The 137,924-nt window shown below is 40.8% G+C and overlaps 2 protein-coding genes and 1 long non-coding RNA gene across 5 annotated transcripts; 1 reads left to right on the forward strand and 2 right to left on the reverse strand.

Moving 5' to 3' along the window:
- Positions 1–528: 528 nt before the first annotated feature.
- COPS4 (COP9 signalosome subunit 4) lies at positions 529–34,945 on the forward strand. Of its 2 annotated transcripts, XM_043972007.1 has the most exons (10): positions 529–650; positions 16,237–16,316; positions 20,243–20,394; positions 21,193–21,296; positions 23,208–23,361; positions 24,717–24,867; positions 25,758–25,928; positions 28,188–28,303; positions 33,259–33,343; positions 34,435–34,945. In XM_043972007.1, the coding sequence occupies exons 1-10, from the start codon at positions 577–579 to the stop codon at positions 34,566–34,568; spliced, it is 1,221 nt and encodes a 406-aa protein (XP_043827942.1). In that variant the 5' UTR covers positions 529–576; the 3' UTR covers positions 34,569–34,945. The 2 variants fall into 2 exon arrangements, with proteins under 2 accessions (XP_043827942.1, XP_043827943.1); XM_043972008.1 differs by lacking the exon at positions 33,259–33,343.
- A 628-nt stretch (positions 34,946–35,573) lies between these two features.
- On the reverse strand, positions 35,574–60,819 carry PLAC8 (placenta associated 8). 2 transcript variants are annotated; one of them, XM_043969791.1, is made up of 6 exons: positions 60,634–60,819; positions 56,926–56,983; positions 46,514–46,655; positions 41,008–41,132; positions 39,115–39,230; positions 35,574–36,030 (listed from the first exon to the last, which is right to left on the reverse strand). In XM_043969791.1, exons 3-5 carry the CDS (start codon positions 46,623–46,625, stop codon positions 39,126–39,128), a joined length of 342 nt encoding a protein of 113 aa, XP_043825726.1. In that variant the 5' UTR covers positions 46,626–46,655; positions 56,926–56,983; positions 60,634–60,819; the 3' UTR covers positions 35,574–36,030; positions 39,115–39,125. The 2 variants fall into 2 exon arrangements, with proteins under 2 accessions (XP_043825726.1, XP_043825725.1); XM_043969790.1 differs by lacking the exon at positions 56,926–56,983 and having other exon boundaries at positions 60,634–60,813.
- A 19,209-nt stretch (positions 60,820–80,028) lies between these two features.
- LOC122730491 lies at positions 80,029–85,453 on the reverse strand. The gene is made up of 3 exons (XR_006353513.1): positions 85,232–85,453; positions 82,009–82,060; positions 80,029–80,922 (listed from the first exon to the last, which is right to left on the reverse strand). It is a non-coding gene; the product is annotated as an uncharacterized LOC122730491 (long non-coding RNA).
- Positions 85,454–137,924: the final 52,471 nt, after the last annotated feature.

Raw genomic sequence — 137,924 nt, forward strand, 5'->3', positions numbered from 1 at the left:
ATTAGTGATCTAGAGCATTTTCCCCTTATGATTGTCGGTAGCTTGGATATTTTTTCCCCTTTGAAAACCGTTAACATCCTTTGATCATTCGTTTATGGGAGGAACGGCTCTTAGTCTTATAAATTAATTTCCTCTATGGATCTTGGCTAGGAGACCTTTCTCGGAAAAACCGATTTTTTTTCCTGCAAACCTTAAAGCGCCATTTAGGCGTTAGCTTTATGATTACTATTGTTGTTGTTGTTGTTGTTGCACACCTTTGCCACCTGCTGCCTTTTGGGGCTTCCGAGTCCCCCATCTGTAAGACAAGAAGCGCCCAATCACTCCAGAGGTTCCCCTCTTATTTCCTATACATGAACTCAAATCTCTGCCTGGCCGGTTCCCTGCCCCGCCTTCCGGCTCCGCCCATACTTCCGGCTGCGTGGGGGGTGGGTGGGGGAAGCTCTAGCCTCCACCTGGCCTCTCTATGGTACGTCCGGTCCCTCTGGCCGAACGCTGGAGGCTCGCACTCGTTCTCTCTTCCGGGAAAGAGTGACGTCCTTCTCCGGGGCTGGGGGCGGGGCCGGGGCCGGAGCGAAGATGGCGGCGACGGTGAGACAGGATTTGGCCCAGCTTATGAACTCGAGCGGGTCTCACAAGGACCTGGCGGGCAAGTGAGTGCCATACGGGGGAAGGAGGAGGGGGCAGTGCGGGAAAAGGCGGGAGGGCCTCGGGCGCCGCGGATCGCGACGGGTGCCGGAGGCGGGGCCCGCCGGGGCCTCTGGAGGCGTTTGGGTGGGATGGGATGGGATGGGATGGAGGGGGAGGGGAGCGGGGGGGGCGCGCATGCGCGGAAGGCCCGACCCGGTCCGGCGGGGGGCTGCGGCTCCGTTGATCCTGCCCGGGGCGCCCGGAGATACTGAGAGAGCTCGGAGCCTGACCTCAGACCGGTTCTGAAGACGGCGTGGTCGGGGCTAGGCCCTTTGCTACTAATGTCCCGTGTTTGTGCTTTACCTTTCGTCCCCTCCTCCACCACCTTGGGCCCCCAGTCCGGCCCCCCGGTCCCCCGAGATGTAGGAACACCGGCCTCCTGGCTAAGAGCCCCCTCCGTCCGCCTCCCTGCCGCCCCCCGTGACCGACCCCCGGCTCCCTCCATTCTCAAGTACAGTCGACAGTGTTAGTTATTCTCCGCTTTATCTCGTCAGTATCTTTGTGCATGACGTTGTGCCTGCCGTCTCTTCCATTAGACCGAATTCCTTTAGTGAGAGCAGGGGCCTCCCTCCCTCCCTCCCTCCCTCCCAGAGTCGGTGCTTTCCGAACACTCGTTCACTCCTGAATTGAGGGAAGGGATCCTCCTGGCCGGACGGTCAGCAGAATCTCGGCCGAGCCAATCTGGTCATTGATGGTTTGAAGATGGAAAGTAGCGCTTCTTCCACTAGGGTAGTTCCATCAATAAAACTTGGTAATCGTGAAACATTTGTTAAGCATCTGTTTTGTGCCAGGCACTATGCTAAGCACTGCGGACACAAAGAGAGTCAAAAGACAGTCCCTTAGGGAGCTTAGAATCTCATGAATCGAGTTTCCTAGAGAGGTGCTGTTTACTACTTGCAGATCGCCGTCCTGATGTGTGGACAATACCATGATAAAAGACACGGCTCTGAAAAGGAGTAGTAGAAAAAGTCCTGGATTTGGAGTTCACGACCCTGGGCTCACATGATGGTTTTGCTCTCATTCAAGTTTGGCCAGGACACTTAACTGTTAGTGCTCCCCATCTGCAAAATGAAGGTTGACTTTCGAAGATCCTTCCAGCTTACAGTCTACTGGGGGAATACTACAAGATGATGAGTCTTTGGTGTCCTTAAAAGCTCAGCTCATATTCAACTGCCTGCCTGAGACTAAGACACATTCCCCAGTGATTAAATGGTCAAATGATATGAACAAACAATTCTCAAATGAAGAATTGCAAACTATTAGCCATGGGAAAGAATGCTTCAAATCACTAATAATAAGAGAAGAAACAAATCAAAACAAGAGTAAGGTTTCATCTCATATCTAGGAAGTTTGCAAAGGTGACAAAATATGGGAATAACTATTCGTTGTTTTAAGAAATGTGGAAAGACAGGCATACTAATGCATTGTTGATGGAGCTGTGAATTAGTACAACCATTATGGAAATTTGGAATTTGGAATTATACAAAGAAAATAGTATGTCCCAAGGAATTCATTGATAAAGAGAAAACTCTGTATACACCAAAATATTTGTTGTATCACTTTTTGTGATAGCAAAGAAGAGGAAACAGATTGCATACTTTAAAAATTTGCAGATCTTACTGATCTCCTGGGGAAAGGCAAACCACTGAATGACATAGGCAGGATTCAAAACATTCTTGAGAAGCTAGAATGTTTGGTCAAGTCTAATAGTCTGAGATTTAATAGGGATGAGTGTAACCTTATATTTTAGTTTAAAAAATAAACAACAAATACAGGAGGACAGAATGTGGTCGACTAGAAGAGGAACCAAAGGCAATAGAAGAAATTTTTAAAATGATAACTATGATATATAAGATCTTGGTCTTATTTGAGAAAGAGGAAAGTCAACAGGTTGTTTTGCTGGATATTGATATACGTGGACTGTCAAGCCCCAAGATGGGGATGGCTTGGGGGAGAACAGATATAGGAGACATGCTGGTTTCTTGAGTATGATGTCAGTGGACTTCTTGCTTGGTGTCTTGATGGCGCTGTTACCTCTTGGGAATTCCCCAAAAGGACGTATTAGGCAAGTTGTTTTTGACGTGGATTGAGTATCTCATAGTAGACACCCAACACACTGCAGAGGAACATTTATTCCTAATACAGTTAGTCTATCAGTGGGATGGACACACATTGAGCAGCAGTAATAACTACTGCTCGGGAAATACCGCTCTGCATTGTTAGGAAGGAAATCAATGTTGTTAAAAAGTGAAATTAGCAATAATTGGTTTTGTGGAGAACATGAGTGGCTTCCAGGGCCTCACATTTAAGAATAAATCTCAAATACTGCCTCTGCTGAGTGGTAGCATAGAGATTGTGTCAGCAGTTAAAAGTCCACCCCCCCCACCCCCCCCCTTAGATCAAGTGCCTCGGTATCCACAATGAGGTAGAAGTTGTGATAGTAGACAATCTCTTTTGAGTAAAAGCCTGGTTCACTTGCGACATTATCTTCTGTGAGTATAATCCAAAGAAGAAATGCTGATTGACTCCAGAAATTGTTTTATAGTGTGATGGGTAAAACTACATGTGTGTGGTCACCCTACCTGTCCCCTTGTAGGGAAAGCTAACTAGGACAACAGTTTAACAGTTTAGGTATTAAACATTTATTATTAGAGGTTAACAAAGAGAGAACAAGTGTCTCTGAAAGAATGGGAAAACCTAACCCACCCTCCAGGAAAAATCAGAGCTGCCAACCCCATGAGGTTCCCACCACCAGCTCCCAAAACCAACTGACCAAACCAACTGCCCCCCCCCACTGCTTCAAGCTGATTGGTTGAGAGGGTGGTCTCGTGCCCACACAGCAGGGGGTCCCTGTGATATTAATAATATTCTCACATTAGACCCTAGCCACATCCATAAGCAATCTGAGAAACAGGTCATCAGTACAATGTCTTGGGATATAGCTCTCTTGGGAAGTATAAAGTTCCCTCCCAGTAGGGATCTTCAGTGGAAGACTGGACTAGCGCTTCTTTTGTTGAGCACAAGTATCAAACAGCCCACTGAACCAGAGGAAAATGTCATTAGGAAATATTTAACACAATAAAAATACAACATAACATAGATAACATTACATTTTTTTTCTGCATTAGTTATATTGTGACAGAAGGGTCAGAGCACAAGGGAAAAACCTCAAAAAAAGAAAAAAAAAACAGCCCCAAAGTAGAAACAGTATGGTTTGATCTGCATTCATAAACCACAGTTGTTTTTTTCTGGATGTTGAGAACATTTTCTATTATGAAGTTCTTTGAAATTGTTTGGGACCACAACATTACATTTTTAAACAAAGTCTGCCTGCAGGGATCTATCACCTCTATGGATTCATGGTCTCCATTTCTATTTGAGTTTGACACCACTGTTAAAAAGGAAGTTCTTGTTCAGGTTTGGGCTGCTGGCCACCGAGGACTCTTTTAAAGTTTATTTATCACTGAGGACTCTTAATTCTGTGGTTTTGTATTGCTGAGGAGTCTGCATGGTAGAAATGGAAAATTCAACTTTATCTTAGAAGTAAAACGACATCTTTAGGGCCTAGTAATTTTTCAATGACGTACTTCAATCATTGAGATAATCTTCCCATCCTTTTCCAAAGTTTTCTACTATTTATTATGTTTCGTTTGCGCAGTTTCTCCCCCTCTCCAGATATATAGTTAGTGTGAAAAGCATACAGCAATTTTGTTTCTGCCAGTAGTGAACTTTGGTATTTGCTAGTGCTAGGCACTTGGGATACAAAAACATAAAAGAAAGAGCCCCGACCACCAAGGAGCTTACATTTTATTGAGGGGGAAAAGTAGGGAAATAAATACAAAATGGATACAGAGGGGAAGACTAGCACCTGGGAGGGTTTGGATCAGTACCACCAGGTTGGTGGTACTGGAGGGGTGAAGTTTTTAAACTGTTGTCTCCTAGGAACTAGTGGGCTGGTTGGGCTGGAGCGAGACTTTGAAGGACTTTAAATGCCAAACAAGGAGGCTGTATTTTCTACTAGAGGCAAGAAGGCTTGAGGAGAGCAGTGACATGGTCATGGTTACGATCACGGTCACTTTGGGGTGGAGGATGTGACTGTGTAAGGAAGATCCTGTGGAGGTGGAATCAGCTGGGCTTCCCCGCTAGGACTGTGTGTGAGGACTGATACTGTACTGAGTTTGCACACCTTGCAGACTGGAAGGATGGGGGTGCCTCAGTAGAAATCAGGGGAGGTTTAGGTGGGAAAGAGAACCCATTTTGTTTTGGGCATGCTGATACCTACTATCCAAGACCTGCTTTAGTGCCTTCTCTCACGTTACTCCCTGTCTTCAATAGCTCCCTGTTTACCGGCTTCTTCCCTGCTGCCTACAAACACACCCTGATCTCCCCAATCCTTAAAAAACCCTCACTTGACTCTAGCACTTCAAGTAATCCTTCTCTATCCTTTGGCCCTTTCATAAATGAAAAACCTGTCTGTACTTAGTGCCTCCACTTCCTCTTCATTCACCTTTTAGCCCCTTGCATTCTAGCGCTCCCCAAAACCGTCAGTGGTCTTTTAATTTCTTAATCCATTGCCAGTTAAAATTGGATTAACCCTAACCCTTCCTGGCCCTTTGCAGCATTTCCCACTGTTGACTACTCTGCCCTCTGGGTGATGCTGCTGACCACGTCTTTCCTCTGCTGAAAGTGCTCCCTTTTGCTTTTAGTATGTAACACCAACTCCTCTCTGACAGTTACACCTCTTCACAAGCTGGCTCTGGCCTACTTTTCTATACTTACTACAAAGCCCGCCTCTTCACGCACTCTGTGTTCTGGCCAAATTGCCTTCCTGCTGTTCCCCATGCAGGACTTTCCAAATCCCACAGCCATTCCTTTGTCCAGGCTGCCCCCCCATGCCTTTAGCATACCTCTTACCTCCACCTCTTAAAATTCCTGACTTCCTTCAGAACTCAGCTTAAATACCCCCTCTCACACAAGGTCTTTCCTTATCTTTCTGGCTGCTAGGGCTTCCTTCTTAAATTGCCTGGATGGAAACTCCTCGATCACAAAGACTTGACCGTTTCTGCCTTCATTTACCCAGCCCTTAGCACAATCATTCATTTGTATTGAAGGAGCCTCCAACCCACCTGGCACCTGCATTAGGTCATTAATCAATGATTATCACAAATACTTGTTGATTGATTGGAGCGCATCCATCGATGAGATCACAGATCCGTTTGAGCAGTGTTTGGCATGGCTCCTCAAGTTGTGCATTTTATCTGAACTTTGCTTAAGTTGCCAGCACGGTTTTCTGGATGCAGCAGGCACTTAATGTACATTGTGAAGGAGTCTCACCCAACATACCCTGCTCAGATCACACCCGGAATGTTTTGTTCAGTTTGGCATGTCTGTCAGGGTTCTGACCTCGGCCATCTCCCTCTCCAGTAACCTGGTGAGCTCTTCAAGATACCATGAGTTCACTTACCTCTGTGCTGATGGCTCCCAGATCTGTCCATTCAGCCCACATTTCTCCTGCATCACCAGCCGCCTGTGCATGCTGGACAAATGCCAGACTGAGCTTGTTACCTTCTCTCTCTAAACCCATCCCTCTTCCACACTTCTGGGGAGGGTGCCACCATCCTTACAGTCATCAGGTTCAGAACCTGGGCATTCTTGTTCACTCCTCTCTCCCTAATCCTCCCCCACTTAATTCCTGCCCAGGTGTTTTCTATTCTGCTTCCATACCATAAGAATTGTTCATCCCTTTTTCTCCACCACTTTAATTCAGACCTTATCTTATCCTCTTTTCTTGACTGTCACAACCTCTTTTTTTCCTTAACTCTCTGCTTCCAATCTGTCCTCCACCTAGCAGGTCAAAACCCAGCTTGACTTTGTCTCTCTCCTGTTCTCAGGAACCTTTAGTCTTTCCCTGTGACCTATAGGAGAAAATACATATTTATCCATTCACTTGCCATATAAAGTCAGTCTTACTCCAGCTTTTCTTTCTAGCCTTACTATTATTTCCATTCAAAAACTCCAACTGATTAAGTCTGCTTTCTGTTCTCCTAATTCCATGCCCCATCTTGATGCCTGTCCATTCTCTTACCCTTTTATAATTTCATGCTTTTTTCAGGATAGGTGCTACTTCCTTTGAGACCCTTTTCCTGATTCTTCCTTCATCTTCAAATGATAATGCATATGTTTATCTGTTTATGAGTTGTATTTTACTCCACCCCAGTAAAATACAAGCTGTTTGAGAGCAGGTACTTTTAAATTTTGTCTTTGTATCCCTAGCTCTCAGTATAGTATTTTGTACATAGTAGGTGGTTAATAAATGCTTGTTGATTGTTGGCAAGCTGGAGTCTACCGAGAGAAAGCAGCCAAGATGGTGAGAGGACGGCAAACCATGTCATATAATGACTACTTGAGGAAAAGACTTAGGAGAGCCTTGATATCTGCCTCTCAGGTTTTGATAAGATGTCATTTTCATTTGAGATTTGACTTTAGTATGTGACCTTAAATAGAGCAAAAGTAGGAACAAAGGTAGGGGTAGCTAGGCGGTGCAGTGGAGAGAACATGAGGCCTGAAGTCAGGAAGAATCCTCTACCTAAGTTTCAATTCGGCCTTAGACACTACTAGCTGTGTGACCCTGGGCAAGTCACTTAACCTCTGATTGCCTGACAGAATGGATCTGCTAAAGAAGGAAATGGCAAACCACTAAAGCATCTTTGCCAAGAAACCCCAAATGGGGTCATGGAGGGTCAGACACGACTGAAAAAGGACTGAATAACAGCAACAGGAACAAAGCTAGAGAGCTGTGAGGTTTCAGCTAAAGTGTTTTCACATCCTTCATTTTAAAGCCAATAGTTTTAGATTACTCCTTTTCCTATCTCCCCAGTTCTACAACTCTCTATTATCTTAAATAGTTTCTTAGGGGGAGTTATAATTCTCCCCCATTCATTATTCCCTTCTCAGGTGGGTAGCTAGGTGGTACAATGGATAGAGCACTGGCCCTGAAGTTGGAAGGATCTGAGTTCAAATCTTACCTCAGACACTTATTAGCTGTGTGACCCTGGGTAAATCACTTAACCCCAGTTGCCTTTAACATCCAAAGTCATCTCTAGTGATCCTGATAGATATTTTGCCACTAGACCCAGATGGCTCTGGAAGAGAGAGTGACACTGGTGGCTTTGCACTGCCCTCCCTCACTTAAATCCAGTTCACTGCAAGTCATGACATCATCCCGATGTCATGGTCCTCCTCAAGAATGAAGGACAAGGGGCAGCTAGGTGGCACAGTTGGATAGAGCATCAACCCTGGATTCAGGAGGACCTGAGTTCAAATGTGGCCTCAGACACTTGACACTTACTAGCTGTGTGACCCTGGGCAAGTCACTTAGCCCCCATTGCCCCACCCAAAAAAACAAAACAAAGACAGAAAGAATGAAGGACAAGTAGCAAGGACAATCTTCCTAACAATTAGAGCTGACATGGAGTGGGGTACCTTAGGAAACATTGGATTCCCTATAATGCAAGGCATGCAGATTGAGGGTGGAATAACTACTTATTGAGAATGTTGTAGAATAGATTACTGTGCAGGTATGGATTGGACCAAATAACTCCTGTACTCTGAGGAAATTTGCTTCTGTTCAATCCAAGGCTTTTCTAATTCTACTAATACTTTCTTTTTTAAAATTTAATTTTATTTTCAATTCAAAATTCTCCCTCCCCATGGAGAAGGCTAGAAAAACAGAGCCTATTACAAGCATGTGTAGTTATGTAAAACAAATGGCCACATTAGCCGTGTCCAAAAGGAAAAAAGAAAAACATGGTTTGATCTGCCTCCTGAGACCATCACTTCACTCTGGAGGTGGAGAGTGTAGGGTGTCTAAGCATCAGGCCTTTGGAATTGTGTTGGGTCATTCCCGTTGTGCTTTCGGTTACAGTTACTGTTTCATTCTCATTCTATGTTGTCTCTATTCTGTCCCGATCAGACCAGGAAAATGGAACTTTCAAACATACAGAACATTGCAGAACATTGAAATAGATGCACATTCCAAATAGAACTTTTAGCCATTAAGAAGTGAAATATGCCTGTGCTTTCAGAAAACAGAACAGCAACCTGACAATTTTTGAGCGTCAGTGGACTGTTTAGGTAAACTGACCATGTCTGCGGTTTCAGAGTAGAATGTTAATTCAATTATGGCTAAATGCCAGTAGAAAAGTTTTTAGCATTTTGTGAGGGAAAAGTACGGTAAGGTATCTTGCTGTTTTGTGGAAAAGATGGAGAGAGACAGGGTAGACAAGTACAAGTCAGAAGGAGTGCTTAGACAGGAGTTGGGGGAGAAAAGGATCCGAGAATTGGAGTGAGCCTTGTATGAGTTCACAGTGCCGTGGGGCAGTGGTGTCCAAAGGTGAACCTGAGCTGCATTAAGAGAGCCACAGCTTCTCGGAAGAAGGAGCTTAGCCCACAGCTAGAGTCCAGTTCTGGGAGTCATATTTGAGGAAGAACTTGGATAGACGGCAAATGAGAATGAAACACCAACAATGGAATTATCTGGCCATAATCTATTGGTTTTCCCCCCTCCCTCTGCCTTCCCCTACCAGACCCTACTCTAATTTTTAATTTTTAAGGCATTGTTTTCTTCAGTAAGATTATGTACCTTTTTTTCCATTTGGCCAAGTGAATTTTTTAAGGCAGTGTTTTCTTCAGTGAAATTATGCACTTTTTTTCCACTTGGCCAGTCAATCTTTGTGCTTCCTTTTCCAAGCTGCTGATTCTTTTTTCATAGTTTTCTTGTTTTGCTTTCATTTCTCTCCCCATTTTTTCTTCTACCTCTCTCAATTGATTTTTAAAATCCTTTTTGAGCTCTTCCAGGAAGGCTTTTTGTTCTTGAGTCCAATTCACCTTCCCTGGTGAGGCTTCACATGTAGGCAATTTGAGGGTATTGTCCTCATCTGAGTTTGCATTGGCTTCTTCCCTATTGATACAGAAGCTCTCAATGGAGAGGGCTCTTTTTTTCTTCTTACTCATTATTGCAGCTTATTTATTTATTTTTTAAGTTGAGTTGAGGTCTGCTCTGGGGGCACCAGGGTCCCTGTTTTGGGCTTCTTGTGCAGGGGTATAGGTGCTGTGTGACCGGCTTTTTACTCTGGGGCCTTTATAGTGTGTGCAGTTTGGTCCCCTGCACTTCCTGAGTACCCTGGGCCAGGCGCCCGATCCCGGTGTCTGTTCCCGCCTGCCCCGTTCGTGGCCCTCCTGGCCAGTGCAGATAGGTTTTTCCACTGTCCTTCTTGGCCACCAGATTTTTGAGCCAGGTTCCAGGGGCCTCAGTTGTTCGGCTCTGGCCCGCAGCTCCTGCTGACTTTCCCCAACCCCCTCGGCGCTGGGCTACTGCCCTGTGCTGGGCCTCCCTTTTGCCCGAGTCAGGCCGACCTTTTCCTGAAGTCTTCTAAATTATCTCTGGTTGGAAGACTGTGTCTCTCTGTCCCTTTGCAGGTTTTGTAGTTTCAGAATCCGTCCAGAGGCTTGATTTAATGTTCTTTTTGAGGGAACAGAAGGAGAGCTCAGGCAGCTTGCTGCTTCCTCTCTGCCATCTTGGCTCCCTACTCCAATTTAAAAAAATTTATCGATTTATCCATCTAGCTCTCTATTTGTTTGTTTATTCATTCATTCATTGTTTTGAGTTCCAAATTCTATCCCTCTCTCATTCCCTTGCTCCCTCCCCTCCCCTGATACAGGTTATACATGTGCAATTATGTGAAACATTACCATATTAGTCATTTTATATAAAAAGACTCAAGTAAAAAAGAAAATGCAAAATAGCTTGCTTCAGTCTGTGTTCAGTCAATATCAGTTCTTTCTCTGGAGGTGGATAGTATGCTTCCTCATTAGTTCTTTGGGATTGTCTTGGATCATTGTACTGCCAAGAGTAGTTGAGTCATTCACAATTGCTCATAGAACAGTAATGCTGTCACTGGGCACAGTGTTCTCCTGGTTCTGCTCACTTCACTATACCTCAGTTCATATGAGTCTTTCCAGGTTTCTCGGAATACCAGACCCTACTCTAGACAAAGGTGGAGAAAAATACTCAACCGTTATGACGGGCTCCTCTACGGATCTATGTCGCACAACCTCAGCTGGGCCCTCACTGCTTCGAGACTGTCCCACTTTTACTTTCTTAGGAACTTGCTCTTCCACTCTGCACAGTGGCTTTTCCACGCCTTATCGTCCCTCCTCAAATCTTCCGTGGCATCCCCCCCCCCCCTCTGTTACAGAAGAAAATAGAAGCTCTCTGCTGTAAGTGGCTGCTTTTCCCCTGTCGCTTAGACGCCTTCTGCTATGATCCCCTCCTCACCTATCTCACAAGAAGATGGACCCTCCTCCTTCCCAGAGCAGCCCTTTTACCTGCACAAGCGATCCCGTTCCATCCCGTCTCCTCCAGCAGATCGGCCCCTTAGTCATCCGTGCTCTTTCTGCATCCTTCCCTACTGTCTTCCCCATCCTCAAAAAACCCTCACTTGTTCTTCCCATCCGCACTGCCATGCCACACCTCTCCTGCCCTTTGTAGCTAAGCTCCCTCCTCACAAAGGCCATGGACAATCAGTGGCTCTAGTTTTTCTCCTCTTCTTGCCCCCTTACAGTTTGTCCTCCACCCTCCTCATTTCACTGAAACTGCTCTTAGTCATGATCTTAGCGGCCAAATCCAATGGCCTTTTCTCAGTCCTCATTCTTCTTGACCTTTCTGCAGCCTCTGACATTATTGCTTACCCTCTTCTTGACACTGTCTTCTTCCTGGGGACACCTTTTTGGGACACCACTGTCTCCTGGTTCTCTTCTCATCTATCTGGCCAGTCCTTCTCAGACTCCCTCGGCGGGTCTTCATCTATCCCACTCCCACTATTGGAGTCCCACAGGGCTTTGTCCTGAGTCCTCTTCTCTGACCTCGTTGCTTCCCATGGATTTAATGACCATCTCTGTGCTGCTGATTCTCAGATCCACCTTTCTGGCCCTAACTTCTCTGCTGATCTCCAGACTCTCATCTCTCTCTGCCTTTCTGACATTTTAAAGGGATGTCCACTTGATATGTTCAGCTCAGCACATTGGAAACTGAACTGAACTCGCCAGCTTTCCTCTGAAGCCTCCCCCTCCTGACGTCCCTGTTATATAATATTTCCCTAGGTGTGGGTATCACCATCCTGCTGATCCCTGAGGCTCACGGCCTAGGTCCCCTTGTCTCCTCACTGTCTCCCCCCATCTAATAAGTTGCCAAGGCCCGTCCATCTCACCTATGTGACTTGCTGCCTCCCACTCTAGTGCAGGCCTCAGTATTGTTACAGCAGCCTGCTGCTGGCTCTGCCCGCCACAAGTCTCTCCCTCTTCAACCCATTCTTGGTTCAGCCAGAAAAGTGATTTCCCTAAAGATCAGGCCTGGGGCAGCTAGGTGGCGCAGTGGATAGAGCACCGGCCCTGGAGTCAGGAGGACCTGAGTTCAAATCTGGCCTCAGAAACTTAATACTTACTAGCTGTGTGACCCTGGGCAAGTCACTTAACCCCAATTGCCTCACTAATAAAATAAAACAAACAAAAAAAAGGATTTAATAAATTCAGTCTGTTACTTCCAAAACCCTTCTTTTCTGTTTCCCTCTTGAACCTCTGTTGTCTCTTCTGAACATTGATTTTTTTGTTTCTTTGATACTCTAATTTGGGGGGGATGGGTATTCTCATTAGCCTCTCTCTTCCAAACTCCAACCCTCCAAAAAATTTTTTTTAACCTCCTTTGGAACAATTAAACATTGTCAAGCAAAATAAATCCATATATTGGCCATATTGCAAATAGTATAATTCTTTATTTCTTGACCATCAAAGCTCTTTCAAGAGGTGAGAAGTATCACCACAACTTCGTTTATTACTTTGATCAGAATTCTCATAGCTTCCAGAGTCGTTTTCCTCACTTCTGGCTTGACTCACTGTCTGGATTTTTCTACTTCCTCAGCACCCTATCCTCCTGGAGAAATGTCTACCCTGGGACCTACTCTCCTAATTGGTAACTCTACTGAAGCTGTTGTCTCACTTTAGTCTCTTTGATAATTCCCTAGGGTCATATATTTATAACAGTTCTTTTTTTTATAGAGAGGACTTTTGAAAACTGTATGCCTATTGTTGAATGTTTGAAAACACTTTTTTTCTTTATCTGATGGGTTTTGTTGATAATATTCAGAAAAGCTTATCATTTTTATGGTTTTATTTCCTGCTATTTTACTAAATTTGTTGGTGGGTTGTTTGTTTGTTTTTTCATTTATAGTTGAATCTCTTAGGTTCTTTAAGTAAAGCATTATGTCACCTGAAAGAGATAAATTTGTTTCTTCAGAGGCAGCTATTTGGTGGATAAGAATACTGGGCTTGAAGTCAGGAAGACCTGAGTTTAAATCCAGCCTCGGTCATAAACTAGCTGTGTGACCCTGTGCAAATCAGTTAACCTTTCTGCCTGCCTGTTTCCTTAACTGTAAAATGGAGATAATAATCACATCAATATCCCAGGTTCTTGTAAGGATCAAATGAGAGAATATTTGTAAAGCACTTAGTACGGTGCCTGGCACATTAATAAGTCCATCCTTCCTCAATGTTGATCCCTTAATTTTTTTTCTTGCCTTAATGCTATATAGCTTAATGTTTCTATAACTATAAAATAATAGTGTTCACAGTGAACATCCCTGTTTTATCCTTGCTCTAATTGGGAAGCCTTTTAACATTTCCCTGTCACAGGTGAAGTTAAATTCTTAAGAGATATTTTTGCCCATATTAAGGAAATATCCATTTGTTCTTGGGGTTTCAATTTTTAAAAAAACCAGTACATTGGTGTTATATTTTTTCAGACGTGTTTTCTGCATCCATTGATAGAATCATGATTTTTTAACTTGCTTTGTTATTCATATGATCCATTACATTAATTGTTTTTCTAATATTGAACCAACCTTGCATTCCTGGTATAAATACAATTATTTGTCATTATATGTTGTATTGTCTTCATATGTTGCTTACTCTACTGTCATTGTATGTCGCTGTAGCCTCATTGTTAATATTTTATCCAACATTTTTGCATTGATATTCATCAGATTCATTTATTTATTTATTTATTTTAGTCAGGCAATTGGGGTTAAGTGACTTGCCCAGGGTCACACAGCTAGTAAGTGTTAAGAGTCTGAGGTCAGATTTGAACTCAGGTACTCCTGACTCCAGGGCCGATGCTTATCCACTGCGCCACCTAGCTGCCCCTCATCAGACTTATTGATATTATTATGATTATTATTTTTTGGGGTGAGGCAGTTGGGGTTAAGTGACTTGCCCAAGGTCACACAGCTAGTAAGTGTCAAGTGTCTGAGACCAGATTTGAACTCAGGTCCTCCTGACTTCAGGGCCAGTGCTCTATCCACTGTGCCACGTAGCTGCCCCCATCAGACTTATCGATGATCTGTAGTTTTCTTTCTCTGGTATTTCTCCCTGCTTTGCTTATTTAGGATGATTTTTGTCTTATGGGGGAGTACTGTATTTTCGAATACAGTTTTTGACAAATTACAATTAGTCGTTCTTTAATTGTTTTATTAGAATCCACCTGTAAATAAATCCATTTGGTGTGGTTCCCCCTCCCCCCCATTAAATCCTCATGGTTTCTTCCATTTTTTTCTCCTTTTTTTGTAGATTGCTTTATTTAAAATCATTACTTCTTATTCTTTTAACCAGAGTATTTTATAATCACACCAACATTCCAAGTTGGGAGGATCAAATTGAGATATTTGTAAAGTATTTAGCACAGTGCCTGACACATTAATAAAGCCTTACTTCCTTTCTTCTTTGCTTTCTTCCTTTCTCCTTTCTCCTTCTCTCCCTTCCTCTGTTTATTCCATTTTTCTTTTTTTCAATTATCCATCTGTTTCTCTTAAAACATATAATTAGGCAACAAAGGATATGTTTAGTTCTGCTTTTCTAAATTCTTTCATGAGGTTTTTATAAGTACAGTTAATTTTTGTTGAGATTATATAGTCTCCTTTTGATTCCATTTAGTCATCTCTAGAGAGTTCCACATGACTGTGGTTCTTGAAGGTTACATCAGCAGACAGCAAATTTTGGCAGATTTCCTTAAGCTTTAAAGGTTTCAGATATGAACTTTGTGACAAACTTTTATGAGGACCAACCTAGCTAAAATTCAGAGAGGCTTACTATTAGAAGGTCGGATCCTAGGTGATGAATTTGTCTTAGTCATAACAGGTCACGGAGGGGATTTATAATCTGCATCAGTGGAGTGAATATCCTATATTGATGAAATCACAGATCCTTGTTAGTAATGAAGTAAAAAGTTAGTGGCAGGGCAGCTCGGTGGCACAGTGGATAAAGGACCGGTCCTGGATTCAAGAGGACCTGAGTTCAAATCCAGCCTCAGACACTTGACATTTACTAGCAAGTCACTTAACTCTCATTGGGCCCCCCCCCCCCCGCCCCCCAAAGTTAGTGGCTATGGATTCATTTGGGTATGAAGTTAGGATTTGTTGGGTAATAAAGAGTTATGTGCATTTCCCTATCTTCACTGTGTTTTAGAATTTCAAAAAGTCTTGTTTTTTCATCTAATCTGTTGAGAAATTTTCAGAGATGTATGTCTAAGGAAGATAAAATATAGTTTTAAATTAGATTAAATACAACCACATTTATGTTTAGAAATAATGGAAACTTATAGACTAAATATCTTCTGTGATATAGGATCATAGGAGAATCCAGTGGTGTCATACTCATGTAGGAACTGAGCCCTGACTAGCTGCATATTGATTTAGAAAACTACAAATTAACATTATCTTTGTTGTATTATATTTTGATTTATTTTGTTACAATTACATTTTAATCTGGCTGGCCATATCAGGAGGGCAGTTGCCTATCTGGGAGTTTGATACGTGTGTGTGTGTGTGTGTGTGTGTGTTTAGTAAATAATATTTTTTTCCATTTCTTGTAAAGATAATTTTCAACGTACATTTTTTTTGAAACGTTCATTTTTTTATAAGATTTGAGCCCCGAATTTTCTCCCTTCCCCTAATATAGGTTCACATTTGTAATCGTATAAAACATATTTCCACATTAGTCATGTTGTGAAAGAAGAAACAGAACAAAAGGGAAAGGCCACGAGAAACAAAAACCAACAAAAAGTGAAAACAGTGTGCTTCCATCTGCATTCAGACACCTGCCTGTTTTGTTTTGTTTTGTTTTGTTTTTTTGTGGGGCAATTGGGGTTAAGTGACTTGCCCAGGGTCACACAGCTAGTGTTAAATGTCTGAGGCCGGATTTGAACTCAGGTCCTCCACTGTGCCACCTAGCTGCCCCCCACCTGCCTGTTTTTATAGACACCCAGAGAAGAAGAAAGTCAAGGTTGTGCTGCTAATTAATAGCAGAATTGGCATTTGCCTCAGGTAAAAGTCTCCTGTCCTTTACCTTATCCCACTACCTGGAGGTCAGTTAATTAAGGCCATTGTAAAGAGGAAGTTAGTCCACTGAGCATCTGTCAGAGTCATTTTCATTTTGTCTTGCTAGGTATCGGCAGATATTGGAAAAAGCCATTCAGTTGCCTGGGGCAGAACAGCTTGAGGCTTTAAAAGCCTTTGTGGAAGCAAGTAAGTGGAACTGCGATTTAATACTTGGTTTCCTGTGCATTCTTGAGCTTTGAAAGTAAGAACACTTTTGTGGTGAAGCTAATCTTTATCCGTCTTGGTGCCCCCATGTATTTAAAAAAAAAATTCTGTATGGAGATTTTTAAACTGCATGTGCCAGGTGATTTATTTTGAAACATGTCTTGAAACTTAAGGAAAGACTGCAGTCTTTAATTTAGTGGTGTTTATAGTAATTCATTTAAATCAGTTATTTTTGAATTCTGAGATGTATTTTGCAGTATGCCTGATTCAGGTGTCATTCCGATTATATTTTATTTTATTTTATTTTTTTAAAGTGAGGCAATTGGGGTTAAGTGACTTGCCAAGGGTCACACAGCTAGTAAGTGTTAAGTGTCTGAGGCCAGATTTGAACTCAGGTACTCCTGACTCCAGGCCCGGTGCTCTATCCACTGCGCCACCTAGCTGCCCCTCATTCCGATTTTAAACATCTCATTTGTGATGAAATTTGCTCAATCGTTTATAATTGAATTCAGCCTCTGCTGTGGCCCGGAGACCACTGGGCACTTAGGATAATATAAAAAGCCGGGAAGCAGTCCCTGCTGGGAGGATGTGGCTCACTCCCATGCCAATAACCCCGGGGATTTGAGGGAGAGAGCTTCTACCCTTGTTGGGGACTGGGAAGTGTTTGGTGGAGATTTTAACATGTGAGCTGAGCCTCCAAGGAATTCATGAATGAGGACAAACGTATTTACTAAACACTTCCTGGGGATACAGCCCCGAGCTATATGCTGGGATTGGAATACACACTTTCCTCCTGCTCCTGCCCTCCAGGATCTTAAGTTCTAGGGAGAGCTGGGGGAACAGTTGTGGTTCTTTAAGTTTTAGGATGGCTGGTGGGGCCATGGGGGGAGGAATTTAATATACCCTTTCTGGCATTAGTGATAGAGCTGAATTATTATTATTATTATTATTAATAGTAGTAGTCGTTAAATATCATCTCATTTGATCATCATGACAACCCTGGGAGGTAGTGCTATGATTATCCCCATTTGACAGGTGAGGAAACTGAGGCAGAACCAGGTTAGGTGGCGTGTGAGGCCAGAACCTTCTCCAGTGCTCCTGACTCGAGTCTCAGTGCTTTAGCCACCCAGCTTCCTCATTTTGATTAAAATTGGGTTCTAGGACTGGTATGGGGGTGGGATCGTGGGTAGTGGTGATGCTGACAAGGTGGCAGTCGCTTGTTTTTTGTTTTTTGGTTTTTTTTTAGGTCAGGCAATTGGGGTTAAGTGACTTGCCCAGGGTCACACAGCTAGTAAGTGTTAAGTGTCTGAGGCCGGATTTGAACTCAGGTACTCCTGACTCCAGGGCCGGTGCTTATCCACTGCGCCACCTAGCTGCCCCAGCAGTCACTTGTTGGGAAGGGAAGCGAAGTCGGCTGGAGTGGGCCCTAGAATGTCATGGATCACCAGCCAAGGCTTGGGTTCTGGTCTCACTTTTGGCAGCGGCCAACTTAGCCTGGGGAAGGAGGATTTTGAGGAATAGGGGAGATCAGGGAACTCGTAAAAGGTGGCATCAGTTTTCTCAGGCAGGTAGGAGGCCGGGTCCTCAGAAAGAGACAGGGGTGTTTCACGACCGAGGACATTTGGAACACTTGCTGTGAGGCTTGGGCTAGAGAATGGCAGCAGCCGAGTCTGAGGCTGGGAGTCACACATGGATTCATGGCATGCCACTTTGTGACTTTTTCCAGGAGTATTCTAAAGCTCGGGCCTTAGGTCTAGAAAAGGAATGACTGAGGCATTTATTGGAAGAGCTGCTAGTATTCTATAAGCTAGGGCTGGTGACTGGGGCCTTTACACTCTGCACGTGGGGTGCTTGAAGAGCCCCTGTTCCGCTGAGGCTGACGGAGGGCAGAGCATTGGTGACCAGCAGGAGGTTTTCTGGGCAGGGACAGAGCTGCCAGGGTCCAGGCTGTCTCTGGGTCTAGGGCTGAAGAGGGAGCCCTGGCCTCGGCTTGTAAAGCCAAGTGACTCCTCAGGGCTGTCCTGCAGGCCGTCTCCCAAGACTAGATAGCCCTATACCCGAAGCCCCTTTGGGGCTAAGCAGGATGGGCCGAGAGGTGACCCATTCAGGGTGCCTCTGCTGGCTTCCCATCTTCCAGATTTTTGCAAAAGGAAATCATCCCCAAACAAGTTGCTCCCTAAATTCAAGGGCAGGGAAAACAAAAAGCTCTTGGGTACCTCAGTTTACATCTGTTCTTTCTCAAGGAGTTTGGCTTTAGCCAGATGGAAAATGGGGAGGCAGTGTGGTGCAGTGGAAAGGGTGCACAATTGGAAGCCACACTCGGTCTCAGGTTATTCATTTTATGGACAAAGGCCAGAAATGGGCTCCTCCCAGTGTCCCCCCAGGCCTTGGAGGTGCTCTAAGCTGTCTTTCCTGATAGGCTAAGCCCCACCCGGCCCTGCCTCTACCTTCCTTCCCCTTGCAGCAGAGTCGGGAGAACTTTATCTTCCCCATCTGCTTCAGCTTTTCTGGGTGGTGGTGAGCTTGGAGCCCCTGGAAGGACGGAGACCTCTCCTTTGTGCTCGGCTGCTTGTCCTGAGTTTTGACACCAGGGCGACTGCGCCAGGAGAGCTGGTCCCCCAGTCCTCCAAGGGTGGCCAGAGAGAGCAAAGCTAGATTTTAGTCTCTGCAGTGACATGAACTTGGGTCTCTCTCCAAACCCTCTGTAAAATGAGAGGGTCAAACAAAGGTTCTCTTCTGGGCGTGACAGTCTTGTCAGTCCCTAAGATTTGAGTCTACCTCACCTCAGCCTCAGTTTTATTAGTGTCCCTGTGACCTCAGGCGAGTCTTTCGGAGGAAAGTGGGGACATTTTCTCTTCTGTAGATCCCCAAGATTCCTCCCTTCTCCAATATGATTCCTCCAAAGTATCTCTGTGTTACAAAGCATATACGACTCTTTGGCTTCTCAAATGCCAAGTGGGAAGACATAGCTGACTATCGTTTAGCAGTTGTGTTAGTGTCCATTTCAGTATGAGGCGTCTTTGTGACTCTCTTCCGCCGGGGTGGGGTGAGACGGGGAGGGAGACTCGGGCAGCCCTTCTTACCCTGGCCTTGTGGAATCTGCAGTCTCTGTTCCTCGCTCCCCAGGAGTGTCTGCTTCATCCATCCCTCCCAAAGTGAGGGAGCCAGGAATGCCGTTTGCCCCTTACTGCAGCTTTGGCACTCACATCATTGGTCATAAGCCATTCCACTGAATGTTATCAACTAATGAACAAAAGATACCTATCAGCTCTTTGCTTTAAAAATGTAATCTTTAATCATGTATGTAAAAGCAGTTTGTTTATAGCATAGAAATGAATCGACTTTAGCAGTGCTTGATTAATTTCATCATGGGAGGCTGTTAAATTTTGCTTTTTTACCATTGGATTCATAACTATTAAGGCATTATGTTTATAAAATTTTAAAACAAGCAAGTGTAGGTAGGGGAAAGAAAGCACAATTCTCAACTATTTATGAAAGTTATCTTTGAATATTATTTTTTAAACAATCAAATGATTATATCTGTTGGGTACAGCTGATGTTTTTTCATATACTTTGCCATCAGACCAAAAATGTTAGTGGTTTTGTCAGATGAGTCAATTCAGTTCAACAAACATAAGGTGTTCCTTATGTAAGAATTGAGTAAATGGGGGCAGCTAGGTGGTGCAGTGGATAGAGCACTGGCCCTGGAGTCAGGAGTACCTGAGTTCAAATCCGGCCTCAGACACTTAACACTTACTAGCTGTGTGACCCTGGGCAAGTCACTTAACCCCAATTGCCTCAATAAAAAAAAAAAAAAGAATTGAGTAAATGAAGAATTTTTGTCTTGTGAAATATTTTTAAAGTATGTAAATGACTCATATTTCTTTGTCTCGTGTTTTCAAACCAAGTGGTCAATGAGAATGTCAGTCTAGTGATCTCTCGGCAGTTGCTGACTGATTTCTGCACACACCTGCCTAACCTGCCTGACAGCACGGCCAAAGAAATCTACCATTTCACCTTGGAAAAGATCCAGCCCAGAGTCATTTCATTTGAGGAGCAGGTAAAGAGCAAGGAACCAGATCCTGCTTATCAAGGCTGGAGCAGTGATTCCAAACCTGGATTCTCTGTCAGTTTTTAGAGGGTTTTCTAAGGGTGGGGGTCATGAAAGATTGAAAAATAAATTTCATGTGAAAGAGACTGTCAAATGGCAGGATGCCACAACTCCAGAAAGTGTGAGAATCACTGATTTGGGGAATTTGTTCTTAAACTGCTATCAGAAATAATCAGTCATGCCACCCAAGCTTGTGCGGAAAAGTTTAGAACTAAGAAAATACACCTTTCTTTTCTCAGAAAAAGTTGGCACCTGTGGCTATGAAATGTTGCCCAGACTCTGAGATTTGGGTGAGACGTTGACTCCTCTTGCCCAGTGTTCTTTATCTTTTCATCTTTGTTACAAAGGAATACTTGTGGAGGAGGGAAGTAATATATTTGGAATGAATAGAGCTTTTGAAAAAAATAATAAAACAATCAGTAACAATGCTAATTGGGCACACAGGATAGATAGTGCTAGTTGTATGAATGTAGTAATGTCTAAAAGGGAATTATTAATGTATCGTTATTTCTCTGTAAAGAATATTACTACAAATGCATACCACATCACTTAGATCAGTTTGAAGTTTTAATTTTTCTTAAATAAAAATCTCACTGAAAAATATGGTGTTTTACGCTAACTTTGACTACTTGAGGACTTTATGTCACCAGTACTTGAACTTGTTTGCTCTGGAGAAATTAAAATAATTTGATGTATCGTTTGAAATTGGATAAACTTAACAGGTTTTTTTTTGTCATTATTGTGAAGGTTGCTTCAATAAGGCAGCATCTTGCATCAATATATGAGAAAGAAGAAGACTGGAGAAATGCAGCACAAGTGTTGGTGGGAATTCCCTTGGAAACAGGACAAAAGTATAGTAAATAGTAGAAGATGCTTTTTTCCTTTCTAATTCTATTAGTACTTAAATGCTAATTGGTCATGGTTGTTTAAGATGATGAGCTATTTGTTTTTAATTTTATTTTTAAAATTCTGAACTTAAACACAAATAAGAAGATTGCTCTATATAAAACAGAATAGAAAAAGATGATCGATGGTGTGAGTGCCCTTGAATTTATACACCATGGGCAGCTTTGCTTCTCCCCTCAAGCATATGTCAAATCTGAGATGTAATTTTCGGAGCTGCCCTGCTTGTCTGTATTTACTGCTGACCTTTCTTCTCTTCTGTGCATTTTAAGAACCACTTAAATGACTTTTCTTTTTTCTTTTTCTTTTTTTTTTCATTATGGTGACCCTGTTGCTACCCTCAGTTTCCCCCAACAAAACAAAACAAAAATAATTGAATGAAAGAAAAACAAAAACCTTTGTAAAAGAAATCTCTCCATCGGCCACATCTGAAAACCTTTCTGTTGTATAGACAGACAGACAGGAAGGAAGGCAGGCTGTTCTGTACTCTGATTTTACTAGTCTATCAGAAAGTAGATAGCATGTATAAGCATCAGTCTTCTGGAATTGTTGCTGGTTATTGCATTGATCAGAGTTCTTCCTAAGTCAGTCCGAGTTGTTTTTTTCCTTACAGTGTTGTTATTGAATAACTATTACTTTAAATCTAGGGTTTTTTTCCTATTATTGTTACTTGATTGGTGATTTATTATTATTTCTTACTGGTAAGAAAACTCCCTTGATAAGTGCAGCAACCATTATGTTTTTTACCCAATTTGTAAGTCTTTAATACATGAAGTACTTTGGCTCAAAAAACCCTATTTTTAAAACATTATGGATCTTTTTTTTTATATCATAATTTTCGATCGCTTCCTCCCCCCAGAGAGACCTTTATTATAACAAAGGAGGATCATTAGGGGCAGCTAGGTGGCACAATGGATAGAGCACTGGCCCTGGATTCAGGAGGACCTGAGTCCAAATATGGCCTCAGACACTTAACACTTACTAGCTGTGTGACCCTGGGCAAGTCACTTAACCCCAATTGCCCCCCCCCCCCCCATACATGAAGAAGGATCATTAAGCAAAACCGATGTAGTGATGGTACCTGACAGCATACACCTCTCTGTCTAGAGTAGGGTAGCACTGTCTCTTCATGAGTCACAGTTGGTCAGTGCATTGATCTGGATTCTGGTTTTATTTTATACTCTTTTCCTTTGCATTATTGTAGTCATTTTGTAGGCAGTTCTCTTAGTTCCACTCTTCTCGCTCTGCATCCGGTTTACACGGACCTTTCCACATTTCTCTGAATGCTTCATAGTTAGCTTTTCTGACAATGCAATCACTTTTTGTGATCTATTACACTAATTATGATACTGATTTAATGATTTCCCCCATCAATAGATATCCACTTGATTTCTGGTTTCTTACTTCCACAGAAAGTGCTCCTAGAAATATTTTCCATGTGTGGAGCCTTTCTCTCTTCCCCACCAAGCAAATTGCAATAAGGGGGATGAAAGGTATAAAATGTTCCATCACATGACCAAATTCACAGTTCAGCTGTGTCAGATTTCTTTTTTTCTTTTCTTTTTTTTTTTTTGGTGGGGCAATGAGGGTTAAGTGACTTGCCCATGATCCCACAGCTAGTGTCAAGTGTCTGAGGCCGGATTTGAACTCAGGTCCTCCTGAATCCAGGGCCAGTGCTCTATCCACTGCGCCACCTAGCTGCCCCCACAATGATCACTTTTTACCAAGATCAGTAATACCTTCTATCTAATGATGTAGAAATATTGTATAGAAATGTGTTATTCATCAGATAACTCACAAGGCTGAAGGACATTGTTTTTTAAAGCTAATGTTCTGTGTTTTTAATGTCTTAATTGCAGGCAGTATAATGTGGATTATAAATTGGAGACCTATCTGAAAATTGCCAGGCTCTATCTGGAGGATGATGACCCTGTCCAGGCAGAGGCTTATATCAACCGAGCTTCATTGCTCCAGAATGAATCGACCAACGAGCAGTTGCAGATCCATTACAAGGTGATCCCGCTTGGGCACTTACTGTTTGTTGTCCTTTCCCCCCTTAAACAGCTCATAATATAAACATTTGGATAATTATTTAATGGAATTCCATTCCAGAGTGGAAAGAAAGATGCTGCGTAAGTACAGTTGAACAATTTAAACTATAAATTAGAGAAAATTATAAAATTAGAGAAATTATAAAATTAGAGAAAACTATAAATTAGAGAAAAGAGCAGTTATAACAAAGATCCAGCAGGATGTTGGTTTTTTTTTAAAGCTTAACAACATAACAGTTTGTTGGACTTGCTTTTTAAATTTTATTTTTTAAAAGTTTCTGCATTATCCATGGCAAGAAAGGACAGGGAAAACTTCCCAAACAAAAAAATCCCATTTTAGCTCTTTTTAAATTCATTGTCTTTTGTCGTATGAACATGTTCTTAACTTGCTAAATCTATCCCTCTTTTTTTTTTTTTTGGTGGGGCTATGGGGGTTAAGTGACTTGCCTAGGGTCATACAGCTAGTAAGTGTCAAGTGTCTGAGGCTAGATTTGAACTCAGGTACTTCTGAATCCAAGGCTGGTGCTTTATCCACGGCGCCACCTAGCCGCCCCATAATCTATTCCTTTTTTTGAAAAATCAGCTAGGAATCAGCAAGCCTCAGGTTGCAGTAAAAAAGCCAAAGACTGATGTTGGGTTTTGGGGTTTTTTTTTGGCTAGTGTATAAATTGTATTTGTTATTATCTTTTCCAGTCTTGTCAGGGCTCGAGCTACAAAGTGAAAGGGTGAGACGTGTAAAGTATGATTATGAGTACATGAGAACAACATGCAGGTGCAAGAAGCCCCTAGTGTAGAAGGGTTTACAAAGGATCTTTGCCAGAGGACCCCAAGAGGGCACCTTGCAGGAGGTGGGGAGGAGAGTCTGTAGAGGGAGACCCAGTCAGCTGCCTCCGAAGCTCTCCGGAAGCTCCTGGGCAGCAGCGTAGGGGTCCCTTCCTGCCTTCTTTCCTTCCCTCCCTCCCTCCCTCCTTTCTGCAGCATCGTGCACAGCGTTGTTTCAGGCAGAGCATGGGTGAGGTGGGACATATTGTAGAGAGGATTCTCTTTAATCAGTGGTTGGACTAGATCAGGGGTTCTTAATCTGGCATCTGGGAACTTGGCCTTTTTAATAGTTGGTTGGTTGCCTTTGGAGTCCTTTGTATTTCGTTTTATGCATGAGGAAACTTCATTCTGACACTGGAGAGAATTAGCTTCCCCAGACTTCTGCTCGGCACACGAAAGTCAGGGACCCTTTGGATGAATGTGGAGGAGGTCCACTGACCCTTCAGTTTTGTATTTTGTATTTTTGCTAATTTAGACATCCTCTTGCTGCTGCAGGTGTGCTATGCTCGTGTTCTTGATTATAGAAGAAAGTTCATTGAAGCTGCCCAAAGATACAATGAGCTCTCCTATAAGACGATAGTCCATGAAAGTGAGAGACTAGAGGCCTTAAAACATGCTTTGCACTGTACCATCTTAGCATCAGCAGGTAAACCCATTATTAAGTATCTGAATCCCATGCAGCAAATGATGACTCTTTTTTAATAACTCTCAACTGGTTGCCATTATTAAATGTTGTAGTATAGAATCATCTACATACGGATACTTACTGTTCTTGGGAGTTAAAATTTAAGCATTTTAACAAAGGGAGGTCCGTGATTGCTATTTTCTTTAATATCCTATTTTTAAATATACATTGGTGTGAATAACTCCTGCATGCATACCTCACTGGTACTTAAGTATGGTACCCTGCTGTATTGTAAAGAGCTCTGAATGAGGAATGAGAAGCCCAGTTTAAGGCCCTGGATCTGCCACTTACTAGCTGGATCAAGTCACTTAACTGTCTCTCAGATGTACTTTCTTCATCTGTAAGAAGTGGTCATTCCTATATTCCTCACAGGCTTATTGAGAAGCTTAAGTTAAGATCAGCTCTGTGGGAGTGACATAATGAAGTGACATAAAATTGAGTGAAACAAAAAAGGCATGCCTGCTTCAATTTGGCGATGAAGTGTGCTGCTTTGAAGCACTTAATCTTGGTTTGTGTTTGCTTAAGAAATTACATTAAAACCATTTGGTCTGGACACTTAATGTAAAGGCTATAGTCTGATTTGTTGGGAGTGGGGGAGAAACAGGGGGGCAGGGCAGTGAGGGTTAAGTGACTTACCCAGGGTCACACAGCTAGTAAGTGTCATGTGTCTGAGGCCAGGTTTGAACTCAGGTCCTCCTGAATCCAGAGTCAGTGCTTTATCCACTGCATGTAGTCTCATTTTTTAAGAAATGCATTACCCACTTCCACATAGTTTACTCCTGCTTAAAGACATAAATAATAAGTTACCTACTGGAGAAGCATGTGGATAATGCTCTTGTTCCTTTCTCCAGGACAACAGCGCTCGCGAATGCTAGCCACTCTTTTTAAGGATGAACGGTGTCAGCAGCTTGCAGCCTATGGAATCCTAGAGAAAATGTATCTCGATAGGATTATCCGAGGAAATCAACTTCAAGAATTTGCTGCTATGTTGATGCCTCACCAAAAAGCAACTACAGCTGATGGTATAGATTCTGTACATTCTAGTAATACTGATAATCTGGTTTCATAAATGTCCTGATCCTGTGAGCCTTTTTATATTGCTAGGCTAGTAGATATTGCATAATATTAATTATAGACTAGCTTTAATTGTAGTCATTTTAATTTATATGTTTTTGCACTGTTGAAAGTGTTGCATGTCTTAGGTGCAAAGTTAATTCTATCAGGGAAAATTATTGCAGGCTAGTAGATTTTTGATGCCATTTGCAAGAGAAGTGCCTACCTTCTCATACCTTAGAGCACTTAATAAACATTGTAATTATCCCCAAATATCATGTATCAGTATGAGCACAAAGATTATCAGTCTTGTTTCGTATGGAGAAAAATAAGGTACAATGTTATCATTTTGAGCACCAATCACATCGTGAGGTAGGGGCAAAGACCAGAATGCAATTCATTGCCCCAATTCCCAGTTATTTCCCGGCATTACATTATTGCTCTTTCATTTTAGCCCTCGTCTTCATTATTCTTTCTTTTTCCTGACCTCCTTAAAATGTTTTTAAGAGACAAGTTTGATCTAGGGGAAAGAACAATAGTCCAGTTTTAGCTCTGGCACTGATCAGCATAATGATTTGGGGTGAGTCACTGCACATCTTTTATCTCAGTTTTGTCAACTTTAAAATTGAGATAATAATCCATATTGTCACAGAATTTTTTGTGAGAGTTAAGATCTTTCTTTTTATAAACACAAGCCATTGTTTTTAAGTTGACCTCATGTAACAGTGGGCTACTCTTTGTTACTTCCTGGCATATTTTGTCTAATCTAGGGAGCCAGCCATCCCTTCTTGGGGCAATCTAAAATCCATGAGTTTCCTGGATTGACTTGGTGTAAAGCACCTGGGGCCTTCTATTTGACTTTTTGCTGATTTCCTTTTCAGTTCAGGAAAACAAGGACCAGAGGCAGTAGACCAATCAGTGCTCTTAAAAAAAACCCTAGAATTAAACTGCCATTTTAAATGTATATTTTTTCTTTTCTTTTCTTTTAAGTAGGCAATTGAGGTTAAGTGACTTGCCCAGGGTCACACAGCTAGTTAAGTATTAAGTGTCTGAGGCCGGATTTGAACTCAGGTACTCCTGACTCCAGGGCTAGTGCTCTATCCACTGTGCCATCTAGCTTACCCGAAATGTATATTTTTCTTTAACATTTATGGATTATTAATTGAATAGTCTTACATTTTACCTAACTCTCAGAAGCTAGAAAAACATTGAAAAGTTTTCTTTATTTAGTAATTCCCTTAGCCCCCTATATAATGGAAGTGGGTCCATCCCCCTTCCCAACCCCAGTCAGAGGTCTCTAAGCAAAGCCCTGATGACCACTTGTCAGGTATGCTGTAGAGGTGATTCCTAGTCAGTTATGAGCTGGACCATCTGGCTTCTGAGATTCGGTGACTGTGATTAGTTGTGATTGAAATAACTGGATCCATGGGAAAATAATGCATTAAGTTTAATGCAGGATTGCTTAGGTTCTACATATACATTAACCAAATTCGTTTGCATTTTTACTACTATTTTATTTATTTGGCTATCAGTAAATGCCTACAATAGTATTTCTAGTTCAAGTGGTATGTATTTTTTCCATCACTTTTTGTGTGTGTGTGTGTGTGGCAATTGGGGTTAAATGACTTGTCCAGGGCCACACAGCTAGTAAGTGTCAAGTGTCTGAAGCTGGATTTGAACTTAGGGACTCCTGAATCCAGGGCCGGTGCTCTATCCACTGCACCACCTAGCCGCCCCCTTTTCATCACTTTTATTTATTTATTTTTTTTGTTTTGTTTTTGAGGGGCAATGGGTTAAGTGACTTGCCCAGGGTCACACAGCTAGTAAGTGTCAAGTGTCTGAGGCCGGATTTGAACTCAGGTACTCCTGCATCCAGGGCCAGTGCTTTATCCACTGCACCACCTAGCCGCCCCTTTCATCACTTTTAAAGGTGAATGGTCATTTTTTTTAAAAGCCACCATTTATTCTTACCTTGGAAAATGTTCAGTCTTATTTTTCCTCTTTTAAAAGGTAACAAGGTCTAGCTTGGTTTTAAGAAAACCCCAGAAGTTGAATTTATTCAGCCAGTTAGCTGTTAGCTCTACTTGGTTGACTTTAGAACTTCTAGTTTGCTAAAGCCAGTCTACATTGACTCAGCTCAAACTGGTAAGAGTATTAGACGCAAAGAAATTAATGTAATTTGGGAATGCAAAGCAAAACTTACCCTTGTCTGTTTAAATCTCTTTAAGGTTCCAGCATCTTGGACAGAGCTGTCATTGAGCACAACTTGTTGTCTGCAAGCAAGTTATATAATAACATCACGTTTGAAGAGCTTGGGGCTCTGTTAGAGATCCCTGCAGCCAAGGTATTTGTGAGTGTTTGATACCACACAAGAGTAACAAATTCTCAGGGGCACAGAAGGTCATAATTTATGGTGGGTCCCTGAGCACCTGCTGTGTGCCGGACACCGACATTCTCAAAGATGAGTCTGTGTCCTCAGGAATGGGCATGGATGAATAACTATGGTAAATGGCAGAAATGTTAAGAGGTACAAACAAAGGGTCGTGGAAGTTTGAAAAAATGGAAAATCAGGGGATGCTCCTTGGAAGAGGTGGTGTTTCATTGGGCCCTGAAGCATGTGCAGCTTCAGCAGGTACTTATGGGTAGGACAGAGAAGGGCATTCATTGTGGGGGAGGGAACCCTGTGAGCAGAGGCAGAAAAGCAGGGGGTATGTCTCCAGACCAGGGAGGTTAGTTTGGCTAGAAGCTGGGGTGCTGGCCTGGCATGAATGGGGAATAAAATGGGACCAATTAGACCTCCCGTCAAAGTCTGGTGATTTTCTCACATTCACAGAAATCTTGACCTAAGCACTCCAGGGCTCATGAAGTTTCTCTAAAGTATGATTTTACTTTTCCATCCTCCAGGCCCCATTAACTGTGATGTCATCATTCTGCTCTTTAGTGCTCCCTCAGGACATTTTCCTCTTGAGCCTCACTTCCAGGCTTTGAACCCAGTGTTCTTGTCAAGGCTGCATCTTCTCATGTACTACTGAATGGCACTAGGGGAAGATATGACCTTTTTTTGGGGGGGGAGGCAGGGCAATGAGGGTTAAGTGTCTTGCCCAGGGTCACACAGCTAGTAAGTGTCTGAGGTCATATTTGAACTCAGGTCCTCCTGCATCCAGGGCTGGTGCTTTATCCACTGCACCACCCAGCTGCCCCCTCCCCCCCACCCCCCCTTTTTTTGACCACATTTTTGTTATCTTATGTCAGCTGGGACCTCACTGCTCCACACCGATTCTTTTTTCCTAAGTGATTCATCACACTCTGCATAGTGGTTATTTCAGATGTTCCCTTCTCTCTCATGAATTTCCTCTTCTGTACCTCACAATCCCTTAAGCTCATCTCCCATTCCTTCCCCCTTTGATCTAGTCTCTGATGAAGAGGTGACCCTCCTCAGCAAGGCCTTTGATGCCATCCCATTCTCGCTATCATTATCCATTCTCTCTTTCATAGCCTGACTCAGAAAAAGACTCTTTCTCTTTCACCTGTTTCACTTTGGCTTCAGACCTCATTTAGATGGGACACCCCCTCCCCTGGTTCCCAACAATCCACTCATTGCTAAAGCCAGTGGCCTTTCTCATCCTTGGCCTCAGTGGTTTTCTGCTGCAGACTCCTCCATTGGCCATTTAAAGCTCTTCACGGTTGTCAGCCTACCAGCCCACCCACACCCTGTCACTGCTGCCCGGACAACCTCGGCATTCATTCCCTGCCCTGAGTTGGCACTTTTGTACTGGCTCTGCCTCGCTCCTGGAAGGTGCCCCTTCCTCACATCCCCCCAGCTTTTTCTTTTGAGCTTTTAGGTACCCACCTCTCACAGGAAGTCTTTCTGGAACCCTTGGCCTCTTCAGATTATCAAGTGTCTACTGTGGTAGCCCTGTAGTAGAAAGTATGTTCCTTCATACTTGGTAGTTATAATAAATTCATGTTGGAATGGGCTGGTTTGGAGCTTGGTCACGGGAAGCCCCTGAATGTTTTTTTGGAGTTTTTAAAAAAATTTTTTTCTTTTTCTTTTTTTGGTGAGGCAATTGGGGTTAAGTGACTTGCCCAGGGTCACACAGCTTCTGAGTGTCAAGTGTGTGAGTCTGGATTTGAACTCAGGTTCTCCTGAATCCAGGGCCGGTACTTTATCCACTGTGCCACCTAGCTGCCGCCCCCTGAATGTTTTTGAACAAGGGAATGACCTAGTTAGATCTGTCCTTTGAGAACATTACTCTTTTTTTTGGGGGGGGGGCATTGAGGTTTAAGTGACTTGCCCAAGGTCACACAGCTAGTACATATCAAGTGTCTGAGGCCAGATTTGAACTCAGGTCCTTCTGAATCCAGGGCCGGTGCTTTATCCACTGTGCCTCCTAGCTGCCCCTTGAGAACATTACTCTTGAAGTGGGGCTTGCACACAGTTTGGGTGGAGGAGGGACAAGTTTGGAGAAGATAAAGAAAAAGTTCCTTAGAGCTTCAGAAAACTGAGAGGGGGGAGGGGGGAAGCTTAAGGAAATTGAAAGTAATAGCTTAAGTCCTGGAGCATAAAGTGGATATTATTTTCATTTTTAAAAAATTACATTTTGCAACAAAGGTGTAACCTAAAATGGAAACATGTATTTTAATGTTCTATAATTTGGCAAAGAAAGAGTAAAGTGATACTCTGGAGCAAAGATTCTTAACCTTTGTTGTGTGATGGCATAGTCGGTAAAAAATAATTAGCATTTATATAACATTTCTAGGTTTGCAAGGAAAGTACTTCCAAACAACAGGTTGTTAGAATTATCATACCCATTTTATAACTGAGGAAACTGAGGCCCACAGGGGTGAGGTGACTTGCCCAGATTCACACAGCTAGGAAGCCACATCCAGGGCCATCACTCCATCCCCTGTGCTACCCTAGCTCCCTGTAGGTGAAGGACCCCTTTTCAGAATAATGTTTTGTTGCCTACATATAATTGAAGGACATGATGAATTTCAGTCAGATTAGTACAAATAAAAATGTAATTTTTTTCCTATTCAAACTCAAGACCCCCTGAAATTCTGGGTTAAGAATCCTTGCTCTCGAGCATCTTGTAACTTTCCCCTTTGATTTAACTTATACATTAACTCTACTTGTTAGGTAATTTAATTTTGTCCTCAGAATGTCTTAAAGAGTGAGGATCTCAAGAATGTCAGTGTTCAAGAGACAGTAAGTTAGTTATAATGTGTGAGGAGTATCTTGAGATTTGTCAAGGAAAAAAACATCCTATAGTAATTACGGCTGACATGAATTATTGTTACACTTTTTTTTTTTTGGTGAGGCAGTTGGGGTTAAGTGACTTGCCCAGGGTCACACAGCTAAGTAAGTGTTAAGTGTCCGAGGCCGGATTTGAACTCAGGTACTCCTGACTCCAGGGCCGGTGCTCTATCCACTGCGCCACCTAGCTGCCCCTCTTGTTACACTTTCTAAGCAGAGAGAAAGGGAAATGTGTGTATGTGTGTGTTTTGGTTACTATGCACATCAGCTTAATTGAGGGCATATACTTACATTTTGTTTTGCTTTCTATATCTTCTTTGATCCTAAATTCTTCCTCTGTCCAAAAATCTGACAGGTAAACAATCCCATGCCCTCTTATTTTGCTTAAGGTATCACCCTTTATGTGTAAGTCATGTACCCATTTTGACAGTATTTTAGTAGAAAAGGAAGTATCTTAAGTGATGAATTGCCAACTTGCTCACCAAACTTCATTCTTCCTTTACATGTGTATGATTATATGGCCATATACCCATAGTTTCTGTTTATTTTTAATATTGAAAAATTGGGGCAGCTAGGTGGCACAGTGGATAGAGCACTGGCTCTGGAGTCAGGAGGGCCTGAGTTCAAATCCGGCCTCAGACACATAACACTTACTAGCTGTGTGACCCTGGGCAAGTCACTTAACCTCAATTGCCTCACTAAAAAAAAACAAAAACAACAACTAATAAGCAAAAGTTCTAAATCCCACCCCTGTCCCTACTCCCCCCCATACACTCTGCTTTCTAATAGTAGCTCACAGTATAAAACTAATATGTTTAGTTCCAAATAGGGTTAGAAAAAGTCAGCAGCAGCTTTGATATTTACTTTTATAATAATAGCAGGTGTGTGATTTTTAAGATGTATATCCACACATATGCATATGTATGTATATTTGCATATATATGTGTGTATACACACATAGAGACTCTAAAACAGTAAAATTACAACAGAACATTGAACATTTGGTTTTCCTTTATCAAATTTGGGCAATTCGCAAATATGATTAGAAAAAGTTAGAACTTTTAAAGAACCCAGTAAATAATTACATGTCCTAACTTTCTCACAGAATTTTTTGTGAGTTGAATGACGCCTTTCTTTTTTGTAAACAAAACAGTGTTTTAAATTTATCTCAAATGGTAGTGGCCAGATATTTGTTATCTTTGTTGCTTCCTGGTATGATTTTTTTTTTTCCCAGAAGGAAGCCTCTTCTTAGGAGTATCTATGAGATAGCTAGGTGGCACAGTGGACAGAGAGCTGGGCCTACAGTCAGGAAGACCCAAGTTCAGATTTGGCCTCAGACACTTACTGTATGACTCTGGGCAAGTCACTTAAAAAAAAAAAAATCTCAGTTTGCCTCAGTTTCCTCAACTGTAAGATGGAGATAACAGCACTTACCTTGCAGGTTGTTGTGAGGATCAAAAGAGATAATCATAGGTGTTCTAGAAATGCTTATTTCCTTCCTTCCCTTCTCATTTAAATCCCAGGTAAAGGTGAATCATCTTCTCTAACTCCCCTGTTGTCCTATGGCTATTTTGACAATGTGGGGATTTAGTAAAACTCCAGCGGTAGAATTGGGAGTGCATTTTTTCATACCCCTCCAATGTTCATAGATTCTTTTTTTTTAATTCCTTTTCAGTTTAGGAACATAAGGACCAGAGACTGTAAACTACTTAGTGCTTCAAAAAACACACACAAACCCCCACAAAACCCCCTCTATCAAGCCCCATTTTAAATGCATATTTTTCTTTTTTTTCAGACTTCTGGATTATCGATTGGGAAGGTTGTAAAAAGTTAATTTTAATGTCATTTTGAATTTGATTTCCCAGGAATTGCATATCACAGGAATGGCCTGCCTCAAGAGGTTGTACACTCTCCTTGTTAGACTTCTCCCAGCAGAGACAGGGTGATGGAGCACTTCCTGTCAGAGGTGTTGGATTCTTGTCGGGGCTGGGTAGGACCAGACGGCTTCTGAGATTGTGTGATTGTGTGATTCTGTTTTTCAGGCAGAAAAGATAGCATCTCAGATGATTACAGAAGGCCGTATGAATGGATTTATCGATCAGATCGATGGAATAGTTCATTTTGAAAGTAAGAAGAATTTATTGTTTTATTGTCATTGTTGTTAAAATGCAATTCAGTAGCTGTTGGTTTAAGTGGACACATGACAACAGAATTTCTTTCCCCAGTAGGTGGCAGTACCTTTATTTATAACAAGATTGTTATACTATGACATTGTGCTCAATATAAGTGACACTGTGTAATAATCACTGTCATTTTCTTTTTTTTTTCTTTTTGGTGGGGCAATTGGAGTTAAGTGACTTGCCCAGGGTCACACAGCTAGTAAGTGTCGAGTGTCTGAGGCCAGATTTGAACTCAGGTCCTCCTGATTTATCTACTGCACCACTTTATCCACTGCGCCACCTAGCTGCCCCATGTCATTTTCTAAAAATAGTAATAATCTGTGTGGGTTTTTTTGCTTCCATGGCACATTTTTATACTCTTCCTAGTGATTGTTTCATAATTAACTTAGTCTCTTACAATGAGATATTTTTGTTTTAGAAGAAATTAAAGAGATCTCACCCTGGACCTGTACTCTTGGTTTGATCCAGAGACAGCTTCATGTAATGGAGGGAGAGGGCTGGCCTGAAGTCAGGAAGACTTGGGTGCATGTCCTGTCTGTGGCCGTTCGTGGCTAGGTGACCGTGGGCCTCTCCCTCAGACAAAATCACAAAGAAGGTATCAGCTTGCATGGATGGAGAGAGTGTTCAGGAGTCCCTTAGACCAGTGGTGTCAAACTCAAATAGAAATGGATCTTTGTGGGCACGGTGACTAAGAAAACCACAGTTTAACATTATCTATGTTGCATTGCATTTTTATTTAATTTGTCATGAGCAATGAGCTTTACACTTCTCTTGTTTGTTTTGTTTTTTGCGGGGCAGTGAAGTTTAAGTGACTTACCCAGGGTCACACAGCTAGTAAGTGTCAAGTGTCTGAGGCCAGATTTGAACTTAGGTCTTCCTAAACCCAGGGCCAGTGCTTTATCCACTACGCCACCTAGCTGCCGCAACACCTCTCTTTTAAACCAGTAAAGTCACAAGTCTAGTCCCTACCCCTGTCCTCCTAGGTCAAAGTACTAAAGCTTAATGGTGTTTTTTTATCCGTTTCCTCTTTTCCTTTAGCCCGAGAGGCCTTGCCAACATGGGACAAACAGATTCAGTCACTTTGTTTCCAAGTGAATAACCTTTTGGAGAAGATCAGTCAGACAGCCCCAGAGTGGACGGCACAGGCCATGGAGGCTCAGATGGCTCAGTGACTCAACACTAACCGGATGGCTTATCGGTGTCTCCCATATGATACAGATGAATTTCACTACAACTCCAAAGAATCTGTATTATGACCCTCCACATTTCAGTGTCCTTCCTCTTACAGCAGAATTTATTTAAAGAAACATTATTTAAGAGGAGATGTTATGAATGAACACTTTAAAATTTCTTAATCCTTAGTCTCCCCCCTATTTGGTGGGTGTCTATCAGACTAATTCAGTTGTTTTGAAGGTGTTTGTTTAAATTGATGGAGTGAAATCTCTGTGACTAAAAAGATTTGTTATAGTTCTTTACCTTGTGGTATGTTGTATATGTGCTTTATTCCTCTCAGATGTTCCAATAAAGAGGGGAATGAGCCAAATGAAAATGGGGTTTTGTGTTTTAGTTATTAAAGATCTTTTCCTCGTCAGCTTTCTATAGTTACGTAAGATAAAAGGGCCTTTTCTGTGGCATCACATCCATTCCTAATAATTTTTTTTTGATCAAAAATTAACCCATATTGCTATATGCTCCTTATTTACATGCATAGGTATTTATTATATCTACACACAAAAAGTCCATTTTTACATTTGAGATTTGCGGGATCAGTGTATCATTATTAGAACATATATATATATTTTTTTTGGGGGGGGGAGCCGGGGCAATGAGGGGTTAAGTGACTTGCCCAGGGTCACACAGCTAGTAAGTGTCAAGTGTCTGAGGCTGGATTTGAACTCGGGTCCTCCTGATTCTAGGGCCGGTGCTTTATCCACTGCACTACCTAACTGCCTCTAGAGCTGTATTTTTAAATAAGGACAGCAGGGAAATGGAATGAAAATATCAAGTCATTTATAGAATCTCCTTAAAAGCATGTACAAGCTTAGTTTTTGTAACTTATAGGCCAGAGTTCACTGGCAATAAACTTAAGAGTTCTGAGAACTAAATTATTAAAATAATATGAGTGAAAAGTATAAAAATTAGTATCACTTTACTATAAAATATGTACACAGAACATCTTATTCTGAATAATCTTTATTTGTTTTGCATTTACAAAACCAAGCCACATGTTACAAATCAAGAATTGTTATGAGATTCAAGCTAAGCTGCAGATTAGCCTCTGAATGAAGGTCCTGAGGAGGAAACTTTCATTTAAAGTAAGAAGAGCTTCACCGGCATTCGCTCCATCATGATTAAACTTTTTTTTTTTTTTGGTGAGGCAATTGGGGTTAAGTGACTTGCCCAGGGTCACCAGCTAGTAAGTGTGTAAAGTGTCTGAGGCTGGATTTGAACTCAGGTCCTCCTGAATCCAGGGCCGGTGCTCTATCCACTGCACCACCTAGCTGCCCCCCATTATTAAACTTCTTTATGGTATGTAGCAATTTAGGAGCAAGAATTAGAGGAATACTTAAAAGAAATAATTTTTTCAGGTGTTAAAACTGATGTCAGGTGCTTCCTCAGAAACAGAAACGTCATCTGCAAAGACAAAGAACAGGTGAATTAGACTCTTCTGTGGTCATTTAAACATTCAGTCTTGTTCTAATTTTCATCTCTTCAACTCTCCTCTTTCAGTTTACTGAAGTATTAGAGTTTAGTGAACAGGACAGGGCATCGAAGAAATGAGCAAAAATGAAGATTGATTAAGGGGATTTCTCCTTTAAGCCAGTTCAGAGAAGTAGCTGCTGTGATTCCTCTGTCTTAAAATCTTAGGACTTTAATAAATTCCCCTATAAATTCATGCAACCTCACCTCCAATGAGTCCTCATTCTCCTGCTGATTCCCTATTGCCTCTCTTTCTTTTAGTCACCTCTCATTCCACACCTTTTCGATTCTTCCCAAACCCAACCCATGCCCTCTCATTTTCAGTTGATTATCTCACTTTTTACTTTATTGAGAAGAAGAAGGACATTAGAGTTAAGCTCTCACTTCCTCTCTCCTTCACAATCTCTCCTCCAGTGGCTCCATTATATTTTTCTTTGGGGGGGTGTTGAGGCAATTAGGGGTTAAGTGACTTGCCCCCAGGGTCACACAGCTAGTAAGTGTCAAGTATCTGAGGCCAGATTTGAACTCAGGTATTCCTGAATACAAGGCCGGCGCTTTATCCATGCGCCACCTACCTGCCCCCCCATTATCTTTAAAAAAAAAAAATCTTAACATACACAGTGGGCTATAAAACCAAGATTGCATATAAAAACAAATTCCCTATTTCATGCCACTTTTTAAAAAAAGTCCATAGCAAATTTCACACATTACTTTCAAAATTTATCTGTATTTCCTTCTTTTAATATTTTATTCTGCCCCCCTCCCCATTATATGTAAAAACAATTCTTAACACTTTTAAAAAAAGTTTTGCGTTCCAAATTTTTTTTTTTGGCAGGTAATGAGGGTTAAGTGACTCCCTTACTAGTGACAGCTAGTAAGTGTCAAGTATCTGAGGTCGGATTTGAACTTGGGTCTTCCTGAATCCAGGGCTGGTACTTTATCCACTGCACCACCTAGCTGCCCTGAGTTCCAAATTCTTTCTAAACTTCTGCCTGTTCTTTTCACTAAAAAAAAAAGTTTCAATGCCACCCCCTGCCCATTTTTTCTGGCATCAATAATGCCAAATTGTTAAAGCCCTCATCACCTCCTAATCGGTCTCTCTGCCGTCAGATTGTCTTCTTTTCAGTCCATCCTTCCCACAGCTATCAAAATGTACCCAAAGCCCAAGAAGCTGCTTCAGTGCCTTCCTTGTAGCCACCAGAGTAAAATACAAACTCCTTTTTTTTAATTTAATTTTATTTTTTTGTGGGGCAATGGGGTTAAGTGACTTGCCCAGGGTCACACAGCTGGTAAGTGTCAAGTGTCTGAGGCCAAATTTGAATTCAGGTACTCCTGAATCCAGGACCGGTGCTTTATCCACTGCGCCACCTAGCCGCCCCCAAACTCCTTTATTTGGCATTTCAGGCCTTTGACAAGCTGCCTCCCACCCATCTTTCCAGACTGATTCAATCTGGCCTCACCCACGCCATGTTCCAACCAAACCAAGTTACTCCTTCTCTGTATTGTCCCTCCTCTCCATGGCTACCTCTTCTAAAACCTCAGAGGCTCAGCCCAAGGGCTCCCCCTTGCACGAAGCCTTTCATAAGACTCGAGCTGTTTGTCTTGTTTTAAGACAGTTCAAATCCCATGTTCTTCAGGAGGCTTTTCCTAGTCCCCTGCATTCCCTTCCCTCTGATGTCACCTCCACTTTACCCTGTATATAGACATTCTTTGGGGCATGTTGCCTTCCCCTATTAGACTGAGCTCCTGGAGGCCAGGGACTGTGTATTTTGGGTCTTTTCTTTGTATTCCTAGTGCTTAAGCACAGGGCTAGCAATAGCAAGTTTATCCCCATACCCCACCAGAATTACCTGTATTTACTTTCTATTTTCATATTTACTTATATGTAGTAGAATGTGAGCCTTTTGATGTGATACTTTTGTTGTTTTGTTTTAATATTCTTAGCACAGTGTCTTACACATAGTAGCCTCTTTTTTTTTTTTTAATTTTTTTCCTAAGTAGCCTCTTAGCAAATTAAGTTGTTCATCAGGGGCAGCTAGGTGGCTCAGTGGATAGAGCACCGGCCCTGGATTCAGGGGGACCTGAGTTCAAATCTGGCCTCAGACACTTGACACTTACTAGCTGTGTGACCCTGGGCAAGTCACTTAACCCCAATTGCCTCACTAAAAAAACAAAAAATTGTTCATCAGATTGACCTTGGGGACCTTCTAATCCACCCCCCCCTCGTTTTTTTGGGGGGGTGAGGCAATCAGGGTCAAGTGACTTGCCCAGGGTCACACAGCTAGTAAGTGTCAAGTGTCTGAGGACAGATTTGAACTCAGGTCCTCCTGAATCCAGGCCCGGTGCTCTATCCACTGCGCCACCTAGCTGTCCCAACCCCCTTATTTTTACAAAGGAGGAGATCGAGGCCCACAGGCATTTAAGGTTCAGACCCAAGCCTCCTGAATCCAAAATTCTCTGCTGGATTCTGTCCTATCGAAATGTGAAGTTGAGTGGGGAAAGAAGTGACATACACAGAGCAATGTTTTAGGGGCATAGGGGAGTTAATTAGATTATGATTACCTTCACCAGCTCAAGACTCAGTCTTACCAAGCAGGCTTTCACTTTGATCAGACCCTTCCTCTAGAGCCATCCCAAGCTGACACATTGGTATTTTGCAGTCCTTATTCTAGTCTGACTTCTTGAAGTCAGAGATAAGACTACATTTATTCCATCTCCTTTTGGTACCTGGTAAAGGACTTTTCATGTAGCAAGTGGTTAATAAATGATTATTAATAGATGGCCCAAATCCTGAATAGACTCCTGGGAAATCAACCATTCCACTTGGTTGTACCCATCCACTGAAATGGGGCGCCAAACGAAACCGAATTTATTTTCCTCTGAAGAAATCAGCCTTTATGATGATAGTAACATGAGAGATCTAAGTTTTCTTGGTTGAAAAAAAATGACCAAATTCAAGAAGTCCCAAGTTGTTCTTAAACGACCCGTGGGACTCATGAAGAAATCCCATTGACTCACCATTGACTCTTTCAGAAAATATTCATTTCCCTCCTTTTATTAATGTCTCTCTTAATTTGGCAAAGAGAACACACAGTGCAGCACGTGGTCACCATGAAGTCACTGCAAATGGATCCCTGTTGAAAGAAGTAAAAATCATTAAGCTCATGGCTTTTAATTTTTTCTTTGTTCCCTTTTGGGCTTTGGGGGGGGGGTAATGGGGTTAAGTGATTTGCCCAGGGTCACACAGCTAGTAAGTATCAAGTGTCTGAGGCCAGATTTGAACTCAAGTCCTCCTGAATCCACGGCCAGTGCTCTATCCACTGCATCACCTAGCTGCCCCCAAGCTCATGTCATTTAAAAGGTTCCAAGATATATGGGAGAGGCAAAAAGAGACATGGATCCTTGGGATGGCAAATCCAGTTTGATCAAATTACATTTGCTGAATTTAGTAAGGAAGTTTTCTGTTTTTTTCCTATAAATTATATGTAATTTCTCTACTACTTCATGGGATTAGAAATACTCCAATATTTCAATGACCTGTAAATTTGACCCACTGATGCAGTTCCATTTAATTCAGTAGGTGGTCTTTTAGAGTTGTATCCACCAAAATAAATAAATGAATGAATGAATGAATGAATAAGGGACAGCTAGGTGGTGCAGTGGATAAAGCACCAGCCCTGGATTCAAGAGGACCTGAGTTCAAATCCTATCAGGCACTTGACACTAGCTGTGTGACCCTGGGGGAGTCATTTAACCCTCATTGCCCAGCAAAAAAAAAAAAAAAAAAAGAATTATATCTACAAAATCTTGTGGCCCAACTGAACTTAGACTGAGAGCAGGCAGAGAAGAGGTCACCAGCCCCATGCTTATGCCTTTTCTTCAGCTGCTGACAGCCTTCGTGAGTCACTTCCACATCAAGATGGGGCATCAAGGACTTGGGTAAAGTATATGTACAATATCAGTTGATTAGAAGGTGGCCCAGTGAATAGAGTGCTGGACCTGGAGTCAGGAGTACATTCAGATCTGGATTCAGCTGTGTGACTGTGGGGAAGTCACTTCATCCCTGCCTCAGTTTGCTCAACTATAAAATGGGAATAATAGCACCTGCCTCCTAGGGTTGTTCAGGAAAAACGAGACAATATTTGTAAAGCGCTTGGCGCAACACTTGGCACATAGTAGGCTCTACATATATGTTTATTCCTTCCCCCTTCCCCCAATTGCTACAGAATGAACACTTCATGTGTATCTGTACCAGTGCTATATAGGGTGAGACTAACAGAGTGAAATAATATATGATGCATATTATATGTACAAATAGGATGCACAAAGTGTCAGGAGTGTTAAATACAAGGCTCAAGTTAAGAGCAGGTGCTCTTAACCAGAGGTCTATGAACTTTGTTGTTATTTTTTTTTTAAATAACAGTTGGAAAACAATTATATTGTTTAAAAACATATTTAAAAACATTCTGAGAAGTGGTCAAGTCGCCAAAAGGACCCATGACACACTCAAAAAAGTTTAAGGGCAGTTCCCTGCCCTAAAGGAATTACAATAGCCAGAGTAAGGCAGAAATGGGGAATCTCAGCTCTCTCCACCCCCATCCCTATCCCCATCCCTACCTTCCACCCCCACCCCCACGGTTCATTTTAATTCTTTTATTCAGGACGAGAAATGAAGGGTGAGGCAACTCTGGGGGACAGCCGGTGGGTTGCTTTTATGGCTAAGGATCTCCCCCACCAGGTCAAATCAAATCAATAAGCATTTATTAAGTACTACTGTGTTCTCAGGACCGGGCTAAGCACCAAAGATACAAAGAAAAGGCAGAAGCACGGTCACTAATAATCTGAACCAATAGTACCCATCTGTATAACAGTCTGCTCGGTGTGATCATACAGCTTGAGGGGGTGACTCACGGGGATGCCATATCTGGTACGGTAGAGGGTCCTCATGGCTACGCTCGCTCCACACAAACAGCATTCATTCATGTCAGAAGCCACTTGACACGCGAGGCAGAGGGTGCAGAATGTCCCACAGATGCCTAATTATATGGAGAAAAGCACAAACAGGAGTCACTGTATGGTTTTTTTTCCTATTAAATCTTTAATTCTTAAAGGCCCCTTTAAACAGAAACTGGGGTGGGGGAAGGAAATAGATCATGCTCTTCCTATGTGCCCAACTTGATCTTATGTGCCCATCTAGCACGTACGAACTTTCACAAGAGTTGCGTGAGTAATAACATGTGGAGTGTTCCCATACTGGCCCAACATGACTTATGCAAAACCTGAGCATGGCCTCTAATCAGTGTTATAGCCTCTGTGTGTGTGTGTGTGTGTGTGTGTGTGTGTGTGTGTATACGTGTTTGATTGTAGATGGATGGATCCAGCACATTTGTTGTTGTTGTTGAGAAGAGAAACCTGAGAATTGATAAGGTAGCAAAGGTGGGGGCAAAATCTTTTTTTTTTTTTTTTTTGCAGGGCAATGAGGGTTAAGTGACTTGCCCAGGGTCACACAGCTAGCAAGTGTCAAGTGTCAAGTGTTTGAGGCTGTATTTGAACTCAGGGCCTCCTGAATCCAGGGCCAGTGCTTTATCCACTGCGGCACCTTGCTGCCCCAGGGAGCAAAATCTTAATGAGGCAGTGTCGTTTCTGAGGAATAGAGTGATTAGGGCAGATTGAGAAAATGCAGAGATGGAAAAGCAAAGAATAGAGCAAAATTTTAAAAACAACAACTAGGAAACCAACAATGTTGCAAACCAATGCAAGGGAGCTATAGGGTAGAATTCTGCAAGGCTATCTTAAGAATTAGGTGAGGGGCAGCTAGGTGGCACAGTGGATAGAGCACCCGCCCTGGAGTCAGGAGGAACTGAATTCAAATCCAGTCTCAGACACCTAACACTTACTAGCTGTGTGACCCTGGACAAGTCACTTAACCCCAATTGCCTCACTTAAAAAAAAAAAGAATTAGGTGAAATACAACACAATTGCACATGTATAACCTATATCAGATTGCTTGCCATTTTAGGGAGGGGGGTTGGGAGGGAGGGAGAAAAATCTGGAACTCAGTATCTTATAAAAAATGAATGTAAAAACTTGACATGTAATTGGAAAAAATAAAATACTGTTTACTAAATTAGAAAAAAAAGAAGTAGGTGAAAGATGATTGGACCCCTATTTTACCCCAATCAATACTAATCAGCTAGTGATTTTATAGGAGTGGTGATTGGTAGCAGTTATTAGTATATCAATATATTATAGCCATAATATATATTTGGTCAATCAAATTAGCCAACTAATCAATATATATTTAGTCTTAATCAATATACATGTTGGTGATCAATTAACATATTATGCTTATCAATATATAGGTAATTAACTAATCAGGAATAATCAAATAGGATTCTTATAAAAGGACCCCTGACTTATAAAAAGCCTCAAAGCCTTTATGAAAAAGCCCCAAACTATATATTGCCTAGGAATATACAGGAAGCTAACTAGAGGACCTCCACTTTTTCCTCCTGCTGAGCAGGGGACCAAGCCGAGCATGACAGATGTGAATCAATTACATGAAAAGTCCCCCAGCCATTCCATTGTCCCTCCACCCTTCATCATCTCCTTATTACCCAACATGAGAAGATGGTTGTGACCATTTGGCCAGTGAGTGACCCCCACTGCTGTGCTGTGGCCTGCCTTTCTACAGGCCTGCAACTCATGCAGATGTTTTGGCAAACACTCATCAGTTCAACCCCATGAGCCTTCTTGATTTTGATAGGACCTCCTGTAAGGTTAAGATAGGTCTACTAAGGTTGGCTTGCAAGTCTGTCTGTCAACCAATGGGAATCTGTATTGTGTGTAGACCCTCCAGGAGTGTAAAGGGCAAGGTTTACCTACCAATCAGATTCTGTATTTTTGGCCTGTTGCACCTGTATTGTCCTTGTAGTAAGCACTATAAAAGTAGGGCCCTAGGGGCAGCTAGGTGGCGCAGTGGATAGAGCACCAGTCCTGGAGTCAAAAGGACCTAAGTTCAAATCTGGCCTCAGACACTTAACCCTTACTAGCTGTGTGACCCTGGGCAAGTCACTTAACCCCAATTGCCTCACCAAAAAACAAACAAAAAAATAAAAGTAAGGCCCTGGAAGAAGGTGCCAAATCAGATTGAGAGGAAGATTTGAGGTCTCATTCTTTTTTTTTTACATTAAATTTTTTTTTTTTTTTTAGTGAGGCAATTGGGGCTAAATGACTTGCCCAGGGTCACATAGCTAGTGTCAAGTGTCTGAGGCCAGATTTGAACTCAGGTCCTCCTGAATCCAGGGCTGGTGCTCTATCTACTGCACCACCTAGCTGCTCTGAGGTCTCATTCTTTAATAAATGGTTACTGGCTCAGAGTTTTGCCTCTGGTTTTTTTGTTTTTTTTTTTTTGCAGATTGGATGTTTTGGGCTTACATAGGGCAGTTAGATTGAAGCTTTCTTTGCTTAGCTGAATCATCTCAAGGTCTTCTCAATGCTTATCCCTGTTGAATATCTTTCTCCTAATATGAATAAATAAATCTCCTTTCGTTGACTGTTGAGTGACCTCAAAATGTTTCATTTTGTTCCAAAATCAATTTAAACTACCAGAAAACTAGCCTATTTCAGACAAAACAAGTTCCCATTCACATCATAGAATTATTCGAGAATATGATGGGAGAATGGAATATGATATATTGAAAACAAGGGAAATCTGTTGGCACGCCAAAAATACCTCTCCTGAAAAACTGAGTCTACTTAGATCATGAGTAAAGGTGACTTTTCAGTAAGATCAGAAAACAACTTTTTTGCACATGAAAATTCCAGAACAAGACAGGACCATTGATATTCAAATTGACCAAAAAATTGATGCTTCAACCAGATAATCTTGAATACGACTAGAATATTAAGAATGACTCAAGGGGCAGCTAGATGACATAGTGGATAAACCACCAGCCCTGGAGTCAGGAGGAACTGAGTTCAAATTTGGCCTCAGACACTTAACACTTACTAGCTGTGTGACCCTGGGCAAGTCACTTAACCCCAATTGCCTCACTTAAAAAAAAAAAAAGAATGACTCAAAATGTCGACATGCTAGCCTGGGTAATGAATCTATTGTAGCTTCTAAGTCACACCTTGTAGGAAGGTCATTGAAAAGACAAATGGTGATATAAAATGAAGATCAAAATTTAAAAGCTAAGAATTTGAGGGAGAAATCACTTGAAAAGGAAATAGGTATTGGTTTTGAATCTTGGCTCTTAAAAATAGCTAGCATTCATATAGACCTTTGTTGTTGAGTCATTTCAGTCGTGTCTGACTCCCCACATGACCCCATTTGAGGTTTTCTTGGCAGAGATACTGGAAGGGTTTGCCATTTCCTTCTAGGGCTCGTTGTAAGTGAAGGTTAAGCAGACAGGGTGGTAGGGTTATCTGTGTTATGGCAGAAGGGTAAAGACCAAGATAATTCGCCCAATTAAAGGTTAGGTGATTTGTCCACTTGATATAACTGCTAAAGTGGTAGGGCTACACCCAGGCAGGTCTTTTGCTTGTGTCTTCGGATGTTTCTCCTCTACTGTGGCATCACTATAAAGTAACATGGTTGATTTCTGTGTAGGGGTTTTGATACGTGTTTAGAAGTCACTAGATGTGCACAGAGACAGCAATGTTGTTTGATGAAGAACTGTGAATGACTTAGCTATTCTCAGCAATACAATGACCCAGGACAATCCCAAAGGACTAATGATGAAGCATACTATCCATCTCCAAAGAAAGAACTGATATTGATTGAACACAGACTGAGACATGCTATTTTTTACTTTCTTCCTTTCTTTCTTTTATTCAAGTTTTCTTGTAAAAAAGTGACTAATATGGAAATGTTTTCCATAATTGCACATGGATAACCTATATCTGATAGTTTACTGCCTCAGGGAGAGGGGGAAGAAGGGAGGAAGGCATAGCATTTGGAACTCAAAACTTTTTTTTTAATTAAAAAAACTTTTTTTTTTTTAGTGAGGCAATTGGGGTTAAGTGACTTGCCCAGGGTCACACAGCTAGGAAGTGTTAAGTGTCTGAGGCTGGATTTGAACTCGGGTACTCCTGACTCCAGGGCCAGTGCTCTATCCACTGTACCACCTAGCTGCCCCTGAACTCAAAACTTTAAATGAAAATGTTTGTTTAAAAAAAAGAAAAAGTAGAGCAACTTAGATGCTCTTTCTCACATATGTCTTTCTATCTCCTGCCTCTGGACTCAGGATGGGCAATCTCCTATGCCAGCAATGCCTTTCCTATTCACTTCTGCCTTTGAGAATCCTTAGCTTCTTTCAAATGCCCCCTCTTAATTGAGGCCTTTTCAAGCTGTTTTTTATTTAAATTAATAAATACATGTTAATGTATTTTAATTAATAAATAAATAATTTAAATTTAAATCAATTTAAATTATTTAATAAATAATAAATCTAAATTATTTAATAAATAATAAATCTAAATTATTTAATAAATTTAAATAAATTTATTTTAAAATTTAAAATTTAAATTAATTAATGCATGTTAATGTAATTTAATTAATTTGAATTAATCAATCCAAAATTACTTTTTATTTAAATAGTACATACTATATGTATTTGTTTGTTTTCCCTGGTAGATTTTTAAGCTGAATTTTTGATTTTGTATGTCCCAGAACCTAGCACAGTTTCTGACACATAGTAGATATTTTAAAACTGCTTATTTATTGATTGATGGTGTTTTATTGAATAAAAATGAAATAAAATGAACTTTAGATCTAATTATACACATGCAGACTTACTTATCAGTGATAGAATAAAGCAGATCTCCCTTTGTTATCTCAATTTTAAAATATATTCCCTGGGGCAGCTAGGTGGTGCAGTGGATAGAGCACTGGCCCTGGAGTCAGGAGGACCTGAGTTCAAATCCAGCCTCAGACACTTAACACTTGCTAGCTGTATGACCCTGGGCAAGTCACTTAACCCCAATTGCCTCACTGAAAAAAAAGAAAAAGAAAAAAAATATATTCCCCAAATAACCTGGGGCTCAAGGTTATTTGTATGACTCTCCTCCTCTTTAGAGACTGATAATTCAATGCATTTTTGTTGCTTTGTGTGAGGGTCACAGTGAGAGCTAGGGAGAGAAGATGGCCTAGTTACCATTCTCCGCCAATGAGGAGAGTCTTTCTTATGCAGATGACCCTGAGCCCCAGGTTACACATAAGATTGCTCATTGACAAGTACACTGATGGTGTATAAAGCATTTGGTGGCCACTACTATGTGCTTAAAAAAAGGCAGCATCATACTGACATATCATTTAGAACGTGCCTTCTAGGGATGGAAGAATGGAAAAGGGTGATTGGAAATTTGATTTTGTATCAATCACATTTAGTATTAACTTGGCCTAAGGACTTACAGACTCCGCAGTCGCTGAAACAATCCAGAAGACCCGTCTGCCAATTGGAGCTCTGTGGATAAGCACCCCTCTGCGGCTGGGTTACAACGACCACTGGCTGTACTTGTTGCATTTTTGGGTCAGGTCCTTAAAAGCCCACAGCCTGAAAGGAAAAGGACAGAAATGGTACATCATCAAACATCTCATGGCGAGCGATTTGCATTGGTGTTTAGGTCATTTGGACCAAGCTGCTTGTCAGTGTATATAATGGAAGGAGCATCGTTGTTGGTGCTTGGAAGACTTGAGTCTTAGCTGTGACCTTGAAGCCTTTCCTGATCCCCTTAATTTTTTTGTTTTTGTTTTTGTTTTTTGGTGAGGCAGTTGGGGTTAAGTGACTTGCCCAGGGTCACACAGCTAGTAAGTGTTAAGTGTCTGAGGCCGGATTTGAACTCAGGTCCTCCTGACTCCAGGGTCGGTGCTCTACCCACTGCACCACCTAGTTGCTCCTGATCCCCTTAATTTTAAGTGCCCTCCCTCCCTAGATACCACATATTTATTTTGTATTCATTTATATATATGCATATTATTTCCTCTGATAGAGTATAAGATTCTTCAGAGTGAGGATTATTTCTTTTTTCTTTTTCTTTTTTTTGGTCTTTGTATCCTAGGTACCTAGCATAGTACCCAATACATAGTCAAGGATTAATAAATGGTCGTTGAATGAGTAAGTGACCTGCCACCATCTATCATGTATCACACACACACATATGTTAGAGGTGAGACTTAAATCTAGGCCTTCTCAACTCCAAGACTGGATCTCTATTCATTGTATCACCCATGCGAACTTTTATTTTATTTTATTAAAAAATTTTTTTTGGTTTTTGCAGGGCAATGAGGGTTAAGTGACTTGCCCGGGGTCACACAGCTAGTTAAGTGTCAAGTGTCTGAGGCCAAATTTGAACTCAGGTCTTCCTGAATCCAAGGCCAGTGCTTTATCCACTTCGCCACCTAGCTGCCCCCGTGTGAACTTTTAAAAATAATACTGACATTTATAAAGCACTTTAAGGTTTCCAAGAGGCTTGCTTCACTTAAAAGGTAGAAAGTACAAGTTATCATCAACACCACCACCATCTCTGTCTTAGATGCAGGACAAAGAAGTTGTGACCTCTTCCCTTAGTAAGGTAGTTATTACAGATTTAAACTCACTTTTAACTGTCACACTACACTAATTCATCATGTTGTTGAGTTGTTTTAGTCATGTTTGACTCTATGTGACCCCATCTGGGGTTTTCTTGGCAAAGAAACTGGAGAGGTTTGCCATTTCCATCTCCAGCTCATTTTACAGATGAGAAACGGAGGCAGTGAATTGATTTGCCTAGGGTCACATAGCTAGTGTCTGAGGCCAGATTTGAATTCCTCATTTCAAGGCCAGCGCTCTAGCCACTGTCCCACCTGGCTCCATCATGCCACACTTAAAGTGTTACATAAACATAATCTGGTGTTGTTACCATTCTCCTTTCAATGTAGAACAATGCCTAAAATACGCCTGAAGCTGAAATGGTATTTACTGAGTAGTCATCATAGCACACGAAAGAAATATGTAGCCTTTTCCCTCCTCCTTCCCCTCCCCAGCTCCCCTAGTATGACAAGGGCTATGGAGATAAATGAGCCATTTCCAAAACAATTCTATGATATGAACCTTTAGGATTTATGGGAAGGGGCAGCTAGGTGGCGCAGTGGATAGAGCACCGGCCCTGGAACCAGGAGTACTTGAGTTCAAATCCAGCCTCAGACACTTAACACTTACCAGCTGTGTGACCCTGGGCAAGTCACTTAACCCCAATTGCCTCACTAAAAAAAAAAAAAAAAAAAAGGATTTATGGGAAATAGCTCCCCCCCACACCCCAAGAAAGGATTACCATTCAGAGGTCAGCACATTCTGAAAAGATAAAGCTTTGGAAGGCAATTGTCTATTCACCAAATTAGTTTCCTTTTTATTTGAGTTTTTTACGTGCAGTATGGGAAGCTAGAGAGATAAGACCTTCACATAATGAAACCCAGATATTAGAGGGTGAGTGGGATATGGTGGGCTTGAGTCAGAAGCTTATTACCAGATCATTCTGTCCATGTTTCATCCCATTACTAATAACAGAATATTGTAGTAATCACGTATCTTGCTTTGCTGAACTTGGTGTACACTGGTACCATCCCTCCCTCCCTGCTTGCATTCCAAAGCCCCCAGTCCCTGTTATCCCCCCGCCCCCGTTTTGTGGCCAAGCAGGAGAGCTGTCTCCTGTTAGCGCAGACCCACCCTGATACTACCTCTCCCTTCTTGCATTCCTAAGCCCCAGTTTCTGGTACCATTTCTCCCTTCTTCCCCCTTGCCCCCTCCTTATACAGGTGGAGTGATTTCACCCTTTCCTCCTCCCCTTCCCCCCAGCTCTCAGACATAGCTGAGCATGCATCCATACCATGATCACGCGCTGAGCACTCATACTGGGTGAGACAGGATTGGATGTTAGATTGTGAGCTCACCCTGTGCCTGAGGGGACTGTCCCCTCAAAACTTCCATAAAAACCCAATTCATGAGCTCATCAGTGCACTCCTCATCTCTTGCATAGGGTTGCCCATTCTCATGAGAATGAAATAAATCTGTCTCTGCTTGACTTGGTGGTCTCCTTGAATTATTTGGGTAAACTGAGGCAATTGTCCCATACAAGGGGAATTCAAGGCTTTAACTGACTGCCATTCCCTTCTATTGAACTGGACAAGCTTCATTCTATGCCTGGAAGGCTCTCCCCCTCATCTACACCTATTAGATTCTCTGGTTTCCAACAAGTCTCCAGGTAAAGTTGCACCTTCTGCTAGAGGCTCTGAAACCATGCCCCAATTTATCCTGCCTATATCTTGTTAGTATAAAGTTGCCTGTATGTTGTTTCCCCCATTAGGCTGTGAGCTCCTTAGAAGTTGTTTTTTTCCTTTCTTTATATTCCAAGCACTTAGCACAATGCCTGGCACATAGATGCTTAATGAATACTGACGAATTGATGGACTCATTTTCCTTAACTGTTAAATACTTATACTACCTACCTCACAAAGTTGCTGTAAAGAAAATGACCATATAAACATGAGTTGTGATCCTGAAGAATTATGGTAATTATATTTTCTTTTCATGGGAAGTAGAAGTTTACAAAGGTAGAGTGGTTTCTTAGATGGAACCTTACTGAACTCAGAGTCAGGAAGACCTTAGGCAGCTCATAGCCTCTTTGGACCTCAGTTTCTTCATTCATAAAATGGGTATACAAACTTTAAGGGAGCTTAGTTGATGTCCCTAAGGAATGTCAGTTTAAGGGCATGGCTTTTAGGGGCAGCAAGGGGGTGCAGTGGATAGAACACCCACCCTGGATTCAGGAGGACCTGAATTCAAATCTGTCCTCAGACACTTGACACTAGCTGTGTGACCCTGGGCAAATCACCCCCATTGCCCCACCCCCCCCAAAAAAAGGGTATGGTTTTTATTTTTCAGTGTTATTATCATTCAGTGATATTATTATCACCAATAACATTTCTTTTTTTCCTGATAAAAGTATTTTTTTTTCCAGTTACATGTAAAGATAGTTCTCAACATTTGTTTATACAAGTTTTCCAATTTCAGATTTTTCTCCCTCCCTCTCCTCCCTCCCCCCTCCCCTAGACAGCAGGTAATCTGATATAGGTTATATATATATAATAACATTAAACATCTTTCTGCATTAGTCATGTTATAAGAGAAAAATCAGAGCAATGAGGAAAAACCCCCAAATAGAAAAACAACAGCACCGAAAACAAAAGAAATAGTATGGTTCAGTCAGCATCTATACTCCACAGTTCTTTTTTTTCCCTGGATTTGGAGATCCTCTTCCATCACGAGTCCCCTGGAACTCTTCTGTACCATTGCATTGGTGAGAAGAATATAGTCCATCACAGTAGGTCAACACTCAATGTTGATGATACTGTGTACAATGTTCTTCTGGTTCTGCTCATCTCACTCATCATCATCCCATGCAAGACCCTCCAGGTTTCTCTGAACTCCTCCTGCTCATAGTTTCTTACTGCACAATAGTATTCCATTGTATTCATATACCACAACTTGTCCAGCCATCCCCCAATTGATGGGCATCCCCTCAACTTCCAATTCCTTGTCACCACATAAAGAGCAGCTAGAAATATTTTTGTACATGTGGGTCCTTTTCCCTTTTTCATGATCTCTTTGGGGAAAAGACCCAAAAGTGGTATTGCTGGATCAAAGAGTATGCACAGCTTTATAGCCCTTTGGGCATAATTCCAAATAGCTCTCCAGAATGGTTGGATCAGTTCACAGCTCCACCAACAATGCATTAGTGTTCCAATTTTTCCACAGCTTCTCCAACATTTATTATTTTCCTTTTTTGTCATTTTAGCCAATCTGATAGGTGTCAGGTGGTACCTCAAAGTTGTTTTAATTTGCATCTCTCTAATCAATAGTGATTTATAGCATTTTTTCATATGAGAATAGATAGCTTTGATTTCTTCATCAGAAAACTGCCTGTTCATATCCTTTGACCATTTCTCAATTGGGGGATGACTTGAATTCTTATAAATTTGATTTAGTTCCCTATATATTTTAGAAATGAGGCCTTTATCAGAAGTACTGACTATAAAAATTGTTTCCCAGCTTTCTGCCTTCCTTCTAATTTTGGATGCATTGCTTCTGTTTGTACAGAAACTTTTTAATTTAATGTAATCAAAATCACCCATTTTGCATTTCATAATATTCTCTAGGGGCAGCTAGATGGCACAGTGGATAAAGCACTAGCCCTGGATTCAGGAGGACCTGAGTTCAGATCTGGCCTCAGACACTTGACACTTACTAGCTGTGTGACCCTGGGCAAGTCACTTAGCTCTCTTTGCCCCACCAAAAAAAAAAAAACCACACCAAAAAAACCAAACCAAAACCATAATATTCTCTCTCTCTTGTTTGGTTATAAACTGTTCAACTGTTCTCCTTTCCAAAGATCTGAAAGGTAGACTATTCTTTCCTCTCTTAATTTACCTATGGCATCACCTCTTATGTCTAAATCATGTATCCATTTTGACCTTATTTTAGTATAAGGTGTAAGATGTTGGTCTATGCCTAATTTCTGCCATACTATCTTTCAGTTTTCCCAGCAGTTTTTGTCAAATACTGAGTTCCTATCCCAGAAGCTGGAGTCTTTGGGTTTATCAAACACTACATTACTAGTGTCATTTACTACTGTGTCTCCTGTGCCTAGCCTATTCCTTTGATCCTCCACTCTATTTCTTAGCCAGTACCAGATAGTTTTGATGACTGCCGCTTTATAGTAAAGCTCCAGATTTGGTACAGCTAACCCACTTTCCTGTGCATTTTTTTCCATTATTTCCCTTGATATTCTTGACTTTTTGTTTTTCTAGATGAATTTTGTTGTTATGTTTTCTAGCTCTATAAAATAATTTTTAGGTAGTCTGATTGGTATGGCACTGAATAAGTAAATTAATTTACGCAGAGTTGTCATTTTTACTATATTAGCTCTGCCTATCCATGAGCTATTGATATCTTTCCAATTATTTAGATCTGATTTGATTTGTATGAAAAGTGTTTGGTAATTGTGTTCATAGAGCTCCTGGGTTTGTCTTGGCAGGTAGACTCCCAAGTATTTTATATTATCTACTGTTACTTTAAATGGAATTTCTCTTTCTATCTCTTGCTGCTGGACTTTGTTGGTCATGTATAGAAATGCTGATGATTTATGTGGATTTATTTTATATCCTGCTACCTTGCTAAAGTTGTTAATTGTTTCAAGTAATTTTTGAGCTGATTCTCTAGGATTCTCCAAGTATACCATCATATCATCTGCAAAGAGTGATAGTTTTGTTTCCTCCTTGCCTATTCTAATTCCTTTAATTCCTTCCCTTTTCTTCTCTGATTGCTAAAGCTAACATTTCTAGTATCAATAACATTTCAAGAAAATATCCACATTTGAAGAAAATATGGGTGAGAGTACCCTGTTTGTATGTGTTTTATTAATTTCAAAACAAAAAAAAGCAACGATCCATTTCACAAATCTACTCATGAAAAAACGTAGAGAGCAGATGGTAGGGGCAGGTACTAAAACAGAAAAAAGCCCTAATCCCTGGAGTATTTATCGTTCTTAAATGTTCAATAAAATAACTTCTAGCCTGGGAACCCTTAGTTTTACCTTGATAAAAAGCAACCACGCCCTTCCTAACAAACTCAAATCCATTCTCCCTAATCAAGAGTACAAGGAAATACAAGAAAAAAATTTAATTTGTTACTCACACAAGTCACAATACTTAGCATCAAATGATCTTAGGAAGACTTGAACATGCCCTCTTTTCTCAAATAGATGGGAGTTACCTTTGTTTCCAGGGCTCTTATGTTTGGATCCAAGTAAAAGTTAAATTGACTAGCACTCATCCATGAAAAGAAATCAAGGCTTAGTAAAAATACTATGTAACAGAAACTCACCTTTACACAGCAACTTAATATGAAAATAACACTAGCTAATATTTGCATAGCCCTTTAAGAATTTGCAAAGCACTTCTCATTTGAACTTCACAACAACCCTGTGAGGTAAATGTTATTATTTTATTCATTTTACAGATGAAGAAACTGAGGCTGAGGGAGGTCAGATGATGCCTAGGTCCCCACAACTAACAAATATTAGGAACTCAGTGTCTTCCTTTCTATATCCACAATATCCATCAGTTAACCAATCAGTAAACATTTATGAAGTGCTTACTATGGGTCAGGCACACTATGTGCTAAGCTAGTTAACACTCAACTAGTCATAATCAAAGAAACAGAACCACATTTCTCCAGTTAGTTAGGTGGTATAGTGGATAAGAGCCCTGATTTGAGGCCCACCTCAGATACTCAATACCTCTGAGACCCTGGTTGTCACTTAGATTCTCTCAATCTCTGTTTACTCATCTGTAAAATGGGGGTTTTAATAACCCCTATTTCCCAGAGTTGTCCTGAGAATCAAATGAGATGATATTTGGAAAACACTTTGAAAACCTTAAAGGGTTATTGTTGTTGTTGCTGTTGTTAATAATCATAATGATCAAATTTGATCCAAGATGAATTAAAAAAAGATACCTCTTTTCCTTCTTTACAAAAGTGGAGAACTATGGGTATGGAATGTTTAAACATATTGTCAGATGTGATTGATTTTGCTGCTCTTTTCCTTTTTTTTTTTTTTTTACGGGGCAATGGGGGTTAAGTGACTTGCCCAGGGTCACACAGCTAGTACGTGTCAAGTGTCTAAGGCCGGATTTGAACTCAGGTACTCCTGAATCCAGGGCCGGTGCTTTATCCACTGCACCACCTAGCCGCCCCTGCTCTTTTCCTTTTTTAAAAAATCTTTGTGAAAAGGCGTGGCTTGCTGCTTGGGAAGGGATATATGTATATATGTAAATTGGAGTGATGTTAAAACAAAAAGCAACAATGAAAATCAGATTTTTTTTTTCCTTAAAGAAAGATCGGGGGCAGGTAGGTGGCATAGTGGGTAGACCACCAGGGCCTGGAGTCAGGAGGATCTGAATTCAATCCAGCCTCAGACACTTAATAGCTGTGTGACTCTGGGTATGTCTCTTAACTCTGATTGCCTGAAAGAAAGAAAGAAAGAAAGAAAGAAAGAAAGAAAGAAAGAAAGAAAGAAAGAAAGAAAGAAAGAAAGGAAGGAAGGAAGGAAGGAAGGAAGGAAGGAAGGAAGGAAGGAAGAAAGAAAGAAAGAAAGAAAGAAAGAAAGAAAGAAAGAAAGAAAGAAAGAAAGAAAGAAAGAAAGGAAGAAAGGAAGAAAGAAAAAAGAAAGGAAGGAAGAATGAAAGGAAGGAAGAAAGAAAGAAAGAGAGAGAGAGGGAGGGAGGAAGGAAGGAAGAAAAAGAGAGAGAGAGAGAGAGAGAGAAAGCTCAGGGCACTGGACTGGAAACCTCCTATTCTCAATGTTCTTGGGTTCAGGGTCCTGGGCTGTCTCTGTCAGGGCCTGAGGGAAGATGGTGGTCAAGATGGTGGTAGTTTGACTTGTTTGGCTCATGCTGCCCCATCTCCCTTTCGGGTTGCTCTTTAGCTAGGCTGGCCTGCGTGCCTTGTGGGTGGTAGTTGGTTGGCAGTTGAAGGACATGACTGGGCCCTTCTCCATATGAATCACTCCCCTAGGTGATGGCTGTGAGAGCTGGGCTAGTAGCAGGACAAATGGTCTGGGGGTGGGGTGGGGGGGGCTGCCTCCCACTCCCAGGGTTCCTGTGCTTATCTGCCTGTTGGTGGTATAGAAAGTGTTTTCATACTTCTGATCAATTAATTCTGCACCAGTTCATATACATGGTGCCCAAGCATCTACCACAGTGTGACAGAGGTTTCTGAACTTGTTGTTGTTTGTCCTTTTCTTTGCGGGGGGGGGGGGGGCAATGAGGGTTGAGTGACTTGTTCAGGGTCACACAGCTAGTACATGTCAAGTGTTTGAGGCTGGATTTGAACTCAGGTCTTCCTGAATCCAAGGCCGGTGCTTTATCCACTGCACCACCTAGGTGCCCCATTTGTCCTTCATTTTGAAGAGGGCTGATGACATCAGGAGGATGATATCTTGACTTGCAAGTGAATTGGATTTAAGTGAGGTAGAGCTGTGCAAAGTCATCAGCTTCACTCTCTCCTCCAGAGCCATTAATCTGGTGGAGAAACATAGGTCAAGATGACTGGTGATGGCCCCCTTTGACCTTAGAAATTAAGAGAACACTGATAATCTTTTTTTTTTTTTAGTGAGGCAATTGGGGTTAAGTGACTTGCCCAGGGTCACACAGCTAGTAAGTGTTAAGTGTCTGAGGCCAGATTTGAACTCAGGTACTCCTGACTCCAGGGCTGGTGCTCTATCCACTGCACCACCTAGCTGCCCCAAACACTGATAATCTTGGAGGCAGCAGTTTCAGCTGAACGGTGAGTCCAAAAGCCAGATTGTGAGCAATGATCGACAGTGGAGGAAGTGGACACAAGGAGTGTAGAAAGCTTTTGTTTGGTTGTTAGGGAAGAGAAGTATAGCAGGACAACCTGAAGGGACTGGCAGGGCCAAGTGAAGGGTTTTGTTGTTGTTGTTATTTTTGTTGTTTTAAGGATGGGGAACATCTGAGCATTTTTGAAGGGAACAAAGAAGCAACCAGGAGATAGTAAGATAATGAAGGTTAGAGAGTCAGAGGGGATGATTGAGGAGCTGAGTTATTAGAGGAGATGGAAGGGGATAGAGGATCAAGGATACAAGTGGAGAGTAGAAGAACAAACTCTTCCTCAGAGATTGGACCCAAAGAAAGATAATTTAGGGAGAAGACAGCAAAGTGTCTTGAAACAAAAACTGAAATCAGAGGACCTAGGTTCAAATCCCACCTGACACTATATGTGTGATCTTGTTCAAGACACTTTGCCTCAGTTTCCTCAAGTGTAAAATGAACAGGTTGAAGTAGATGGCATCTGGTGTCCCTTCTAGCCTTATCATTATTTCCTGCCTCCATGCCTTTGCAGAGGCTGCTCCCCATGCCTGGTGCACACACACTCCCACCTCACTTCTGGCTCTTAGGTTCCCTCGTTTCCTTCAAAACTCAGCTCAAGTCTCCCTTTTTTAATTAAAAAAAAATTTTTAATAATGTTGATTTTTTTCCAATTACCTGTAAAGGCAATTTTCAACATTCATTATTGAAAAGATTTTGATTTCCATTTTTTTTCTCCCTCTCTCCCTGAGATAGCAAACAATCTGACACAGGTTATATACATGTGCAATCATATAAAACATACTTCCACATTAGTCATGTTGTGAAAGAAGAAACAGAACAAAAGGAAAAAAACAACACGAGAAAACTAAAGAAAGTAAAAATAGTCCGCTTCGATCTGCATTCAGACTCCATCAGTTCTTTCTCTGAATGTGGAGGGCATTTTCCATCACATGTCTTTGGAATTGTTCAAGCACTTCTTCTCCATGAAGCTTTTCCTAATCTCTCCTCCACGCCCTCTGTTACTGGTGCCCTTCCAAGACAAAATCACCTTGTATTTCTTTTCCTCATGCTTACATGTGTACACATTGTTTCCCCTAGCAGAATGTAAGCTCTCGGAAGGCAGGCACCATTTCATTTTTGTCTTTGTGCCTGCCATGTAAGAGGCACTTAAGTGCTTCTCGACTGATTGAGGGATTTTGAAGAAAAGAAAAAGAAAAGAAAAGAGGAAGCTCACAGGGAGGACTTCTGTCCTCTGTATGAATGAGGACAAAGGGAGGCTTGAGAGGGAAAAGACTGCTGGAGGGTGTGTTAGTGACTCGATTAACAAAGGGTAAAATGTTTGTGGCAGGGAAAGCCACTCTGTCAGTCAATCAGTCAATAAGCATTTATCAAGGACTTACCAGGTGGCCCCAAATGAGATCAAGTAACACAGGTGTGGTTGTGACTCCCTCTGGCATCCTGTGATAAGGGGTAAGGTTCAGTTTTTGTGTGAGTGCAACTGAGGCAGGTAGTGGTGGGGGAATGCAGGGCTTCGGTTGGGCAACAAACAACTGTTGATAGGACTCCAGCATGAGAGATTCCGGAGCAAAGGTCAGTGGATAGTTGAACTGGTTAGGTATGTGTATGTGCATGTGTGCATCTACGTGTGTTTATGTGTGTGCATCTACCTATAAATGTGTGTATATGTAGATGTGTATATATTTAATGTTTTTATGTTCTAATTTTGAAAAACACCTACACACATGAATCTCCCATATATAAAGAGGAACAGAAAAAGAGGATTGTATGTGAAACTGAATATTTATTTTGTTGTTGTTCAGTCATTTCAGTCATGTATGACTCTTCCTTACCCCATTTGGGATTTTCTTAGCAAAGATAGAGGAGTGGTTTGCCATTTCCTTCTCCAGCTCATTTTACAGATGAGGAAGGCAAACAGGCTTAAGTGACTTGCCCAAGATTACAGTAAGTGTTGGAGGCCAAATTTTAATTCAGGAACATCCTGAGCACTATATCCATTAGTAGTATTAGTAGTGGTGGTGGTGGTGGTGGTGGTAGCTGACATTTATGTTTTGTTTTTGTTTTTGTTCGGTAGCTGACATTTATGGGGCATTTTCCAGTTTTCTCTTTTTCTTTTTGCTGGGCAATTGGGGTTAAGTGACTTACCCAGGGTCACACAGCTAGCAAGTGTCAAGTGTCTGAGGCAGGATTTGAACTCAGGTCCTCCTGAATCCAGGGCTGGTACTCTATCCACTGCCCCACCTAGCTGCCCCATTTTCCTGTTTTCAATGTGCTAAATATACATTATCTCATCCCATCTTTCCAATAACCCTTGGAAGGCACTATTATTATTCCCACTGAACAGATAAAGAGAGGCTCAGCAGGGTGAAAAGTGTCCTGTACTATACAGAAGTGGGGGTGAAGACTATAGATGGTGGTTCAAGAGCAAACCCTGGGATTCCAATGCATTACCCTATGAAGGAGCAGAACACCTGGCCCAGCAGCCCAGCAGCTGTCAGCCAAGCAGCAGACCCCCCCCCCCCCTGCCCACTGCTCTACTGGGCTGGTTCCTTAAAGGAAATGGCATTTCTGGAGTTCAAATCCCTGTGACTATGGCCAAGGGACCATTTCCTCTTCTGGAAAACGAAAGGGTTGGATTGGATGACCTCTAATTCACAAATCCCACCCCCCTCCCCCATCTAAGATTTTACAGTCAAGGTCACACAGAAATCAAGAACCTGGGCCAGAATTCTCTGAGTTCACACCGATCTCCTTCTATAATATCATTTAATGAATGACTTCCCCCCCCAAAAAAAAAAACACACAACAAAACTCTTCTTGAAATCTTTCTCTCTCTCTCTCTCTCTCTCTCTCTCTCTCTCTCTCTCTCTCTCTCTCTCTCTCTCTCTCTCTCTCTTTCTCTCTCTCTTTCTCTCTCTTTTGCGGGGCAATGAGGGTTAAGTGACTTTCCCAGAGTCACACAGCTAGTAAATGTCAAGTGTCTGAGGCCAGATTTGCACTCAGGTCCTCCTGAATCCAGAGCTGATGCTTTATCCACTGTGCCACCTAGCTGCCCTCAAAATCTCATTTTCTTAAAAAAAAAATTATTGCTTCATTGAGAGAACAACAGAGAATAGTTCCTTTTACTGCTTTCAATGAGAAGAGAATGTGAAAGGTGAGTGTATTGGGGGTTCATTCATCTGTGACCCTTGTAAAGTCTTCAGGAAGTTTAGAAAGAGGATCCCTTTACTCTAGGCAAGATAAAAAACAAAAACAAAAAAACCCCCAGAAAAACCCCACAGGGTTTGCGCATGATGAGGCTCCCCATCAACCATACCCATTTCCATTTCTTGCCTATTCAAAGTGACTGAGCTAGCCAGTAACTGGGAAGAAGGAATGAGAACACCCTTGGGCAGACTTTAAAACATGATCCAGCGAAGCCACTAAATCAGTTAAGTCAGTAAACACCTATTAAGTGTCAGGCACAGTGTTAAACCCAGAGGATACTTCAAGGGCATATAAGGAAAGGTGAAAATAACCCCTCCTCTCAAGGAGCTCACCGGTATTAGAGAGAGTGACATCATACACGTCATTCGATGTTCAGTCATATCTTCCTGATCCCATCTGGAGACGGTTTTCTTGGCAAAGACACTGGAGAAGTTTGCTGTTTCCTTCTCCAGCTCATTTTACAGATGAGGAAACTGAGGCAAATAGGGTTAAGTGACTTGCCCAGGGTCACACAGCTCAGAAGTGGCTGACACCAGATTTGAACTCAGGAAGATAAGTCTGCCTGACTCCAGGCCTGGCACCCTATCCACTGTGTCACCTAACTGTCCATCATTCAGTACAGACAAATGTTGGGTAAATTGGATACAATTAACAAAGGTTAGAAGATTATTGGTATCTGAAAGCCTTTTTCCATCTTTAACTTGGCTATTTCATTTCTTAATTATTTATATTACTCCAAAGTTATACCTCCCCTTGTTTAATGTTTCCTACCCTGTGGTACTGCCTTTATAGCTGGGCATCTAATTTTCTTTCCTTTGCATGCCTGGCAAAAAGTTGAGAAGAATCGTATTTGAATTTTTCTCACTGATGTCACACACTCCTTCATTTTGGTTTTTGATGGATAAAATTTTCCATTCCAATGCTGTCATGTCACACAGTAGACACTCTCCCACAAATGAGAATTAACTGAGGCAAGAAACATTCTAAATGCTAAAAAAATTATCACCCAGAAACCAAACTGGAAAGCAATAAATGACAATGATCCAAGACCTTTCAAAAGACTCAGTGAAAAAATGCTATCACCTCCAGAGAGAACTGATGAACTCTTGAGTGCAAATTGAAGTATAAAGTTCTCACTTTCTTTTTTGCTTTTTTTTGCAATCTAGATAATATGAAAATGTTTCGTATGATTTTATATGTATGATTGCTATATTGCTCACCTTCTCAGTGGGTTGGGGAGGGGCAGAAGGGAGGGAGAGAATTTGGAACTCAAAATTAAAGAAGAAAAGAACGTTTAAAATAAATAAATAATGCAATATAAAAACAATTAAAAAGAAAGCAATAAATTGGCTCAAACCCAAGTGTGAAAATTCATGTACCCCATGCTCTCAACCTGAGTGAAACCTTAAAGTGCACAAATATCTCCTTTAAATTCTTTAAATAATTAGTACAGATGAAATGTGAAAGCATATCTTAGGACATTACTAGGACCCTTAATAAACTTTTGCGGGGGAAAAAAATCACATAAAGTCAAGCAGTTACACTTAAATATGAATGCACATTGAAATGAAGAGTAAAATCAATGATTAATTTGGTAAATGTGGCTTATTAGAGGTATGTCTACTAGGAAGGAATCTTTGTTTACCAATTAAACAAAAATTCAAGGTTTTAGACTTGAACAGAAAGTTAGTCCCCTTTCATTTGAACAATAGAATATAAGGTACCTACCAAGTCTTTATTTTGCATTATCTTCAACAATCATTTATCAAGTGCCTCCACATACAAAGTCAAGTGCTCGAGAAAAATAATGCTAAAGAAAAAAAGGCTTTCTGTGTTGACCTAATTATTACAGATATTACATATCTGACCAAATAAATACTCACGGTCCAAAGCCAGCTGCAGAGTTGGAGAGAGGTCTTCTCTGCTTGGAGTTCACAGTAGAAGTGAAACCTATGTAAGGCAGGGGGAAGGTACAAATGTTTCTCCTACAAGTGAAGTGAAAGAAAGGATAAGCTCGGAAGCACTCAGTGGCCAGGAGGAGTTACAGAGTGTGATTGTGGCATGGAGGAAAAAGCAACCTTCTGAGAAATTATTCATTTCCACATTTTGAGCCCACCTAAAGTTTCACTAGCAGAGGTCAGAGAAAGGGGAAGTTCCATTTTGCATTTTGTTCCAATTTGTATCTCCCAACTGATAGGGTTTATTCAAATATTTATACTTCCCCAGTAGAAATGGGGTATACAGGAGAATCACATCAGTATGTTTTGTTTGTTTGTTTTGTGGGGCAATGAGGGTTAAGTGACTTGCCCAGGGTCACACAGCTAGTAACCGTCGAGTGTCTGAGGCCAGATTTACACTCAGGTCCTCCTGAATTCAGGGCCGTTGCTTTATCCATTGTACCACCCAGCTGTTCAGTATGTTTTGCTATACAATCCACTGACACTTAATTTTTTTTTTAGTGTTATATAAGTGCCACCATATTCTACATGTGGTGAAAGTGTCCTAAAACAAAGGGAGAAATCAGTCATCAAGTGGATCAGAGGATCATTCCCTCATCCGTATGACCTAGAACCTCCCTGTACCTCTGTTTCTCCCCCTGTAAAATGAAAGGACTGGACTCGAAGTCTTTGGAAATTCTTCAAGTTCTAGGTCCATGATCCTCTGATCCCTCATGTGATATGTCTGGGAGGAAATTGAGGAAAGAGGAAAAAGAAGGTTTTGCTTTTAAGAATCACTGGTCAGGGGCAGCCAGTTGGCACAGTGGATAAAGCACCATCCCTGGATTCAGGAGGACCTGAGTTCAAATCCAGCCTTTGACACTTGACACTTACTAGCTGTGTGACCCTGGGCAAGTCACTTAACCTTCTTTGCCCCCCCCCCGCACCCCCCCCCCCAAAGAGTCATTGGGCAGTTCTGCCTTCAGATTGTGGTGATAGATCCCAACCCACAAGCCAACTTCCTATTCTGGAGTTGTGAAAGGACACACATTTGTGGAGCGGGTTGTCTCCTCTGCCAAAGCCTCCCAACACTTGAGGTACCCCTCAGGTAACCAAGTGTCTGGTAGGCCTTCCTTCATCCCTCCCAGAAGCACACCATCACTGTCCACACCAAAGACATGGGGGAACATTTGGCTCTACAGAAAGATGCAGAAGAATTCCTGAGCCCACTCACTGTGGGGGAAGGTGCTGATAACTGGGCCCCTGAATATCGGGGCTACTCTAACCAATAGCTTTAAGACCAGCTTCTGGGGGCTGCAGAAGACAGAACTGAAAATGGCACCTGCTTCTGTGTAACTGAGACTTCTCTGGAATGAATTGGAGTCACTCCCTTGAAAAGGGAATCAAGTTAAAGGTCTAGGAACCTGTAAAGTTTACGCCTTTCTTTTAGGCCAAGCAGCATTTTCTCTGGCTGCCATTTTATGGTAGAGAGTGAAGACGACAGGAGAGGGGTGGTGGGAGCTGTCCTTCTCTAGGGAAACTATTGCAGAAGAGTTTGTTATAACGACTGTAATTTAAAAAAGAGAACTGGGCCTTCTCCCTCAAACCTCCCCTTTCCTCTGTTCTCCCTCCCTTGCCCGACAACCCCAGGGCAGTTGCCTGGAATCTTCCAGGAAACGAAATTGCTTATTTTGTAGTAATTGGTAACAGATTAATACCCTAGCTTGGCAGGGAGAGTTTTCTACTGGTCTCTGGCCTGTGGACAGTGAATGATAAACATGGAATCGAATTTGACAGTAGCTTTCAGAGGAAAAGTTCTACGAGATAAAACAAGGAAGAGAAAACATCAGTTATACCCAAGGAAGAAGGATACCGTGTCACAACCTGTGATTAGATTTAATGCAAAGCTTTTATTTTGACCTGATATATATTTCAGTTTTTAAAATTTGTGTGATGCTTACAAAGGAAATAATCTGGAACTGTAAAAAAATATAATTTTGTTAATAATAATAGAAGTTGCTATTCTGTACTGTTGTGTGATTAAAAAATAACTTTTGTAGGGGCAGCTAGATGGTGCAGTGGATAAAGCACCAGCCCTGGATTCAGGAGGACCTGAGTTCAAATCCGGCCTCAGACACTTACCACTTACTAGCTGTGTGACCCTGGGCAAGTCACTTAACCCCTATTACCTCACCAAAAAAACAAACAAACAAACAAAAAAATAACTTTTGTGTCTTATCCCTTTTATCTATCTATCTGTCTGTCTGTCTGTTTATTTTTGGACACGGGGTGGGCAGCACTGTCCATGTTGATAGCGGATTCAGAGATTAGGCTATTTGGAATTTTGTAGATCAGAGAGAGAGATTAATTAGTCATTCCTCTGGCTCCCTAAGCCTTTTCCATAGTGATGATGATGACAACGACGATGACATCTGCTATTTTTGTAGAACTTAAATGGTTGCAAAGAACATTATACATTTCTCAACTCTGAGAAATAGATGCCATTATTATTATTATTATTATTTTTTATGGGGCTATGGGGGTTAAGTGACTTGCCCAGGGTCACACAGCTAGTAAGTGTCAAGTGTCTGAGGCTGGATTTGAACTCAGGTCCTCCTGAATCCAGGGCAGGTGCTTTATCCACAATAGATGCCATTATTATTCTCATTATATAAATAAGGAAACTGAGGTTAAGTGACTTGCCCAGGATGTCACAACTAGTATGAGTCTGAGGCTGGATTTGAACTCCTGAAAATGAATTACTGATTCCAGGTCTACCTAGCTGCCTCTGAGAGTAGTAGGTTCTCTCTTGCGTGTGTTTGTGTGTGTGTGTGTGTGTGTGTGTGTGTGTGCGCGCGCTCACATGTGTATGTGTGATATGAGTGGAGATGTTTACTATATAGAGGCAGTTAGCTCATGGGAAGCATGGATATACATGATTTGGGACCTGGCTCACTTATCCAGAGGATAGGTGGAGGACTCTGCCCACCAAGACACCCTGGGGAGGGAATGGAAAGATCCAGGATGGCTGAGGTTTAGATCTAGTCTTCAAGAGAGACATCAAGCTAGACTTATTTCTGTCTGCTGCCCCAAAAATATCTCTAGTCTAGGTGTACATTTCTAAGGGTTTAGAACAAAAGTCACTTCCCTGAATGCTTAGAGCAGGAGTATGGTAACCCTTAGCTTACAGTCAACATTTTAGCCCCTTACTACCATATGTTGGTTACAAAAAGATCATTATGAATAGCTAGTGAAACTTTGTTAATGAAAATAGCAAATAGAAATCAAAGAAGTTGTACAGATTAGAATATACCAGAGAAAACGCAAGAGTAAATGATCTCTTCAACCGGAAGCAAGAGCAAGATCTCAGCTAAACCAAGAAGAGAAGGTGTGATTTCACCAAGGGGTGGGAAGATCATTCCCTAGGAATATAGGTGTCGGAAGCCAAGGAGCATGCAGAAAGCTGGCTTCCCCATATGTGAGCAGCTCAAAGGGCTTCTCGTGACTATTCACAAGTTCACCTTACCTCTCACAATCCCCTCTCTAGAATTCTACTCCAAAGTGTCCTTCAACAATCTCAGTAACTCAAACACAAGGCATTGTGCTCAGCTTTTAGCCAATCAGGAGTCTTCTCTGCTTCCATATGTGTAGCATCCGTCAGAGGGCTATCCTCATCTGAGTACAAATGGATATTCCAATTACTCTAAACTAAGCCATTCTAAACATTCGAAACTAAAACAATGAATGAAATAAGCATTCCATATACAAAGCAGAACAGAAAAAGACCATTACATGTGAAAGCTACAGCTTGTTATTCCTTGAAAGAATAGAATAAATTCAACATATAACTTTTAAAGCTATTTTATTTGTAATTTCCTTCTGGCTTTCCTTCATACAGAAACAAAAAAATATATAAAAACTGCTGTGAAGTCTGTAGTCTGGTGGAAATTAGATTTAGAACATTTCATACCATGTATCAAGTTAAGCTCCAAACGGACACATGATTTAGATATAAAAGGTCAGTTTGTGAACAAACTTTTTTTTTAATAATAATAAACTTTTTTATTTATAGTTTTGAGTTCCAATTTTATTCCTCTTTCCCTTCTTCCCCTCTCCCCTCCCTGAAGTGGCAAACAATCAGATATGGATTATACATGTATGATTATGTAAAACATTACCATATTAGTCATTTTGTACAAGCAAACTTGATTAAAAGAAAAAAATGAAAGAAAGTGAAAAATAGCATGCTTCAGTCTGTTCCATCAACATCAGTTCTTTCTTTGGAGGTGGATAGTAATTTTCATCCATAGTTCTTTGGGATTGTCTTTTTTAGTTGTTGTTTTGTTTTTGTTTCTGTTTTTGTTTTTGCGGAGCAATGACGGTTAAGTGACTTGTCCAGGGTCACACAGCTAGTAAGTGTCAAGTGTCTGAGGCTGGGTTTGAACTCGGGTCCTCCTGAATCCAGGGTCGGTACTTTATCCACTGGGCCACCCAGCTGCCCCTGGGAGTGTCTTGAATCATTGTATTGCTGAGAATTGTCAAGTCATTCATTGTCCTTCATCAAACAATATTGCTGTCTCTGTGTACAGTGTTCTCTTGGTTCTGCTCACTTCACAATACATCATTTCATACATATCTTTTCAGGCCCTTTTGAAGTTATCCTGCTTGTCATTTCTTATTGCACAATAATATTCCATCACCATCATATACCACAGTTTGTTTAGCCATTCCCCAACTGATGGGCATTCTTTTGATTTCCAATTCTTAGCCATCACAAAAAGAGCCACTATAAATATTCTTGTATAAATAGGTCTTTTTCTCTTTTTGGGAATATCTTTGGGATATAAAACTAGCAGTGGTATTGCTGGATCGATGGATATGCACAGTTCCATAGCCCTTTGGGCATAGGTCAACAAACATTTATTAAACACTTACTATGTGTCAGGTGCTGTATCAAGAGCCAGGGTTAGAAGGAAAAGGAAAAACAGTCCCTGCTCTCAAGGAACTTACCTTTTAATGGGAGCGGGGGAACAGTATGAAAATGATAATGTACAATCAAGATTTACACCATGTAAAGTAGAGATAATCTCAGAGGGAAGGCACTAACAGTGGGTGTGTTGGGAAATGTCACATCATAAATAAAATAAGGAAGCAAGGATCAAGGATAACAAAAGATAACATTTATAATAGCACTTGCTATATGCCAGGTACTGTGCTAAGTCCTTTATAATTTTTATCTCAATGGGTCCTCACAACAACCCTGGGAAATAGGAGGTCTTATTATCCTCATTTTACAGATTAGGAAATAGAAGCAAACATAGGTTAAGTGACTTGCCCAGGGTCACAGAGCTGGTAAGTGTCTCAGGCTATATTTGAACTCAGGTCTTTCTGACTCCAGGCTTGGCACTCTATCCAATGTACCCTTTGGCTGCCCCATAGACAGCATGCCTTTCCTAACTGTGGATGGGGGAAGAATACATGACCAAATAAATGATGGAGAATATCATACAAGATAAAGTGGACAATTTTGATTACATTTTTTTTGGGGGTGAGGCAATTGGGGTTGTATCTTGCCCAGGGTCACATAGCTAGTAAGTATTAAGTGTCTGAGGCCAGATTTGAACTCAGGTCCCCCTGACTCCAGGGACGGTGCTCTATCCACTGTGCCACCTAGCTGCCCCTGATTACATAATATATATATATATTTTTTTTTTGGTGAGGCAATTGGGGTTAAGTGACTTGCCCAGGGTCACATAGCTAGTAAGTGGTAAGTGTCTGAGGCTGGATTTGAACTCAGGTCCTCCTGACTCCAGGGCCGGTGCTTTATCCACTGCGCCATCTAGCTGCCCCACATAATTTTTTTTTTTTTTTTAGGCAATGGGGGTTAAGTGACTTGCCCACGGTCACACAGCTAGTAAGTGTCAAGTGTCTGAGACTGGATTTGAACTTAGGTACTCCTGAGTCCAGGGCCGGTGCTTTAACCACTGCGCCATCTAGCTGCCCCCACATAATATTTTTTAAAAAGCAATTTGGGGGGCAGCTAGACGGCGCAGTGGATAGAGCACCGGCCTTGGATTCAGGAGTACCTGAGTTCAAATCCGACCTCAGACACTTAACACTTACTAGCTGTGTGACCTTAGGCAAGTCACTTAACCCCAATTGCCTCACTAAAAAAAAAAAAAAAAAAAGCAATTTGGAACTATGTTCCCAAAGTCACTACTGCCAAAGAGTTCAAAGTGGGAAAAAAATAAACATATTTATAGCAGGTCTTTTTTATTATAGCAAAGAACCAGAAACTAAGAAAAAAATTAAAAAGGGGTATCCTTCATTTAAGATTATGAATGCAATGGAATATTGGTAATATAAATGTAATAGAATAGTGGGAATATGAATGGAATGGGATAGTGGAAATATGAATGCCATGCAGGGAATATGAATGGAATGGAATATTCTTGTGCTGTTTTAGGGAAATCAGAGAAGTATGAACTGATTCAGAATAAAGTGAATAGAACCAACAAAACTACTAAGACAATAACAACAATTTTGAAAGGCTTAAGAATTCTGATCAGTAAAATGATCAACCATAAATCCAGAGGACTAATGATAAATCATACTACCCACAAGACATACATTTTCAGACATGGCTAATGTGGGGATTTCTGTTGCTTATGGTAGTTATTTGTTAAAAAGCCTTTGTTTTTCTTTCTTTTTTAATTGGGGGAAGAGGTGGGAGGGTGAGTTGGGAAAGATTCCCCCCCTCAAAAAAAATCTCAATATCTTGAGGCCAGTCTGAATTTCTGAAAAATCTGAATTACACAATAAACATTTTAAAATCTTTATTTCTTGTATGCCAGCTCACTTTATTTAAGCACTTGGAAGGATAGTCCTCAGAATTTCTCTACTGAGTAACTTGGCTTATGTGTCCAGGACAGATTCTAGAGTGCACTGACCACATCTCACAGGGCTGCCAACTTGCGCTGCTCTTTGTGATGTAACTTGGCCAATCAATCATACACTGGGTTCTTTGCTGAAGGAAGTTGAACTTCACAATAAGATAAGTAGGTTCCCCATTTCTAACACTCATTGGGTGATAAACCATGAGAATCACCTGACCGAGCTACTCTAGAAAGCTAATTTTTGAATTTCCTCTAAAAAGAAGTTAAAAGATGTACATAATGCCCAACAATTTGAATCAAACCTAGAACAGGTCTACATTCCCACACAGAAAATGATACATATAAGAGAATCACAGTATATATCAACAAAATGATTAAAACAAGTTTCCATATAGAAAGATGGATGGATAATGCATTTATTAAATACTTACTACATGCCAAACACTGTGGTAAGATCTAGGGGTAGAAATGCAAGAAAGAAAGCAAGAAAATTTCTACGCTCAAAGAGGGCATTCTTTTTTGGGGGGGGGGGCTGGACAATGAGGGTTAAGTGACTTGCCCAGGGTCACACAGCTAGTAAATGTCAAGTGTCTGAGTTCAGATTTGAACTCAGGTCCTTGTGAATCCAGGGCCGGTGCTTTATCCACTGTGCCACCTAGCTGCCCCCCAAAAGGGCATTCTAATGGGAGAAGGCAATACATAAAGGGAACATAGATACATCCTGGTTCTTCCGCTTGTTACCCATAAAACACTGGGCTTTGGTTAACTCATCTGTAAAATGGGGGTCTTGGGCTGAATGACCTCAATAACCTAGGTTACTTCTAGCTTTAAATTTATAATCCTGTGATCTTGCTACCCATAAAATATTGGGGAAATTCCTTAATCTCTCTGAACTTCAGTTAACTTATCTGGAAAACGAAGAGGTTGGAATACTAAGTTCCTTTCCAGTTGCAAATCAATAATCTTCTATTCAAGTCAAAAGACAAAACATGTCTGTAGAGATTCCACCAATATTCAGAGTACAGAATCATCACTGTATCTTATCACTCCTGAGTATAGTTCTTATCATTATGTAACCAGGTTCTGCCCTATATGAGTATGGGGATGACTCTAGATAGCTGGGAGAAGTCAAATACTAATAGCCATCTGCTAGATGCTATGAGAGATGCAAAAGAGGTGGAAGATATAGGTTCTGTCCTCAAGGAGTTGATTGTCTAGAAAAAGAGAATACTACAATAGAATTTCTTGTTAGATAGTCTAACACTAACATCTGCACTCCTGACACTGAGAAACGGAAAGATTGCTGTGGTCTGCAGCAGAGAAAGACAACTTCATCCTTACAACACTGTGGTGGGTAATCACGATGATAATAACTTATTATATTGAGTATTTTAAGGCTTATCAAAGGCTTTCTCCTTTCCTGTGAGGTAGGTGAGTAATGCAAGTCTTTTTTTTTTTTTTTACAGGGCAATGGGGGTTAAGTGACTTGCCCAGGGTCACACAGCTAGTGTCAAGTGTCTGAGGTCGGATTTGAACTCAGGTCCTCCTGAATCCAGGGCCGGTGCTTTATCCACTGCGCCACCTAGCCGCCCCCGAGTAATGCAAGTCTAATCTTCAGGGAGCTGCTGCTGGATACCTAGGGGATGGGGTGCTGCACCACAGTCTATTTTGTACCCATTCATATGGTTTAGACCAATTTCCGTCTGAGAACTCTGCCCTTTGAAAAGAGGAGGCTCCCTTTTCTCACACTCTTTGGCTCCTTAAACCCCACCCCAGTGCCCAGGGGATGATTTTATTTATAGTTTAGTAAATGGTTCACATCTAGGGTTTCCTCAAAAGGGGGGAGAAAAGATATTCAATGTATAATATGAATTGGATATAGGACAGGTAATTGATTTCTGCATACAAAAGAACTGCTAACCGTGAAAGACTTAACAGTACACATTAACAAAATGACAAATGGAATTCTGTAACTTGCAATTATTGTTACAATGTGCTGGGAATCTGATGCATAAAGAAGTTTTTCGGATTGTTAATTAGGCATTCTTTTTTTTTTTTTTTTGTTGTCTCTTTTTTTTTTATTTTTTATTTTTTTATCTATGAGATAATTTATTTTTTCCGTTACATGTAAAGATAGTTCTCAACTTTTGTTTATACATGCTTTACAATTTCAGATTTTTCTCCCTCCCTCCCTCCCCTCCCTCTCCCCTCCCCTAGACAGCAGGTAATCTGATATAGGTTATATCTATATATATCTATACATATACATATAGATATATATATACACACACATATATATACACATAATAACATTAATCCTATTTCTGCATTAATCCTGTTACAAGAGAAAGAATCAGAGCAGTGATGCAAAACCTCAAAATAGAAAAAAAAAACAACAGCACCCAAAACAAAAGAAATAATATGGTTCAATCAGCATCTATACTCCACAGTTCTTTCTTTCTTTTTTTTTTCTTGGATTTGGAGATCCTCTTCTATCATGAGTTCCCTGGAACTCTTCTGTACCATTGCATTGGTGAGAAGAATATAGTCCATCACAGTAGGTCAACACTCAATGTTGATGATACTGTGTACAATGTTCTTCTGGTTCTGCTCATCTCACTCATCATCAGCTCACGTAAGACCCTCCAGGTTTCTCTGAACTCTTCCTGCTCATCATTTCTTACAGCACAATAGTATTCCATTGTATTCATATACCACAACTTGTCCAGCCATTCCCCAATTGATGGGCACCCCCTCAACTTCCAATTCCTTGCTACCACGTAAAGAGCAGCTATAAATATTTTTGTACATGTGGGTCCCTTTCCCCCTTCCATGATTTCTTTGGGCAAAAGACCTAAAAGTGGGATTGCTGGGTCAAAGGGTATGCACAGCTTTATCGCCCTTTGGGCATAATTCCAAATTGCTCTCCAGAATGGTTGGATCAGCTCACAGCTCCACCAACAATGCATTAGTGTTCCAATTTTCCCACAGCCTCTCCAACATTTATTATCTTCCTTTTTTGTCATTTTAGCCAATCTGATAGGTGTCAGGTGGTACCTCAGAGTTGTTTTAATTTGCATCTCTCTAATCATTAGAGATTTAGAGCATTTTTTCATATGGGAATAGATAGCTTTGGTTTCTTCATCAGAAAACTGCCTGTTCATATCCTTTGACCATTTCTCAATTGGGGAATGACTTGGATTCTTATAAATTTGATTTAATTCCCTATATATTTTAGAGATGAGGCCTTTATCAGAAGCACTGGCCTCAAAAATTGTTTCCCAGCTTTCTGCCTCCCTTCTAATTTTGGATGCATTGCTTCTGTTTGTACAAAAATTTTTTAATTTAATATAATCAAAATCATCCACTTTACATTTTATAATATACTCTATCTCATGTTTGGTCAAAAACTGTTCTCCTTTCCAAAGATCTGATAGGTACACTATTCCTTTCTCTCCTAATTTACCTATGGTATCACCTCTTATGTCTAAATCATGTATCCATTTTGACCTTATTTTAGTATAAGGTGTAAGATGTTGGTCTAAGCCTAATTTCTGCCATACTATCTTCCAGTTTTCCCAGCAGTTTTTGTCAAATACTGAGTTCCTATCCCAGAAGCTGGAGTCTTTGGGTTTATCAAACACTACATTACTAGTGTCATTTACTACTGCATTTCCTGAGCCTAGCCTATTCCATTGATCTACCACTCTATTTTTTAGCCAGTACCAGATAGTTTTGATGACTGCCGCTTTATAGTAAAGCTCCAGGTTTGGTACCGCTAACCCACCTTCCTGTGAATTTTTTTTCATTATTTCCCTGGATATTCTTGATTTTTTGTTTTTCCAGATGAATTTTGTTATTATTTTTTCTAGCTGTATAAAATAATTTTTAGGTAGCCTGATTGGTATGGCACTGAATAAGTAAATTAATTTAGGCAGTATTGTCATTTTTACTATATTAGCTCTGCCTATCCATGAGCAATTGATATCTTTCCAATTATTTAGATCTGATTTGATTTGTGTGAAGAGTGTTTGGTAGTTGTGTTCATAGAGTTCCTGGGTTTTTCTTGGCAAGTAGACTCCCAAGTATTTTATATTACCTACCGTTACTTTAAATGGAATTTCTCTTTCTATCTCTTGCTGCTGGACTTTGTTGGTCATGTATAGAAATGCTGATGATTTATGTGGATTTATTTTATATCCTGCTACTTTGCTAAAGTTGTTAATTGTTTCAAGTAATTTTTGACTTGATTCTTGAGGATTCCTTAAGTATACCATCATATCATCTGCAAAGAGTGATAGTTTTGTTTCCTCCTTGCCTATTCTAATTCCTTTAATTCCTTTCTCTTCTCTGATTGCTAAAGCTAACATTTCTAGGACAATATTAAATAATAGGGGTGATAATGGACATCCCTGTTTCACCCCTGATCTTATTGGGAAGGCCTCTAATTTATCTCCATTGCATATAATACTTGCTGATGGCTTTAGGTAGATACTGTTTATTATTCTAAGGAAAGCTCCCCCTATTCCTAAACTCTCTAGTGTTTTTATTAGGAATGGGTGCTGTACTTTGTCAAAAGCTTTCTCTGCATCTATTGAGATAATCATATGATTTTGGTTGGTTTTCTTATTGATGTGGTTGATTATGTTAATAGTTTTCCTAATGTTGAACCAGCCCTGCATTCCTGGTATAAATCCCACCTGGTCATAGTGTATTATCCTGGTGATCACTTGCTGTAATCTCCTTGCTAATATCTTATTTAAGATTTTAGCATCAATATTCATTAGGGAGATTGGTCTATAATTTTCTTTCTCTGTTTTTGCTTTGCCTGGTTTTGGTATCACCACCATATTTGTGTCATAAAACGAATTTGGTAGAACTCCTTCTTCACCTATTTTTCCAAATAATTTGTATAATATTGGAATTAATTGTTCTTTAAATGTTTGGTAAAATTCACCCGTAAACCCATCTGGCCCTGGGGATTTTTTCTTAGGGAGTTCATTAATAGCTTGTTCAATTTCTTTTTCTAATATGGGTTTATTTAAGGATTTTATTTCCTCTTCAGTTAACCTGGGCAGTTTGTATTTTTGTAAATATTCATCCATTTCATTTAGATTGTCAAATTTATTGGCATACAGTTGGGCAAAATATTTCCTAATTATTGCTTTAATTTCCACTTCATTGGTGGTAACATCACCCTTTTCATTTTTGATACTGGTAATTTGGTTTTCTTCTTTCTTTTTTTTAATCAAATTAACCAGTATTTTATCTATTTTATTGGTTTTTTCATAAAACCAGCTCTTAGTTTTATTGATTAGTTCTATAGTTTTTTTGCTTTCAATCTTATTGATTTCTCCTTTAATTTTCAGGATCTCTAATTTAGTGTCTAATTGGGGATTTCTAATTTGTTCTTTTTCTAGCTTTTTAAGTTGCATGCCCAATTCATTAATCTCCTCTTTCTCTTTTTTATTCATGTAAGCATTTAGAGCTATAAATTTTCCCCTAAGCACTGCTTTGGCTGCATCCCATAGATTTTGGTATGTTGTCTCATTATTGTCATTCTCTTGGATAAAGTTATTGATTGTTTCTATGATTTCTTGTTTGGCCCATTCATTCTTTAGAATGAAATTATTTAGTTTCCAATTGATTTTCATTCTACTTTTCCCTGGCTCTTTCTTACATGTAATTTTTATTGCATCATGATCTGAGAAGGATGCATTTACTATTTCTGCCTTTCTACATTTGACTATGATGTTTTTGTGCCCTAATACATGGTCAATTTTTGAAAATGTGCCATGTACTGCTGAGAAAAAGGTATATTCCTTTCTATCCCCATTCAATTTTCTCCAGACATCTATCATGTCTAACTTTTCTAGTAATCTATTCACCTCTTTCACTTCTTTCTTATTTATTTTTTGGCTAGATTTATCTAATTCTGAGAGGGGGAGATTCAGATCCCCCACTAGTATAGTATTACTATCTAATTCCTCTTGTAACTCATTTAACTTCTCCTCTAAGAACTTGGATGCTATACCACTTGGCGCATACATATTCAATATTGATATTACTTCATTATCTATAGTACCTTTAAGTAAGATGTAATTTCCTTCCTTATCTCTTTTAATGAGATCTATTTTTGCCTGCACTTTGTCTGAGATAAGGATTGCTACCCCTGCCTTTTTTACTTTAGCTGAGGCATAATATATTCTGCTCCAGCCTTTTACCTTTACTCTGTGTGTATCTCTCTGCTTCAAATGTGTTTCTTGTAAACAGCATATTGTAGGGTTCTGGTTTTTAATCCACTCTGCAATTCGCTTCCGTTTTATAGCAGAGTTCATCCCATTCACATTCACAGTTATTATTACTGACTGTCTATTCCCCTCCATTCTATTTACCCCCTTTGTACTTTTCCCCCCTTCTTTCACCCTATTCCTCCTCACCGACGTTTTACTTCTTACCCCTGCCTCCCCCAATCTGCCCTCCCTTTTTATCACCCCCCTCTCTTTTCTTTACCCTTTTCTCCCTTGCTTTTGTCCTCCCTTCTCAGTCCCCCCCTTTCCCTTCCCCTTTTGTTTCCCTAAAGAGTGAGTTAAGTTTCTTTATCCCAATGAACGTATATGTTATTCCCTCTTTGAGTCAAATCTAATGAGAATAGGGTTGAAACCATGTTCCCCCCTCCTTTCTTTCCCTCTATTATAATAGGTTTTTTTCCACCTCTTCATATGATATAATTCATCCCATTCCACCTCCCCTTTCCTCTCCTCCCCATAGACTCCCTTTTTATCCCCTTAATTCTTTTGTATCATCACATCAAAGACAATTTATATTTATACCCTCTATATAAAGTCCTTCTCTCTGCCCAAATACATTTACAGTTCTTAAGAGTTATGAGTATTATCTTCCTGTGTAGGGATATAAACAGTTTAACCTAATAGGGTAACTTTTTTTTCCCCCCTCTGTTTACCTTTTTAAACTTCTCTTGAGTCTTGTATGTTGAGATCAAATTTTCTATTCAGTTCTGGTCTTTTCACCAGGAAAGATTGAAAGTCCCCAATGTCATTAAATGTCCATCTTTTCCCCTGAAAGAAAATGCACATTTTTGCTGGGTAATAGATTCTCGGCTGCAATCCAATCTCCTTTGCCTTCCGGAATATCATATTCCAAGCCTTGCGGTCCTTTAATGTTGAAGCTGCCAGGTCCTGAGCAATCCTGACTGTGGCTCCATGATATTTAAATTGCTTCTTTCTGGCTGCTTGGAGTATTTTCTCCTTCACCTGATAATTCTGGAATTTGGCTACAATATTCCTTGGAGTTTTCCTTTTGGGGTCTCTTTCAGGAGGTGATCGATGGATTCTTTCAATGATGATTTTATCCTCTGATTCTATGATATCAGGGCAGTTCTCCTTAATAATTTCCTGGAATATGGTATCTAGATTCTTTTTCTGGTCATGGCTTTCAGGCAGTCCAATGATTCTCAAATTGTCTCTCCTCGATCTGTTTTCCAGATCAGTTGTCTTTCCAATGAGGTATTTCACATTTTCTTCTATTTTTTCATTTTTTTTATTCTGCTTGACCGATTCTTGGTGTCTCATGGATTCCTTTTCTTCCAACTGTCCCACTTTAATTTTTAAGGCATTGTTTTCTTCAGTGAGATTATGCACCTTTTTTTCCATTTGGCTAAGTGAATTTTTTAAGGTATTGTTTTCTTCAGTGAGATTATGTACCTTTTTTTCCGTTTGGCTAAGTGAATTTTTTAAGGCTTTGTTTTCTTCAGCTTCCTTTTCTAAGCTGCTGATTCTTTTTTCATAGTTTTTTTGTGTTGCTTTCATTTCTCTCCCCATTTTTTCTTCTACCTCTTGCAATTGATTTTTAAAATCCTTTTTGAGCTCTTCCAGGAAGGCTTTTTGTTCTTGAGACCAATTCACCTTCCCTTGTGAGGCTTCAGATGTAGACAATTTGAGGCTATTGTCCTCATCTGAGTTTGTGTTGGCTTCTTCCCTATTGATACAGAAGCTCTCAATGGAGAGGGCTCTTTTTTGCTTCTTACTCATTATTGCAGCTTATTTATTTATTCTTTAAGTTGAGGTCTGCTCTGGGGGCACCAAGGTCCCTGTTTTGGGCTTCTTGTGCAGGTGTATAGGTGCTGTGTGACCGGGCTTTTACTCTGAGGCCTTTATGGTGTGTGGAGATCCCCTGTCCTGCACTTCCTGTCTGATTGTGCTCGGCCAGCCAGGCGCCAGACCCCGGCGTCTGATCCCGCCGTTCGCGGCCCTCTCGGCCGGTGCAGGTAGGTTTTTCCACTGTCCTTCTTGGCCACCAGATTTTTGAACCAGGTTCTGGGAGCCTCAGTTGTTCGGCTGTGGCCCGCAGCTCCTGCTGATTTGCCCCGACCCCCTCGGCGCTGGGTTGCTGCCCTGCGCTGGGCCTCCCTTTTGCCCGAGTCAGACCGACCTTTTCCTGAAGTCTTCTAAATTATCTCTGGTTGGAGGACTGTGTCTCTCTGTCTCTTTGCAGGTTCTGTAGTTTCAGAATCCGTCCAGAGGCTTGATTTAATGTTCGTTTTGAGGGAACAGAAGGAGAGCTCAGGCAGCTTGCTGCTTCCTCTCCGCCATCTTGGCCTAATTAGGCATTCTTTATTTTACTTCTATGTTGTCTAAACAACTCTTGGTACATGTCTATTGATAAAATGTCTAGGCTTAGGCCAATTCTCTTGTTGGTGGTTCTACTCTCCAAGAAATGGGGAACAGTTACTAGGGACTCCTCCCCTTCTATACCACTCAGCTCTAACCTGAAGGGGCTTCTTTGTTGTTGTTCAGTCATTTTAGTCATGTCTGACACTTTGTGACCACATTTGGGGTTTTCTTGGCAAAGATACTGAGGTGGGTTACCATTTCCTTCTCTAGCTCATTTTATAGATGAAGAACTGAGGCAGACAGGGTTAAGTGACTTGCCCAGGGTCACATAGCTAATAAGCATCTGAGACCAGATTTGAACTCAGATCTTTCTGACTCCAGGCCCAGTTCTCTATTCACTGTGCTACCTAGCTGCCCCAAAGGAGCTTCTAGGATCTCTCAAACTCACAAGGTTAAACCTTCAAGCCTAAACACAAACACTTCAAGAACCATGTTCAATCACTTCATAATAAAAGAGTAGCCAGGGCTCCCTTACTTGAATTCATAAATCATGTGGGAGCAGCATATGGTAGGATAGTGGGAAGACAGTGGTAAGAGACTTACTATCCATCTCCCCATCCCTGTACACAGAGAGACTATCAGCTAAACAGGTAAGAGTCTAAACCAGTGTCTATTCTCTTAATATTAATTTTAATGGGGAAGGACCAAGACACTCACTAGTCAGGGTTTGTCCCCTCATATTAAAATGCCAAATTCTCCCAGTTCTGGGCCACCACATGGCCAAAAGCAGGAACCAAAATTTTGACATGGGCCATTGGAACTAAGACGGGCCACCCTTAGCATGTTTCAAGGAATGGTTCTTGAAATGCACAAGCATTACTAATACCCACACAAACGTTATCATTCCAGTTTAAGATGAGGAAGTGAAAGTTGAGAAGTTAGGCAACTTGCTCAAGCCATGAGGGGTCAGAGCTGAGGTTTGACCTGAGGTCTTCCAGGTTCGGTCAAAATGTCCAACTGGCAGTTGGTTCAATGAGGCTGATGCTTAGGAGAGAGACTAAGGCTGGATCTCTAGATCTGGACCATTGATACCCCCTCCATTTTCTTTACTTTCATTTTTGTTAAAGAGGAAAGACTAGGGAGAGTCACTCAACAGTGAAACTGCTAATATCTCATTTTTAGTCAACTAGTCAGCAGCTAGAAAAATTTCCTTTAGGCAGAGTTTAATCAGATTTTTGTTTCTTAAGGAATAGTTTTCAACAAGGAATAAATAAATCATTTTTGTCATTAGTAGAGCAATCTCTCAAATTGATTGAGGGGTGTTTGGGACAAAATTGCCTCAGTTTACCCAAATAACTCGAGGAGACCACCAAGTCAAGCAGAGGCAGATTTATTACATTCTCATGAGAATGGGCAAGGGATGAGGAACTCACTAATGGGCTCATGAGTTGGGTTTTTATGGAAGTTTTGGGGAGGTCCCCTCATGCACAGGGTGAGCTCACAATCTAACATCCAATCCTGTCTCACGCAGGGTGCGTGTTCAGCTCGTGATCAGGGTATGGATGCATGCTCAGCTATGTCCAAGAGCTGGGGGGAAAGGGGAGGGGGGAAAGGGTGAAACCGCTCCACCCGTGTGAGGAGGGGGCAAGGGGGAAGAGGGGAGTGATGGTACCAGGTGCTGGTACATGGGGTGGGGGATGGGGTTAGGACTTAGGAATGCAAAAAGGGAGAGGCAATATCTGGGTGGGCTCCCAGCTAGCAGGGGCCATCTTTCCTGCCTGGTCATAGAACAAAGGTGGGGGGTAAGGGGTGTGTTGTAGCAACATTATGGCTGGAAATAACAAGGACTAGGGAGTTTAGAATGTAGGCAGTGAGGATTTATACCAGGGTACATTAAGTTCAGTAAAGCAAGATACATGATTTCTGTTGTTAGTAATGGAATAAAACATGAACAGAATGATCTGACAATAACAGGGACCGGGGGCTGGGTACTTTCCAGACCTCATGCTCAGAATCTGAACTGACTCAAGTCCACCTATCCAATACAAGGGGGAACTGGAGCTGGGGCTCACAATGGGGAGAGGAGCCCGACTCAAACACCCTATGACCTTGGATGGGTGAGGTTTGGGGGAGTGATTCCCCTTTCGAGTGCTCTGACACCTTGAGGGAGCAATAATTTGGCTGGCCCAATAGCTTTAGGGGTGAGATTCCCTACCTCAATGGTAAACCTTCAAGGCTGTTACCACCCTGGGAACAATCCCACCCTCTTCTGACCTGAAAAGAAGGCTTATAATTTTCCAGATATGAGGAAAGGAGAACGCTCACTTTGTTAGTGAATAAGGCCAAGTAAGGATTAAGTCAGTTACTGACAATCAAAGCTCAATTTTTTAGGAAGTGTTCAAAGAAAGCTGGCATAAATTTTCTTTCTTTCTTTTTTTTTTGTTTTTTTGTTTTTTTAGTGAGGGAATTGGGGTTAAGTGACTTGCCCAGGGTCACACAGCTAGTAAGTGGTAAGTGTCTGAGGCCGGATTTGAACTCAGGTCCTCCTGACTCCAGGGCCAGTGCTCTATGCACTGCGCCACCGAGCTGCCCTTGGCATAAATTTTGCCAAAAATTTGGTCTCAATTGAAATTACTTTATAAAATTAGTCCCTGGGTTCCTTCAGTAAATAAAGACTTTCCAGAGACGAACCACTTGATTTTAATGTGTCTGTTCATTTATAAAAACACCACTGGGGCCTAGTTAACTGCTCTTTGGACCCTAGAGGTTTAATCCTGAAATTAAGAACTGAAAGAATTGGAGAACTTAACAAAACTGATCCCTGAACCTTTGAGTGTTAGCTATAGGAAAGGAGTCTCATAAGGGACTCAGACGGTTTTACTTAGAGGCCCAAGAATTGGTAAATATTGGTAAATATTTTCAGTGGGGAACTTCTCAGAGAATCACTCAGGAGAAGTTCCTCCAAGGAATGCCAGACCTAGGTGGGGATGCCCACAGGGGAGATAGGGTCAGGCATAAGAGGATAAATACTTCCTAGAGGATTCCCATTGGACCATGTGCCCTGGCCAAAACCCACTCAGTAGTTGATAGTGTATGGAGCAAACTGCCTCAGTTTACCCAAATAACTCGAGGAGACCACCAAGTCAAGCAGAGACAGATTTATTACATCCTCATGAGGACGGGCAAAACCCAATTACACATTGAAGTCTTGCAAAGATATGCCCAATCCTCTAGGTTTTTATAGTAATCTTGAAAAGGACTGTCCCCACATACACTTAGGGTGGATGAGCTCACAATCTAACATCCAATCCTGTCTCACCCAGGGTGCGTATGGAGACATGCATACGTGTTCCAGGGACAAGGGGGAAAAGGGGAGGGGGAACAAGGTCAAACCAAAGGAAAAGGAAACAGGGGAGTGAGAGTCAGATGTTTCACATCTCACAGTTCCCACTGACTCCCCTCTCCAGGCCCCTGTCTCTAAAGATAAGGATGACAGGGTTAAAATTTATCTTTGGCTATGTTGGGAAGAAAAGAATAATCCATTGTTGGGACCCCAAGGCCAAGGGGATTCTGCTCTGAGAAAAAGAGACAATGTTACTTAACATCTGGTCTCAACTCAATGGCTGCATTCTGTGCCTAGTCCCATCCTTTCTTCTTGAGTCCCGAGTATTGAATTGGTGGGCAAACTCCCTGACCCACTGACTGGGGTTCTGACACATGATAGATTGCAGACAAAACTAATATGTAGCTGACAAGTGGGGAGACTGAGCAGAAGTAAAAATACTGTTAATTGGCAATAAAACTTAAAGGAGACAGTGAGAATTTTGACAAGCAATAAACTTCTAACAAACTATACTGGGGCAGGTCTGGGTACCTTCCAGACCCCATGGTCAGAGTTTAATCTGACTCAAATCCATAATCATATCATACAATCCTCCGTTTTTCTTTTATGCTCAGAGAGCATATTCTGGATTTGAGTCACTGTCATTGAGCCCTTCAGCCATGCAGGATTTCAGCCCATCAGTCCAAGTCCAACTCATCACCAGTCTCTCCTTCGTGAAGTTTCAGAATCAGGGTCTTTAATCTTTTCTCAGTGAACTGCTGAGTCACCATCAGCTGCATCTGTTGAACTGCACGTTGTATCAAACCTATAAAGCAAGGGACTAAACAGGGACAAGTATAAGGAGAACTCCAAAATTACAAATGAATACCTAATCCTGTCCCATAGGCATCTTTCAGGAGGTAAATTGGGGTCTAATTAATTATCCCAATATACCATATACATGTCAATAACTACCAATATTATAACAACAAATATGATTTAAAAACCTCTTTATAATTTCAGTGATGTGCTCCCAGTGTCCATTCACTTAGCAATTTTCATCTTTGACCTCAGGTACCCCTATTAGAACCTTTTACAAAGCAAATTTAAATAGCAAATACAACTGTTTCCCAACTTTATCCAAGGAAAGAGTAATCTCTAATTGACCTCTTCTAGGCCTGAGTATCCCCAACTAGACTCAGGCCCACCAGGTTACCACTACATTTCCCCACCCCTCCTTCCAATAGCTAAGGAAAAAGAGGGCGAAGATCTCTTCTTCTGTAACTGCTTCCAGCTGAATATGTGTGTAGAGCTGACAGTGGAAGGTGCAGAAATCCTTGCAGGCCTGGTCCAGATGATGAAGGGGGTATATAGTCTGGAATTGCTAACATAAAATTGAAAGCCTTGAGCCTAGATAAAACAAACTATCAAGAGGTTAAAGAGACAAAGACAAAAAATTTTAAAAGACAACAATAGGGAAAAGGGGCAAACCAAAAGAGTGAATCCAGGAACCCCCAGATCCTGCATCAGGAGCGAAAAGCTGTTTACAAATGTCCTTCATCCAGTGAAAGGTGTCATGAATGCCCCGTGCTGTTCAAAGCTTTACCTAGTTCTGTATCTGACAGACATTATTAACAACAAGTCAAAGGGTTACCACTATCTTGCTACATGCAAGCCATATAATCTAAATGTTTCAAAATGCCACTGATGGCAGAACCCTTAAATTTTTCCAAATTACATCTATATCCATTTCACTTTATTTCTCCAAAAGTTTTCACTCAATTGTTTAAGATGTAATCCTCACATAAAACTTAGGTTACAAAATACCTTTGTAAGAAGATGACCACAAATGAACTTACATAAGAGTTACCAAGTTAACTTCAATTCTAATAAAAGACTTAGGATGACATTTAACCAATTAATTTCAAAACAGTGCATGTCAAATAAGTTGTCCATAATAAACCATGTTTGTATTACAGGACATGCTCTATAGACAGATATTATTTCTACATTACACAATAAACTTATATAACAAAACATTCTATATTTTACTCTTCTCTGTTTTCTTGAAACAGACTTGAGATGTCTCTGGTTCAATTTCTAACATGCATAACTAATAACAGACAGATGACAAGGCTAAATGCTTATACATTCTAGTTGTTCAGATTCTGAAAGGGACTAGAATTTCTAAGGCAAATAGCTTAAATCTTAAACCTGCATCTCACCCAGATGTTACAGTATTAATCTAGGGATGAAGAGACAATATTGTGTTCGTGCTTATCAAGTGACATGATTATAGGAACTTGCCACAAAAGAAAAAGAACAAAGCTCTGGGGGAAAGGTACTTTCCCAACTCCCAGTAGAAGTTTTGTGGACAACCAATGCAATATGCCAGACCTAAAATCAGCCAGGTGGGAAAGTTTGCATTCCATATGTAATATTCGGGGAAACCGAGTCAGGAGACACCTACCTCAGCCTTTGCCAAACAGTCGGTCTCCCATCCTTTCCCAAGAGAACTCCACCTGCAGTGCACACATGTAAAAACCCCTATAGGGTTGCTGGTATCATGAATCATATGGCTCACCATTCCTTGATAGTAATAACTGGAGTCAAACTCAGAGCAATAATGATTAATAGTCCCATAACATCATAAATAGCAAGTCCCAACAATCAGCACTAAAAGTGAATTCATTTCTCAAGGATCGCATATCCTAGACAGCAAGTATTAACTATACTTGTACTTAAATAGGTTTCTCTTTTCATCCATAGGTTAGCACTACACAAATGAATCTGCTTTGAGATGCTCAATAACAAGCAATGGTTGAAATAAGTGTAAGCAATCCCAAATTGCATACTGGGAACAAACTAGAAAATGCCCCACACAATAGCACATGGTAAAATGGGTTTAGATGTTAAACATAAGATACTGTCCTCAGAATTCCTCTAAACAATGGGAACATCTTTAAAGTGACAACTAGTTTGCATGTGTTTCTACACATGTTCTAATTCCAATTAAATAAAAACATAAGTAAACTTCAGATTCCCTATTAAGATGATACAAGATAGCTCATAAGTTACTTATTGTTCACTAACATGTCATACATGACAAGTTCAGGCACCAATTTAACTATTACTTAGCACCAATAAATCCAGATCAAAACAGCAAGATCTTTCTCATAACTTACAAATTATTTAGATGTTCTTGTATTAATTCAATAACCAATTAATTCAATGTTGCAATAACAAACTTCCACTTTGTCCATTCTCATAATAGAAATATATACCAAACCTTAAGAATAAAACTCAAATATTCAGATATTCAGGATTCCAGAAAAGCTTTTTCCATTAATTAACACAATTTCACAAATCACAGTAAGTTTGAACATGATTGTTATCAATATCAAATCACCATTGCAACAAATTAGCTTAACTTTATCTCTGCTCCCCTTCTCTCTCATCTAAAGTGTTTGCAGTGGGGAGGAATTTCAGCTTCTTCCAAACCAAAGAGGAAATATTCAAATAACCCGTTCCAATCATAATAACAAATTTTACTAGGCCCCTTTTTAAATCCTCTCATTATCTCTTGTTGTAGTTGTAGTTGTTCTTTCAAACTACAGTATACCAGATCACAATACAACTTGAAGTAATCCAGCAGTTTCTTTTGCCAGTTTTTTTTTTCTTTATCTCTAGATTTCGTTTCTTCCTGTCCTTCAAGGTAAGAGACTGCACTAAGGATTTCAAGTCCCATCCCCCTCTAATACCAAATTACATTTCACAAAGAGATCCCATCAAGCTTCTAACTTTTAGAAAAAAAAGCAAATCACTATACTTTACTGAGGATCTGTTGGATCTTAAAGCCTTAATATACAGCTAAGAATATTCTTACTATGCCCACTTCACAGAAAACCATTATCACATTCAATTAAATTCATAACCCAAAGTAATTTAGAGAGTCCAAATCTGACCATATCTCCAATACAATAAACTATTAAACTATTGGGCACTTTTCCTTTCCATATTACAAATCACCTTGATGTAGTCAGCTTAAAGTTACACAAATAGAACAGTATATATTTCACTTAGAGTTAAATCAGAATTAATTCAATTAAACCCCAATTTATTTTCTGAACGATATCGTATAGAACCTCATTGATAATTTCATATTAGTATTAATTCATCCCATAATCACTTAATCTAAACACTTCCTATTTTCCTGTTTTTGTTTCTCCTTAAACAGTTCCATTACAAAAGAAAATTTTTAAAGTGGCAGTATATAGTTTGTATGATTCCCAAAGTTTCTTAAATAGATAGCCCAATCAAATTCAATTACCCTTCTTGATTCCCTAATTACACAAACTTTTCTTTTGCTAGTTTAAAGGAATATTTTAATGCCACATTTAGTCCTCCAATTCAGTCTGAAAGACAATGCCAGAGCAGCAAGATTCCCCCTGCTCCTCCCCCACTTCCTTAACCTAGCAAGTTGTTTTTTTTTTTTAAGGGTAGCTTCTTCAATTAAACAAAACTTTTCCTTCTAAATTCCAAGCACAGACTTATGCTCTCTCCTCCCCCACAGCAGAAAAAGGGGAAGGGGTGGCTTTCTTTTCTTTCTTCTCTCTCTCTCTCTCTCTCTCTCTCTCTCTTTCCTTCTACTTTCCTCTCTTTCTCTTTCTCAAAAATCCTAACTATTCACTCTCATACCCCTGGTCACAGTCAATGCAGACAGGGCAGACCATGTAGGCTAGCAAACAACTTCCTAACCATTCATTCCTCCTCACTTAATCAAACTTCCTCGTACCTTCTCAACATACTTAAACCATCTGAAACTAGCAAAGTGGCAGCTTAGCCAATATCTCACCAAATAACCCCATTTATCTATTTTAAGATAGACCCAGGGGATTCTCTTCTTTAATCTGCCTATTACAAACTTTAGGTGTTCCCTAAGAACAAACTTCACACTCACTCTTTCTCCTTTGTGGTCAGCAGCCTTTTACCTAGGGCTGCAGACAGATCACATTTCAATGGCTCAATTCAAATTCTGAGTAATTTACAATTCTACAATCCCCTTCTCAGTCCCTTCTCTAACCCAGACTGCAGGGATCAATTTCCCTTTCTTCTTCTTTTGTCAATACAGTTATTTTGATGGAATTTTTACTCCTGGACCTCTACTTTTAATTTCAATTGAAAAGGTCTCCTTCCAATTATCTAATCCAGGATTTTTTTCCAGCCTCCTCTGGCTCTTTAAACTTGCCCTACTCTAGATGTTCTACCCGTATTTTGTTCAAGATCCTAGCCTGGTCTGGACTTTTTAACCCTGAACTCACCGGGCTCCTGTTTTTGCTCAGGATGTCTATTCAACCCTGGCTCAGCATGGACCTCCACCTTTAAAAGGTCTCTACCATCTAGCCGGTTTTTCAATCCTGCAAACAACAGGTACTAAACCCCCCCTAGGGGCGTTCCTATATTTTGTTCGGGGTGTCTATTGTTGGTTGGGCGTCCCCAGACCTTTTCAACCCCGCAAACTCAATAGGACCTAGAGGGCACCCTAAGGTTAATTCTGTATCTCGTATCAGGGTGTCTATTCAGTCCTAGTGACCTGTTCAACCCTGCAAAACTTCAACAGACCTTAGGATGATAACTAGGGGTTCCCCGATTTCTTCCTAGAAATCCCCCTGAATGGTCACCCAGTTACTCACCAGTCTGGGTCTGTGCACACGTTGTGACCGAACCAATCCGGATACTCCTCATTACTTTAGCCGGCATCCCTGTGTCTGGTTGGCTTTTAAGTCTCTCTCTTTCCGGGCATGGATGCTGAGAAGCCTCACCAAGAGCCAGACCCCTGAACCTGCTGAACTCAGCAGGGACGTCCTTGTTCAGAAGGACAGGCTCCTGGGAGTCTCCAAAGATCCCCAAAGAGATCCCGGACGAGCCCCCATCTGTATGGAGCAAACTGCCTCAGTTTACCCAGATAACTCGAGGAGACCACCAAGTCAAGCAGAGACAGATTTATTACATCCTCATGAGGACGGGCAAAACCCAATTACACATTGAAGTCTTGCAAAGATATGCCCAATCCTCTAGGTTTTTATAGTAATCTTGAAAAGGACTGTCCCCACATACACTTAGGGTGGATGAGCTCACAATCTAACATCCAATCCTGTCTCACCCAGGGTGCGTATGGAGACATGCATACGTGTTCCAGGGACAAGGGGGAAAAGGGGAGGGGGAACAAGGTCAAACCAAAGGAAAAGGAAACAGGGGAGTGAGAGTCAGATGTTTCACATCTCACAGTTCCCACTGACTCCCCTCTCCAGGCCCCTGTCTCTAAAGATAAGGATGACAGGGTTAAAATTTATCTTTGGCTATGTTGGGAAGAAAAGAATAATCCATTGTTGGGACCCCAAGGCCAAGGGGATTCTGCTCTGAGAAAAAGAGACAATGTTACTTAACATCTGGTCTCAACTCAATGGCTGCATTCTGTGCCTAGTCCCATCCTTTCTTCTTGAGTCCCGAGTATTGAATTGGTGGGCAAACTCCCTGACCCACTGACTGGGGTTCTGACACATGATAGATTGCAGACAAAACTAATATGTAGCTGACAAGTGGGGAGACTGAGCAGAAGTAAAAATACTGTTAATTGGCAATAAAACTTAAAGGAGACAGTGAGAATTTTGACAAGCAATAAACTTCTAACAAACTATACTGGGGCAGGTCTGGGTACCTTCCAGACCCCAAGGTCAGAGTTTAATCTGACTCAAATCCATAATCATATCATACAATAGGACAGGGGATTTCAAATTTTTGGGACAAGGGTGGATTCCCTTTCTAAAAGAAAGTAGAAAGTAATCTGTGCAAGTCTTGGGTTTGAGTATACAAAGTGTTCAGGGGAATTGTTTTAGCCAAGTGTGGAACTTTTGATTATTTTATCCTTGGAAAGTTATGGAATTTTATTGAACAATCTCTCACAGTCAGTTGAGAGCAAATGAGCTATTGATAATGCTAAATCCTCTGTATTCACAATATTTGAAACTTTTCAGTTTTACTCAGTTCCAGTTTACACTTAGCTTTCAGTGGAAACTAAGAAGGAAGATTTTGCTAAAGCACGCCTATTTCTGCGTGGGTGTTAAAGAAAAATTCATAAAGAAGAGTGTAAGGACTGGAGGAAAAAAATATGACCTTAGAAAGCAGGTTAGTTTGGCAGCTATAACTTCTTTCTTTTTTAATTAGAGAAACTAAAAGTAGAACTGGGTACATGTTCAATACTCCTTAAAGGGTCCATTTTGTTGTCTGGTTGGTCTATGCTATGCTATCCATACTTTGTGTTACCCTGTAGCCAATAGGTGTATTACCTATGCCTTTTCTTTTAGTATGATCAACTGCAGGAAACAGATGATAAAAAGTAAACTTTAAAAAAAAAAAGTCTCAAAAGAAGACGAATCTCTCTTTTTTCTCTGTTCCCAACACTGGCCATGTTGGAGGTTGCTGAGATGAAAGACAGTTACAGAAATTAGTTGGAAACTAAGATACAAAAAATGATTGGAGACCAAATTTGTGAGAAAGAATAATTAATTCCTCTTATTTCTAACATAATTTGGATGTCTTTACAAAGTATTTTGATGAGCTTATGGGGTACTACCAAATTCTGTAGAGTTTAATGAAAACAAACAAAAAAATCAGATCAATTACTCCATTTGAGGGGAACTTAAAAATTATTAGAGATTGATTTAAAGCTGTAGTTTGAATTTTAAAAACTGGGGTTTTTTTAAATCATGAAATCTGTTCATAAAAGATTCAGTGAAATAGAGATTCAGAGAAGTATTTAGGAAAAAAGTACAGGAGAAATTAGAGTCAAGTCCTGTGAGTTTAAATAATTTCACAACTCAGAATTAAAAACAAAACCACGGGGCAGCTAGGTGGCGCAGTGGATAGAGCACCGGCCCTGGAGTCAGGAGTACCTGAGTTCAAATCTGGCCTCAGACACTTAACACTTACTAGCTGTGTGACCCTGGGCAAGTCACTTAACCCCAATTGCCTCACTAAAAAAACAAAAAAAACAAACCCACACATTTGCTAAGGCCTAGGCAGTTTTAGTTAGCCAATTTCTAAGTCTGAAGTTTTGCGGCATCAATCTATGAAATTGGTTTTAATTTTAGTGTAGAACAAAAGGTATATTTAAAAACTGCACTTGAAATTGGAACAAGTTTATTGCAGGAAGGAATTTTTATTATTAAAAGGCAGAACAAGAAAATTTTGGAGCGACTTCAGAAAATAATAAAAGTGGGTAGAGTTGGAGTTCATTTAGTCTTCTGTTGTTTACTGGTTTAAACAACCAACCTGAGGGCACCAAGAACATTTTGACTGGGACTCCCAGACTGAAGGTGAATCACAAAGTGCCCCCAGAAAAAGAAAAGTTTGTTTTGAGATCAGGAAGGAACTGAAAGTAAGTGAAATTTGATGATAATGCTATAGTTCAAATCAATTGTTTAGGTAAATTAAAACACAGTAATACTTGTGTTGAAATCAATGAAAGTAAAAATAAGTTTAAAATTGTCTTTTGGTAGAACTATAATTAGTAAGGCTATAACAAGTTAGGATAAAAATTATTAAGGATAGAATTGAGCACAGAACATAGGAATAAATTACATGCATGCACACCTGATAGAGGGTGCTCAGATTACAAAAGATCAAAATAAATCGAGCATATAGCTTACAAAAATAAGTTTTTCATGTGTGTGTGTGTGCGCGTGCAATCAAGGTTAAGTGACTTGGCCAGGGTCACAGAGCTGGTAAGTGTCTAAGGTCACATTCAAACTCAGGACCTCTGAACTCCAGGACCCAGTGCGCTATGCACTGTATCACCTAGCTGCCCCTGAAATATGGTAGTTTTGTGATGACAAAGCAGAACTTCTAAATTATTTCAGAACAAACATTTTAAAATAAATTGTATCAGTTGGGAATTTACTGTATCATAAAATAAACCACAGTGCTCTGGAATCAGAATAAATAGACTTAATTTTGAATGATTTGAAAAGAATTAGATAATAAGTAGTACAATTCCCGTTAACTCTATGTGAAGTCGAAACTGTTTTAGTAAAAATAGAAACTTTAAATGAAGAAATTATTATGCTACAGATAAAAATATCTTTCTAATTCAAATAATTGTAAAATATATATTAAAGCACAAACACATTGATGATATTGGGCCCTGAAATTTGAAATCTTGGCAGTGAATGGCTCTTGTGAAAGTTGAGATTTTAAAATTATTACCATTAGTAATTATACAACCATATTTCATTTAGGTGATTTCGAAGTTGAATGAATGTAATGAATTTATTCATTAAAAAAATTTAAACCCCCCTAATAACCTACAGTATTGGGAAATATCAAAGCTTTGTAAAAGGAAGAGGTAATTAAGAACAAAGATCTTTTATAGTCAACAGTAACAAAATTGGTTTTGAGAATATTGTTCAGTGTTTCGTTTAGAATGCCTAATAAAAAAAGATGATAATGAACTTACTGTAGTGATAAGAGTAGCAGAGACCCTTTAAATTTCTTTCTTTCTCTCTTTTTTTGTTTTCTTGCAGGACAATGAGAGTTAAGTGAATTGCCCAGGATCACACAGCTAGTAAGTGTCAAGTGTCTGAAGACATATTTGAACTCAGGTCCTCCTGAATCCAGAGCCAGAACTTTATCCACTGCACCACCTAGCTGCCCCCGACCCTTTAAGTTTCTATGTGACATTCCTATGCCATAGTCGGGCTCTGACTGATACCCCTGGTCATTGACAAGTGAATTCCTTTATGAAATAGCTGAATGAATGCTCTTCTAATGATAAAAGAGGTTAACTTTGAGAAGGGAATGAGAAACTATGTGTGTGTGTGTGTGTGGGGGGGTGAATTAAAACTTCATAGTTGAACTCAGCAAGTTGAATTTGACTGTCATTTATAAAGACTATAAGCCATAAAGAAATTGGGATGAACTGGCTATTTGTAACCACTTAGAAGCCAAAAAAGGGTGACGGTATCACAATTAATTGGAGTTGTGTAATAAAGAAAAGTCAGCTTGACTGGGAAATAAAAGAAGAATTAAGCAAGTAGAAGAACATAAGAGAACTATTCAATAAGGTAGCAAGAAAGGTCTGGTTTTGAAGGTTTTAACTTCAAAGGAATTGATTTGGCTTTTTAGGTGACATAGAAATAAAGAAGCAGTTATGAAGAGTTGGGAGTGTCACCATGAATTTTTTGAACATGAACAAACTAAAAAAATGGACCCCTGTTTAAAAAAAAAACCAACAGATTTAAGTACTTCCAATAGTAATTATAAGTCAATAATTGATTGATTGGGTTGAACATTTTGTCTAGTAAATTAGAAGAATTTAATCAGTCTTTGTATGTACAAGAGGATAATAAATATTTGTAATTAGTTACTAGGGTTGTTGGGAGAAGCACATGATTGTGAAGTACTTAACATGGTGCCTGGATTGTGTAGGAATTCAATTGGAATAAGTACCTAATTAGCATGAAATGTTAAATTCACAGGAATTCAATTTTTTTTTTTTAGTGAGGCAATTGGGGTTAAGTGACTTGCCCAGGGTCACACAGCTAGTAAGTGTTAAGTGTCTGAGGCCGGATTTGAACTCAGGTACTCCTGACTCCAGGGCCGGTGCTCTATCCACTGTGCCACCTAGCTGCCCCCTGGAATTCAAATTCTAATGGAAAAATCAGAGACTAACCATTATTTTCTTGTTGGGCAAATATAATTTATTACCATTGTCATTTCAAAGAGCCATTCCTAGGATAGGAAAACATGAACAATTTTCTCCATCCCACAAAGAGTGTATGACAGTTTCTCAATGACATCCTCTGCCAATATTAAAATTTAGTTTTAGCAATAGGTTGAAGTATAGGTAAACACTCACAAATATGATACATATTTTGGATTAGTAAACTATGTATTAGCAATATTTTTTTATTTTTTTAGTGAGGCAATTGGGGTTAAGTGACTTGCCCAGGGTCACACAGCTAGTAAGTGTTAAGTGTCTGAGGTCGGATTTGAACTCAGGTACTCCTGACTCCAGGGCCGGTGCTCTATCCACTTCACCACCTAGCTGTCCCCAATTAGCAAGATATTTAATGTAGAGGACTTTCCTAACAATCTTCCCCTCCCATTTTAAGCATTTCTGTCCCATTTCAGCAATTATGTTATATCTACTTTGTTTATATTTTAAATTTATCTGTGTATATGTCACTTTCCCCTGGTAGAATTTAGGCTACTTAATGGAAGAGACTATCTTGGTTCCCAAGCAGAATGACTGGTACCTAGTAGAAACTTGATAAATACTTATTGAATTGAATCAAGTTGAATTTATTAAGTTTGTTGTGATTGCCCCATGAAGGTCAAACATAAAATTAAGGAGTGAAAATTATATAGAGAGATATTGGATCAATTTAAGGGAGAGAGAGAGGGGAATAAACTTTTTTTCTGTATTTTTATTTTATTTATTTAAAATTTTTTTCCAATAACATGTAAAGATTTTGTTTTGAGTTCCAAATTTTTCTCCCACCTTCCCTTCCCCCTTCCACAGCCAACATGCAATCTGATATAGGCTACATTACAATCATGTTAAACATATTTCCACATTAGTCATCTTGTAAGAGAAGAATCAGAACAAAAGGGGAAAAAAACACAAGAAAGAATAAACAACAACAACAACAAAGCAACAGCAAAAGTGAAAATAGTGTGCTTCAATCTATATTCAGATTCCATAGTTCTTTGTTCTGAATGTGGAGAGTATGTTCCACCATAAGTCTTTTGGCATTATCTTGGATCATTGTTGCTGAGAAGAGTTAAGTCTATCACAGTTCATCATCACACAATGTTATTACTGTGTACAATGTTCTCTTGGTTCTGCTCATTTCACTCAGCATCAATTCATGTAAGTTTTTCCAGGTTTTTCTGAAATCTACCTGCTCATCATTTCTTAACAGCACAATAATATTCCATTGCATTCACATGCCACAACTTGTTTAGCCATTCCCCAATTGATTGGCATCCCTTCAATTTCCAATTCTTTGCTACCACAAAGAGAGAAGCTATAAATATTTTTGTACATGTGGGTTCTTTCCCCTTTTTTATGATCTCTTTGGGATATAAACCCAGTAGTAGTATTGCTGGGCCAATGGGTATGCATGGTTTTATTGCCTTTTGGGCATGGTTCCAAATTGTTCTCCATAATGGTTGGATCAGTTCACAATTTCACCAATTTTCCCACATCTTCTTCAACATTTATCATTTTCCTTTTTTGTTATATTAGCCAATTGGATAGGTATGAGATGGTACCTCAGAGTAGTTTTAATTTGCATTTCTCTAATCAGTAGTGATTGAGAACATTTTTTCATATGACTGTAGATAGCTTTAATTTTGTCATCTGAAAACTGCCTGTTCTTTTCCTTTGACCATTTCACAATTGGGGAATGACTTGTATTCTTATATATTTGATTCAGGGAACAAACTTCTTAACAATTATACTTGTCTGAAATTGAAGAAGCTATGTGATAGTTATGGGGATGCTGAGTTGCATATCAATAGAGCTCTTTAAGTGGTGATTACCTATGGGGAATACTATAGATAAGATTTATGATTTCAGCAGGTATTGGACTATATGTCCTTCAAGGTCCCTTCCAACTTTAACTCTATAATTCTATCATTTATGATTCTCACTTCAGAAAATGATAAAATAGGGGGCGGCTAGGTGGCGCAGTGGATAAAGCACCGGTCCTGGATTCAGGAGTACCTGAGTTCAAATCCGGCCTCAGACACTTGACACTTACCATCTGTGTGACCCTGGGCAAGTCACTTAACCCCCATTGCCCACAAAAAAAAAAAAAGAAAATGATAAAATAGATTATCCATATTCACATAGCCTTTAGAGTCAAAGAAACTAATTTACCAAAGATCATGTTTTGCTTTTTCAATTGTACCTCTCTATATCCCTGTGCCTAAGTGAATTGTTGTTGTTGTTGTTGTTTGTTCTTCATTCTCAAAGAGGACCATGGCATTGGGGTGATGTTATGATTTGCAGTGAATTGGATTTAAGTGAGGGAGGGCTGTACAAGGTCACCAACCTCACTCTCTCCTCCAGAGCCATCTGGGTCCAGTGGCAAGTTATATATCAGAATAACTAGAGATGGTCCTGGATGGTCAAGGTAATTGGGGTTAAGTGACTTGCCCAGGGTCACACAACTAGTAAGTGTCTGAGGTGAGATTTGAACTTGGGTCCTCTTGACTTCAGGGCCAGTACTCTATTCACTGTGCCACATAGCTGTCCCAGCATGTGATAAGCACTATATAAACTACTATTCTGTGAAAATACCATGGGTTATAACATAGTTTTCTATGAATCGAGGAATTTGAAATGCATTTGACTGAATTAATATGACCTAGCAATTTTGTTTGTTTGTTTGTTTGTTTTTTTAGTGAAGCAACTGGGGTTAAGTGACTTGCCCAGGGTCACACAGCTAGTAAGTGTTAAGTGTCTGAGGCTGGATTTGAACTCAGGTCCTCCTGACTCCAGGGTCGGTGCTCTATCCACTGCGCCCCCTTGCTGCCCCATGATTTTGTTTTAATACATTAGAAAATAATAATAATTCACCATTGAGAGAAGAGGATGGCAGTCCTCTTCTAAAATCTTTGCGAGTTATGAGATTTCAGCAGCTTTGCTGACAGGATATTATGAACCTCTACTGCACTGCCTTTTCATGAACTAGGACCTCTCCCAGTCAAAGTGGGTGTCATTGAAGAACATTTGGAAACTCATGTAATTGTATTATTTGATGCTATAATTTTGAACCATTTATTCACTTTTTGGTGAAGACATGGAGACATCAGTACAAGGCTAGATGGGTTTCTTGGGTCTGGGTGATTGAGGAGGTAAGCCACTCCACATAAATTTTATTGCTTTTTTGTTTGTTTTGTTTCTGTGGGGCAATGAGGGTTAAGTGACTTAACCAAGGTCACACAGCTAGTAAGTGTCAAGTGTCTGAGGCCACATTTGAACTCAGGTACTCCTGACTCCAGGGCCGGTGCTCTATCACTTCTATTGCTTTTAAAAGTGAGGAAGGTGACTTTGTAGAATGGGCTGAGGTAGGACTCTCCTCACCTGATTGTCTGACATTTCCTCTTGAATGGAGAACTTTCCCACTTGGCTAAAATTCTAAAACTCCCTGTCCTATTTTATCAGTACAATTGGCTATCTATATGACTCTCACCTGGAATTGTTATTAAGGAAGTTATGTTAGGGAAGTATTTTCCCCCTTCTTATATCTATGTCCCTCTTTTTCTTTCTGTGGCAAGATTCTGTATTTATTGCAGGTGATTGGTATGAGCACAATATTAAATCTTTATCTCATAGGCTAATACTGAATCATATCTGAGCTACTATAACAAGATACATTTTATTCTAAATTAGACAAGATTGGACCCCACAACTCCATCCCATTGAATGGGTCTACGAGATTTGGGTTTGGAGACAAGTACTTACTGCACTAAAGGAAACTTTTTCAGGTTCTTTGTCATTACAATCAATATTTGAGTGGGGTCATCATTGATTGCATGATGCCATCCTAAAGAGACTAGTAAAGGCCACAAGAAGGCCAGAAACCACCAAGGTTCAAGTGGTTCTAACTATGCTAGTATTGGATAAAGGACTTCTATATCCATCCATCCATCCATCCATCCATCCATCCATCCATCCATCCATCCATCCATCCATCCATCCATCCATCCATCTATCATTTGTCTGTCTGTCTATCTATCTATCTACCTACCTGTCTGTCTATCTCAGCATATAGACACACACACACACACACATATACACATATATACACGTGCAAATGTATGTGTAAATTGTTGTTCAGTTGTTCACTCATGTCTGACACTTCATGACTCCATGGACTTGTCCATGGGTTGTTTTTTTTGGCAATGGCATGGTTTGCCATTTCCTTTTCCAGTGTTTCCAGTTTTACAGATGAGGAACTGAGGCAAATAGGGGTTAAGTGACTTCTGAGGCCAGATTTGAACTCAGGTATTTCTCACATCAGTCCCATCACTCTATCCACTGTACCTCCTAGCTGCCCCTTGTGTATGTATATACATACATATACATGTATATATAAATATGCACATATGTATACATACATATAGACACATATATGGATTTAAAGTTTGTTATCTATCATATTTTATTATTGGTATTCAGAAAGAAAATTCTTATGTGAATCATTATGTTTGTATTATTGTTTTAAAAAATTCATTGAATAAATTAAAAATACCTAGTTATCTAAAGCAGGACTTCTTAAACTTTTTCTACTCACACCCCTTTTTGCCCAAGAAATTTTTACATGACCCCGAGTATATAGATATATAAAATAGGTATAAATAAGCTTTTACTGTTGCCAAATTGTTTGCTCACATTTAGTTATGTGACCCCCATATGGGGTCATGACCCACAGTTTAAGAAGCTTTGATCTAGAGCAATTGTTTCTAAATGTTTGTGATCCTGCACCCCATCAGTCAAAATATTTTTAAGTTTGAACTCCAATATGTGTATATTTACTTATTTCTAAGTCATATATATGTGTGTGTATATATATATATGTACATGTGTGTGTATGGTATGTCCTTCTGTGCTAACAATTATGCATAGAGTATATAAACAAAAAACGGAATGTAAGAAAGGAGGAGATAAAGACTCAATAACATTTGGTCATAAAGTTTCTTGAGTGGGGAACTGACATGGCTAGATTTGCACTTTACTGAAATCCCTTTGGCAGATAGATTGGGGTGGGGAGAAGAAAGACACAAGGGGACCAGTTAGAAGAATGTTCCAATAATCTAAGCAGAGGGCAAAAGGGCCTGGACTGAGATGGCGGCTGTATGAATAGAGAGAAGGGGACAGATGTGAGAGATGCTGAGGGGCTGACACCTGGCTGGGAGCTTTCACAATGGAGGGAGGCTAGGTAGTTGTGATTGTATGGGAGACAAGATGTGACCTGTCTTCACACCTCTGATTGGTTGATCACACACCTTGGAGACAGCGTGGGGGAGGGGGGACCCTGGAGTGAAGCCATAGTTACCACTTTAGAGACCACAGATCTAAAGGCTGAAAACATAAACACAAAGCATCCTTACCTTTTTGTGTTCTGAACTGAAGCCAGGGAAATTTCCCTCTACATACTGTGAGCACAAAAGCTGTTTGATTTTAATAGAAGTAATTTGAACCCTATTATAGAATCCCAGGCATAGAAAACCAGGTGTATTACTTATCCCATTGTTCTGAAGTTGTTGATGTGAGGGGTCACTTCTTTTGTTTTTTGTTTTTTTGGTGAGGCAATTGGGGTTAAGTGACTTGCCCAAGGTCACACAGCTAGTACATGTTAAGTGTCTGAGGCTGGGGGCCACTTCTTTTAATATTTAAATTTTTTTTTTTTTTAGTGAGGCAATTGGGGTTAAGTGACTTGCCCAGGGTCACACAGCTAGTAAGTGTCTGAGGTCGGATTTGAACTCAGGTCCTCCTGACTCCAGGGCCAGTGCTCTACCCCCTGTGCCACCTAGCTGCCCCAGGGGGCCACTGGGAAAAACACAAGGCCTCCAATTATTTTCTGGAATATTCCCCAGTAGTAAATGCAGACACTATAATATTATACCTCATATAATATTATACCTCAATTCAAACTTCTACAGCAAAGTATAAGGTTTACTTTTGTCCAAATAAGAGCTCTTTTTTTTTTTTTTTAGTGAGGCAGTTGGGGTTAAGTGACTTGCCCAGGGTCACACAGCTAGTAAGTGTTAAGTGTCTGAGGCCAGATTTGAACTCAGGTCCTCCTGAATCCAGGGCCGGTGCTCTAACCACTGTGCCACCTAGCTGCCCCAAATAAGAGCTCTTTGCTGGACTATTGGGAGACTCATGCTGGACACATTAAGGCTATAACTTAATTCATTTCATCCTAGTTTAAATTTTATACAATAAAAAAAACAAGTTCACTACTATTGAAAGTTAAAATTTGCCTGAAAGGAGATGAGAATACTGGCAAGGTCTGATCATAAAACTGACATGGAACTTGGCTAAAATTATGACCAGAGATTTTATTGGTGTTCTCTCCCTCTGCTAAAGAGTAACTAATAGATTTGTGACTTGTCTTGCTGAAAATTTCTTTCTCCCTCTTTTTTCTTTTGAATTTTATGTATTTTTAATACACATTTCTTTTCTGTGCCCTCTTTCTTGTTCTCCTCTCATTGAATAATACAAAAAAATAAAACCTTAACAAATAGGCAAACTTGTTGGTAGTTTCATAGAAACACCTAGGTGGTAGGTACAATGGATAGAGCACTGGACGTGGAGTCAGGAAAATGTGAGTTCAAATCTTACTTCAGACATTTACCTACTTCTCGGGGTTGTGAGGATAAAATGAGATGATATTTGTAAAGCACTTTGCAAACCTTTAAGCACTTTATGAATGCTAGCTATTATTATTATTTCAGAAGATAGTTCTGAGTTGAACTTTTAGATCTTTGTCTGATGAATAAGTTCTAGACCTTTTTCTATGACAAACTTGATGAACTTATAATGTGAGCCTTTGCTTGTATTTCCCTTGGAAGGGTGTACACGTGCCCATTTGACCTCTCTAGACTCAGTATAGATCCACTGAGGATGAATTACTTGTTTTGGACCATTGTGGGAGGAACGGGAATCTGCATTGCAGTCTTGGCCTTTTTTCCTTGTTTCCCTTTTCAGAAAGACAGATCAGAGCACAGCAGATTTAAGAATGGACCTAGCTATTGGATAAAGCACCGACCCTGGAGTCAGGAGGACCTGAGTTCAAATCCGGCCTCAGACACTTAACACTTATTAGCTGTGTGACCCTGGACAAGTCACAACTCCAATTGCCTCACTTAAAAAAAAAAAAAGAATGGACCTGGCTTCTGGCAGGAGAAGTTCAGGGAGGGGGTGCATGGAGGAGATTAGCCACATGACCACTTTGGGGCAGAGGCACATGGGAGTTACCTACACATGCTCTTGGCTACTTAACCCAGGAAGAGAGTTTCTGGATTCCAAATTCCTGACTCTACTCTTTGAAAGGCATTGCAGCCTGAGAGACGGTTGCTGTGGAGAACAAAACCGTGTGTTCTCCACACACAGGAACCTTGTGTAATATAATATCCTTTAAAATATTGTGCCATTCATATGAAGAAATTTAGTGGTGAAGAGAACAGAAACAATATTTTGACGTGAAGGAAGAGAGTCGTGTCAACTTTCAAAGGATGTAAAATTTTGTCGGTATTATAGAACAACATTTTGGTGCCTAAAAAAGGAGGAAAAAACTCAAATCACCTTGTAAACAATGTGGAATGATGCCTGACTTACATGTTAATGGTCTTATAGTTTAGAGGGTCTGAGAAAGAACTTTCATTTGTTAAAAGCTAGAAAAATATAAGCAACAGGAGTTCAAGGACTGAAATGCATTGGAAGACCACATGGGATGGCCCTTAAAAGTCTTAGGTTATGGATTTTGGGGTTAGTCTAGGCAGAAGCTGGCAGGCAGCAAGAGCCTACCCTTGAGATTTTAAATACTTTAGGACTGCAAGGCATTGTGGCTCTTTAGCTTATTTGCATATAATTTATATGACCAAAGTATTCAAAACTAAAAAAAAGAGAAAGTATAAAACATTTGGAGACTGAGGTATTGTTTAAAAAAGGAATGATAGGGGCAGCTAGGTGGTGCAGTGAATAAAGCATCAGCCCTGGATTCAGGAGGACCTGAGTTCAAATCTGACCTCAGACACTTGACACTTACTAGCTGTGTGACCCTGGGCAAGTCACTTAACCCTCATTGCCCCACAAAACAAACAAACAAAACAAAACAAAAAAGGAATGATGATTTCATGGGGAAAATTTTGTGAGTTGTTACCTTTTAAGTGAACAGCAAGTCCTCACTGAAGATGTAAGAACCTGGGATGGGACTTCATCATAGATTTCTGGAGAAAGGAGGAGTATTTTCTGTTTTTGTTTTTTGTTTTTTTGTTTTGGTGGGGCTATGGGGGTTAAGTGACTTGTCCAGGGTCACACAGTTAGTAAGTGTCAAGTGTCTGAGGTCAGATTTGAACTCAGGTACTCCTGAATCCAGGGCCTGAGCTCTATCCACTGTGCCACCTAGCTGCCCCGAGGAGTATTTTCTAAGTGGCAAAATTTGGGGATTCATCCTTCTGGAGAAAGAAGGAATATTCTTGGGTAGTGTAAGTCTTTTGGAGAAGGAAGAGGATCCCAATGTGTCTCCCCTAAACTGGAAAAGGTAGCCATAACATGCTAGAATATGGGGAAACAGAAGACCCGGGGGTCTTGCTGGGGGTCACTGAGACTATGGAATTCCAATGGGAAAGTAGGCACCTGTCTAATAACACAAATATGTTTCTCTTTGGGAGGCTTCTGCGTTGTACTAGGCGGCTAGATTCTTGAATGGATTTCTGTTGATGAAGGAAGCACTTATTATAGTAATTGTATTTATTTTCCTGGGCAATGAGGGTTAAGTGACTTCCCCAGGGTCACACAGCTAGTAAGTGTCAAGTGTCTGAGGTTGGATTTGAACTCAGTTCCTCCTGAATCCAGGGCCGGTGCTTTATCCACTGTGCCATCTAGCTGCCCCCGTTGTTGTTGTTGTTATTGTTGTTTTCTGGGCAATGAGGATTAAGTGACTTGCCCAGGGTATATAGTAATTGTAACCTGTTTCCTATTTGATGGGAGTCCAAACAACAGAGTGACACTATGAGTCTGGAGGACTAGGGAGAAAGGAGAATTGTATCCATTTTTTATGGGCTTCTGTGAATTCTTTATGTATGTGGGGGTTTTATCCCTCTCTACTTTTTTCCCCTTTTTTCCTTTTTTTCTTTTTCTTTCTTTTCCTTTTTTTTTTTGCAGGGCAATGAGGTTTAAGTGACTTGCCCAGGTTCACACAGCTAGTAAGTATCAAGAGTCTGAGGCTGGATTTGAACTCAGGTCCTCCGGAATCCAAGACTGGTGTTTTATCCGCTGTGCCACCTAGCTGCCCCCTCCTCTCCACTTTCTATGGGTCAGGAAAAGGCTGTCCTGCATTTGAGAGGCTTTGTTATCTTGGACACTTTTATGGGTTCTGGGAATCCTTTCCCCTATATTTATGGAGACCTAGACACAAGTTATATTCTGCTATTTCCCAGAGCCAAGTGGGGTCGTGGCTTTATAAGACAATTGGGAAATATCTGAAAGACTGAAACCTAGATCTTGGTTTGCTTGAGTTGTGGGGGTTTCCTCTCCCCTAACATTTCTATAGGGCTTACTATGTGCCAGACACTGTGCTAAGTGCTTTACACTTAGTATCTTATTTGATTCTCACAACAACCCTGGGAGGTAGGTGCTATTATTATCGTAATTTTACAGTTGAGAAAACTAAGGCAAACAGAGGTTAAGTGACTTGCCCAGGGTCCTACAGCTAGTAAGTGTCTGAGACTGGATTTGAACTAAGGCCTTTCTGACTCCAGACCCAGCTGCTTGCACTATCTAATGGACCACTGAGCTGCTCCTATAAGTTACATAAAAGTGAATGAATAGATGACTGACTGAATGAATGGATAGATGGATGAATGAAAAACACATTAATTGCTTACTATGTGCCAAGCACTGGCTAAGTGCTAGGGATAGGAATACAAAAGCAAGATGATCTGCACTCTCTAGGAACATACATTTCTAATGATAAAGGCAAAACATACAGGAAGTTGTGATTAGCAAGGAATGGTGGGACCCTCAAAGTTCCGTGGATGGTGAGCCAAGCTGTAAAGAAGCAGGTTGACCCATCCCCTCCAAAAAGAACTTATTGTCAAAGTGTAAATGAGGAGTTCATGGAAGTAAGTGTCATTTTAGTTTACAAGAAGTAAAGGGGCAGCTAGGTAGCACAGTTGATAGAGCACCAGCCCTGGAGTCAGAGGGACCTGAGTTCAAATCTGGCCTCACACACTGGCTAACTGTGTGACCCTGGGCAAGTCACTTAACCATGATTGCCTCCAAAAGAGAGAAAACCCAAGGCTTCTCCCCTTACAGCATCATTGAGTCAATTCAAGAGAGATCAGCTGGAGAGAAAAGTAGAAGCTCCAGTCAGTAAGTCCAGTTGCAGATCCATAGGCAATTGGGAAGGTATCTCCCAACCACATGTGTAGTAGATCAGAACCAGCCATAGAGGGTCAGTGTATGCTCTAATATCTTCCTCAGGCCCTTCTGCTATGCATCATTGTGACTCTCCGGGATGAAGTCTTCCCAGCCTCTACTGTAAAGGGAATTTACATCAGCCCGTCATACTGACTCTGTGCTTACCATCAACCCCACATTATATTACACTTTAGGATACTAGGTTTTTGTTTTTTTTTTTTGGTTTGGTTTGTTTTTTAGTGAGGCAATTGGGGTTAAGTGACTTGCCCAGGGTCACATAGCTAGTAAGTGTTAAGTGTCTGAGGCCGGATTTGAACTCAGGTACTCCTGACTCCAGGGCCGGTGTTCTATCCACTGCGCCACCTAGCAGCCCTTAGGATACTAGATTTTAAAGAAAAGATAGGAAGGTTTCAATGTCCTGAGGCCTTAATAGAAAAATGATCTTACCAGGAATAAGAAGCTCACAAAAATTAGATTCTGCTAATGTAATTATAAATGATTCCATTGAGGAAAAAACCCAACCTCTTATTGTAATTTCAAGGAAATTGAAGTGACTATGCAAAGTTCAAATTTTTAATTCAATTCAACAAGAATTTATTAATTACATTCCAAATACCAGGTACTGAGCTAGGTGCTTGAGATAATAAAGACAAAAATGAAAATATAGTTATCCATTCTACATCACTTGGGTTAGGGTCATGGTGCCCCCTGTCATCTGAAAAAATCTGCATAAAAATTTATGGCCCTCCCCCTTCATACCAGAGAAGAAGTCTGAATTATTATGGTATTAAAAGATAAAATGTGTTGGTATTATACAATATTAGACATGTATTTTGTGCATTTATGTGTTTCTAAATGTTTTCTGTGTCTGTTGGCCTTTGTGTATCATCTGCAGCTTTCACAAACTCTCCCCAAATTCCCATTTAATTTCTTATGCCAACTTATGATATATTGAAACTGTCATGGAGGGAAGGCTAACTGGAGTCCCTGACCTCAAGGAATGAGATTTGGCTTCTTCTTCCTTCCCCTTTAGATGATTCACAAAAAACAGCGGGGGCAGATGACTGAGGAAATGGCATCTAAATAGATTAACAAAGTACAAAGATGGGTTAATAGTCTGTTGTCCCTGGACAAAGTTCTTGATTGAATTGGAAGGGATGATATGATGCTACTGACTGAATGAAAATTGGTCACATCCCAACTCTGGGGTCTGTCCAGGTTGGAGTCAACAGTCAGCAAGTATCCAGCTCCCAAGAGGAAATTGCTTTTCATCTCTTGGGGGAAGAAGGGATTTTCACCTTCCTTCTCTCTTAATTGATTCACCCCTTCCTTGTTGCTCAGGTGAAGGAGTTGGGAATAGAAAAGATTTTCTTCTTTCTAGAAGAAATAGATGAACTCAAACACAGTAAATTTATGGGAACCACCTTCTCTTCCCCCTCTAACATTTAAAAATAGCTTTACAGGTCAAAGAAATGGAGGACACTGGGTTGTGTGAATATAGGCATATTCTCAGTAGATCTAGATGGAATCTATCTGGAAGAGAGGCCTTCCTTATCTTAGACTTCTGATCTTATCTGGATATTCTGTTGAGATTAACACAAGACCTTCAGCCAACCAAGAAGGTTAGATAAGATTAACTCCACTGGAACAGACCAAGATTAACAAATGACAACCCCAAGGTTGATATTCTCCCCCAAATCACCCAACATTTATTACTCAATCTCTTAAATTATGAAAGCCGGAGCCTCACTGAGAGTCTCCTTAGCCACCCCCACCTATGTAAAGCCCTAAATATGTGTAGATCTCCCTTCATTTGGGGGGGCTGCCCATCAACTGATGCTACTTAAATTTGTTTTTCTTCTAGCCTTGTCACTTGATTTATTGGCCCTCAGTTATAAAGATCAAGGCTGGGGGAATTCCTCTAATGAAGAATTTTCAGAGGATTTCTGGGTTAACGAATTCCCCCAAACAGAAGAAGAAAGCGGAGGAGAGTTCGATCTTTGCTGGCCTTTTGCTGTCTGTCTTAGCCATCCCCACCAGAGTTGTGCCCTAATGAGCAGAGAGAGGGTGTGGGCACTGGAGGCTCACTAATAACACCCAGGCTCTAGTTGAGCTCACAGTGCAAGCTGCCTGGAGGGAATTGTCCTGCTCACTCCTTTCTCAAGCTGAATCCTGACTGAAGTTCACTGTCAGCCTCCTCACCTTGGTATCCTCCTGCATCTGTTGCCAGCTCACTCTGCCAGTTCAAACACTTCGGGACTGGTGGAACTCCTCCCACCAAGTCTGGTGATCCTTCCCTCTCCAGGTAGGAGAGTGGGGGCAAGGCTCATATTGCTTGTTAGAGTGAAGATTCCCAGAAGTTCATGCTTCCAGGTCCCAGACTTTTGCTTTACCTGAAAGGAAAATCTAAAAACTCATTGACATTCCTCCCTAGGGTTTGGAATTTTGCATTCCATCGAGAAGTCAAATGTACTACATTTGGATTCTGGAATTAGGCAGCACAGCAACAAAATAAACATCATCCCTTGTTAGAACCAAGATGATTAACCCAGTTCCACAAGGAACAACAAATATACATCAATAATACATGAAATAGATCTATCATCTTGCAAGCATCACAAGAGGATGCTTCACTGATTTCAATCTAAATTGTGTGCTATCGGTCCCAGGTTCAAATCCTGAACGAGCCCCCATCTATATAGGACAATTGCCTCAGTTTACCCAAATAATTTGAGGAGACCACCAAGTCAAGCAGAGACAGATTTATTTCATTCTCATGAGAATGGGCGACTCCATGCAAGAGATGAGGAGTGCGCTGATGAGCTCATGAGTTGGGTTTTTATGGAAGTTTGAGGGGGCAGTTCCCTCGTGCACAGGGTGAGCTCATAATCTAACATCCAATTCTATCTCACCCAGCATGCATATTCAGCCCGTGATCATGGTATGGAGGCATGCTCGGCTGGGTTCAAGAGCTGGATGGAAGGGGAGGGGAAAAGGGTGAAACCACTCCACTCATGTAAGGAGGGGGCAAGGGGGAAGAAGGGAGAGATGGTACCAGGAGCTAGGGCTTAGGAATGCAAGAAGGGAGAGGTAGTATCAGGGTGGGTCTGCACTAACAGGAGACAGCTCTCCTGCTTGGCCACAGAATAAGGAGGGGAAGAGGTGTGTTTTAATTAATTTTAGCAACAAACACTTATTTTATTTTTTCTAGTTACATGTAACAGTAGTTTTCAACATTCATTTTCATAAGATTTAAAGTTCCAAATTTTTCTTCTTCCCTCCCTTTCCTCCCCGCTCCATAAGACAGCAACCAGGTTATATACGTACAATTCGCAAGTGCTCTTTTTATCAGTTCTTTCTATGGGGGTGGATAGTAAGCTTCGTCATTAGTCCCTTGGGATTGTCTTGGATCATTGCATTGCTGAGAGTAGTTGCCATTCACAATTGCTCACTGAACAATACTGCTGTCACTATGCACAATGTCCTCCCAGTTCTGCTCACTTTACTATACATCAGTTCACGAGTCTTTCCAGGTTTTTCTGGGATCATCCTTTTGTCATTTCCTATAGCACAAGACCATTCCACCACAATCATATACCACAGCTTCTTCTGTCATTCCTCAATTGATGGATATTCCCTTGATTCTCAATTCTTAGCCACCACAAAGAGTTGCTATAAATATTTTTTATACAATTCTTCCCCCTTTTCTCTTTTTCATGATTACTATTGTTAACTGTTTCCCTTCCATTCTATTCCCTTCCCCATGATATTTATTCTATTATCCATCTTCCTTCATCCTATCCCTCTTCAAAAGGGATTTGCTTCTGTCTGTTCTCTCCCCCAATCTGCCCTTCCTTCTTTTGCCTCTCTCTCTTTATCCCCTTTCCCTCCTATTTTTTCTGCAGGGTTAAAGAGATTACTCCACCCAGTTGAGTGTGTATGTTATTCCCTTAAGAGGTGTGTTTTAGCAATGGCATTGGATATGGACAGAATGATCTAACAATAACAGGGACTGGGGGCTGGGTACTTTCCAGACCTCAGCCTCAGAGTATGAACTGACTCAAGTCCACCATATCCCACTCAATATTAAGTGCTTAGTATGTGCCAACCACAGTGCTAAGAGGTATGGATACAAAGAGGCAAAAAACAGTCCCTGCCCTCAAGAAGCTCACATTCTAGTGAGGGAGATAATGTGTGAACTGTTATATACATACAAGATACATACAGGTGGAATACTACTGTGATGTAAGAAATGATGAGCTGGGTTGATTTAGAAAAACATGGAAAGGGGGCGGCTAGGTGGTGTAGTGGATAAAGCACCGGCCTTGGATTCAGGAGTACCTGAGTTCAAATCCGGCCTCAGACACTTACTAGCTGTGTGACCCTGGGCAAGTCACTTAACCCCCATTGCCCGCAAAAAAACCCAAAAACAAAAACAGAAAAAAAAAAAAAGAAAAGAAAAACATGGAAAGACTTGACCTATAAAGGAAGATGCTATCCACCTGCAGAGAAAGAAGTGACAAGATAGATATATACTATAGATATATGGTCTTACACACATATGTGTATATGTTAATATATGTATGTATATGCATGTTTCTTTCTTTTTTTTTTTCCTTCGTGGGGCAATGGGGGTTAAGTGACTTGCCCAGGGTCACACAGCTAGTAAGTGTCAAAGTGTCTGAGGTCAGATTTGAACTCAGGTACTCCTGAATCCAGGGCCAGTGCTCTATCCACTGCTCTACCTAGCTGCCCCATATTTTCATGTTTAATTGTAGCCTTCTCTAGGGTAGGGGGGAAGGAGGGAGAACAAAAATAAAGTAAAAAATACATAGCAGATAAGAAAAGAGAATCTAGAAGGAAGCACAGAAAAACTGGGTAGCTTTGAAAACAATGTATATTACATAGGTTATATTACATAATAAAGAATATTTATTACATAGGTTTTCTTGAAATGGAAATTTATTGCTTTATATCAAATCCTCTTATGTTCTTCTGTGTACATGGAAATGTTTTTCTTTTCTCACATTTGTATTAAAATTTAAAATGAATAAATTAAAAAAAAAAGATACATACAAGGTACATTGGAGGTAATCTCAGAGGGAAAGCACTAGTGATTGGGGGAGGGGTGTCAACTGAAAAAGACTTTTTTTAGAAGGGAGGATTTGAGCTGAATCTTGAAGAAAGTCAGGGGAGACAAGAGGCTGAGGCAAAAAAGAAGAGGATTCTAAGCATTCTTTGGTGTCATGTGACCTAGACAGGGAATTGGCATCCACATTGATCTTCCCTGGGTCTATTCAGTGCTGTGAATGCTGATCATCAACTTCTTGGCACATAGTAGGTGCTGAATCAATATTGATTGACTCATATAATGTCCTCTTGATAAGTGTGGCTCAATCACTCCTTCCATTTCTCTGGCACTGGAAAATCACCAAAGCCACATTTCCCTGGATCCACTACAGAGGTTGAAGAGGCAACACTCTTATCATATCTCCTGTCACTGCTTGACTCTGTCCTTCAGTATGCATTTGCTTCATTTATATATTTATTTATTTTGGTGAGGCAATTGGGGTTAAGTGACTTGCCTAGGGTCACATAGTTAGTAATTGTTAAGTGTCTGAGGCCAGATTTGAACTCAGGTCCTCCTGAACCCAGGGCTGGTGCTCTATCCACTGCGCCACCTAGCTGCCCCCAGTATGCATTTGCACAGGCTGGATGAATGGTGAAGGTACACTGGGACTGGGTCCTAGCTTGCTTTCAGTATTCTGTTTGTATTTTGAATAGACTGGAATTGGTTTCAATGAGGATTCCAACTCCATTGACAAATATTGGGTCTGCATATACCAGAAGCAGGGTGTCTCCTTCCTTGTTGACATCAGCAATTTCTTTGCAAAATTCCAAGTTCACTTCAATGTATCCTAAGTATGAATAATTTTCATCACTCAGTCTTCCAAGGGCAATGGCAGGTGCTATTATTATGCCTATTTTATAGATGAGGAAACTGAAGTAGACACTGGTTAAGTGATCTGCCCAGGGTCACACAGCTATTAAGCAGTCTTCCTGACTCATAATCTAGCCATCTATCACTGTTATGGTTGTGATGGAGGGTAGAGGAAGGTAGGGTACTTCCCAACCCTTATTGTTGTTGTTTGTCCTTTGTTTTCAAAGAGGACCAATGACACCACAGGGTGATATCTTGATTTGTATGTGAATTGCATTTAAGTGAGGCAAAGTTGCATAAAGTCATCAGCTTCACTCTTTCTTCCTGAGACATTGAAGTCCATTGGCAAGACAAAAGTCAAGATGACTGCTGATGGCTCATGATGTAGTGGGTGACCTTGGCATCTTTGATGTCTAACCAAACTGTAAGAGCTCTTTTAGTTGCCTTCTTGGCCAATAGAACAGATTGTTCTCATCTGCCCATTCCCAACCCTAAAATAGTGGAGGGACCTCCACTCCAGAGGCCCCTTCTCTCCCCCTTATGGAGAATGGACTTAGCATTGAGCTCTGAGGCTAGATTTGAACCCAGGTCTTCCTGACTCTGAGCCCAGTGAGAGCAGAAGGTTTGGAATAGCCCCTGTGGTGAGTAGGATTAAAAAAAATCATTTAAGGCAGAGTAAAAGGACTGCCTTGCTATAGTGGAGCCCCAGATGAGATTAATAACAGACACTTGTAGCCTATTCATCCAGGACAGTTCTGTGACTTCCTCTGGCTCTGTTCAGCATCACATGAGTAGGATTGGAGAAGGCAGATTGTGGGAGTAATCCAAGTCTGGGAGTTGGCAAAATGGAAGTGGTGATAGTACAAGGGGACAAGGGAATCTAGAGGGGGGGAGAGTGTAGAGTTAAGCTAATTTAGTAAAGGATCAAGAATGAGGAAAGAGTAGGGATGATGGCCTGGGAAGGACCTGAGGACCACATCAACTGGAAGTCATGGTGAAGAACTGAAAGAATATCTGACCATAGGAGAAGAAAGTTTTAGGGAGAGATGGAATGATGAGAATTTATCAGATAACAAAATTTTAGAATTTCTGATTGCAGAAATAGGAGACTGGGTGATGGCAAGACCACTGGGTCACTGTTCTCTCATGTAGCTGAGGTGTCATGGGAAGTGAGTAGATTGAGGAAGTAGGAAATTAGGGCATTTCAACATAAAAGAGATTCCCAGTTTTCTATATGATCCTCTTTTCTGTTCTTCTTTCAATACTGAAATGTCTGTTTATGATTGTTGATTTAGTAATAGAAGCAGAATATTTAAATATTTGAAAATATAACAACTTCTGTAGTCTATCCTTTATGGCCTCCTCGATAAACTGATCTAGCTGGCTAGGATTAGAACTCAGAACCAAGCTAATCTCAATATCAAATGGCTTATTTGGGGACAAGTCTGCGTATGGTTCCCTGGAAATACACAGATAATCCTGGTGCTGGAAATCTCTGCTATTAGATCCTTTGGGGATTAGATCCTATTCAAGGCAATGGATAGAGTGCTGGACCTGGAGTCCAGACCTGAATTCAAATTTTCTTTTTCTTTTCTTTTTTGTTTTTTGAGAGGCAATGAGGGTTAAGTGACTTGTCCAGGGTCACACAGCTAGTAAGTGTTAAGTGTCTGAGGCCAACTTTGAACTCGGGTCCTCCTGAATCCAGGATCGGTGTTTTATCCACTGCGCCACCTAGCTGCCCTCTAAATTCAAATTTGACCTCAGATACTTGTTGTTTGTTCTTCATTCTTGAAGAGGACCATGACATTAGGGTGATGTCATGACTTGCACTGAATTGGATTTCAGTGAGGCAGGGCTGTGCAAGGTCACCAACTTCACTCTTTCCTCCAGAGCCATCTGGGATTGGTGGCAAGATATACATCAAGGTGAATGGAGATAGCCCCGATTGATTAAGGCAATTGAGGTTAAATGACTTGCCCAGGGTCACATAGCTAGTAAGTGTCTGAGGCCAGATTTGTACTCATGAAGATGAGTCTTCCTGACTCCAGACCTGGCACTCCATGAACTGTGGCACCTCCTAGCTGCCCATAAAAGTACTATATAAATGCTATTTTTTATTAGTATTCCTCACTCAGGAAATACTGACACTATGTCTACCTAACAACAGCAATAAGTATTGTCTTCCAGGGGAATGAACCCCAGCTATAATAGGGAGCTGTCCCTGGCTTGTCACATGGACCCAAATGACACTATCAGAAAGAAACTAAAAGCATCACCTATGCTTTGGAAAGAAGGTGAAGGTTATAGGAACATAGGTTTTGTTTTTCTTTTCTTTTCTTTTTCTTTCTTTCTTTCTTTCTTTTTTTTTTTTTTTTTGGTTTGCAGGGCAATGAGGGTTAAGGGACTTGCCCAGGGTCACACAGCTAGTAAGTGTCAAGTGTCTGAAGCCGGATTTGAACTCAGGTCCTCCTGAATGCGGGGCCGGTGTTTTATCCACTGCGCCACCTAGCTGCCTCTGTTTTGTTTTTCTTAGTATTGCCCATTGGAGGCAGAGAAAAGAGCTAATTTCATGAGTGACTGGTTCACTAAGAAGGTGGTCTTTAAGAATGGATTTGGATTTCTAGATCAGACTTCCAATATAGTAATAGCAGACTCGTCTCTCCCTATGCCCCCCATGCCCTACACCCTGCATCCTCCATCTCCCTGTCCCCACCCCCGCAAGAAGTAGAGTACACCTAATACAAGCTGGTGAAAATGCATTTACCAGGTGTCCAGCAAATCTAATCCAAAGTTCATTGAACTAAAAAGGATGGCGGAGGGAAAAGACAGTGTATATGCTCAAAATTAGACATGATAGAAAGAGTTGTCCACCAAAAGGAGGAAGAATAGGAGCCAAGACATCCTATAATTCACAGGATACAAAACCCAAGAAAGAAGCCTGTGGCCTCAAGAGTTGATACAGAATTTCTCAAAGTTTAGGCAACAAACTAGAGGAATTGATGCTCCTAATGCAAAATGGCAGATTTGACCTCCTGAGTATAATTGAGATTTGGTGGGGTGAACACTGTGACCGTACCAGGATTTGGATGGACATACCTTGTTCAGAAGAAATAGGCACAGGCTCTTAAGTCAGGAGGACTTGAGTTCAAATCCAGCCTGGGATTCCTACTAGCTGTATGACCGTGGACAAGTCACCTAACCCCGATTGGATACACACACACACACACACACACACACGAAAGAGAATGGGTAAAAACATGTGGGTATTTTATATTGAGATACTCTTATATGAGGAAAAAACAGGACCTAGAAGGTAGAATATGTGGGAGAAATTGAAGTGATCTTATCACTGGAGTATACTAGACCACTGAACAGAAAGAAGACATCGGCTTGGAGTTTAGGAAACAGGTTATAAGCCTGACAAAGGGTCATGATACAGTGGTGGAGCAGCCCAGGGATCTGCATTTGGCCCAACATTACTATCAATGGCTTGCATGTAGGCACAAGAGGTATTTTCGTTCAATTCTCAGATGGTACAAAGCTGGGAGGGATAGTTAACCGGACGAGAGGCTAGATTAATGTCAGAGTGAAGAAATAGGGATAGATGTAAAGTCTTGTCCTTAGGTACAAAAAAAAAATCAACTCTCTAAGTCAAGGAAAGGCAACAAGCATTTTACTAAGTGGCTACTGTAGGTTAGGTGGGCAGCTAGGTGGCCCTGTAGTGGATAGAGTTCTGGGCCTAGAGTCAAGAAGAAATCTTCCTGAGTTCAAATCTAGTCTCAGATACTTCCTGGCTGGGTGACCCTGGGCAAGTCACTTCACCCTGTTTGCCTCAGTTTCCACGTCTATAAAATGAACTAGAGAAGGAAATGGCAAACGACTCCAATATCTTTGCCAAGAAAGCTCCCATATGGGGTCACAAAGAGTCAGACGTGACTGAACTGAATATGGCGGGCATTTTGCTAAGCCACAAATGAACAGATGCCAGTTATTCTGAAAAGCACAGGACAGTTTGAGTGGGGTGTAGGCTCAATAGGAGTCAGCAGTGTGAGTCAAGAGCCCACAAATGAATGTACCCAGGGGGTGGTGTTGGGTGGGGCATTGCAGGGAGGCAGTAATCTCACTTTATCATATCAAGAGTGGTGTGTTCATTTCAGGGAACCACAGTATAAGAATGACTGATAAAATGGGGAGTGCCCAGAGCACAGCACCCAGGATGGAGGAAGCCCTTTGAGTTCAATGACCCATGAAGGTTTATTGGAGGAATTAAGCATTTTTTAGCCTAGGGAAGAGAATATGGCACATCATAGCTGGGTCCGAGTGTTTAAAGAGTTTGATTTGGAGAAAGGTCTAGACTTTTTTGTTTGGCCCTCGAGGTGATAAAAAAAAGGTTCAAGTATTGCTCTATTCTGCCCACTTTTGGGCCCAGTTCTGGACACCCCACTTTAGGAAGGACCAAAGATACTGGAGTGATTTGCCATTTCCTTCTCCAACTCCTTGGACAAGTCACTTAACCCTTATTGCCCTACAAAAAACAAACAAACAAAAAAACCCAAATATTTAAAGGACCTGAATATTTAAGACAGATTAGGTGTTTTATCCTTGGCCCCAGAGAGCAAAGCTAGGGGCAGTGGGTAAAAACTGGGGGAAAAATGAGGCTTGATGTCAGGAAAAATGTCCTGATAATTTGAGCCGTCCCAAGTAGAATGGACTACCTTAAAGGTAGGGGGTGGTCCTGATTGGAACTATTCAAGCAGAGCCTGGTGGTGTTTGTTAGAAGGGAATTTTCATTCAGGTATAGATTAGACTGAATGATCTCTTCCAACTCTGAGAATTTGTGGTTCTAATTCCACATCTCTCTTTCCCCTGAAGAGGGAAACGAGGATGGAGTGATTCTCTATCTCTTAACCTTAACTTCCCTGTCTTGTCCATTCAATCTGCATCCTCTCTCATCTATAGGATATACTATATGCACTGGGACTCCATTTATGTGACTCAGTTGATCTCTATAGGTTTATTTCTTCCAACATACACCAAAACATTGGGTACTTTGTTTCTACTTAGCGATTTTGGTTGGTTGGTTGAACCAGATGGGATTCATGTTCTTCTCTTCCTCTCCCCAAACCGATACTGGAAATGGACATAGGACGCACTTTCAGAAGTATTTCCTATTGAGATGCCCTGACTGAGTAAGGAAACTCAGTGTCATCTGCTTACCTTCCAATGACCCATTTTACAGATGAAAAAAGTGAAGCTCAGAAAGGTCGACTTCTCTTTGATCTAATACTATGTAACTCTGGAATGAGGATATTCCCAGGTACTCCTGACTCTAAGCTCTTTCTTCTATACCACATTGCACACAACTATTGGGTTCAATGAACTAGATGGTCTTTGAGGTTCCTTTCAGCAATATAATCCCATGACATATTTAGAGAATTCGCATGAAACCCATTCCCTATGGAGAATAGGAGACCAGGCAGTAGATATGACAAAAATATAATTTTTGTTATCGAGAATTAGGCTTGTCTTATTTTTGAGCCCCCAAGTGGAAGATGGAACTTTTCTCTATGAAACTTGACAAAACAAAAAATGACCAAGGAGAAAATTGAACCTCCAATTTGGTTTCTTAGGTATGGATTTGAATGTTTCATTTTGAAATCTGAGCTCCTTGGATACTATGGCATTTTGTTTCTTTCTTAACCGTTCCTTCTATTCTGTCTTCCAAAAGGGGGGAAAAAAAAGTTAAATGTTTGGTAAATGGGAAAATGGTTTTGGATGACTTATGCCAGACTATGATGTGAAGCCGGTTGGAACTGATTTTGAATGCCTTCCCTAAGTTTCCGCTTGTTCACTCAGCAAGGATAATAGTTTTTGAAACTGATTTAAGTTTTGTTTCCTAGTTCATTTTTTTTCCTCCCCTTTTCTTTTAGGCAATGTTTCCTGTTTGAACCAAAGTCCAGGGGGAATGTTGACTTCCTTCAAAATTGTGCAACAGTATTACTGTAAGGGTGTCACCACTGCAATGTTAATTAAGGTCATATGATAAAGAGTCACTGAAAAAATCATGGCTTTTGGCTTGGCTTAATTCCTCAAGACAAGCAAAAAAGAGGCTTGAGAGAAAAGTGATCTCAGGGAAAAAACTTTAAACTTGACCTATTTCAAAAAACGTTGTGAGTGTAAGGGAGTTTTTAAATACAAATTCATGAAGAATAAGATGAATATTGATGCGTTCTCATAGTGTAGTTGATACTGGACTTTGAGTTGGGAAGACCTGAGTTCAAAACCTGCCTCAGATACTTTCTACCTATATGACCATGAGTGAATCATTTAAACCTTTTTTTCAGCCTTGGAAATGAGGATGATCAGAACTGTATTATCTACTGCCCATGGCCATTGTGAGGTTCAAATGAGATGGTGTAACATACTTTGTGAACTTTAAAACCCTATATAGCTGGCATAAACTATTATTCCAAGATACTTGCAATGAAATGTGTGCAAATTTTTATTTTTATTTATTTTTCACAAAATCACAGAAATTCAGAATTAGAAGGGACCTTGTGGCACATTGGAAGGGTCACTGGGTTTGAAGTCAGAGTAATCTGCAGCCTGAAATTCAATTATCTGTTTGGTTTATGGTGTCACATGGTTTACTCAACTGAGCTTGAACTAAGACCCTCAGATATTCTTCAGATAAATTTCTCCTTTATCATGCCTCCTCCATATTTGTACTTCTGAAGATAATTTTTTGAATGCAGAAATAAAATTTTACATTTTTTTCCTTGTTAAATTTCATTATATTCTATTTGTTTCAATATTCTGACCTGTCAAGATCCTCACAAATTCTGATACTATTGTCCATTGTATGTGATCTCTCCAGGCTTAAATTTGATGAGTCTGTTTTCTATACCTCTATCCAAATTACTGTTAAAATATGTAAAAATGCATGGAGACCCAGGGTACCTCCCTGAAAATTTGCCTTCATTTTACTATGATACCCATTATGTATATGAAGTCATGCAAAATATATTTCCATATTAGCCACACTCATATTTTTCCATAGCAGAAAATAACTTTTTTTAATTAAAATTTTTTCCATTATCAAGCATTCAAATCCTGCTCCCTCCACCCCACCAAAAAAAAAAAAAGAAAGAAAGAAAAAGAAATTTCTGGCAACAAATAAACAATCAAGCAAATAAAATAAACTTACACTATGGCCATGTCCAAAAATGTCTATCTCATTCTATATACTGAGTTCATTATCTCTCTGTCAGGAAGTGGATAGCAAGCTTCATCGATGGTCCTCTGTAATCATGGTTGGTCATTGCGTTGATCAGAATTTTAAAAATCTTTCAAAATTGTTTGGTTTTGCATTTTTGTTGTTGTAATAGTATAAACTGCTCTCTTTTCTTTGCTACTTTTACTCTTCATCAATTCATACACATCTTCCTAAGTTTCTCTGAATTCATCTCTTTCATCATTTTTTATGGAGGTTTATTATAGTCATATACTATAATTTGTTCAAAGAATTGATGAGCACACCTCCCCAATTTCCAGGGTTTTTTTCCACTACAAAAGATCTATTATAAATATTTCTGTACAAATAGAAACTTTCCCTCTTTCTTTGATCTCTTTGAGGGCATAGACCTAGTAGTGATATGATTAGATCAAAAGAAAATACACAGTTTTGTAATTTTCAGGGCATCATTCCATAACTGCTATATGAATGGCTATATGAATTCACAGCTCTACCAATGGTGCATGAATGTCTGTTTCCCATAGCCCCTCCAATTTTTGTCAACTCTTTTGTCAACTTTTTGTCAATTTTTCCAATCTTATGGGAGTGTGAGGTGCAACCTCAGAGCTTCTTTAATTTGTCTTTCCTTAATGTGATTTGGAACATTTTTTTTTCAGCTGGCTATAAATAGGTTGGATTTCTTTCGTTGATTTCTTCCTAACCTTTGACTCATGAGATTATCATAAGCTTCAATAAAATCTTGATAAACTGTGTTAAAAGGAAAATTCTTTGTTTGGGTTTTTGCCCTGATTAATGAAGTAAAACTCAGGGAAAAAGAGATCCAAGTAGAATTTATTAAAAAAAACACATCAAAGTCTGAAGTGCTCTTTAGTAGCATGCTGTAGCAAGACCTTGTTAATGGGGCTGTGATATCAATAAAATCCCCTTTTAGTTGAGAAGCAAAAAAAAAAAAAAAGACCACATCAAAGTAGCAACATGTTGGCAGGTTGATCACTAGACCTTAGCAAGTGATTCAAGATGGAGCCAGTTTTTATTGATAACTTTCATAATGGGATAAAAACAATTCTGATAGGTCTGCATCAGCAGAAGGGGATGGGCCATTGTTAGCTCCTTCCCAATTTCCACATCATAAGGAAATTAGGTTATAGATAAGGGGGATGGGCTTCTACAGGCTGGCTAAAAGGTGAGAAATGACCTGCTACGTTCTAGATACCAGGTAATACAAAAGTTGGAGACCAGGTGGTGTCTTCCCCAATGGAGCTCCCTCAATACTGATTAGCAAGTACCCTGAAAACAAGGCAGACTGAAGACAATGGGGGTCACTACATACATTTCAATCATTTGCTATATAAATGTCAGTACTCTATCTAAATTATCCTGATCTACCACTTCAGTAATTTTTCCCAGGAAATAAGGTTAGTCTATTCTTTTTTTTTTTTTTTTTTGTGAGGCAATTGGGGTTAAGTGACTTGCCCAGGGTCATATAGCTAGTAAGTGTTAAGTGTCTGAGGCCGGATTTGAACTCAGGTACTCCTGACTCCAGGGCCGGTGCTCTATCCACTGTGCCACCTAGCTGCCCCTAGGTTAGTCTATTCTTGATGAAACAATGTTGGCTCTTTGTAATCACCATTTTTTCTTCCTTCCTTCCTTCCTTCCCTCTCTTTCTCCTTCCCTTCCTTTCTCCCTCTTTCTCTCTCCCTCCCTCCCTCTTGTCTTTCTCGCCTTCCTTTCCTCTTTCACTGTGTCTCTGTCTCTCTCCTTTCCTTTTCCCCCTCTTTCCCTCTCCCTCCTTCTCTTTCCCTCCCTCTCATCTCTCTTTCTCCTTCCCTCTCCTTCCTTCCTTTCCTTTCTTTTTTCTCTCTCTTTCCATTTTCTTCTCTCCTTCCTTCCTCCTTTCTCCTTCCTTCCCGCCTCTCTCTGTCTGTCTTCCCTCTCTCCTCTCTCTCTCTTCCTCTTCTTTTTTTTCTTTCTTTTTTTTCTTTTTTTTCCGGGGCAATGGGGGCTAAGTGACTTGCCTAGGGTCACACAGCTAGTAAGTGCCAAGTGTCTGAGGCCGGATTTGAACTCAGGTACTCCTGAATCCACGGCTGGCGCTTTATCCACTGCGCCACCCAGCCGGCCCCCTCTTCCTCTTCTCCATACCCTCTCTCTTTAAGAACACATTCTAAAATGTTGCCAGGAATTGAGGTCAAGCTCACTGGTTTAGTAGTCTGCAAAGTCCACTGTTTGTCCCTTTTGGAATGGGAATTGGGACAGCTGAATGTCTTTTATTGCAATTGATCATACACACATTTGATGGTGTAACATGAAAATATTGCATTTAGACTCAGAAAATGGAGTTTAGAGTCTCAGTTCCAGAAAGAAGAACACTTTTGGTCCCCGTGGGTTGTTCTGAGAACCCAGCATGACAACGTAGGCTAAGAGCTTTATAATCCAGAGGGGACTGGGGAAAGATTCATGTAGGAGGTGGTATTTGAGTGAAACTTTGAAGGAAAGTGAGAGATTTTAGAATCTTACAGTTGGAAGAGAGCCTAGAGAGCTTTTAGTACCTCCTATCGTACCAAGACAGAGAGTCCTGAGAGCAAGAGGGGTTAAGCAAAGAAGGGCAGAATCACCTGCCAGCACAGGACACTTCTGTAATTAGGACAGAAGCAGAAGAAACTGGGCTTGTTCAAGAAAGTTCTGATCTAGACCTGAGCCAGCCTGGGGCCCCGGTGCCGCATCCGTCTGTGTAGCTCCTGGGAAGCAGCCAGGCCACCCATGCTCACTTCTCTCTTAGCTTAGCTCTTGATTCTCCAGACGTTTCTACCTCCATCCCAGGGGCCTTCTCGTCTTGGAGGTACCTCCACCCCAACTGGTAACCTCCCACCTTCCTCCACCTTTAAGCTCCCTTTCATATGCTGTCTTCCACTACCCCCCTCCCTCTCACAGTGTAGATCCTTGAGGGTTCTGGTTCAGTCATTTTCAATTTTTTTGACTCTATGACCTCATTTGGGGTTTTCTTGGCAAAAATACTGGTGTGATTGGCTATTTCTTTCTCCAGCACATTTTTACAGATGAGGAAACTGAGGCAAACAAGGTTAAGTAACTTACCTAGGGTTACGCAGCCAGTAAGTGTCTGGGGCTGGATTTGAACTCAGGTCTTCTTTTTTTTTTTTTTAAGTTTTTTTTTTTTTTTGGCAGGGCAATGAGGGTTAAGTGATTTGCCCAGGGTCACACAGCTAGTAAGTGTCAAGTGTCTGAGGCCGGATTTGAACTCAGGTACTCCTGAATCCAAGGCCAGTGCTTTACCACTGTGCCATCTGGCTGCCCCCGAACTCAGGTCTTCTTGACTCCAGGCCTGGCACTCTATCTACTGTGCCACCTAGCTGTCCTTGAGAGTAGGGCCTGAGGGGCAGCTAGGTGGAACGGTGGATAGAGCACTGGCCCTGGATTCAGGAGGACCTGAGTTCAAATCCGACCTCAGACACTTGACACTTACTAGCTGTGTGACCCTGGGCAAGTCACTTAACCCCAATTGCCTCACAAAAAAAAGAGAGGGAGAGAGAGTAGGGCCTGTCTTTTTTGGTGGGGACTTCTATTCATAATGGAGGGCAGCTAGTAGATAGTGCAGTGGATAGAGTGCCAGACCTGGAGTCAAGAAGACCTGAGTTCAAATCTGTCCTCAGACACTTACTAGCTGTGTAACCCTGGGTAAGTCACTTAACCCTGTTTGCCTCTGTTTCCTCATCTATAAAATGAGTTGGAGAAGGAAATGGCAAACCACTCCAGTATCTTTGCCAAGAAAACCCCAAAAGGGGTCACGGAGAATCAGACATGATTGAAAAATGACCGAACAACAACAAAAAATAATGGAACTGGGGCAGCTAGGTGTTGCAGTGGATAAAGCACCAACCTTGGATTTAGGAGTACCTGAGTTCAAATCCGGCCTCAGACACTTACCACTTACTAGCTGTGTGACCCTGGGCAAGTCACTTAACCCCAGTTGCCTCACTAAAAAAACAACAACAACAAAAAAAAATGGAACTGGAGATGATGTTAATGTATGAGAAGTAAAATGACCCACACATCTGTCTGTGTCATTACTTATAATTTGTACCCATAGCCCTCCACATGCTCTAGTAAAGTCATTTCTCCATTCTTAAGTGGCTACATACTATTCTGAAGCAAAGGTTATTGTAGGAGAAGTGGATGAAGGGAAAAAGGGTGGACTCAAGGACAAAGAGGGAAAGATCTCCCATTCTCCAAGTGGTAACGGTGATAGAATAGGGAGTTTCCCATGTGATGTGTAACGATTGGAATGATGCCACCTGCTGGAGACTTACTGTAGAAGAGTTCCGTCCATGAAGCGAAGGTCTTTGAGGGCAAGACCAGGAGTCTTTTCTTTGGCGTCAGGAAGTGACGCATGCTAGTGGGAGGAGGAAGGAAGAGACTGGCGCTCAGTCTCGCTCTCTTTCCTTTGGACTCTGGTGGAGAGTGGAGCTAGAAATGTGCTCTCCCTTTAATAGATAGGAATCTAGGCCTTTCTCTCTCTCTTTACCAAATTCTTATTCTCCTTAATAAATGCTTAAAAGTCTAACTCTTGCTAAAGCTTATAATTTATTGGCGACCACTCATTAGATATTTTAGACAGTTTAGCTAGAATTTTAGCCCTTAACAGATGAAACTCTCTATGGGATTTTCTCCCCGGATCATGTTTCAGTAAAATGTACAAATATGTTTAGTGGGTCTATATTTGTGATTTTTGTTTTCTTCGTCCTATTGTAAGTTCTTTTAAAAGCAGTGGCAGCATCTTTCATTTTTCAATTCTCCACAGCATCTACATATTCCATATCATGTTATGTGAACCATTGCTTTGCAGTAATGTTGACTGCAAACCTGCTATTATATTATTCCAGAGGGAAATCCCTTCACCTCATTGGTGGAGATCATTCAAGCAGTTGACAAGCAATTATCAAGGACCAGGTATGTGCTAGGCACTGGATATAATGACAAAAGTGAGCAGTTTTTGCTCTCAGGGAGTTTACATTCTACTGGGGGAATCATGTATATATAAGTCAATATGAAAGATATAGAAAGTAAGAACAACTTTGAGTGACTAAGCCATTTTGACTATTATAAATACCAAATTAACTACAAAGGATTGTTGTTGTTTGTCCTTTGTTCTCAATGAGGACCATGACATTAGGAGCTGATGTCATGATTTGCAGTGAAGTGGATTTAAGTGAGGGAAGGTTTGTGCAAGATCACCAGCCTTACTCTCTCCTTCAGAGTCATCTGGGTCCAGTGGTGAGATGTACATTAGGATGACTAGAGATGGCCCAAGATATTTGAGGCAATTGGGGTTAAATGACTTGCCCAGGTCACACAGCTAATGTCAGGTGTCTGAGGCCGGATTTGAACTCAGGTCCTCCTGACTCCAAGGCCAGTGATCTATCCACTGCGCCACCCAGCTGCCCAACTATAAAGACCACATGAAGGAAGATGCCAACTGCATCCAGAGAAAGAAATGATAAATAGAAGTATGTATAGAATGCTTTTACATATATAGACATATTTGTGTCTAGTGATAGTCCCCTGTAGGGTGGGGGTGAGAAGGAAGGAGGGAAGAGATAAAGGGGGAAAAGAGAAAGTTACACAATGACTTTATTATATATTTTAAAAGAATAGCAAGTTGTACATAATAAATGTGCATTTTCATTTTTTCCCCTTATTATATTTTACAGAAATGCTTGTTTCATTTCCTAAGTTCAATGTTAAAAAAAGAAAGTAAATACTATGGAGCAGCTGCTCAACCCACAGGGCATCATGTTTGCAGGGAACAGTGGCGGCCTCTGTGGAGCTCAGCTCAGAGCTTCTTGGTCACCCACATCTTCTCCATCTTCTTCCTCAGTACTCTCTCTTCACCCCATTCATCTCTATACCACAGAAAACCAGCTTATGCTTCCAGTCTTTATGAATTCTGGGTGTTATCCTCTCAACTCCCATAAGAGCCCAGAAGGAAGCTTCTCTCTCTCCCTTGGACTGTTGGGGATAACTCTAAGAGATTATGATGTTTTCTCTAATGCTATTGTCTTGAGTTCCCATTCCAATGTCTTTCCCCCTAATATTAATTGCCAGGGGTTACTGCTCCAATTAATATCAATTCTCTTTTGCAATGGGAGATTTATTGAAAAGATACAGCAAGGGGGCAGCTAGGTGGTGCAGTGGATAAAGCAGCAGCTCTGGATTCAGGAGGACTTAAGTTCAAATCCGGCCTCAGACACTTGACACTTACTATCTGTGTGACCTTGGGTAAGTCACTTAACCTTCATTGCCCCACAAAAACAAATAAACAAACAAAAAAAGAAAAGGTACAGCAAGAAACAAAGGTCAAAACCTCTCCCTGCACCAGGGCTCACTCCCTATACTCCCTCACTGGTCCCTGGGGAGAGTGGGCTCCAACTTAGAGAAATTTGTTTGTTCTACCAAGTTCACTTTTGAATTCAGCATAGCTGTTGGATGGAGCTGCTCTCTTCTCCATAGGATATGATGACATCATAGAGCCAGGCTGATCTGTGGCTGGGCTGGGGTAAGTAGGTTACTCCTCAGGGCTAGTTCCTTCTCAGAGTCAAATAATAGGTGTATACTGAGTGGTTCTTCTAACCTTTTGACCTCTCAGAAGGCCCTATAACCAAAGAAAGAAGACACAAACAGAAGGCATCTATATCCCAGACTCAGAGTTACCTAGGGGAGTATGTTCCTCCAGCCAGGTGGGAGGCAGGCTACCTCTGCCTTCCCTTCCCCGCCCCCCCCCCCACCTCCATCCTTTGGAGCTGAGAATGTCGTCCTAATAGCTTGTGGCCAGAAGGCAGGAAAACAGAACAAGCACCTTTGGTAGAGCTTTTTGGACGCCCTCTCAGTTCTGAGTCAGAAGCCAAAGTCCCCATGACCTTTAGAGCATGCTCTAAAGTAGATAGCTGGATATACTTCTAGAAGCAGTTCACCAAATCCCATTCTCCTAGGACTGGGTTCTTATTCCGAGTCTTCTTCTTGCATACTCCTCAAAAATGTATAGGTAACTGGATCATATCAATATCATCTAAGTATTTATTGTTAAATTGATTTCCAAAACCAATATTTGAAACATTCAGAAAAGTAGCCAACTAATTTTCTTATTATATTTTTGGTCCAATATGACCAGTTTGGGCAGCGAGGTAGCACAGTGGATAGAATTCCGGCCCTAGAGTCAGAAGGATATGAGTTTAAATCTGGCCTCAGATACTTGCTAGCCATGTAACCCTGAACAAATCACTTCACTCTGTTTACCTCAGTTTCCTCATCTGTAAAGTGAGCTGGAGAAGGAAATGGCAAATCACTCCAGTATCTTTGCCCCAAAAAACCCAAATGGAGTCACAAAAGAGTCAGATATGATTGAAAGAACTAAAAAACAACAACACGATCAGTTTATGATTTAATTCGCTATTTGGTCCAACTTCTGATCAGTGCTCCTCCCCATCCTACACCCTGTGAACTTTCATTCTTTGTAATAACACAATATCTATAAAAATCATGATTTAAAGATGGTTCGTGGCATAAATGAGATAATGAAGTAAAATGAAACACTTCTTTAAGTAGTTCTAAGTGACCTTCCCTCCCTGATTATCTTGTGTATGGTTCATTTGTATGCAGGCACAGGCGTGGCAAGTTGTCTCTCCCATTAGACTCAGCTCCTTGAGAGCACAGACTGTTTTTTGTCTTTCTTTGTAGGTCCAACAACGTTTAGTACTGAGCCTGGGACATAGTAAATGCTAGATAAATGTTGATTAATTCATTGATTGATTGATTGATTGGTGGCCTTGTGAAAAATAACATGTGATCTTTGGCTAGTTGATAACCTCCCCCACCCTGGTTTTTTAATTGGGGTGGGGGAGGTTATCAGACTAGCCAAAGGCCACATTTTATTCCTGATAGTTTGGTGCCTCCAGTCTCTAGACTGAGTGGATGCTTCAGACCATATTACAGTTGTTAACCTAGAGGAAGAAACTAACCTTGAGTGTAATGCCCACATTTATTTACTAGTGTTACAGTCTCCAACGTGCAGCTCACCAACACAAAAATGGCTCCCAAGGGATTGGGAGGGCAGCTGTACCATAGGCCAAGTAAACACAGAAATGACATATGCAACGGAGATTATGGATTTTATGGGTCTGGAGGAAATTGGAATCAGATGCAACTGAATGACTGAACAACAAAACAGGAAATGAATGTCAAGATATTTAAAAGAGCAAAGACTACGAAACTTTTGGGAAAACCTGACATCTTATTATTATTCTCCAAAAAAGACAACCGAGGAAATATCAGTACCTACATCTCCTCTGGCTACTTTTCCATTACTAGGAAAATTTGATTTAAGTTGTCTCTTATGCATATTGAAGGTATATTATCTCACATGATTGTTGCAAGACTCAAACATGTGCTCTGTGCTCATCAGTCAGTCAACAATCAGTCAGATGGTCAACAAACATTTATTAAGTATCCACCACTGTGCTGAGTGCTTAGGATACAAAAAGGTAAAAGACAGTCCCTGCTCTGTGCTCTGTGCTCATCAGTCAGTCAATAATGATTTAGGAAGCTCTTATAGATCCTAGGCACTTTGCTAGTCAGACAGTCAACATTTATTAAGTGCCCACTATATGCCAGGCACTGTGCTAAGTTCTGGGGATATAAAAAGAGGTAAATGCCAAGAAAAACCCAGGAACTCTATGAACACAATTACAAAACACTTTTCAAAAAAAAAAACAAAAACAAAAACAAAAAAAAGGGGGCAGCTAGATGGCACAGTGGTTAAGGCATGGACCTTGGATTCAGGAGTACCTGAGTTCAAAACCGGCCTCAGACACTTAACACTTACTAGCTGTGTGACCCTGGGCAAGTCACTTAACCCCAATTGCCTCACACACAAAAAAAGCTAGTAAGTGTCTGAGGTGAGATTTGAACTCCCAACTTCAGGGCCAGTGCTTTATCTAACTAGCTGCTGGTAATCCTTAAGGATTAGGGAGAGAGGAGGAACCCAGGTTTCACTAAAATTGTGAGTGGGAGAAAAGAAGCTGATAACAATTAATTATATCATTTTGAGGTGGAACCACAAAGTTGCTTTAATTTGAATTTCTCTAATTATTACTGCTACAGAACAGTGGTGTCAAATGTGGGGTCACTAACCAGTCCTTAAGGATCCCCAAACCCAGCATATTGACCTAGAAGATTACAGAGTAACCACCTATATTCTATTGTATTTTATTTATTTTGTTCAGTATTTCTCAGTGACTTTTTTTTTTTTTTGCGGGGCAATGAGGATTAAGTGACTTGCCCAGGGTCACACAGCTAGTGTCAAGTGTCTCTATCCACTGCACCACCTAGCTGCCCCCTCTCAGTTACATTTTAAACATTTATCAATTACATTTTAATTTGTTTCTTGGGAGCAGTTGAGACAATTGATACCTCTGCTATAGAGCATGTTTCATATCATTGTTGATAGCTTGAATTTGTTCTATTGAAAACTGTCTTTATCTTTTGACTGTCTCATGGGGAATGGCTCTTACGCATGTGGGTTTGAGTCTTGGTTCTGCCATTGATTTGTTAAGTAATTTTTCAGTTGTGTCCGACTCTCTGTGACTCCATTTGGGATTTTCTTGGCAAAAATACCGGAGTGGTTTGCCGTTTCCTTCTTCAGCTTTTTTTATAGATGGAGAAACTGAGGTAAACAGGGTTAAGTGACTTGTCCAGAGTCACACAGCTAGTAAGTGTCTGTGGCTGGATTTGAATTCAGGGACATGAATCTTCCTAATTCCAAGCCCAGTGCTCTATCCACTGGGATACCTAATTGCCCACTGACCAAATGTGTGATTTCAGGGAAGTCACTTTATCTTCTCTGTGTTCTTGGCTTCTTCATCTAGCAAATGATGGAGTTAAACTAGATCAGGACTTCTTAAACTTTTTCCACTTGCGACCCCTTTTCGCCTGAGAAATTTTTATGTGACCCCATGTATATAGGTATAAAACAGGTATACGTAACCTTTGACTTGTCAAATTTTTTGTGACCCCCATACCCAGTTATGCGACCCTATGTGGGGTCACAACCCACAGTTTAAGATGGTAGGAGCTGGATAACCCCTGGGATGATTCCAGCTCTCCATTGATGTTCTTGTGACCTGGAATGGAGCCCCGGTTCTGCTCTTAATATACTTTTGTACAATACACTTATATATACAATGTCCAATAACCTTTGTGCAAGTCACTTGAATGCTCTGAGATTCAGGTTGCAGAGCTAGAAAATCAAGATAATGAACCTCCCAGGACTGAAAGTCCCTTGTAAGCCTTAAATTGTTATTACTTCAATATCTCAGTGAAACTGTGTCCTTAGCAATATGGACACTCCCTCTTTTGTTACCCATTGCAACCAATCCATGCTTTCTTATGCTGCGTGATCCTTTTACCAGTTTTTCTATAGATTTCTTTTTGGGTTTTTAATACTCCCTTTTTTTTTCTTCCAAGTGTCTTCAGTGGGTGTCCCCACTTCCTCTTTTCTCTCCTTGACTTGCTGTAGTCTGGCTTTCTCCAAAGTTGCCAGTGATCTCTTGCTCTCTTTTTTTAATTAAAAAAAAAAAACCCACAACCCATTAATTATTTATTTTTAACATTCTTTTTAATAATTTTGATTTCCAAATGCCATCCTTCCTTCTAGCTCCTATCCTTATCCATTGAGAAAGTAATTATGAGTGTGAAGTCATGTAGAACATATTAGCCATATTGCAAAAAAAATAAACAAATCAAAATAAAGCTAGAAAAATAAAGGAAGTGAAAGAATTCTCCTTCAGTTTGCACTCAGAGTTAATTAGTTCTCTCTTTGGAGGTGAATAGCATTTTTCTTTCTTTCTTTCTTTCTTTCTTTCTTTCTTTCTTTCTTTCTTTCTTTCTTTCTTTCTTTCTTTCTTTCTTTCTTCCTTCCTTCCTTCCTTCCTTCCTTCCTTCCTTCCTTCCTTTCTTTCTTTCTTTCTTTCTTTCTTTCTTTCTTTCTTTCTTTCTTTCTTTCTTTCTCTCTTTCTTTTTTGGTAAGGCAATTGGGGTTAAGTGGCTTGCCCAAGGTCACATAGCTAGTGTCAAGTGTCTGAGGTCATATTTGAACTCAGGTCCTCCTGAATCCAGGGCTGGTGCTCTATCCACTGCACCACCTAGCTGCCCCGTGAATAGCATTTTCCATCATGAATCCTTTGGAATTGTCTTGGATTATTGTCCAATGATCTCTTGCTCATCAAATTCATTGGCTTTTTCTCAATCCTCATCCTTCTTGACCTCTATCTAGCCTTTGATGCTGTTGATCGCTTTTCTCGGTATAACCTGGGCTCATCAGGGCACGCCCAGTTCCCCAGGCATTGAGGGGCCTTTTGAGTATACCCAGTTTGCTCAATATGAAGCCCACTGCATCCCCTGCTTGTAGGGGCATCTCCATGCCAGTAGGACAGGGCATACCTGGATACTTTCTTCTCTCTAGGTTTTCATGACACCCCTCTCTCCTGATTCTCCTTCTGCCCAGATGAGCCTTCCTTCTCAGTCTCCTTTGCTGGATCTTTATCCAGGTCACTCTTACTAGCTATAGGTGTCCCCCAGGGCTTTGCCTTGCCCCATCTTCTCCTTCTATACTATTTCACTTGGTCGTCTCATCACCATCCATGGATTCTATCATACTCTCCATGCTGATGACTATCAGATCGACTTGTCCAGTCCTAACCTCTCTGATGACCTCAAGTTTCATATCTCCAACTGCCTATTGGGTATCTTTACTTGGATCTCCTGTAGACATCTTTTTTTTTTTATGAGATATTTTATTTTTTCCGTTACATGTAAAGATAGTTCTCAACTTTTGTTTATACATGTTTTACAATTTCAGATTTTTCTCCCTCCCTCCCCTCCCTCCCCCCTCCCCTAGACAGCAGGTAATCTGATATAGGTTATATCTATATATCTCTATACATATACATATAGATATATATGTATATACACACACATATATATACACATAATAACATTAATCCTATTTCTGCATTAATCCTGTTACAAGAGAAAGAATCAGAGCAGTGATGCAAAACCTCAAAATAGAAAAAAAACCCAACAGCACCCAAAACAAAAGAAATAGTATGGTTCATTCAGCATCTATACTCCACAGTTCTTTCTTTCTTTTTTTTTCTTGGATTTGGAGATCCTCTTCTATCATGAGTTCCCTGGAACTCTTCTGTACCATTGCATTGGTGAGAAGAATATAGTCCATCACAGTAGGTCAACACTCAATGTTGATGATACTGTGTACAATGTTCTTCTGGTTCTGCTCATCTCACTCATCATCAGCTCACGTAAGACCCTCCAGGTTTCTCTGAACTCTTCCTGCTCATCATTTCTTACAGCACAATAGTATTCCATTGTATTCATATACCACAACTTGTCCAGCCATTCCCCAATGGATGGGCACCCCCTCAACTTCCAATTCCTTGCTACCACGTAAAGAACAGCTATAAATATTTTTGTACATGTGGGTCCCTTTCCCCCTTCCATGATTTCTTTGGGCAAAAGACCTAAAAGTGGGATTGCTGGGTCAAAGGGTATGCACAGCTTTATCGCCCTTTGGGCATAATTCCAAATTGCTCTCCAGAATGGTTGGATCAGCTCACAGCTCCACCAACAATGCATTAGTGTTCCAATTTTCCCACAGCCTCTCCAACATTTATTATCTTCCTTTTTTGTCATTTTAGCCAATCTGATAGGTGTTAGGTGGTACCTCAGAGTTGTTTTAATTTGCATCTCTCTAATCATTAGAGATTTAGAGCATTTTTTCATATGGGAATAGATAGCTTTGGTTTCTTCATCAGAAAACTGCCTGTTCATATCCTTTGACCATTTCTCAATTGGGGAATGACTTGGATTCTTATAAATTTGATTTAATTCCCTATATATTTTAGAGATGAGGCCTTTATCAGAAGCACTGGCCTCAAAAATTGTTTCCCAGCTTTCTGCCTCCCTTCCAATTTTGGATGCATTGCTTCTGTTTGTACAAAAATTTCTTAATTTAATATAATCAAAATCATCCACTTTGCATTTTATAATATACTCTATCTCATGTTTGGTCAAATCCTGTAGACATCTTAAACTCAATGTGTCCAAACCTGACCTCAACTTTTACCTGCCCCCCTCCACTTGTCTCCTCAATTGGTCTTCCTCAACCCTCCTGTCTTTAAAACTTCCTTATTACTGTTGAGGGGACCTCTCCAGTCCACCAGGTTCACAACCAAGGTGTCATTCTTGACTTCTCACTATCACCACCCATATCTAATCTGTGGCCAAGGCCTCACCTTGGCCATACCTCTCAAATATGCTTCCTTATATCCTCTGATACTGTCACCAGCCTGGCGCAGGTCCTTCTGGACTATTATGGTGGTTGATATGCCTGCTACAAGTCTTTCCCTACTCTATTCCACTCTCCCATCAGCTACCAAAGTGATTTTGCTAAATTGCAATTTTGGCCATATCGTCTACCCTGCTCAATAAACTCCTGTGGCTCCCTATCACCTCTAAGATCAAACACAAACTCCCCTGTTTCACATTCAGAGTCCTTCATCACCTAGACCTTCTCCACCCTTCCAATCTGTTTATAATACCTTACACCTTCCAAATCCTCTTCAGTCCAGTGGCACTGGCTTTCTGGCTGTTCCTGGAACAAGACACTCCGTCTCTCAGCTCTGAGCATTTTCTCTGGCTGTCCCCCATGCCTAGAGTGCTCTCTTTCCTCATCTCTATGTTCTAGATTGCCCGACTTCTATCAAGTCCCAGCTAAAACCCCTCCTTCTATAGGAAGCCTTTCTCAATCCTGTTAAGCCTAGTGCCTTCCTTCAGTTGACTGTTTCCTATTTGTCCTAGATGTAGCTTATTTGTACATTGTTTCTGAACATAGTTGTTGGTTTCTTATCTCCATTACATTGTGAGCTTCCGCAGGCCAGGGACTAACTTTTGCCTTTCTTTGTATCCCTATTACTTAGGACAGTGTCTGGCATACAGTTGGCACTCAATAAATGCTTATCAATTGACTAACAAACACTCAAGAAATTTTTTTCCCTGAGTATAACCACTCCCTCCCCCTAACACGAATGTTTCCATATAGAAAGGAATACAGGGGGCAGCTGGGTAGCATAGTGAACAAAGCACCGGCCCTGGATTCAGGAGGACTTGAGTTCAAATCCAGTCTCAAACACTTGACACTTACTAGCTGTGTGACCCTGGGCAAGTCACTTAACCCTTACTGCTCCGCAAAAAAAAAAGGGGGGGGATTGTTTGTAAAATTGCAAATCTATTGTATTCAGATTGCTTTAAAATATAATAAATTCAACATATTAGGGTGGTTTTTTTTCAAAGAAAAAAGTATATATACTCTGCTTCAAAGAGCAGGACCAGGAGCAATGTGGGTAAAGGTTGCAGAGCAACATATTCAAGCTAGATGTGTGTGTGTGGGGGTGGGGCTTCCAAAAATGAGGGTCATTCAAAAATTGTATGAGCTGCCATAGAAGTAGTGGGTTCCAGCTCCTCACAGGGCTACCAGCAAAGGCTGGATGACCACTTCTAGGGAATGCTGTGGCCAGGATTCGTGTTTGGGTATTGGTTGGAGAAGCTGACCTTTGAGGTCCTTTCTAGTTCTGAGAATCTGTGACCCTTCAGTCTCTGACACATGAACACAGGTAAAGTATTGCCTAGAGCTAAGCCTACTTCTGATGCTATCCTTAAATATAGGCTTCTCCTCCCTCCCTTTTTCTTTCTTTCTTTTTTTTTCCCCCAGGGCAATGAGGGTTAAGTGACTTGCCCAGGGCCACACAGCTAGTGTCAAGTGTCTGAGGCTGGATTTGAACTCAGGTCCTCCTGAATCCAAGGCCAGTGCTTTATCCACTGCTCCACCTAGCTGCCCCTCCTTTTTTTTAAAATAAAAAGTTTATTTCAGATCTTTCAAAAAAAAGAAAAAAGTATATATAATACACTCAACACATTATTTTCAAAACTGTTCTGAGCTTCTTTCTGTTCTCTTCTAGGCTTAAAAAAAAAACTTTCAATGGTCCTCTTTTATTCTCTTGCCAATTTCCCTCCCCCTCCAACCATGAACCCAGTGAGAAACAGAAAGGGGGAAAAATCCTTTTAGCAAATAAGCACAGTCAAGTGATCATGTCCCAAAAAAATATCCATCACTTCTCTGTCAGGAGGCGAGTAATGTGCTTCACCATCAGCCCTCTGGCATCCATCATCCATTCGAAGTTGTTTGTTTTACAACATTATGGTCTCTGGATGTCTTGTTCTTTTGGCTCTGCTCACTTCCCTCACTGAGGCGAACAGGGTTAAGTGACTTGCCCAGGGTCACATAGCTAGTAAGTGTCTGAGGCTAGATTTGAATTCAGGAAGATGAATGTCCCTGACTCTAGGTCCAGCGCTCTATCCACTACGACCTTATAGTTCAGTAATATTCCTTTCCATTCATATACTGCAATTTGTTAAGTCGTTCCCCATCTGAAGGGCACCCTTTTAGATTCTAGCTCTTTGCTTTGCTTTCCCCCGCTCCTTTTTTGTTTTTGTTTTTTGTTTTGTTGTTTTTGTGTGTGAGGCAATTGGGGTTAAGTGACTTGCCCAGGGTCACACAGCTAGTAAGTGTCAAGGGTCTAAGGCCGCATTTGAACTCAGGTCCTCCTGAATCCAGGGCTGGTGCTCTATCCACTCTGCCACCTAGTTGCCCCCTCCCCCTCTCCTTTTAACACCCCCCTTTCAGGACTAGGAAGAGATTTGTTGTTGTCATCATCATTATTATTTTGCTTGTGATTATTATCTCCTCTGTACTAGTCTTCCTCTTAACTCACCTCTTCCCTGTTGTCATTGGTTTGTTTCCCAGTTGAGTTTAATATATTCCCACACCAATGTGTGTGTGTGTGTGTGTGTGTGTGTGTGTGTGTGTGTGAGTGTGTGTGTGTGTGAGTGTGTGTGTGTTTGTGTGTGTGAGTGTATGTGTTTTTACACATCACTTCCTTTTTCCATTTCAGACATGATGTCCTCTGGTGCTACCACTTCCTCTGATAAACTTACTTTTCTGGTCATCTAAGTCAATTATGAGAAATAGAAAGCAAGCCCCCCCCCCCTCCTCTTTTCTACAATAATGTACTCCTTTTACCCTCCCTTCTTTGTCAACTCTTAAAATGCTTAGAACGGATTTTTCTTATTTAACACCCTCCATACACTGAGAAGTGTGTATGAAAGGGACAATTGCTTCTTTCCTCCCCAGTAGAATCTTAGCACAACATCATCATAAAGCCCCTTCTACTACTCAGATAAATTTACCTTTCGAAGTTTCCCCAGACTCTTGAGTTTGATTTCAAAGTTCCAACTCAGCTCTGACCTTTTCATCAGAAATGCCTTTAAGTTGGGGCAGCTAGGTGGCATAGTGGATAGAGCACTGGCCCTGGAGTCAGGAGTACCTGAGTTCAAATCCGGCCTCAGACATTTGACACTTACTAGCTCTGTGACCCTGGGCAAGTCACTTAACCCCAATTGCCTCACCAAAAAAACAACAACAACAACAAAAAAACCCACACAGAAATGCCTTTAAGTTGTCTATTCCATTAAACGTACATTTCCCCTCCTTATTTTAAGAGTATATTCAGCTTTACAGGGTAGGTTGCTGTTGGTTATAAGCCTAGATTTTTTTTACCTTTTGGAATACTGTAATTTAATATCCCTTCTCATTTGCCAGGCCTTGTGTAGTTCTGACTGTGACTCTGGGAAATAGTTCCAAGTTGTTTTCCAGAATGACTAGACCAACTTGCAGCTCACCAATGTGCCTGTTTCTCCTATGGTCCCCTCCGATGGTGCTTATTTTCAATTTTTGTCATTTTTGTTCATTTAATAGATGTGAAGTGAAACCTCAGAGTTGTTGTTGTTGTTGTTGTTGTTTTTTAGTGAGGCAATTGGGGTTAAGTGACTTGCCCAGGGTCACACAGCTAGTAAGTGTTAAGTGTCTGAGGTCGGATTTGAACTCAGGTACTCCTGACTCCAGGGCCGGTGCTCTATCTGCTGCGCCACCTAGCTGCCCCCAGAGTTGTTTTTTGTGGGAATTTCTCTAATTATCAGTCAGTGAAAACTAGTGAGACCCCAGCCCCCTCTGCAGTCACTTACCCGATGGGTCAAGTGACACATTTAGACTTAAGTTTCCTGGGTACTTGCCTTCTCATTTCTCATTCTTTCCCAGGTAATTCAGAGAATACCCTGATTTGTGTGGTAGGACCAGCCTACTGCTTTGCTCTATGGGTGATAGGGAAATTGCCCTGTCAGCTCCTTATTTAAAATTCTATAGAACAATAACAGCTAGTGTCTACATAGCACTTTCAGATTTGCCAAGGAACAACCCTGGGAAATAGGGGCTGTTGTTATAACCCATTTTACAGAATGAGAAACTGAGACAGATAGTGATTAAGATGTGTAGAGTCGGGGCAGCTAGGTGGCGCAGTAGATAGAGCACCGGCCCTGGATTCAGGAGTACCTGAGTTCAAATCTGGCCTCAGACACTTGACACTTACTAGCTGTGTGACCCTGGGCAAGTCACTTAACCCCCATTACCCCGTGCAAAAAAAAAAAAAAAAAAAAAAGATGTGCAGGGTCGGGGCAGCTAGGTGGTGCAGTAGATAGAGCACCGGCCCTGGAGTCAGGAGTACTTGAGTTCAAATCCGGCCTCAGACACTTGACACTTACTAGTTGTGTGACCCTGGGCAAGTCACTCAACCCCCAATGCCCTGCAAAAAAAAAAAAAAGAAAAGAAATTGACAAATGCTACAAATCAGAGCTTGGTTTATTTGTTCTGATGACTATCTAGAGTTTAAAAAATTATGGAAGAAATGTTAATAATGCAAATGAAACTTAAAAAAACTTAAAACATTTACCAGCGCACCTCAGGGTGGGGATGGATGAGTGGAGGAGATGACAAAAATGAGATTGTTATGGGAATATACTAGTGACCAGTCAGAACAGTAAATATGTGTGGAGCTCAAGAAATCAATCATAAATCTGGCATGGGAGAGCTAGAGGATCTTAACTCTTTGACCATCTGCCAGCCTACTCAGTCAAAACCCAACAGGCTGCTCAGTTCTTGATTTGACATATGTACTGAGGGTTTCCTCTTTTTTTTTTTTTTAAAGGTGGAGGAAGCCATGAGAATTGCTATTTCAGTCATGGGCCTGGTGCAAAGGAGGAACTGCTTTTGAAAGAGAAATTATGGGAACCAAGGGAGGAAGTGGTCCTGAAATCATGCACAGACAGGCTTGTTCAATTATTAGAAATTATTATTATTATATTATAGAATTATTAGAAAAATGATCTTAACATGATATTAAAATTTAAAAAACAAATGTTAGTGGATAGAGCACCGGCCCTGGAGTCAGGAGGACCTGAGTTCAAATCCGACCTCAGACACTTAACACTTACTTAGCTGTGTGACCCTGAGCAAGTCACTTAACCCCAATTGCCTCACTTAAAAAACAAAAAACAAAAAACAAATGTTAAACATTGTTTTTACATGTAATTGAGGAAAAAGAAAATACTAAAGGAAAAAAATTATATTAGGAACATTGTGGCAAAAGGGAGAATGCCACAGGACTGAAGATAGGAAAAAGTGTTCTGGTTTTCCTTCTAACTATAACCTAGTCAACTGAACTTTGAGCAGCCAATCTTCTAGCAAATGTATCAAAATCATTTTTTTCAGTATTTGGAAAAGGAACTTAAGACCTCATTTTATTTTCATATCCTTAGATCAATAGTGAACATAAAGCCAGTGCCCTTTATTCCATGCAGACTGGTGTGGAGCTCCAAGCGGTGGGAAAGGCAGTAGAGAGTATGTCTTAGTGGACAGACTGACGGACTTGCAGTCTGGAGGACCTAGATTCAAGTCCCTTCGCTGACACTATCTGTGTGACCATTGGCAAGATCTTCTGTGAGCCTCAGTTTCTTTATCTGTACAATCTGGGGGTTGGACTAGAGAGATGACCTAGGAGGACCCAAGTAATCATACACCCTAGGTGCAGTTGAAGAGTTTGCTGCTGAGCACCCGCTGGTGAGATACTGCAACCTTTTTAGGTGGCAGATGCATGTGCACCCAAGGGGAGGTCAGTTCAGTGGTATCAGACTTTGCTGACAATAAATATTTATTAAGGTCCTACTATGTGCCAGGCACTGAGCCAGTTATTAGGAATCCAAAGAAAGGCAAAAGACAGTTCCTGCTCTCCAGGAGCTCACAGCCTAATAGAGGAGACAACTTGCAAACAACTATGTACAAATAAGCTATAGGTAGAATAAATTGGAAATTATCAATAGAGGAAGACACTGGAATGAAAGAGGCCAGGGAAAGACCTTTTCTAGAACATGGGATTTTAGCTGAGGTTTGAAAAAAGCCAGAATGCTGGAAGGATTATGTATCATCTACCCTTTTGAGTTGTCTTCTATAGGTTTACAGAAATCAAAACCAAGCTGACATGGGCTACTTATATTCAGAACCCCAGCACCCCAGGCATCACCTAGGTCATTTCCCAAGGGCAAATATTGTCCATTCCATGGTTATAATTTTTTTTTGCAGGGCAATGAGGGTTAAGTGACTTGCCCAGGGTCAAACAGCTAGTAAGTGTTAAGCGTTTGAGGCTGGATTTGAACTCAGGTATACCTGAATCCAGGGCCTGTGCTTTATCCACTGTGCCACCTAGCTGCTCCCCCATGGCTATAGTTTCTTTTCTTTTCTTTTTTTTGGTGAGGCAGCTGGGGTTAAGTGACTTGCCCAGGGTCACACAGCTAGGAAGTGACAAGTGTCTGAGGCTGGATTTGAACTCAGGTCCTCCTGAATCCAGGGTCAGTGCTCTATCACTGTGCCACCTAGCTGCCCCCATGGCTATAATTTCTTGAGCTTTGATTGTTATTGTTGACTCATATCAAGCTTATAATTCACTAAAATTCCTGGATCTTTCCCCCACACACACAAAAATACATCCACTTCCCTATCTTGTACACATGAAATCTATTTCTTAAACCCAAATATAAGACTTTTAATTTTCCCCTGACATTTCACCTGAAATTCAGTCCAATTTTCTATCCTGTCATGAGCTAGAGTTGAATCCTAATTGTATCATTTTTATATTACCTATCCTTTCTAGCTTTGTGTCATTTCTAATTTGAAAAGAATTTCATCTATTCCTTTTTTAATGTTACTGATGAAACTGCTAAACTGCAAGAGTCTAAACACAGATCTGGGGGGTGCTTCCCTGGAGCCCTCCGTGATGTGGAATCACTAATGACTATTCTTTAAACCAAAATGTACTCTCAAGTAGCCCACATGACTCTATCTTTTCCACAAGACAAGCATGAGAGAATTTATCAGATGCTTTGCTAAAATTGAGGCAAACTGTATTTACCACATTTTGCTCAGTGCAGCAGTTTAGTAACCTTTTCAAAAAAAGGAGATGAGGCTATGTTGGTATGACTTGTTCTTGATGAAGCCACACTGACTCTTTGCAATCACTATTTCCTTTTCTAGTAGTCTGCTATCTTTTTACGTTTTTTCTTTCTATTTTTTTTTTTTTTGCGGGGCAATTGGGGTTAAGTGACTTGCCCAGGGTCACACAGCTAGTAAGTGTTAAGTGTCTGAGGCCGGATTTGAACTCAGGTACTCCTGACTCCAGGGCCGGTGCTCTATCCACTGCGCCATCTAGCTGCCCCACGTTTTTTTTTTAAATAAATTTTGATTGATATCTGTTGTTTTTTTCTGTTACCAACATATTGCTGTTACTGTGTCCAATGTTCTCCTGGTTCTGCTCACTTCACTCTGTGTCTGTTCATGTAAGCTTTTCCAAGTTTTTTTGGAAATCATCCTGCAATTATTTCTTATAGCACAATAACATTCCATTACAATCATATATCACAACTTGTTGGGCAATTCCCCAATTAATGGGCATCCCTTCAATTTCCAATTCTTTGCCAGTACAAAAAGAGCTGCTTCAAATATTTTTGTACAAATAGGACCTTTTCCTTTTTAAAAAATCTCTTTGGGTGGGGCAGCTAGATGGCGCAGTGGATAGAGCACCGGCCCTGGAGTCAGGAGTACTTGAGTTCAAATTCGGCCTCAGACACTTGACACTTACTAGCTGTGTGACCCTGGGCAAGTCACTTAACCCCAACTCCCTCATTAAAAAAAAATCTCTTTGGGTTACAGACCTAGTAGTGGTATTGCTGGATCAAAGGATATGTGCAGTTCTATTGCCTTTTGGGCATAGTTCCAAATTATCCTCCAAAATGGTTGGACTAGTTCACAACTTCACCAATAGGGAATTAGAGTCCCATATTTCCCATATTTCTTCCATGTTTATCATTTTCCTTTCTGTCAAATTAGCCAATCTGACAGGTGGTACCTTAGAGTTGTTTGAATTTGCAAGGAAATAATAATTTCTTTAAAAAGAAAACTTGTTTGGCCTTTGTTCAGCCTTTAAATAAAAAAAGAAAGAAAAGTAACAATCAAACATTCCTCTGGGAGGGAAGCAGAGACAATCACTCACTTGGGGCGTGGTCATTGTTGTTTAGTCGTGTCTGACTTGGTGCCCTGTGTACTGTAGCACACCAGGCCCTTCTAACCTGGTTCATGTTCCGATGTCATGTCACTTGGGGCATAGTGTCTCATAAACATATACACTTTCAGTAGGGAGAGTAGACACACTTAGGGACATGAGTGGAGAGCCCACAGAAGAAGCAGATAGGGCCAGTAAGCATCCACGGAGGGGAATGTGTAGGGTCAGGTCATACACATGGAGAGGGACCAATGTGGGGAACAGATGTGACTGGGGCCTGGCCTCTGTGGCTAGGGCACACACACACACACACACACACACACATACACACACACAGAGGACACACGTGTACTCATGCCTCCGGTGTTATAGGGCTCCTCTTGTCTCTTGGTGATTTCATTGCTCAAAAAATGATGTTCAATGGTGTGTTTCCTCATCAGATCAGTGGCATGTGGTTTCTCTATAACCTCAATATGTTCCTCATTTTGGGGACCTAGAATACCCACATGAGAGACATTTAATAAGGGAAGAGGGAAAATGATACTATTGGAATGGGAGAAACATCTAGGGGAAATAGGGAAATCTATTTCTGCTCTTTCCACCTGGCATTATTACGTAACAAAGAGCTCAAGTTCAGGTTCTGTTCCTCCACTTGATAGTTGTGTGACCTTGGTGTTCTCACCGAAGTGAGTGAACCTCAGCTTCTTCATCCATAAAAGAGAAATCATTGTATAGGTTTGAGGTGGGAGCTCAGTCTAGTCTCCCCCATAATAGAAAGGAGTCTCTGCAGAACCATACGTCACTGGTGGTCATCCAGTATCGTCCTGAAGACCTCACGGGAGGGGGAAGCCACCAACCCATTTTCCCTCTGTACAATTCTCATCTTTATCGATATCTTCCCTGAAATCAAGCCTCCATTTGTCTCTTGGAAACTCCTTTGCATTGCTCCTGCTTCTTCCTTCTGGGGCCAAAGAGAACAACTCCCATGCCCTGTCCCCAGAACAATCCTTTGGGCACTTGAAGACAGTCACCATGGGTTCTCTTGGCTTTCTCCAGACCTAGATTGGCTATCCTTGATAGTCATGGTCAAACTTCTCTTTCTCTCTTTTTTTTTGCAGGGCAATGAGGGTTAAGTGACTTGCCCAGGGTCATGCAGCTAGTAAGTGTCAAGTGTCTGAGGCCGGATTTGAACTCAGGTACTCCTGAATCCAAGGCCAGTGCTTTATCCACTGCACCACCTAGCTGCCCAGTCAAACTTCTCTTGATGTCTTCTAATGGCCACTAAAGGTCCAGAACTGAACACAATACTCAAGGTGTGATCTGGCTAGGGAAGAATACACAGAGCCTATCACTTCCTTATTCCTGGATGTTATTCCTTTCAGAGATAACAGTGTATCTGGAAAAAGAGCTAGGGCTTTTGGTGGACTGCAAGCTCAATGTATCAATGGTATGATGTGGTAGCAAGATAATGCAATCTTAGACTGCTGTGTAGCCATGTTTCCCCTATCCTATACTTCTGAGATGGATTTTTTGAACCCATGTTAAACTTGACATACATTTTGATTGAATTTCATTTTATTAGCTTCCATTCAATGTCATTGCACCAAAGAACTGGAAACAAAGCAGGAACCCGTCAATTGGGAAGTAGGTGGAGAAATTACGGGGCATGGATTTAATGCAATATTATCGTACTATAATAAATGTTGAAAAGGGTGGATTCACAGAAACCTGGGAAGACTTATATGAACAGATGCAGAGTGAAGTGAACAGAACCAGGAGATTCATTTCAATGCTGTAGCCTGTCAAGATCTTTTAGAATTCTCACTTTGTCATCTGGTATGTTAAGTACCTCTCCCAGTTTTATGTCCTCTGCAAATCTGATGAGCTTGCCACATCATTGAAAAAATGTTAAATATCCCAGGGTCAAGCACATATCTCTATGATACTCCACTAGAGACCTCTGATCAAGTTCCATACCCAAAGCCCCAACAACATTAACTCTTTCTATCTTCTTTAATTGCATTTTTATCAGTTGTAGTGATTTGGAGTGATCTTTCATATGTCTCTTAATAACTTTGCAGTTAATTTTTAAAAAATCATTTGTATGTGGCCTTTGATCTGCAATATTTACAGTATTAGGCTCATGTTAATCATTCACCAATACTGGATTTTCCTGTCTCTGGTCTCAGGGAAATGGGGATTCACTGTAGAGCCCTATACATCTATATACACTGCTATAGGTAAAAGCCAAATTTATAGATTTCCATTGCTCTGAGATGAAGCTAACCTGAGATTCCCTTCAATGAAAAGAATGAAAAAAACAACA

This window comes from Dromiciops gliroides, chromosome 6 (assembly GCF_019393635.1).
Source record: "Dromiciops gliroides isolate mDroGli1 chromosome 6, mDroGli1.pri, whole genome shotgun sequence".
Classification (NCBI taxonomy): domain Eukaryota; kingdom Metazoa; phylum Chordata; class Mammalia; order Microbiotheria; family Microbiotheriidae; genus Dromiciops; species Dromiciops gliroides.

What these genes read in the sequence shown, in the direction of transcription:
- COPS4 (XM_043972007.1), top strand. Translation starts at nt 577, where the DNA reads ATGGCGGCGACGGTGAGACAGGATTTGGCCCAGCTTATGAACTCGAGC. An exon ending in CACAAGGACCTGGCGGGCAA is followed by an intron (nt 651 to 16,236) that starts GTGAGTGCCATA and finishes TTGTCTTGCTAG; the next exon opens with GTATCGGCAGATATTGGAAA. An exon ending in TGGAATAGTTCATTTTGAAA is followed by an intron (nt 33,344 to 34,434) that starts GTAAGAAGAATT and finishes CTTTTCCTTTAG; the next exon opens with CCCGAGAGGCCTTGCCAACA.
- PLAC8 (XM_043969791.1), bottom strand. Translation starts at nt 46,625, where the DNA reads ATGCAACAAGTACAGCCAGTGGTCGTTGTAACCCAGCCGCAGAGGGGT. An exon ending in TTTCAGCGACTGCGGAGTCT is followed by an intron (nt 41,133 to 46,513) that starts GTAAGTCCTTAG and finishes CCATATAATTAG; the next exon opens with GCATCTGTGGGACATTCTGC. An exon ending in GTACCAGATATGGCATCCCC is followed by an intron (nt 39,231 to 41,007) that starts GTGAGTCACCCC and finishes TTCTTTCAACAG; the next exon opens with GGATCCATTTGCAGTGACTT.